This window comes from Mixophyes fleayi, chromosome 4, assembly GCF_038048845.1.
Source record: "Mixophyes fleayi isolate aMixFle1 chromosome 4, aMixFle1.hap1, whole genome shotgun sequence".
Lineage (NCBI taxonomy): Eukaryota > Metazoa > Chordata > Amphibia > Anura > Limnodynastidae > Mixophyes > Mixophyes fleayi.
The window spans coordinates 325,115,958-325,260,136 of NC_134405.1; the positions used below are offsets into that span (position 1 = coordinate 325,115,958).

Below are 144,179 nucleotides of genomic sequence, written 5' to 3' on the forward strand. Positions count from 1 at the left end.
TTAAGATCCTTAATGAATCAGGCCCTAAATTATCAATTTAAAATAAAGATATCGGATGACAGAAGGGGGGGTCTCAGGGTTAGCTCAGCTGCTGTCGTACCCCTGGTGATAAGGGGGGGAGACAGAGCCCGCTCATTAATTTACTGATCATTTCTCAGTTTTGTGACTATTTATAGCTTATGCACAAAAGACTTTTGGTATTTATAAGTTTGTGTTCATATTACGCACGTGTGTTTTGTATATGTAGTAAAATATAATGGCACATATTTCACTTTTGCAGAATGTTACAGACTCCCCCGGCAGCTAAAGGGTTACACTGTGCCACACTCGGCTGCTAGAGCGTGCAAGGAGTTGTAGCGTAACAACAGCTAAAGCGCCGCAGATTGTCTTCTCCTGCTAGACACCAATACCGATTCTACCCGCTATTAAATATAACTAACTGATGAGCTGTGGACTCTCCTAAGAAACAATTTACTACGGAATAACTTCTTCAGAACAGAGATTACTCCTCTTATCTCGAACCGTGATTTTTTAATAACGCATACAGCTTCGTCTTTTTAATCAAAATGACATTTAACAATGAAATTACATACAACTTCGCCTGATTCCTATGTAATTATTAAGAGAAGTTAGCGTATCTGGTGAGTTCCATGCCTCGCCACACAACAGAAGAACAGACGATTGAAGGAAATTAATCGTCTCAACTGCATGTTAAGAAACACGATAAGGAACCAAGCAGAGGGGAAAGGATACAGCGAGACGGAATTTGTCATACAAATTGAAAAGAGTGAAGTCTGCCAAATAAGAGTGGGGGGAGGTGAATGCCGGATTAAATCAGGTATAATTCATGTTATATTGACATAAATGATGTCGGTGTTGTTGACTAAACTAGATTTTAACAAAAAGGAGACTTAATTTTACATCCTGTAACTGCAAAGTCAATATTTATATATTATAAGAATATTTACATTGTGTGGTTTATAAGTAAAATAGCACCCTAATTATTCTTGTTTGGGGTGCCAGTTAAGATTTGGGGGAACCAAGTAAGAGCCATCAATGGACCCCTTAGGTCTTTCTCCTGTTAAACGCTCTTTCTGATGACTACAACATAGAGTCAGCTCTGGTGGCTAGTATACAAAGCAGACCCTGTTCATGGCTGCAGCTATACAAACCTCAGCCAATTCTGTTGGCTATTATTTAGACTAGAGACCGTTCTGATGGCAACTATACAACACTTGTGTTAATTGTGTTGGCTAATATGCAAATTCCATTCTGATAAACAATATACATAGCCATTCTGTGGGCAGCACATTGGCTTAGTGGTTAGCACTTCTGGTTCACAGCACTGGGGTCATGAGTTCAATTCCCGACCATGGCCTTATCTGTGAGGAGTTTGTATGTTCTCCCTGTGTTTGCGTGGTTTTCCTCCAGGTGCTTTGGTTTCTTCCAAAAACACTCCAAAAACATACTAGTAGGATAATTGGCTGCTATCAAAAATTGACCCTAGTCTCCCTCTCTCTGTCTGTGTGTGTGTTAGGGAATTTAGACTGTAAGATCCAATGGGGCAGGGACTGATGTGAATGAGTTCTCTGTACAGCGTTGCGGAATCAGTAGCGCTATATAAATAAATGGTGATGATGATGATTCTAGTGAATATTGTACACAGCAGACCCCAACCTGGTGGCTAGTATGTAAAGCAGGCTCCCGATTTGGTGGCTAGTATATTGTCTACCTCCAATCTCTGGTGGCAAGTGTATAAACATCTCCAACTTCTGGTGACCAGGGTATAGCAGACCTCCAGTCTCTAGTGGCTAGTAGACCTCATCAACCCCTGCTCCCTCCCCATTCTGTACTTACTGTCTGCCCTACTCTGCTGTTTCCTACTAGGAAGTTTTTGCCCAATGTTGTCGGTACTATCTAGAAGACAGATCCCGAGGCTGATTTTTTTCCTTGTGTTGTCACGATTACTTATCTTTCCTGGCTCCAGCGTTGTCCTCCACCCCTGTCAGTGTGGGCGCACAGTACTTTCGGATGTCAGCATGTCATGTGACCGCAGTCAGGGTGGGCAATTCAAATGAGCTCTTCTATTCAAAACTCGCTTTGACACTTCTGCAGTGTCAGAGCAGCAAGTATCCCTGTTTGTCTGACTCCCTATCCCTATATTCTAGTGTTCTCCTTCCCTGTGCTAGACCACAAAGCAGACTCTCCGTGTACCAGTTATATGTCCCATCTTACTCTTCTGCCTTCTGATTTGGTTCTGCTGACTATCCGTGCACCAGTTCCAGGCTCCGGTTGTGATTCCACTCTGTTTACTGCTTTTGTACTTCGCTGCCAGTCTGTATACCAAATCCTGGCTTGTCTTGACCTCGCTACTGCCTCCTCTGTTTCCTCACAGACCACCTGTGTTCCAGTTTGGTTTCTTCCTTGGCCTGACTGATTCTACTCCTCCTTTCACAGTGTTACATCTAGCGGCAGGCCATAGAACCGCGACCTGTGAGTTTTTGGCAGCTAAGCCTATCCTGCCTTGCGACGGTTCTTGGTGAACACAGAGGAACTCGTTAGACTCCGCATCTCTGGTCAGCCAGCACCAATCTAGATTAGCACTTGGAGTCCAAATTCTAGTGGTTCGTTCCATGTGTCAGACATTGTACAGTTTCCTGTATGATGCTATAAAAATAAACAAAGCACCGAGAGATGTCTGCTACATGTGACAGACAACTCTTGGCTGCTCTTAATCATAGCGATGAGCAAAAACCATAGCACAGGCCTGACGCTACCTTAAGGGTACTGGGCCCTGCCTCTCTCCGCCAATCTCTAAGGCCCCCTACTGGAGCCTCACCGTGGAGGTCCTGCCCTAGACATTTGCCTTCTCTATTTTTCTTTATTTTAATTATATCTTTATAAAAAATACCAGCTGGCAGTTTTGGTAACTAAAAGTCATCAGTCAATTCTACTTTTGAGCTCTAATGTGGAAATATAAATAGAAAACGACTTCTGTCCTCTAATATACTAGAGATTCATCTGCTGGAGACCGGTCACTTCAGTCCTCCCCGTCAGCTCCATGTTGTATTATTCTGCAGTCTTGAACACATCAAAGGTCTAACTCGTAAAATGTAGTATTCCTACAAATTCTTTACAATCGCATTAAGATTCTTCTTTGTGAGTTTTTTTGTTGGCACCACAGCCTTGAAGTAGATCCAGGGCAAATTTTATATAAGTGATACCAGTACAATGGCTGAACGTGAGCTCCTGTGGTTCAGTTTCTGGGACAATTTGAAGCATTGGGCAATAGTTCTACTTCCAGCTAATTCATTCGCGGATCGTTCATGGCTGGTTAAATAAATTTTGCAAAGATGCTTTAAGCACATACAAAAAATGTTATAATGGTGATGTGCTCATTTTTTTTTTAATAGAATTTATTGTTCAAAAATGACTTTTCAAATAAAAATGTTGCTGAAATATATTTCCAAATTGCAGTCTGACCTTTGAACTGATTTTCACGTTCATATCAACTCGATTTGTCAAAATGTTTCTCGAAATTTGTCAACATGTTTTGCTCACCTCTAGAAATGGCGCAAGACGTCATGATTGACTTATAATGCCTAGTACACATTACTATAGCGCTACTCCTACCGTGTGTTACTCCCTTGTATTCCACCTGACAACTGCTTCCGTTCAGGCTCATTTACAAACCATAAAACTTACAGACCCACACTGCTTCTCTGTTTATGCAAGTGCACCTATTGTCTGCCAAGTACTTTTCAATGTGGGCGCCCCCACTTGGCAGCTCTTGGAACTGCCCCCAGAGAATCTTCCCCTAGATTTCTAGATTTGCAGATTCACATGAAAACGCACATGGGGGAAAATGTGAAGACATCTCGTCAATGTACAACCTACTAACATTTTAGGAGCACAGCATGCATTCATTTACATTTTTCCATTTTTCTCCTTAAATACCGGTCAGTTTAGCTTTATTTAATTTATCGTGAGAGCGACGGGGCATCAGGAATGCGTTTACTACATGTATAACTTTTGTGTTTCAATGTTTTTTATTACATTGAACAAAGAGCAACCACAAAAGTGCAAAATGTGTATTGTTAAACGTATAGGACGAGAGACACAGGGCCTGATTAAAAGTTCAGGCCAGCCTAGCCTAATATGCTCGTAGTGTCCCCTTGCCTTCCGCGACAGGCTAGTTACTTGTCTTTAATTAAAACCCGACATCCTTGACCCCACCATCCACTGTCAATGTTCACGTTCACATGTTGCTTTTTAAATGTGTCACTGCAATCTTTGTCACTGATTTTGTTTTAATTAAAATCAGAACTGTATAGTGAGCTACTCAGAGTGGAGGGGTTGCGGGTTGTCATTCCTGTGCCCGTTGCGTTCCTTGTATCTCCTACTTGCTTATTCTCAAGCGCCCGTCCAAGAATGATTCATTGTCTTCAGCCTCTACCATGGGAATACGTCAAGATTAAAAACTTACTACATTATTCTTTCATGGTTTCTTTTTACTTTGGAGAATAGCTATTCTGTTATATTTTAAGATGGATTTCAGTTTATACCTCTCCAGGTCACAATTTTGTGCCCCCAAAAGTCTTGCACCCTAGGCAGCAGACTAGTCGGCCTACTGGATAATCAGGCCCTGGACAATCTCCTCCACCTCAGAGGTTACGGAAAGATCAAGGGAAGGAAATGCTGGGCGCACTCCTGCAAAGCGGGGAACGCCTATTTAAATCTGTCTTCGCCATACCCTTATCTTCTTTAAATAATCCCATCCTGTCAAACAAAATCTCAACTTCTCTTATCAGACAGTGAAAGCCTTTGCTCGCTCCCACAAGCTGCCATCTTTGCCTGTCATTTCACGCATTACAACTGTGCGCATTTGTACAAAAGTAGATACCAAAGACCATTTTGGATGCAGGATTGATTGATTATAAATTAACCTTACTGACTTTCCCCTTGGTGGAGGAATTCCAAGCACTGGTTGGCAGTGAATGAAATAAAAGGCAGAGGTAAGTGATCAGGTAGTTACACAGGAAGTCAGGACACCTGACAATTGTCCAGAAAAGACATTAACCCTTAATTAATAAAATCATTGCATATCAGTATTTTTTTCTCTTTTCATTATTTGGTTTTATTTGTTTGAATCTCAGAATTGCCTACTCCAATCAGAAAGCTTTGTCTGCAACAGAGACCTGGGGGTAAATGAATCAAACCCTCAAAAAAAATGAGAAGGGGAGATGATGCCAATCACAACCAATTAGATGCATTTATTTAGTATAGTCTAAAAAATGATAACTAGAATCTGATTGGCTGCTTGCACTTGTTGTTGCAGAAGAGTGACTTAACACTTGCTTACTGTCAGCAGATAGATTTCACATGACTTTACCTGATGCCATTGACGAAAATCTGCCCATTGAAGATATTCTCCCAGCTAGCAGGACTGTAATGCACTGAAAGCGTTACAGCTGGGTATCACTTTTAGAAAATCATTTGAGCTTAATTGTGCTGAATTAATAAACATCTCTGGGAGCGGATACGCTCTGGAGGCCGAATGTGGATGTTGCTACTGCAATAGTGGACCCGCATTGGTGTCTTTAAAATGTTAGATTTTTCTGCATTGCTGTGTTAAAAACTGGATGGTAGATTCCTAATTTTCTTATTCATTCATCTCCTTAAAGCGATAGTGTAAAATAATAGTCCTCTTTCTCTCATTTGAATACAATGCCCCTGTCATTAAGGGTGACTTTTGCTAAAGAGAGGGAGCACTGTTGGCATAGAGGTGAGAGAGATAAAATGAAATCGCAGCTCTGGAAAGTGCTTTATTTCAACATAAAGGATATGTTCAGATGTTTTTTCTCTTTTTTTAAATCATGGCTGTTTCTGAGCGTATTTTTTACAATTCAATTCAAGTGAATGTTAAGGTGTTCTAGGAGCATATCTAAAGAATCAAAGCTCCAAACATACATTCCAAATAAGAAAACTAGAAAATATCCATCTGGACATACCCAAATAGATCCAAATTAAAATATTAGAGCATTATGCATATGTAATGAATGTTATTTACTAACGTAGGGCCTCATTCAGAGTTCGGCATATACCAATTTCTTTAGCATAATATACACATTGCTGCAGGGTCGTAACTTTGGCTGTGCAGTAGGGCACAACACTGTATGGGGGCGCAATTTATGAATATATTAGTTTAATTTGGCTAAAATTGTGCTTGGGGGCATTTTTTTGTTCTTGTCTTATGCGCTAAAATTTTGCCATTGACGAAAATCTGCCCATTGAAGATATTCTCCCAGCTAGCAGGACTGTAATGCACTGAAAGCGTTACAGCTGGGTATCACTTTTAGAAAATCATTTGAGCTTAATTTTGCTGAATTAATAAACATCTCTGGGAGCGGATACGCTCTGGAGGCCGAATGTGGATGTTGCTACTGCAACAGTGGACCCGCATTGGTGTCTTTAAAATGTTAGATTTTTCTGCATTGCTGTGTTAAAAACTGGATGGTAGATTCCTAATTTTCTTATTCATTCATCTCCTTAAAGCGATAGTGTAAAATAATAGTCCTCTTTCTCTCATTTGAATACAATGCCCCTGTCATTAAGGGTGACTTTTGCTAAAGAGAGGGAGCACTGTTGGCATAGAGGTGAGAGAGATAAAATGAAATCGCAGCTCTGGAAAGTGCTTTATTTCAACATAAAGGATATGTTCAGATGTTTTTTCTCTTTTTTTAAATCATGGCTGTTTCTGAGCGTATTTTTTACAATTCAATTCAAGTGAATGTTAAGGTGTTCTAGGAGCATATCTAAAGAATCAAAGCTCCAAACATACATTCCAAATAAGAAAACTAGAAAATATCCATTTGGACATACCCAAATAGATCCAAATTAAAATATTAGAGCATTATGCATATGTAATGAATGTTATTTACTAACGTAGGGCCTCATTCAGAGTTCGGCATATACCAATTTCTTTAGCATAATATACACATTGCTGCAGGGTCGTAACTTTGGCTGTGCAGTAGGGCACAACACTGAATGGGGGCGCAATTTATGAATATATTAGTTTAATTTGGCTAAAATTGTGCTTGGGGGCATTTTTTTGTTCTTGTCTTATGCGCTAAAATTTTGAGTTACGCCTCTGCATTGCTTCCCTGTGCATGTACACCACAGACGCATCCATGTCGGGATATTTGCTTATCATGACTAGTGTCCCTTTAAACGTGGAGAGGTATGGCGGGCGTTCGGAAGGGCGTGATGTTCCTGTAAACAAGGCGATAAATGGGTGGGACTTTAAGCACGCCCATTTTCCAGACTGCTAAAGAATATTAAACAAACAGGAATTCGCGATAAAGTTAAAGACCAATAGATCAAGTCAAGTTTTCCAAGTTTACTAAGAAAAATGTAAAATAATGCAATAATAAAAGTGTTGCACATACAAGCAGGTAGAACACGTTCCCGTGGACTGCAATTCTGGCATCTGGGCAAAATACCAAAATAAGTAAATCAGTCTAAACTGTTATATCTCCATACCTACTAACTGTCCCCATTTAGGCGGGACAGTTGATGTAAGGGGACTGTCCCTCCATTCTGACTGGCGGGGAGGTTGGGATGTGTGTCCCAATCACCACGGTAGGTCTAAGAGGCAATGCTGGGGTCTTTTTAGGGGAGGGTGTATGCAGTCTATCGCTACCACAACACTAGGCACAGTCCCACATGGTGGGATTGTGCCCTCTTTTGCGCATGCTTTACACCAGCATGCCAAGTCTTGCACCAGCACAATGTTGGGAGCTATCTGAACAGCACCTGATTTTAATATAGATACTAAATTATTAGTAATTAAATTATGTTATAAAGTTATACATATTGACGATAGTTTCAAAATATTTGAAAAATGTTTAAAATTCCTTTTAATTAATCTAACATTCATACACACAGAATGTTAGTTTATTTAAAAAAGAAAAACATTCAAACAACACAATTTCTTAAAGGCAAACAAAACAAAATATTATAATTGTTCAAATGCTGGTAAACAAGGTAAGAAATGGGTGGGATTTTATATTCATGCCGTTAAACATTGGCAATTGCCAAAACAATGACACAAAATAAATCCTCCGTCGAATAACATGATCAGTTGCCTATAAATAGAACTATAACAACTTCCTACTAGTCAATATCTCCTTTTCAAAAGCTCTCTGGTTGGCAAACAGAAATGGCTGCCAGATACAGTTACAGTGTGTCTGCTACACAGACACAGGCTCAAAGCTCTCAGCATGTCATGTGATAGAAGGAGGGAAGGGAGAAGGAAGAGTTCACAGTGCAGAAGATAGAGCTCAGAGAATTGTTTCAAAGCCTCTCTGCTCACTTCATCATGTGTCATGTGACTGTGGTTGCCATAGTAGACCAGAATCACAAAACATTAATAGCCTAAAGAAAAAATAACAAAAGAGAATGGTACATACAGCATTCATCAATCGCCTCCCATGTTAAAAACACACCAGATACTTATTTTTCATTGGAATTGCTGCTTTAAAACAAGGTTGTATACATAAGTATATCTTAAGTTTAATATTGTGTTCTTTATAGCTCTGTGGTATATTCAGAGCTTGGCTACTTACACAGGAAAACCTTTAATGCTTGTCTTACAGAAGGGACAAAATCTGCAAATTATGGATTTCTCTCCTGCAAAGTCCAGTGAACGCCGTACAGCTGTCAACATGGTATTTTGCATAGGAGAGGTGTTCCTCACTGGCTGGTTGACTCGGACTTAGTGATGTTTGCCAACTTACCGATGCCAAAACACACGTTTCCAAATGTCAATTTGTATACACAGAATAATCCATTTCAAACAGACTTCACATAATTAGACACAACTGCTAAACAACTGTTGTGCAGAGCAAGCTTTCAGCAGAGGACAATAATTTGCCTAAGTATGTTAAAAGTTATGATGCGTTTAAATGGTGATATACTGTGACGTATTGTGACATTTTTTTTTTTTTTACAATTGTGTTACAAAAAACTTTATTCAGCACCATTATCCTTATGGTTACAATGATGGTGACCTTCTATATTTTTAAACTGCTAGAGTGCTTACTGAATCTGTTTGCTTCTTCTCATTTGTATAGCAATCCAGCTGACATTTGGGAGGAGCTACCATCTAAGAAGAGGGAATATAAACATCCAATAATTAGCGTGTCTGGAACAATTGTCAAGAATACCATATTGATTGGTTATTGAATCAAAAAGTATTCAATGAATTGTGCCCATTTTACGGTATACTCTGTGTGTTATAGTTAGCGATCCCAAAGGTTATTAATCAATGCAGAAAAATGCGCCTAGTAGCGTAACTTTTCTTTTTGTGTCATTATATAACTCTTTACCCGTGATTGAGTATGTTTTTTACAGGTAAGAAGATAGTTAGCGATAGGCAAAAAGTCAACTTTGAGCACAAACGACACTTACTATAGTCTACGATCTAGGGGAGTGAACGGAGTGGAGCATGAGCAGATTTACATAGGTAATATACATAAAGACGTTCCCATGCAGCCACGTCCAAGTCAAAGTCTGGCGCACACAGAAGTACGCTGCTTTTCTGTGGCATCTCTTGCTCCAACTGGGGGGCTAGTTTATGTTCAAATACTAGTGTTGACAGCTGAGTATGTGTGCAAAAACATGTGTCTGCATTCAGGAGCAACAGTAAAGATGTATTTTATGTACAATAGACATAGCCTGATTCATTAAGCAAAGTGAATCAAGAAATTGAGTAAGTTTTCTCCCTGTCAAACCACGTTACAATGTAAGGGGTGCAAATGAGTTTATTATTTTACACCTAATGAAAAAACAGGCTGCTTTTTCATGCAGCACACAAATACTTGATAGCTTTATTTCTACACTGACATTTAAAGTTCACCTAGGCCATACCTTAACCCCAACTATAAATCTGTCCTCACATTTTAAAGTTACCTCCCCCTCCAATGCAACACGGGTTTGGCAAGGTGCAATGTTACTTTTTTTTTTTTTTGCTTTACTTTCCATAATGAATCAGGCCCTAAATGTTTTTTTACAAAGAAAAAAAAATTCCATTTATCTTCATAATTGACTATATTATTGACAGATAACATTAAATGCTTAATTTTATTTCTGTGCGTTCTTGTGAGATTACATATTTCACATAGGTATTGTACGTATACTGCGGTGTCTGGTCTAGTACAGTAGAGTAAACCTACAACCATAGTCATCACCACACGTGTCTTTAGATCCGTTCCTTGCTGACTTCGGGAGGAGTACACAGAGCTGAGTTCCGCGCAGTTTAAAACAATCGCACTATGCGCTCAGTGGGCCTGAGTCATTAAGGAGAGCAAAGCATAAAAAAAGGAGTAACTTTGCACCTGGGCAAAACCATGTAGCATTGGAGGGGGAGGTAAATTTAAAATGTGGGGACAGATTTATAATTGGGGTAGGGCATGTCCTAGATTAACTTTAAATTTCAATGTAAAAATAAGGCTATCAAGTATTTGTGTGGTACATGAAAAAACAGCCAGTATTTTCTCTATGTGCAAAATAAAAAACTAATTTGCACCCCTAATTTGTCCTGGAGAACATTTACTCCTTTTTTTTTGCCTTACTTTTCTTAATGACTCAGGCCCACAGAATGCAATGTTGCTGTGTCTGGCATATATGAAATTTACCACTTGCTTAAAAAAATAATATTATTAGCTATAATATATTCTATTATATATAATTATATTTATATCAATTCTAAAATGCAGTGGCTGGATGCATATAAACTTTCTATAAAGATTCACACACTGAACACTGACATGGCTGGAACGTAGCTGTCTATAAATATGTATCTATACATATTCCTGCTGGCCATCAACTGTCTCATTCACTGAGGATTTTGGGAATGTCTTTATCTCCCAGACTTAGGTGTCTATCTGTAAGAGTCATACAAAGGGAATTAATAAAATCGATGTAAGGTATAAGTTTCTATAATCTTTCTACATGAAAGCAAACATATTGTTGGTTGCCATGGGAAGCACCAGGCTTTCTTGCAGCTTTTAAGTGCCCCCCGTATGAAATGTCCATTTGTACATACACAAGTGACACAATGCTTTTAGAATATGTCAACCTCGCACATAACTGCAGAACCTCTCCTGATGTTACTGGATTTAAAACACAAGTTCTAGTAAAAGCAATAAATTGCTTTGTTGACAAGGGGATCTTCACACATTGTAACTATTTATGGTCTTAACCAGCAGACACTAGTTCTACATCATTCACACGGCAGATACTTTGTAACACACTGAGAACTGCACTGACTGTATACAATCCTGATAGAACTGCTGGAATAAGGTACTTGGAACATGTCATTCTAATTTTTTCCTATAGTTTCCTTTTAGTGAACAAATGTCTCAGGTTGTAGCACTGTTAGTTATGTGCATCTCTTACAAACTTGTGCTGTAAAGAATCCTATTTGAGAGACATTTATGCTCCATTACTAGGAACATAAATGTGGACCCAGTGGTTAGCACTTCTGCCTCACAGCGCTGGGGTCATGAGTTTGATTCCTGACCATGGCCTTATCCGTGTGGAGTTTGTGTGTTCTCCCCGTGTTTTAGTGGGTTTTCTCCCACACTCCAAAAACATACTAGTAGGTGAATTAGCTGCTATCAAATTTACCCTAGTCTGTGTGTATGTTAGGGGATTTAGACTGTAAGCTCCAATGGGCCAGGGACTGATGTGAGTGAGTTCTTTGTACAGCACTGCAGAAATAGTGGCGCTATAGAAATAGCCGATGATGATGAATTAATACCAGATGACCAGAGCTGGAACTATAATGGTATCAGGGGGTGTGAGTTGAGGGGTGCAGTCAAGTTATTAATCTCAGCTGTTTTGAATAGTAGGAGATTCCATTAGGTTACTGCCCTAAGTTGTGAGAGGAGCTTTAGCCGTCTGTATTGGAGTGGGAAGATAAGTCTGTTACCTTATAAAGTTACACTAACAGTGTCATGAACAGATTTGCTCTGAAGGTCTTACCTGCCGGTATTGACGATTCTAAACTAGGAGGCGAAGAGTCTAAAGACATCTCTGGGACCCCCGCAAGGGAGTTTGGGGTTCGCTGGAGAAACGTGCAGGTCGCAGCCCCTCCAGATAGCTACCAGCGAAGTGTAAGGTGAACCAGAGTAGTCGTGAAGTCCAAGGTCAAACCGTGCGGGCAATACAGGTACCGAGGGTACAGGCAGGAGCGGAGTCAGAAGGCCACAGGTCAATATTAGGAAATCAGTATAGGTCCAGTGGGAGATCCAAAAGAGTAGTCAGGCAGAACCGGGTCAGAATCCAAGGAGACAAGCATGCAGGAGACAAACAAGGTGATGGAGACTAGCGACCTAGATACTCTGGCACCCTAATGGCGCCAGAGTTAGGTTTAAATAGATGATAGTGGCCAGTCATTGGTGGACGTGGGATCGGCGGTCAGAACAGCTGACTGCCGACAGGAATTGCCGCTGGCGTCTCTTTTGCCTAGCAACGGAGACGCGAAGTTGGGCACATGCGCATGAGCCCGAACTTCCGGCCGAGAAACGGAAGTAGCGTCCCGATTCTTAGCAATGGGACGCATGCCACGGGGGACAAAGCAGACAGCCGTCCCTGGCACCTAATGTGTGTGCGGGGACAACGCCTAACAAACAGTAACATTATAATGACTTACTAACACTATTTAAAAGAGCTGCAGTGGAATGTTGGGTTAACACTGAAGAATGTATTCATGAATCTTATCTGAAAAGTTCAGTTTTGGGCTTTTAGTGGTCCTTTCATTCTGGATGAAAAACGTTATCAAATGTATAGGACCAAATTAACAAAAGTTGATTTTTTATTGTATTAGAAATGGTCTTAAATATACTGTTTTACAGTTAAATTTCATAAATATAAAAAAGTGATTTTTTTTCTTGAAACTTGAGAAAACTATTCCTTTATGTGTAAAGTATGCAATAAGCAAGTTCTTAATAAAACACATTTTTCTGTACATTAGTTCTGTACGAAAAAAAAAAAAGCATAAAATTCAAAACAAGACAATTGTAAATCTATTGAATAATAAGCCTCACCCTTTTTGATGACAAGTTTCAAAAACATAACTATATTTTACTACGCTGAACATTTATTAAAATTAAAAAAGTGTCTTTTTTTTCAGCTTTTCTACTTTATATCATACTTGCTTACTTTGTGGGCTCCCCAAAGATGATCACCAGGAACAAGTGTGCGGTGGAGTGACAAGGTCTTCCGCAGCGCAAACACGCATTCTGCGTCATAGCGCAGCCGGGGGTGGGACCAGGATAACGTGATTGGCAGCAAATTCCGTCATGAACGCCCCAATCTGCCCATTTCACAAAGGAAGTAGGCAGGATGAGGGAGGGAGGCCTGCTCTCCCAGGAATCCGGAAGAACTCCCAAACATTCCGGAGTCTCCCGGACATTCCGAGAGAGTAAACAAGTACGCTTTATTTTTTTTACACACAACCACTACTTTTGTGAATCTGGCCCATATTGGTTTAAAATTAATAAATTGTTCCGCACATAAAATTATAAAAATAAATAAAAAAAAACCTGCTCTGGTTATTTCAAAAGAGGGGCATTATTGGGTGTTATCAGCATGCCTAAAGATTACTAGTCTATTTCACTAGGGTGTAAACATGACTTCCAAGTACGGATTTATGTCTGTACTAAACCTACAGCCTCAAACATCGCTGTCATTTTATTCTGGAGGAAGTAGTAAAGCCCTGACCTGTTTCTGACCTCAGTAAAGGGGTTTCTTTGTGCAGAAAGAGTAGCAAGCCACGAGGAGTCATCTTAAAATTAAACGGAATCATAAAGCCCATACTGAAGAAGAGACGCTATGTTGTCCATTTTATTTCACCATTGTATATTCATGTACAGTATTATAGCAGCTTGCAGTGGAACGTAGTTTGCAGAAGGCTGTCGTGCACTGATAGTTGGCTACGCAGCGCCACTAGATTTTAATTAGAAACATAAACTTCCGCTACATGTTAGAAAGATTGGATGGTTTAATGATTCTGGAGTCACTTTATGGAGGATCAGGATACCGGTTACGCCGTATTGCTTGGTTCTGTAATATCAGATCCCACTGAACTGATTTTCTGCTACTTTAGTAGATTAGAAGATGTGACTTTGTTCCATAAAGGTTTCTGAAGATTGCTGTCATAGCATATTTACCAATAGTCCCTGATAGTGATCAGTGTCAGGTTTTAAAGATGCACCCATCAAATATGTTCTTATGTGCTACTCTTGTTGATTTTTTGTTGCATGTAATTGTAAATATCTATTCATTTTTCTCTATACCAGTTCCCAGCCATTGTAATGTAGTGACACACTGAAGCTGCTTTCTACAAGATTTTTAGTTTTTATTTTTATTTGTGGCACTGAAGTTTAAATATTTATATATTGTCGCAAAACCATAATTACAAACAAATGTTTGTATTGAAAAAAACAATAAGTTAAATCTTGGTGGAATCTTTACATTTATAATGAAAGTATATGTCACATACAATCTCCGCTGTTTGAGATTAACTTTTTTTCAAAGAAATTATTTAAATGGCTAGCAGCAGCAATACATTTATTGAACCTTTTCTATCTCAATGATAATCTTGCATACTAAGGAACATGTAAAGTGTTGCACTGATTACAATTACTTACAGGGTAATTATGAATCTGTGTCATCCACCTGTGTGTCTCCTGATTGTCAATTCCCTAAATCAGAGCTTGTTCTGTGCTGGAGATGTCACCAATAGTGAACACCATGTGCTCCACCCAGGGCTGTATTGAGTAATATTAGCTTTTCTTTTCTGCAAAAAGTAGAACATCCCATCCCTACCCTGCAGAAGATCTATCTTTTCTATATTGACAAACTGTCCCTGATCTAGACATACACCAACCGCCTGACTAATATTGTGTAGGTCCCTCTCGTGCCACCAAAACAGCTGGAGACATGGACTTCACAAGACCTCTGAAGGTGTCCTGTGGTATCTGGCACCCAGAAGTTAGCAGCAGATCCTTTAAGTCCTGTAAGTTGCGAGGTGGGGTCTCCATGGCTCGGACTTGTTTTCCCAGCACGTCCCACAGGTGCTCGATCAGATTGAGATCTGGGGAATTCGGAGTCAACACCTTGAACTCTTTGTCATGTTCCTCAAACCATTCCTGAACAATTTTTGCAGTGTGACAGGACGCATTATCCTGCTGAGAGAGGCCACTGTCATCAGGGAATACTGTTGCCAGGAAGGGGTGTACTTGGCCTGCAGCAATGTTTAGGTAGGGCAGCAATGTTTGGGTAGGTGGTACATGTCAAAGTAGCATCCACATAAATGCTAGGACCCATCAGCTTGCCTTCTTCCAATAGTGCATCCTGGTGCCATCTCTTCCCCAGGTAAATGACGCACACGCACCCAGCCATCCACAGGATGTAAATGAAAGCGTGATTCATCAGACCAGACCACCTTCTTACATTGTTCCATGGCCCAGTTCTGGTGCTCACGTGACCATTGTAGGTGCTTTCAGCAGTTGGCAGGGGTCAGCATTTGCACTCTGACCAGACTGTGGCCATGCAGCCCTATATGCCGCAAGCTGAGATGCACTGTGTATCCTGACACCTTTTTATCACAACCAGCATTAACTTTTTCGGCAATTTGTGCTACAGTAGCTCTTCTATGGGATTGGACAAGACGGGCTAGCCTTCTCTCCCCATCACATCAATGAGCAGCAAACCACATCGTTTGTTCTTCTTTGGACCACTGTTGGTAGGTACTAACCACTGCAACCCGGGAACACCCCACAAGACCTGCCGTCTTGAAGATGCTCTGACCCAGTGGTCTAGCCATCACAATTAGGCCCTTGTCAAAGTTGCTCAGATCCTTACGCTTTCCCATTTTTCCGGGTTTCAACACATCAACTTCAAGAACTGACTGTTCACTTGGTGCCTAATATATCCCACCCCGTGACAGATGCCATTGCAAGGAGGTGATCAATGTTCACTTGTCAGTGGTTTTAATATTGTGGCTGATCTGTGTATATCCTCCAATTCCTCCATCTAAATAGCCCCTCTTAGAAATCTGCTGCACAGTTCTGTATAGTTAAGCTATTCCACTGGTTTCTACAAATTTCTGTCTGACTTATTATACTACATATATTATAACATCCTACTTGCATTTTAGCCAGAGAGGTAGGTTAGGGTATCCATAATTGCAAGAAAAATGTGAAATTATCTGAGTTACATGTCTGCTATTCAAGAGACACATGAGATGCACGATCTGACTTACTCATTGTAATCCCCTCTTACAGTGCACCCATCGTCAACACTTTAAAAGTATATTTTGGGGGGCTAAGTGTGCAGCCTTTCAATTCATTAGGAAGTGATGTTGTAATGAGGCCATCGGTTCTTAAGGAATCCAAAGGCTGAATACCAATACATATTGGTTCAGTCACAAAGTGGCCATCACCAATATGTGTATTTTAAAGGAGGATACAGGGGAGAAATAATTTCAATAATCCCCCAATACTAAACAAATCTCATTTAACTTCTACTACCTTTCAGCTGACATATTACTAGCCCCCAAATACCTGAACTCCTCCGATGATGAACTGAGGACACCTGATTTACTTAATGATATTCCAAAAAAGAAAGAAGGTGCTGTAATTGGTAGTAGTAGGGATTAAGATACAGTAGGCAGCTGATCCAACAGGCCCTTTCCAGAAGACCTCCTCCTAATGCACTCTTGGACAGTCAGAGCTCCATCACTTTTTTTCAAGTGCTGGAGGGCAAGAACATAGAGGGCAACTACAGCATAAAGAATCTATATGAGATGAGAAGGACTACCAAATCCTATAGAGAGAGCTGTGTCTCACATAGAAAGCTGCATGGTTGACAGAGAAAGCTGCCAACCTTACAGAGAAAGCTGCCAATCTATCAGGAGAAGCACTTAGGTTACAAAAGCTAACAGGCTCACATAGGGAACTGTCGACTCTTACTCTCTGCCATTGCCAGAGAGTAAGCTGCCAGGGATCCTGTACAAGCTGGCCCAGAGGGAGTCCAGGTCCAGTCCAGAAGAAGTTCAGGTCCAATACAGGTGTCCAGATAGAGTGTGAATAGTTCCAGTTGTTTGTTGAGTATCCTGTTCCATTTCCATTGTTCCAGCTGCAGCTGTTGCCGATACTACTACTACATTTTAGCCTATAGAGGAAAGTCACTGGTGAACCATCCAGGCCTCTGATCTGGATTTAAAGAGCCTCTAGGTTTCCAGAATTGATCAGTGTTCACAGAAAGCATTAGTAGCCTACAATATATTTTACTACACTTTACCTCATTCACTGCACTAATCTCCTCATATTCAATGGTCAATGCCCTTGTTACCTTTTTACCAAGTATTACAAATGCTGGGAATAAAACCTACATCATTGTTTTCAGATTCATATTTCTAATTATGCGCTGCGGAATCAGTGGCGCTATATAAATAAATGGTGATGATGATAATGATTATGTGGGTTATATAAATAAATTGATAATGATGATGATGACTACCAGTCCCATTATAATTATCTTCTTCAGAGTGAAAATTCTTCACTGTCTTCTACAACAAGACTCATTATTACTCCTCATTATTATTATCCTCATCACACGTTTGCAAAGTCTTCCAACAATCTATACTATTACCTCACAGAGCGATAGTGCGTGTGTATTCAGAGTTCACATTTATCAAGCGCTAGCTTTTCCATTTTGCCCGTATCGCCTGTACGAGACATTATCTACTTCAGGGTCCGAACCTGTAGGTTTATTTCAGAGTATCGCCTTTTTTAAACCCTTGCCCAACCAGTGATTTTAGCAAAGAGCGTGACTTTGGTACTGCTAGACAGCCACATACTGTGATATCCAGATAACCGGTCCAGACACTCACTAATGCTATTACTGTTTTTTGTATTGAGTGTTACTATCATATGTTGTCATTACTGATTGTCTCTATTCAGGGCCGGTGCTAGGGTTGTCGGCGCCCTAGGCAAAACACCCCCCCCCCCTCCTGCCCCGCCGCCCCCCCGCCGAACACAATAAATAAATTTGAAAATCTAGACAGCGGCAGCGGCGCCCTGCAGGTCCCGGCGCCCTAGGCAACTGCCTAAGGTTGCCTAATGGGAGCGCCGGGCCTGTCTCTATTCAGTGGCATTGTTTAATGCAATTGTTCAGTTCATTGTTTCCTGCACTGATATTATATCAGGACCTTTGACTGGGAACACACTACAGAAAATTTCTCCAGATGCGTCAATATTAACGATTTTACCAATGATTAAATTTAAAAGGAAAAAAAAAAAAAAGTCCTGATCAGCATGCCAATTCATGTGTACACACTATACACGTTTTACAAGATTTCCCTTCAGATCTGTGCTCTTCATCTGTCATAACCATTGGCTGAAAAGATGGTGACTCTGCACACTGCATAGAGATCTATGGACACTGCTGGCGTGAGTGCGTACACACTGCAGGATTGAAACAACATTGTTCCATCATTGAACAAGATTTTTAGTACGGTTTTAAAATTAAATGAAACCATATCATGAGCTTTGGAACAATAATTGTTCATCTTTGAAGCATACACACTAATGCGATATCGGCCAAACAGTCATTTATCATGTGATTGGCCCGATAATGGGCTGGAAACCCTGTAGTGTGTATCCAGCCTTATCCAAAATTTAATCACTTTCACTTTACCCACAACTTATCATATTATGGACCTTTAGGTTACATGGCCTTTTAGTCAAGTACCAAGGGGCTTATTCCCCTTCCCTGATGCAAGTGTGTGTGAGTTTCACCAATCATTTGCAGGAAGCAGGGTAGTGGTTTCCTGAGTAAACCCCGGGTAGACATTACCAAAATCTGCAGCCTCGAAGAGAGAGCACAACTGGAGAAACTGCAATTTTTGAGAAATTGAGGAAGAGGTGAGAGTACCCTAACCCTGAGAGGTACCATGTGTCTCCCCTCCAGGTACACAGAGCTACCTGGTTGCACAGGGGCAACATTGTGATTTTAACATTATACCGACCAGCATTTAATTTTTAAACCCTACATGAATTGTATAGAAAAGCACATTGATGTAACAAAAATATTTATGTAAGCTCAATCGAAAAATACTTTATGCTGACTTAAGTTGGCACATACACAATAGGGACACCCGTCAAGGTGTGATGATGTTATAATGACCAGTGTGATGATGTCATCTCACACATGGGTGCTGAGGACACTGGAAGGGCAGGTGTGGACTCTGTAAGCCCAGATCCTGTGCTCCACAAGTCTTTATCTTTTCAAGAGAACACCAAGATTTCTTCTATTTCCAACTTACACCCCTCCCCCATATTCCCTCTCCCTTATTCCCCACTATGCACACTATATGGAGGAGCAAATATAGACATCTACATGGATGACCATATGGGAACATCTATACGGAGGAACATATATATCTTGTGGCAAGGGCACCCTTCTGGTGATGCACACACAAACAACTTCTTGATTTATTGTCAGGATGGAAAAGTAATTGACAACATAAAGGTCCACAAACTTTCTCGTGACTCTAATGCTAAATTAATAGAGACCAGCTCCATAGACACCGGCCACTATCTGGCATCGGTCACACTGTACAAATGCACAATTCAGGTTTATATGCACAAAACCCCTGCCTTTGGTCTAATTGCTTCATTAGACCCTGTCCACCACCTGTGTGTGTTCAGCCTAAGAGTTCCACTGGCCAAATGACTTAATCCTGTATGCAGCCTTCTCCTGCAGACTCTCAGCTGAACACCTAACTCCTCTCTTAGAGGCTTGTGGCAAAACTCCCTTTGTCACAATATATACTGAGACTAGCAGAGCTATGTAGTGGGAGTGTGAAATGGAGGCGTTGGCTATAGCCACCAATCAGATTCTAGCTATCATTTATGCAGTGCATTCTAGAAAATGATAACTGGAATCTAATTGGTTGCTATGGGCAACACCTCCACTTTCTCCATTTTAAAAGGTTTGATAAATCTATCCCTAGGTCCCATGCAAATTCTGAATAGGGGAACCCCTTTAACATTCCCATTAATAATACTTACCACACCTATCATATATACATTCTTCACAGACAGTACAGGGGCTGAACAGGCTACACTGGTGTTTCTGCAGTTGCAAAAACAATATAGCGCTCAAGACCCATGTGTCTAGCGGCGTAGGCTACTGCTACGTCCATTTACTACACCAGTGATAATAAGAATTGCTTCGATACTGTAGCCATTCTCTAAACTGGCAAAAGTTGATGATTTCACTTTAATGGTGATATCTTGTCCGCAGATAAATTTAGTCCAAAACGTGAGCTTCAAGAAAATAGTTTCATAGACCAGGATCAGCCTGCACTCTGTTTTGTCTGTGAATAAGCTCGCTCTATTATGTTCCGTTAATAACGAGATGGAAGTGCAGCTACATTTGCCACCATGGCTACAGCTAACAGCAGCCATTAAATCTCCTGTTGCCTAGATAACCTTGCAATCCTCATAATGAACTTAATATAGGATACAGAACCAATAAACATAAACTCCTTCAGGTCATTAAAAAGTCTTTGTTACTGATTTAGAGTTCTGTATATTAATGAATGAATACCTACAATGTTAAAATAAATCGCCATCATATAATATACCAAGGATAAATGTTTTCGTTTCAACAGACATCAACACCTCCAATTCCTTTATATTTATATAAAACATCCCCCCCCCCCCCAGAATATGCAGATGGTAAATTCTCTACATTTCCCACTAATCTCTGTGATCGTAGGGTCGCTGCAATTAGAATTTATTAATAAGTTGGTTTGTATGGATTCCTAAACGAAAGCAGCAGCATAATGCAGGTCTGCAATGGAAACATATAAGTTGCTGAAAACTGCTTTAAAATGCAAATATTTTTAACAGTATACAACAAATTAAAGGCAAGTTTGTAAACTGATCTGACGTACGCGAAATGCGTAGAACTTGAAGTTTGCAGAAACGTTACACTCAGCAATATTTTGTTAATCTCCTCTTTGCTTATGGTTAGGTGACCGGACCAATTAACATAGTCTCACCATGTGAATCGTGGTTGATTGAGCTCCCTCACCAGTATGAAATTACCCAAGCACAGAACTAAATAATTGGGTTGTATTTAATTTAATGCACTTCAGCCAATCAGAGTTCACTATATAGGAAACACAATCTAGCACTGTATCCAATGATAGAGCAGGTTATTCCCTGTTAATATTGCTATTTTGCTAGAGGAACATTGCAATGATATTTTTCACTTATGGCAAATGTCGGTTAAAAAATGGAAACTCTGGTTAATTTGGAGGAATTTTTTTTCTCAATAAAAATTTCTAAGATTCTTGATAACGTCTAGGGCCCTGATTCATTAAGGAAAGTAAAGCCAAAAAATGAGTAACTTTGAACCTTGGCAAAACCATGTTACAATGCAAGGGGTGCAAATTAGTTAATTATTTTGCACATAAGTTAAATACTGGCTGTTTTTTCAAGTAGCGCACAAATACTTGATAGCTTTATTTTTACACTGACATTTAAAGTTGATCTAGGACATGCCCTACCCCAATTATAAATCTGTCCCCACATTTTAAATTTACCTCCCCCTCCAATGCAACATGGTTTTGCCAAGGTGCAAAGTTACTATTTTTCTTTGCTTTGTTTTCCTTAATGAATCAAGCCCAAGGTTAGTTATTTATTAAAGGTAATATAATAAGGAAGATTTTGAACCCATAACTCATCTCACTGGTAAGTGCATGGAATTAGCAATTTCCCACTGCAGCAGTGAATTAAAAGAAATTACCTAATTAAATGTATTCTATTCACCTCCAATATTGCTGGAGTCAGTAGCTGAGCAGAACGTCAGCAGCAGTGGGTCCTGACGAAGGACTATAATGGTAGGATGGGGCTGTGATAGTCAGAGCTCCTGAAAGGATTCTCTGTCAGGTTACTTCTTTCCCCTCTCCCAAGGTTTTGGCAAGAGCTGGTACCTTATACGCAGCCTAGAGAAGGAGGGGGGTGACCCCCTATCGGTCCACACAGACCTTTTCCCAACCTGTATTCTGGCTAAGATGGGTCCTTGGACAGTCAGCTTGGGCTGTAGACATTAGGTGGTCAACCCATCTGCCCCACCATATTCTGCCACTGCTGGGCCCCCAAGGGAGGTCTGGGCACTTCGTACTCGCCTCCCTCTTGGTGCCCCTGGTGATAATGGCATTAGACTTTATATGCTAATATGGTATCACTATTTATGCCTCTGCATTTGTATCTGCCATATCTATACTGAGCATACCTGTTACCTAGAAAACTGTAAGCTAATTACATAAAACCCATAAAGATTTAGGGCTAGATTTACTAAACTGCGGGTTTGAAAAAGTGGAGATGTTGCCTATAGCAACCAATCAGATTCTAGTTATCATTTATTTAGTACATTCTACAAAATGACAGCTAGATTCTGATTGGTTGCTATAGGCAACATCTCCACTTTTTCAAACCCGCAGTTTAGTATATACCCCTTAGACTTTTGTGTACTGCCCCCTTTGGTCCCGCATGATTAAAAAGTGATGCAAACAACGAAATAAACTAAAACAGCTTTTCAAAAATAAAATGTAGATTTTAACAGAACTATGCAGTTGAAGATATTTCTGAACTGTAAACTGTGATGATTGACTTTTAAAAGAGCAAGAAGACTTGTAAACAAAAGTGGCTATAGCATACACTAATGCTGCTAACCTGCCACCATTTACTTTTAGCCAATAACTTCAGGAAAACAAAACTCTAAGTGGAGGTGTTGCTTGCAGCAACCAATCAGAATCTAGCTATCATTAATCTAGTACATGCTACAAAATGATAGCTAGAATGTGATTGGTTGCTATGGGCAACACCTCCACTTTTCCTTTTTTGAAGTATTAGTAAAGCTAACCCTAAATCTTATTCCTTTCCAAGTCACAGATCTGCTGACGCAAGTTAAACGAATTGTACATGACACCATGTACTAAAAAATATAAGGGAACTTAAGCTTTGCTTTCAATTTAAAATGTAGAGTAATAACAAAGCAATGAAGCATATTATATAAATGTGTTAGTTTCTTTAGAGCAAATGTGCTCACTCTGATATATATTATTTTATTATTTTATGTTGCTCTTGTCTGAGTACACTGATGATTAAATTAAAAAAGGAATATATTCCTACTATTAATATATACGACTTGCTGGTTACTCAGAAAATGAAACAGAAATATAATATCGCAATGATCTTTTTCACCTATGACAAGTGTCAGTTTACATAGAAACTAGTTCATTTTGATGACTTTAAAAAAAAAAAGTTAGCATAATAAGGACCTTAGCTCAACGCTCTGATAGGTGTATGGAACTAGCAATGTCCAACTGCAGCAGTGAATTAAAAGGAATTACCTGCTAATTAAAATGTATTCCATACACCCCTGTGCCAACAAATATTATTTTTTACAAATATATTAATAAAACTTCTTTTTGCCCTTTACTATAGTCATAGTTCTCGGCGATGTTACCATGGAAATTTGCCACTGTACATATATTGGCATTGACTTAGACAGTGTGTTGACAAATGCCCTTGTCCTCTCTACCATGTTGTAAGAAACTACTTAGCGACGGCGTAGTAGGTCAGCTCCCAGTTACTTGGGAGAACAGGAATTGCCTTAATTGCCTGGCAACCATTAAATAAACACTACAGCCTACTAAATTGTTAAATTCCATTAAAGAAAAATGTGAAAACAATTCTATAGCATTGTAGTCAATTGAATACTCTAGTCAAAAGTTGTGGGTTCTTTAAAAGGTTGTCCACTTTTAAAGAAACTCCCCAAGTGAGGTAGCCCACCCTCCATGTAGATCTTAGGTGGTACTCCCTCTTTCCTGTTAGCACTAGAAGATTAAACCCATCTTCGTTATTCGAGCTGGTAGGACAAGGTTGTGTAGTGTATGAGACAGCTGATTGGTTGGCTATGACTCCTGTCCAATCAGATGTTTCATAGGTTATACACTTAGCCTAAAAATATTGAACTATCTTCCAAAGAGCTTGTAATGGAGTTAAAGTCTATGGGGCTGAGTCATTAAGGCTGTTTTGAGTGTATAATTAACAAAAATCACTCAGCACATACTCAGATGTTGCAAAACTGAATGCAGCAACATTCCATTCTGTTCTATTAAAATAGATGTTTGGAAAACAGAGTTAAAAAAAGGAAAATAGATGTTTAGATCTTTTATTCTTTAATGTATTTAGATTGCAATCATGATCAATGTAAAGAATAAAGCAGGCACCTCTGGTGGCCAAATTGTACTGATACGGCTGTTCCGTGTTCAGACCAAGCAACCCGACCACATCAGATCCTATTAGTGCAGTTGTCTCCGCGCACAGCTGGATGTTGGTCAGCTGCTACCTGGGTTAACAGGTTGATTTAATAATCATCCCATTAACTTTGATCAGATGTTTTTCGGACATGTTTTTTTGGTGCCACGTTTGCCGAAATTGCAATGTCCCTGCAGGTGTGTCCAGTATTAAATAAAACACAAGTCTTTTTTTTTTTACTTTGTGTATGTAAAAAAAAATGTCTATATCTTCAACCAACCTGGTAAAAGAATACATATGTTGCAAAATATACAGAATAAACAATAATTAGATGTCTATGCTGTACCTGAGATGAACTAATGTTACATTTCGTACTGTTCAATATGAATAGGCTGAAAAAGTTCTGCAAAATCTTCACTGTCCATCTGATGCCTGCATGCGCTGTGTCAAATGTGTACAGTGAAATGTCTCTGAAAGAAAACCATTTAGTTTGTTTGTACTAAATATTTAGTCTATTTGTACTGACCCTGATTTAAACCCGTGCCCTTCCTGGAATTTATATACTGATTGATAGAAAAATATGTGTTTTTTTTAAAATACAAACTTCAGTGCCAGATGACATGAACTGACTTTAACCCACCGCAAAACCACTTTTAAATGAAAGTATTCAGTATTCGTGATGAACAAAACATAATAGCAAAACTCAGTCATGGCCAAGTTGATAGAGACTCACTGCTGTAATAAAAGCAAAATGTGCTGGCGCCAAGTATTACTTTATGGGGTGTGCAGACTTATGCAACAGGGTATTGTAAAGTTGTTTTTTTTCCCCATATTTTTGACAATTGTCAATTTGTTTTTCACTTGAATTTTGTTTATATTTTAAAATCGCAGGTAAAGCGTAGGAGCGGATCTGAAAAAACGTCTGCTGATGAATAAGGGTCTAGGTACACAGATTTAAATACACTGCAGAATACGTCCAATACATGTGTGGAATATAAATTCCCCAAAAAACGCAGAGGAAAAATAATTAAAATAATTAAAAATAAATCAATGTCGCCTGTTAATAATATAGTCATTAATGGCAAAATATTTAAATAAATCATTTTTTTTTTACCAATTTAATATATTTAATAGGACGCTATCAATGTCTGCTGTACATAAAATATGTTTTTATAGTTGCTCCTGTTTGCAAACATGTGTTGTAGCATGCACACACAGCCATCAGAACTAGTAATCTGCTCTTACACCAGACCTGTAGCTGGTGCAAGTGATACGACTGAAAAACAGGTACCTTAGAGCAGGGCCCTCTTAACAACATTATGGGCCCTCGGGCAAAGCAGTGCACCGGGGATATATATATATATATCTATATATATATATATATATATATATATATATGTATATATATAGATATATATATATAGATATGGGGCCTGAGTCATTAAGGAGAGTAAAGCATAAAAAAGGAGTAACATTTGCACCTGGGCAAAACCATGTTGTATTGGAGGGGGAGGTAAATTTAAAATGTGAGGCAGATTTATAATTTGGGTAGGGCATGTCCTAGATCAACTTTATATTTCAATGTAATAATAAAGCCAGCAAGTATTTGTGTGCTAGATGAAAAAACAGCCAGTATTTAACTTATGTACAAAATAATAAATTGATTTGCACCCCTTATATTGTAACATGGTTTGTCCCAGAGAACATTTACTCCTTTGCTTGCCTTAATGACCCAGGCCCATAGTGTATAGAGATACAGATATAGATATAAATATATAGAGATAGAGATAGATAGATGTACTTGCTCAGTGACCATTGAAGGTTTTTTTTGCAGGTTTTTTCTTTTGCAGGATTATTTATTCTAATTAGGAGCCCTGCCTATGGGGCCCCCTTGCCCGTGGGCCCCCCGGGCACCTGCCCATCGTGCCCAATGGAAAAGATGGCCCTGCCTTAGAGATGCCCAAAGCTTGGATCGGACGTTGCTGCGTGTGCTCACGCTTGGCACCCCCTTACCGTATATGGACTGCGTACATACGCCCCCTCTCCCTGCCCCATTCTGCTCCTGGAATCGTAGACTGTGGTTAGTGTCCTTTGTGCTCAAAGATGAATTGGATGTTTCTGCATTTTTGTATGGTTAGTGTCAGGTTAGTGAGGAAGTCAAATAATTGGATGAAGTAATTCAAACTAATATTGTTTTACCGTGCGATTGCGATCAGTGCGCCACGTGTTATGACGCAATCGCACAGATAAATAACGCACACATACATTTACACTCACACATTCATTATGTAAATAGTTCACCTTAATAAAGTTCCAACACGCAGTCATTTATAATCAAATGTAATATATTTAATAGTTTAATATAATAATGTTAAATGCACTTTAGTGGGATCTAAGGTCAGGATAGAGGGAACATATCATGTTTGGTATCACACTAATCCCCTATTTATCCTCAGAGATCTGTTCCTATCGGTCAAGAGATCGCACCTTGCTTATGCTGGATGATAGGGAATTAATGATCAGAATGGTATTGTGTGTATAATGCAAATAGACCTGTTTGAACCAGCTTTTCGGCGGGAAGATACGTATGCAGCTGTTGGAGAGCTGACCCCCACCCTTGGAGGGCATTGTTTGAACTGACCTATGTCCTGCATTATACCAGACTGACCTGAAGCCTGAACCAATGGAAACATGCCAAACCATCTCTATTATTTTCAATGTAATACCAACTGTATGTAAACTGAGCTCTGGGACCGTCTTCTTGACCACAGACTTCAGGATTGAATGACTGTAAGATGGATTCAGGGAGCCTGCGTATGTAATCGGCTGTACTTATTTTACTGAACTGTTATTGTTTGCATATTGCTATTAAATCTAATTGTGCATTGGAAACACACAAATCGCAGCGTACAATGTTCATTGGTAAGCGATAAAATGACTTTAATATTAGTTTCTGGGCATGCGCAGTGCAATTATTAATCAAAACACGGCACGTATAAGAATTTACCTGCCTTAAGGAATCAGGCCCTAAACGTGGAAAAAGGTCTAACATGATTAATCTTGATTTTAGTTCATCTCAAAAACCTGCAATTTCAATTAAAATGTGTAGACTTTTTATATCCACTGTCGGTACTTCTAGCCGTAGACATGTGAGGGGTGCACTGAGAGATAGATACAGAAGTAGGACTGTTGCACATTGTGGATAAATGCAGATTTCATAAGGGTGTCCATTTTTCACCTCCATAAAAGTACCAAGTGTTTTACAATACATCCTATAAGGACTGTGGTACCTAATTAAAATCTTACTTGATGCCTACTGTTCCTAAAAGAGAGGTCAATACCTGAAAGATTTGTGATTACTATATAGATCCTTCAATACTGGGACAGTCTTTTGCTCATACATAGTGGTTTGATATATTTGATGCCTATGTATTGTACTGGGAACTATTATTTAACAGCATCTGCATTTAACATCAGTTAATAATTCTAATAAGGAGCTTTAAACATCTTTGGGAATTACTCTATTCCTAAATCTGGGAACATTATAATTATTCTAATGCTCTTTTTAATTCCTGGTACTGTAGTTGTTCCATAATAGATGTAGATTATTCGGTCGACACAGACACTATTTATATAATAAAAGTGTCTCTATACCACTAATAGCTTCCTAACAATTACATAAAGTGTGGTAACTCAGCATGTGTGCCTAATTATCAAATACAGGTGTTTTGCTGTTGATTGAATAGTTTTATGTCATCAGATCTTTCCTCCCACTATGTTTTATTTGTTATTTTATAAGATTCAAATTTTTATTTGTGTTTCAAGCCAATTCTTTATTTTTTGTAATATAGATATTCCATACTTATATTAATTATTGTTTTTGAGCCATTGATTTTATTATAAGTAGTGCTATATTTTATTAAAAGTAGTGCTATATTTTATTATAAGTAGTGCTATATTTTATTATAAGTAGTGCTATATTTAGTATAAGTAGTGTTATATGAACTGTTCTTGCTACATGAAAAAACAGTCAGTATTTAACTTATGTGCAAAACAGAATACTAATTTGCACCCCTTGCATTGTAACATGGTTTTGTCAAGGAGACTGAAATAAGAAGTTTCTCAAGTTAAGATCCTTAATGAATCAGGCCCAAGGAGTTTGCAGTCACCTTTTGACAGCTGATGTTGTTACTCTTTTGGGGATATAAGTTGTTCGCCAACTGCCTGGCATTTCTCTAGTGTAACCTGGAGGTTCCAAATGGGTCCCATTAAAAGTATAGAACAGAGCTCAATGTCTGCCAATTCTGAGCTGGTGAGGGATTCGATAGGAATGGTTGTGTGCATAAAGGAAAACCAATAAAACTTAGTCCTTTACACCCCTCACTCGCATTTCAATAATCTCACTCAGCAAAAGGAAGTCGGGTTCCTGCACGGCTCTGTAAACTAGATGTAAAGGCTCGTCTGCTCCATACTTTATTAAGGAATGTCCTCCTTCTACTCAACAAAGGTATTTGGCCTTTGCCAACTTCTTCGGAAATGGACCCGACATGCTCCATAAACCCATCTAGGCTCACTTGGGCAAATCAACTCACAGCGGGGGTCCAAAGCTGGTTTCCCACTGCACAGAAGACATTTGGGCTGCATGCAAGACCTCCCAATACTAAAAATTATGATAGGTCTATTCAGAGCATTCCTGTTATGAAATGTACTAGATGTGTCGATTGGCGCTGGCTAACCTGGGATGCAGAGTCTAATAAGAACCCTAGTTTTCAACAAGAATACCCACAGGGGAGTGTTGACATCGCTGCAGAGAAACCACAGGTTATGGCCCCCAGGCTGGTCCTCCTACATAGCTTCTCACAGACAATTCTCAGATGCAGGCTGAGGTTGGGGCTGTAAAGTTTATAGGTAGACATCAAAGGTTCATAAATGGAAAGCTATGGTCAGGGTCACAAGCTAACAGTACATGGGCAACAGTACATTCAGATAATCAAGAAGTTCAGAAACTTTTACATACAAAACTGTTGCTGAGGCTCCAGCCAAATGGCAGAACTGATTAAATAAACACTGAATGATGCCATGGGTATTTGCCCAAATGCATGCACACAGTTTTGTTACCGTAGCCCTCTCTCTTAAGGCCATCTGAAACCCTTTTCTAGACTTTGGGGATGTTTAGCATGAAACTTCTTCATTAAAAGGGGAGCATGAATATGAGATGCTATTTTCAAAAACCATTCTTCTAGGCCACTGTACTTCCAAGCCGACACGTAAAACAGCTTAACAAGGAGAATGCTGGAGTCCAGGATGTGATTTACTTCACATTTTCGTTGCAAGTCCACAGTCAATGATATGGTAAAATTACTACATAATGTATGACATGAGGGGTTTAGACATGAAAGATACTAAAGGGGGCATGGGGACAGGGGGGACCTAGATTTTATTTTTAGGGGTGGGGCTATTTAGCATAGTCACGCCACCCTCCATTCTGATAGACTGGCCCGATTGGCCTCACCCCTGCCCACAATTGGTCACGCCCTATTCCCGCTTTGATTGGCATCTGGGACACAATTTAAAGGTAGTCTTGTGTTGCTGGGGAGGGGGGGGGCGATTGTCCGATTGCCCCCCCTGGATCAGCCGCTGTATAGGAGGGATTTAGTAAGGGGCAGTTTTGCATGCAGTTTGCAAACCGCACACACATGACATGTGATTTTCAGAGCCAAAATGGTGGAGGGGGGGTCACGAGTGTGAGAGAGCCAGGGGGTATGGGGTGAGAGAGCCAGAGGGTAGGAGGGGGTGAGAGAGCCAAAGGGGAAGGGGTGCTGTGAGAGAGCCAGGGGGTGGGGGTGCTGGGAGGGGGGTGAGAGAGCCAGGGAGTAGGGGGTGCTGGGAGAGGGGGTGAGAGAGCCAAAGGGGAAGGGGTGCTGTGAGAGGGGGTGCGAGAGCCAAAGGGGAAGGGGTGCTGTGAGAGAGCCAGGGGGTATGGGGTGCTGGAAGAGGGGGTGAGAGAGCCAGGGGGAAGGGGGTGCTGGGAGAAGGGGTAAGAGAGCCAGGGGGAAGGGGGTGCTGGGAGAGGGGTGAGAGAGCCAGGGGGAAGGGGGCACTGGGAGAGGGGGTGAGAGAGCCAGGGTGGTAGGGGGTGCAGGAAGAGGGGTGAGAGAGCCAGGGTGGTAGGGGGTGCAGGAAGAGGGGTGAGAGAGCCAGTAGGAAGGGGGTGCTGGGAGAGGGGGTGAGAGAGCCAGGGGGAAGGGGGCGCTGGGAGAGGAGGTGAGAGAGCCGGGGTGGTAGGGGCTGCAGGAAGAGGGGTGAGAGAGCCGGGGGGTAGAGGGTGCAGGAAGTGGGGTGAGAGAGCCAGGGCGGTAGAGGGTGCAGGAAGACGTGTGAGTGCCAGGGGGGTAGACGGTGCAGGAAGACGTGTGAGAGAGCCAGGGGAGAAGGTGGTGCAGGAAGACGTGTGAGAGAGCCAGCGGAGAAGGTGGTGCAGGGGTTAAGTGAGAGCGACAAAGGAGGAGATGGTGCAGGGGCATAGGTAAAAGAAAGTGTAAAGGGAGAGACATCTTAAGAATGGGAATGTCAGGGATGCTGTCATCATAAAACACAAGTAGTAATGAAGAATGGGAATGCACAGAGGGGACAATTGTTAAAAAAATAAACAATCAAGCCTTCATTCACTTATATTTTCCATATCCCCACTTCTAAATTTCTGCTTCGACCACTGCCCTCTGCTCCTGCTCCTGACTGCCTGTGTGAGCTGACAGCTGCTAATCCCTCCTCGCCCAGCGCGCCCACTAGGAGAACAGAACACAGGATGCCATAATCAGGTAAGTTCATATATTTTCTCGTGTGCAATGTGTTTTTAACCATCCTTTCTTGAACTGGGGACACTACAGCGTATCCAATAATGTTTAAAACACTACGTATTGCTCATAATTGCGCTGTAATGTTTGTTGCATATTTATCTGTACAGAGTATATCTATTTTTGTTTGCATTGTAAATGGTGTATTAAGCTGCTCTTGGGACTCACACTCAGGGCTAGATTTACTAAGCTGCGGGTTTGAAAAAGTGGGGATGTGGCCTATAGCAACCAATCAGATTCCAGCTTTCATTTATTTAGTACCTTACACAAAATGATAGCTAGAATCTGATTGGTTGCTATAGGCAACATCCCCACTTTTTCAAACCCGCAGCTTAGTAAATCTAGCCCTCAGTATCTGATATGCTGTACCAATTTTTATTTGTGAATGAGTTTTTGTCTGGGCACTACTAATGATTTGGGGCACTACTATGGCATAATGTTATTTGGGGTCACTATTGTGGCATAATATGATTTGGAGGCACTGTTGTGACATAATATGATATGGGGGCACTACTGTATGGTATATATTTTGGGGGCACTACTATGCCATAATATTATTTGAGGGCACTTCTGCATGACCAAATATGAATTGAGGGTAATAATATGTGGCATAATATGACCTTGGGGCACTACGATGTGGCATAATATGAACTGGGCACACTACGGTGTGGCATCATATGAACTTCTGCCAAAGGCAAGTCTTTCATTGTTGAATATGATGGGAGCCCAAAGAAGTTGCTGTATCGGGGCCCAAAATTCCTCTTGTCGTCCCTGCCTGTGAGTCAAGGGGGTAGACGTCTCCAGGTAAATAATCTAAATGTTTCATATCTAATCAAACATATGGATCACATCCAATTATCTCTCACCCACCTCCTCTATCCCCCTTAATTTATATACTTTGTTATTTAAAATGAATAGAAAAGACACATATCCAGTTACTGTAGTAAAAAAAAATATTTTTCTCTGACATTTTGCTGTAGATGGAAATACTTTTAATGCGGTCGTGTGGGTTCAAATGATCATTCAATAGTTATCTTTTTTTTTAGATATACGTTAGAGTTTTATTTCATTTATTCATGAAAATTCTGCCATTACTATTTAATTGAGGCAAAAGGGTAGCTGTTACCTATATGTGTGTAAGTATTCTGTTCGTTGTTGCTATTTTGTGGGAGATTTGAAAAAAGCAAAACATTGGTTTTCTACAGTGGCGTCTGTATAATTGGTGGTATTTCTGTAGTATGGGGTGGTGTGCTGGTGGCAATGTTGTAGTGTGTTTTGGGCTTAGTATTGTTAATAAGTAGGAGAGGGTATTGCTGTAATGTGGGGGGTGATGCCGATGCTGTAATGTGGGGGGTAATGCTGGTTGCTGTAATGTGGGGGGTAATGCTGGACGCTGTAATGTGGAGGGTCATGCTGGACGCTGTAATGTGGGGGATGATGCTGGCTGCTGGAATGGGGGTGATGTTGGATACTGTAATATGGGGGTGATGCTGATTGCTGTAATGTGGGGGTGATGCGGGTTGCTGTAATGTGGGGGTGATGCTGGTTGCTGTAATGTGGGGGGGGGGAGTGATGCCGGTTGCTGTAATGTGGGGGGGGGGGGGGAGTGATGCCGGTTGCTGTAATGTGGGGGTGATGCTGGTTGCTAGAATGGGGGTGATGCTGAATACTGTAATGTGGGGGTGATGCTGATTGCCCTAATGTGGGGGTGATGCTGATTGCCCTAATGTGGGGGTGATGCGGGTTGCTGTAATGTGGGTGGGTATTGATGTAGTATGAGAGTGTGTGGGGTGTTATTTATTGCTGTAATTTGGGTACTAATGTATTGTCAAGGTATTTATTGATGTAATTGGGGTGCTAACAATGTAATGTTGAGGGTCATTAGGAGAAATAAATACCCCCCCCACACACACACTCATACTACATCATGTTGTACTGCAGCAGCAACGCTCACTGCACCAGCATCAGTGTGCAACAATATAGTGCATGGAGCCCATAACACGTGGGCCTGTGTGCTTTAAATGCCAGGGCTGATTTTTAGTCCCAGTCCGGCCCTGATCAGGAGTTAGGAAAATAATATATAAATATAGTATGATTACTCCCAACAATATGAGTACTTGTGAAGTAACTGTGTATAAGAAAACCCAGGGTCAATGGGTGTTGAATTTAATGCTGCGTTCACATTGCCACCCCGGCAATATCCCGGCTATATGATCTCGGGATATTGCCGGGTGACAGTGCCTCCCCCCCCCCCCCCCGACAAATTTCCAGGTCTGCCCGAGTCTCCCTGGCATTATCACAAGGGAAGGCTCCTCTTGTGATGTTGTTTTTTGTTTTTTTTTGAGAGTGTGTTTTTGTTTTTAATCCTATATTAAGAAACCATTTTGTAATTGTATTTTTGTATGTAATTTTGTTATCCTTTTTCCAATACAATAAGCATTGTGACCTTCTTTTTCATATTAAGCCCCATTTAATAATGTTCTGTTGTTGTGTCCTTAAATAATCCACATGACAGCTTGGCTTGGTTTATAAACGCTACATAAATAAGTACAGGGAATTGTTTTGTTTGTTTACGTTTACAGTATCACTGATTTAATTAGGCTGGGATTGTATTTTGAGATTGCAGGGAGTAACTAAAGACTTCTTCGGCTTTAGAATCAAATCTTAGTGGTGGCAGAACTGGGTAGTTAATAGTGAGTGTGAGATACAGTTTTTGGAAAAGTTTTTAGATAGACCAGGTGGTTTTATATTTCTTTTGATGAGAAATTGCTTTGCCTATGGCCTAATGGACTACTACCAATGGGGCAAGAACTGATGTGGGAGATTAGGATAAGTAGCATAATTATTGAAGAAAGGGGTCTTGTCAGTAGGTCCAGAGTTACTCAGAAATGGAGAAGAGGTAATAAAAAATCCCACAGGAGACCTTATCTTATGAACAAACCAATTCTTACCATCCTTAAACACCAATAGTATCAATTTATAATTTCCAAGGTATTCCTTACATTGGGACGTCCAGAAAACCTAGAATTGTGGCCTATAGAATCAATTTTATTCTGCTACAAAAGAGCAGAATAACAGAATATTCTGTTGTTCGGCAGAATCCTTGAAGAAGAAATGGTCATGGAAGCAAGAATTTGAGAAGGGTCAATTATATGGTTGAGAGCATCGAAGGATTGACAGTAATTTCAATCAAATGAATGGGAAAGAATGTCTTCTTTTACATTTTTTGAAACAGGGCGAAGTCAGCAAGAGATCATACCAGGAAAATCATTAAAAAAAAGTGTCCATCAGACCTGATGAGTGTTAGTGTTATACAAAAGTAAACATACTGCAGATGCCTCCTCACTTCTAAGGCCATTTTCATAGCCAGGAGTTCCCGACTGGTAATGAAAAATCTAGTAATTATTTTGGCAGAAGAATCCACAAAAATTACTCTTCCCAGCTTTGTTGTGCAGGGAGAGTACAGCTCCAACTCTGACTGATGAGGCAAATACCTCTAAAAAGAATGAGAAAGAGGGATAAGGATATTTTAATCTGGAGTAGACAGAAAAAAAATTCACAGCAAGGAAATCAGAGGTTGCGTCAACAGACATCTTTTTGTTTTCCTTATTTAAAGAAAACAAATTACAGAACATGATCCCTGTCCGACTTTATCTCCCTTTTATGATGCATTCAGCAAACACCACCCAATAACTTCAATAAAATCCATATCTTCCTGCTGTATAACTTCTGAGACTCCCACTATAGCAATCACACTGTTATTGTGAGACCCCCATTCCAGATATCATGTTGTCAGAAAGCCCTACCACAGTTATGAGACACATAATAAAAACACAGACATATGCCTATCAATGCTCTGCTTATTCTAATTACATCACTCCTAATCCAGATACACCTGGTGTGTGCATGATGTCATAGAGGAACAGAGCAGCACAAAGACAGAGAGAGACCTTTCCTGACTGATGACCTGCCCTGACTGATGACTGACCTAGACTGATGACCGACCTAGACTGATGACCTGCCCTGACTGATGACCGACCTAGACTGATGACCGACCTAGACTGACGACCGCCCTGACTGATGACCGACCTAGACTGATGATCTGTCCTGACTGACGACCTACCCTTACTGATGACCGACCCAGACTGAAGACTGACCCAGATCGATGACCTACCAAGACTAACGACCTGCCCTGGTTGACGACCTGCCCTGACTGATGACCGACCCAGACTGATGACCTGTCCTGACTGATGACCGGCCCTGACTGATGACCGACCTAGACTGATGACCGACCCAGACTGATGACCGACCAGACTGAAGACCGACCCACACCGATGACTTACCAAGACTGATGACCTGCCCTGACTGATGACCTACTAAGACTAACGACCTGCCCTGACTGATGACCGACCAGACTGAAGATTGACCCAGACCGATGACTTACCAAGACTGACGGCCTGCCCTGACTGATGACCTGCCCTGACTGATGACCGACCCAGACTGAAGACCAACCAGGACTGACGGCCTGCCCTGACTGATGACCTGCCCTGACTGATGACCAACCCAGACTGAGGAAAACTAGGAATAAATACAAAATTTGCAATATACAGCAAAGAGTTATTTATTTGTTTGGTGAAGTATTTATATTATTGTTTGTTTATTTGAGTGTTGTACATTGTGATTGTGGAGGATCTATAACAATTATGAAGCTCATTTACTGTTGGACATATTAACGTCAAAAGCACAGTAGTATAATATGTGCAAATCAAAATAAACATTTTGTCACATCAAGATACACATTCAGCATATCACTGTGTGGTGGCATACTCAAGAAACCATTAATCATCATCGTGTCCCACCCCCCAAAAGTGATCCAAGCACCAGCGCTCATAGCCTGGGCCGTTTGCGGCCTATAACTTGGGGTCCCCTGGTCATAGAGTCACCTAGCTCCAGTCTGTTTTGCACAGCAACTAATGCCAGTGGCCAATAACGTAGCTCCCTCTCATGCAGGGCGGGGCTTAAAGGGACCACAGTTTCTCTTCTTCACCGTGTGGAGTCACAGTGTGGCCGGCGCGAACATTCGGTATCTGTACTACTCGCCGGATACGTGGGCACTAATATTAATTACATTTATTACATTTGTGAATTATCAACATTTTGTTACTCAACCAAACATATTATTTACAGGTAAACACTTTTACTACATAAAATGCGTTTGTTGCAGGCTTATTGCTGCAATGTTTTTTTGCTTTGTCAATCAAGCACACCCAGTGTGCTTCAGAGGGTGGATTGATAGGCTGTACTCTCCTGAATAATTGTTTTTTTCCTCCACAAAACGTCTACCTCCCCTGCCTGTAGGTGACAGGTACATGTTAACAAGTATTTATTTCCCAAGTCACATTTATTTTTGTTTATTGTTACACAAGATCACCAGTGCTTTTTGCAACACACAGACCACCAGAGTGATAATATCAATGGGGGAACAGTAGGAGCCCTTGCAAACAGTTGGCAGTCTGGCTGCTTAATGCACTTCAGTGTGTCTATAATGAACTTAAGCTAAACAAAGCAATCAGACTGTCAGTGGAGTCAGATTAAAAATTTATACCTTAATAAAAATAGATCAGCGGCTCTAGGACGACTTAACTTGTTAAAATGTTAATTTTGTATGTTTTCATGGATTTCATGCTCATATATTGCTTAGCATAAATATTACTGGGTATCAGAATCATTTTCTTGATTCATTACAACCTGTTTTTACAGCCTTGGACCTAGAGTACATTGAATGCTTATGAAGAAATATAATTGTCTTGTAAAGCCTTAACGCTGTCATTACCATAACAAGGGCACCTTGACACCATCAACAACACCTGTGCATATTTGATTTGCAACATTCCCTGTGTACAATAGCTTCCCTCCACATAAAGTAATTTTTTCAATTAAAAGTTTTTCAGATCATTTTGAAAAAAATATAAAATAGTTCCATAGCACAATTACAGTTAATACACTGTACCCTTTATATCTCTCAACCTGTCATCCGTGCCCACCCTCTTGGGCCATAGTTACCTGCCTATACTCACTTTTCCCCTCCCTCCCTCTTTTTCATGCTGTGCCTGAGCCCCCAGAGTTATAGTGCTTACTGTTACTTGTACTGTGCTGTTTCACCTTGTACTGTGCCATTGTTTGTCCTTGTACGGCGCTACGGATACTTTGTGGTGCCCTATAAATAATAATTAATAATAATAATAATAATAATAATAATAATATCAATCTTAAAATAATGGCGTGAGGGGGGATTATGCTTCAAATTCTAAATAGTTGCAGTACCCCCCTTAACTGGCCACTGTTTAGTAGACAGGGTTATCTTAATTGAGACTGCCACACAAGAGAGGATCTGGTAATGTTCAGTTGGCTTAGAGGCTGCAAATACAAGCTCCGATACTTGAGGGGAAAAAGAAACTTATGGTGAGTGCTGATGTTTAGGTCCTGAATCAAGTGTCACGTTCACACTCAAGCCAATCGAGCTATCCTTGACCTTGCCGGTAGCAGATGAGCGAGAGTACTGATCTATGCTATGACTGTAGAGGTATTGAGCTGTTTCCTAAAGTCAATCTGCCCTGAGGTACTAAAGGATCACAGTGAGTGCCATGTGGAGTTGAGGAAAGCACGTTAGAACCAGGAGGCATATGGGGATTAATAGTGTGCACTTAACTTTTAAGGTTAGACTTGTCAAGAGAGTGCAGAGACAGGTGACTCAAGTCAAGCAACAATAGCCAAGATACCTGTGGACTAGTACCACCAGAACTTATAGAGAACAGATAATAGGGAGATACAGTGTATACACTGAGAGTCAGAGTAACAAAGCCCAAGGCCAGTCAGAGCGAGCTACTGTTGATTTTATTTATTGAAACCCAATGAAGTGCGGGAGAAGTAAATAAGGAGTGAGAGTTCATAAAGATCTGTTGTACTGCACTTCTACACCTCTGTTATCCCAACCACTGAACTGGTTATTAAACTTGCATATACAAAGAAGAGAATCTTTAAAAATCATAGAATTAATGTTGCAAGTTGGAAGTTTTTTTCTGATCAGTCTGCTACTAAGGAGCTGACACATTCTAGGCAGCGGTTACATGTTTTCTGTTTTTATCCCTGTATAAAAAACTGTTTTGCAATTGTGTCTCTGTCAGTTCGTAATCTTTTTTTATATAATAAGCATTGTGACTTTCTTTGTCATATTAAACTCCATTTAATATTGTTTTGTTTTGTGTTCTTAAGTAAGTCACATGTTAGTGAGGTTTGGTTGTTATGTTTAGGGCAGATAATTGTTGGGTTTATAATAACTCTGATTAAGTTAGGTTGAGAGTGTATTTTAGAGGTAAGTCAAGGGGGGTAAATGTATTAAGCTCCGATTCTAGCAAATCGCCAATATTCGACAACGGCAATCTGTTTAAAGGCAATAGTTGATTTAAACACATTACCGTTTTGAATTTTGCTGGCAAAGTCGCCGAATATCGGCGGTTTGCTAGAATCGGAGCTTAATACATTTACCCCAAGGACTAACCGAAGACTTCCTCAGAAAATAAAGTTTGGAACCAAACCTTAGCAGAGGCAGAACTGGGTAGTTAATAGTGAGTGTGATATATATAATTTTGGGGGGAGGTTAATAATTTTTAGACAGACCAGGAGGTTTTGTTTTGATTAACACAAACACATCCACATGTCACGCATAACCAAGAAAGTGTTGTTAGGATAAATGTGAAGCGATAGCTGTGCCTTGCTATAATATAGCCAAAATGGTAATGATTTAAGAACTATCAGCTGGAGAGGTAATATGCAAACATCCAATCAGAAGTGACTAGATAGTCCTGATAGCAATCATCATCGCATATCCAGCCCTCCAGTATCGGGAGATATATACATCTCCTAAGAGGTGTATCTGGGAATATGTCCACATCTAATTATTAGGTTGCAATTACGTGAAGATGTCCATACTGTACTCAGGTTATTCTACATGGGTGTTAGGGAGAGGAATAACTAAAGAGAGAAGTAGTCACAAATGTACAACCCCTTTAATATTATACAATATACTAAGATTAAGTATTTTACTTTTTAATACTTAAAACAATTCTTGCAAAAGATATTATATTATTATAGATGAAATTCATGCACTGTTTATAAACCATTTTTCTAGGTAAATTGACCACCTACTGCTATCAATCACACAACCTCAGATTTCACTAGAGGTAGAGGATTCCCTGACATTAAACTCTATTATCTTGCTTCACACCTTGTTAAAACAGAAGCAAGCTTTGCACCCCATCGCTTTGGTTAGATATAAAAATACAATTTCTTAATCTAAATTTTTAGAATCTCTATGGGGTCTTTAAAGGCAAGTAGACACCCCAACTTCACTACCTCCCACCCCTTAAATTTTCTTAAAAATTTTGGGACTCATGTGCATCTCAATTTAAAAAAAATGTACTCGGTTCTTTCTACCCTCACTCCCATTTGGGACAACACAAACTTCCCCCTAGGAGCCTGAGTCATTAACACACACATACTGGGCCTGAGTCATTAAGGAAAGTAAGGCAAAAAAAAGGAGTAAATGTTCTCCGGGACAAACCTTGTTAAATCGCAAGAGGTGCAAATTAAATACATTTATTATTTTGCACATAAGTTAAATACTGGCTGTTTTTTCATCTAGCTCACAAATACTTGATAGCTTTATTTTTACACTGAAATGTAAAATTGATCTAGGACATGCCCTTCCTCAGCTATAAATCTGTCCCCACATTTTAAATTTACCTCCACCTCCAATGCACCATGGTTTTGCCCAGGTGGAAAGTTACTCATTTTTTATGCTTTACTCTCCTTAATCATCATCATCATCATCATTTATTTATATAGCGCCAACATATTCTGTAGCGCTTTACAATTGGGGACAAACATAATAAACTAATAAACAAACTGGGTAAAACAGACAAAGAGGTAAGAAGGCCGCTGCTCGCAAGCTTACAATCTATGGGACAATGGGAGATTGACGCATGAGGTTAAGTCTACATTTTGCATTTTGGCCCAGCCAGACTGCAAAGTTACTCATTTTTTATGCTTTACTCTCCTTAATGACTCAGGCCCACTGAGCACATCAGGCACATACATTTTTTAGAATTTTTTTTAATCCGCACGTATTTGTTTTAAACCGCACGACTCTGCGTACTCCCAAAGTCAACAAGGAACCTATCTAAAGATACGTGGTGTTGACTACGTGTGTAGGTTTACTCTCCTCTACTAGACCAGACACTGCAGGATATGTACGAAACCTATGTAGGATATAAAATCTCAAAAGAACACACGGAGAAAAAAAAATTAAGCAATTAATGTTATCTTTCAATAATATAGTCATTTACGATTATAAATATAAATGTAAAAAAATATTTATTTATTTTTATATATATTTTTTCCCCTTGGAAAAATATTTATTAGGTTGTCCTTAATGCCTACGGTACATAAAATACATTTTTACAGTTGCTGCTGATTGCAAACACGTTTTCGCATAATCAGCCATCAGCACTAGTATTCGGAACTTAAAACTAGCCTCCCAGTTCGAGCAAGAGATACGGCAGTAAACCAGCGTATTACACAGTTCTAAAGATGCGCAATGTGATTTTTGCAAGCGATATGCACAAAACCGGCTGATACAATCCTTAATGACTCAGGCCCTAGATCATGGTTGTCCAACCCACGGCCCGCGGGCCGCATGCGGCCCAGCCCGTCTGTAAATGTGGGCCAGCGGTTGTGGCAAGGGGGCAGCACTGTTAATGAAAAAAATATCCTGCAAAAAAAAAAAAAAAAAAGAAAATACTTACCTTGCGGTCACGTCAGCTGGCACTCCGGCTCCCTCCCTGGTCTCCTCCTCCGTGCGGTGTTCGCAGTGAATGTCGGGGATGACATCATCACACCCGACATCCATTGCGTAGCGCAGCACAGAGGAGTCACCCGCGCGAACTATCAGCAGCAGTGAAAGATTATCCAGTATCTTATTGTTGTTACTCTGAATTTGGACTTTCTGCACCATGCAATTATGAACCCGCTGTGTTCTCTGTATGTATCTAATATAAATATTAAGAGATAATTGTATTTTTAATATTTTAAACCATTTTAAATGTGCAGTGCTGAGTAGGGTGAAATTATCACCCACTGTTACCCTCATCGGAGGCTGCTCCATGAGCCATTTTTCCCGCCACCCTATCTTTAAATCTCTGTAGATTTCTATTAGTCCTCCTGATGCTACCTATATCGGTGACCATTTCAAACTGGTCAATAAAAAAAATGATTCATGGGTGCAGAAAGAGAGGGGAAAAAGTTTTTGGCATTTAATTCCCCGAACCCCACTAAGGGACAGATGCAGGTAAGTTAAATTGCAGCTGGTAATGGGACTACTGCTTTAATCATGATTCTGCAACAGGTTTCCCAACTCTTACTAACTTCATTTCCAAGTAAGTTTAATATGTTAACTATGTTTTCTATGTTTTTTTGGATGACCAGCTATCGTTAGTGTTAGTGTATTTTATGTGTGGCCCAAACCAACTCGTCGTCTTCCAATGTGGCCCAGGGAAGCTAAAAGGTTGGACACCCCTGCCCTAGATGTACAACTCTACACTTAAATTCATGGGTATTTGCATCATTACAAGATAGTCAGCAAGAATTCCCATCTATGAGATTTACATTTTATGAACATTTTCAGATTCAACACTTTTCCTGGTTCACAACTGAAGTATCCGACGACCAGACCCCTTTTAAAATAATTTATCTTATATCCCCAACTCATAAAGAAATGGTTCCTTCACTTGTACAACCTCATCAGATCTCCTTTGATTATCAAAGATATCATGAAAAATATTTGGAGCAATATTTGGGGACGAACATATCTGTGAAAAAATAAGGAAGAGAGGAGCTCGTAGCTCTTTATCTACATCGTATAAACTCTTTTATAGGTGGTATTATACTCCTGACTATCTACCTAAAATGTGTAAATATATCCACCAATACTCATAAACACACACCCTACCCAATTAGGAAAACTCAATAAAAGTGCATAGTTATGGTAAAAGCATACACATTTATTAAAGTACAAATAAAAGTAAAAATAAAATGGACCACAAAGAGACATAATTATTGCTATAAAATGTCAACATGATAAAGCAAAATAAATATAATTAAAACATCCTACTCCTAGGATCTCTTCAAGTGTCCTTTAAATTCTCCACTTTGTATATGTGTCTTTAAATGGGGAGCTCCTTGATATCGAATAAGTGCCAGATATCGTTAAATATCTTAGTCCAGAAGATCAAACCGGTTTGATATCAGCTTAAGACAGGGTCTGCTGTATCAATTTCTTGGCTCCATGTCTGTCGGCTGCCAGCCGTTGTCGGTTCTCTGTATTCTCGTGTACTACTTTGAAGCTTGTAGAATGTGTAGGGTACTTCCAGGTATTCTCATCACTTCTGGTCTGAATCGGTAACACCGGTTGCTGAAAACAGTCAAAGACCCAACATGTTTTGTCCCTAAGGACTTTTTTGGTGGACTATCCAAAGCCTTTAGAAAGGGGATGTAATACACCTCATTCTCCACCTGCTTTATACTCTCCCTAAATAAACTAAACAAATGTATTATATTAAGAGAAGACCTGCTATAAATAGAAACTACCACTTTCTGCCTCCGTTGCGCAGTTATGGTCCACGATATATATTTAAGATGAGAGCCAGAATCTGGAAAGGATGTGAACCTAACTTTGGTTATATGCTAGATATATTATCTCCCTTGTAAACATCATCATTTAGTTATATATAACGGCAGTATATTCCGTAGCGCTTTACAATTGAGAACAAACACAGCACTAAAATATACTGGGAATACAGACAGAGAGGTAAGAGAGCCCTGCTCTCAAGCTTACAATGAGAGCTTGATACACGAGGTTAAGTGCTACATATTGCATATTGGTCCAGCCAGAGGTAAAAAGTGCTTATGATCCAAACACAGAGCAATGTTGGTCAGGAGGTCAGAGAGTTATTGTCTTGTGTGAACTGTGTAAAGGGTGGTAATAGGGTATCCTAGGGAGCTGAAGAGGGATAATGAGGGATGTTGAGGAATATTATAAGCTTGCCTTAAGGGGTGGGTGTTCAGAGAACGCTTGAAGACCAGAGGAAAGTCATCAACATCAAGGTTGCTGCATGGATGTACATAATTATCAATATCTATATACAGGGCCGGATTAACCATAGGGCTAACTGGGCTACAGCCCAGGGGCCTATGGCATCCAGGGGGCCCTTGAAAGTGCTCAGCAGCAGTATTGATCGGTCGGGGGCGGGGGCGCCCCTGGCCTGATCAGTGCTGCTGAGCACTTTCACTGCGTTCCTTCTCCGGCGCGCTGTAGTCTCCTTACTAAGGAGATCTCTTGAGTCTCACTCTCACGAGATCTCCTCACTGAAGGGCGTACAGCGCGCCGGAGAAAGCCGTAAGTGCCGGGGGGGGGGGGGGGGTGCGGGCAGCTCGGATCAGGAAAGGGGGGCCCTCACGGGGGAATGGAGGCCCCCTTAGCCCAGGGGCTCCATTTTCTTAATCCGGCCCTGCCTATATACCATCCCCCAACCCCTTTCTCCATCTCCACCTTCCCCCATTATAATTATATATCTCTGAAAAATAAGGAACAATGAGACTGTTATGTTTTTAAATGTTCCTGTTACAAATAAAAAGTTTTAAAAAATCAATTATAAATATCTAGGCTAAAAAAAAGTTTTATAAATGAAATAGATGGATAGATATTAACACAATACATAGAAGCCCCAAGTAAAACGATATAATACAGCACATCTCTCCCTTGCAGTTTCCATTTGAAAGATCATCTCAGTGATGACCAAACTACGCTCACGTGCTGGGAGACTGAAATAAGAGACATGCATGAAATGTTCACTATCACTCTCTCTTATTAGTGTTCAGAGTTACATTTAGGAACCTAAATCAAAGACTCGATCTGTCTTCTCAATCCCATTGTGATTGCCACTGCTTGCTGTTTTCTAAAGCGTAAGAATAGCAGCTACCTCTCTAAAGGAAGCAGGGAGGACGGTTTGAAGAAATAGTTTCGCTAGTGTACATGACAAATGGGAGGACATTTAAACCCTTCAGTTGCAGAATGGTCCCTGGTGCATTACAGAGCAACAAAGTGCAGCAATCGCTAGCACTAAACTGTTTAAAATCATGCACTTCAACTATAAGGTGAAAAAAAAATAATCCTTTTTGCTTTGGTTTACATGAAACGTGGATTCTAGAAGGTTGGATTAAAAAGCATATTATGAATGCTGTTTTCTGCGTATAGATCGAAATTCAAGCTAAGAATATCAACCTGCCCCAAGTGGAATTCTTGCATACAGTAAGGTACAGAACAAAGAAACAGTATATGCTAATGACAATCTCGGTTTATTCCAGGTGTTAACAATGACATATCAACAATATAGTCGTATTCAGAAAATAATACAATGTCAACAGTAGTATCACAGAAAATCAGTGTAGGATAACAATTAGTAACGAGTGGGCATACTGCTACTGAATTTGCAGTGTAATTAAAGCATGTTAATCTACACCCTCTGCCTCCACAGTCCTGTGCTCAACATCCCCATTTATTGGTTTCTTCTTTTCCAGTGGTTCAGTATTCATAAAACTTCCATTAGGAATAGGGATGTCATTCCCCAGTTATTACTAGGCCCCCTCATCTCCAGGCCCCTTAACGGCCGCATGCACTGCATCCACAGTAGTTCATATTAAAATGATTGGCCTTTCTTGGGGATATGTATTTTAGGCAGTATATAGATTTGGCTTTGGGGTACTGGAACTAATCCTTATTCAGCATCACCTGCTCTAAGAAGAGAATGTAACTTTGATAACAGCAGGGGCAAACGCAGGATTTGTAGAGGGGGTTTCCACACCACACCACACCACCAGTGGGTGTGACCAGCATGCATGTGGGTGTGGCTATAATTTTAGACAGTACTTGGCTGCTCTCCAATTCTTCCTATCCCTATAATATACATGGGCAATACTGTATGCACTACTGTTAGGCGCACGCAGCTCTCCCTTTTCAAGCAGAGCTGTGTGAAGCCGGAGCAGGGTCCAGCCATCTCAATTATACAGTGCCCTTGAAGGTGGGTTTCCAGGCACTAGAAACCCCCCCCCCACCCCTCTCGGTTTGCCTATGAACAGGATTGTTTTGAGCTTTGTATACAGTATGTGTTCTCATCATTAAGTTGTGTATTCAATAACCATAGTAAGTATCTTTATAATCACAATATTCGAATAGCAGTTGTTTTATCACTATGGATGTATCCATGTTTAGGTCTCTTTTTTTTTGGTTAAGACTGTTTCTAAATACTGGTATTGTTTTAAGGCAATCTATAGGCCATGTAAGACAAGCTTTTGAAGCTGTTAATATATTTTGCTGCCATTAGAGTTGGATATGTTTTTAAGATTAGTGTTAATCCGGGATGTTTGTTCATTTATTGACTTTGTTCCTTGGTCGTAGGAAATGCAGCTCTGCCACACAGACTTTTCTAAAAAGGTGTTTCCAGCCTTCAGAAAACTTTAATTTACTGGAAGTGGGCAGGATACGGTAGGGTGGTCCCTCCTGCGAGGCCAGGAGAGGTTCCCGGAATTCGTGAGACTCCCGAACATTCCGGGAGAGTGTATGATAGTTGAAGAGGGATATGAATAAATTAAAGTCATATGGAGCTGCCTGCATTCACTAACCGTATAGCAAGCAAGCAAATTAAAACCATGTCCAGATGCAAATCCTAAGGTTAGGTACACACTACAGAAATTTTCGCCCAATGTGTTATCTATAACGATTTTACCAGCGACTGAATAAAAGAAAAGTCACGATCAGCATGCTGATTCCTGTGTACACACTATACACGTTTTACAAGATTTATCCTCAGATCTGTGCTCTTCATCTGTCATAACCATCTGCTGAAAAGATCATGAGGAATATTTACTAAACTGCTGGTTTGAAAAATTGTGATGTTGCCTATAGCAACCAATCAGATTCTAGTTATAATTTATTTATTACATTCTACAAAATTACAGCTATAATCTGACTGGTTGCTATAGGCAACATCTCCACTTTTTCAAACCAGCAGTTTAGTAAATATACCCCCATGACTCTGTAAACTCTATGGAGATCTTGATCGCGAGTGCATACACACTGCAGAATTGTAACGACATTGTCCTATTGCTGAACAAGGTTTTTAGTCTGGTTTAAAAATCAAATTAAACCATATGATGTACTTTGGAACAATATTTGCTCATTGTTCCAGGGTGCACACTACTGTGCTATCGGGGAAAAAAGTCATTTATCATGTGATTGAACCGATAATCGACTGAAAACAATGTAGTGTGTACCCAACCTTATTAAAGCATACCTTCAAACATATTAGTTAAACAGAGATATTTTTGTTACAGAAAGACACATATTCTTTCTGTCCATGAACATACACCTGCATTCTTTTCAGCACAAATTATAAAAAATAGTTCATAATAAACTGAAACAAACAGGAAACATATAAAAACAAACAAACAAACAGACAATAACCACTAAGATAAGCAGTATTGAAGTGTATAAGATCTCGTACACAAGGATGTAAATTTTAAGAGCTTAGTGTGTGTTCTTCAAGCCTAGTAAATGTGCATTAACACTGATAGTACAAAAAATAATGCCTTACACAGAGATAAGAGTTCTGTTGGCTTTGCTCTGTGTCAATTTTCAGTTGCCCTGCGCTTTTACAAACATTAATGTAAAAATACAATAGAATTCTATGAAAATGATCATCAAGTGAACAGGACACTATGCTGTAGGGAAGAGTTGAAATGCTTTATCGATAGCGCCTTTAACGCTCTGATAAAGTGAGGAAAAAGTCAGAGGTTTTGTCTATGCATTTAAGAAGTGTTGTTCTTCAACCCCTGCATGTACAAGCATGAATTTACCAGTACAAATCTGTACATCAGACCAAAACAAGGACACCTTTAAAGGAAAGGAGGTTTTCTGCAAAAGTGACATCTGGGAGATGTGGTAGCAAGGTAAATTAGTGAGGCAATTGCTGCACATATTCCAATCATTATCTGTAAATTCTCAGTGATTCAGAATTTTAGAAAGAAAAGAGTTTATATGTAAGTGTATATGTGCAGATTGGTTTTCTTGGTTAGATTTGCAACCTACTATGTCACATTGTGAATTAGTTGAGTAAATCTTCCAAAAAATGAAAAAACACAAATCTTAAGTGGATTAATAATTGAAAGAGAGTTTGAAGCCTTCTGGATTGCAGTAAATATTATCTGTCTCTTGCAGACTTCAATGCCACATCACTCATCTGTGTCACAAGTCTTCCTTAATAGTGCAGTGTCTCTTAGCAACATATATTCATTTAAAAAGTGGGAGCGCACAGACAAGTTCCACCTTCCGCACCAAGGGAATGTCAGGGAACATGTCACAATGATACTCAAAAAAACCTGTTTGACATAACGAGCTGTCCACAATGCCTTGGGGCGCCGTTGCCACCTCATCGCCATTGGCATAAAGGAACGAACCGAGGAAGGGAATAAGATCGGGCTTATCTGTGGTTACAGGTCTCTTTAGCCCAGTATTGGCATGCCTGAAACTTAAAAACTCTTTGAATATATTCATATTGCTGTAGTGCAGCCTATGTCACCTGACCATAGGCTGAGACGTGATAGGTCTGAATTGAGGAAATGGCCTTAGCAATCTAGTGCTGCAGGATGGTGCTCTGATCTCTTCACACATCATTAATTTATATTTTAATTCATACTACAAATCTATTATTCACATATTATACACATTCAACTATGGATTTATTTAGGGCAAAATCTTTTGTGTTTATTGATTTTATATAGGTGTGATTCAGCAGGGGACGGAACTTTGGAGATTATGGTAGTGGGGGGAAGGCGGGGGAGGGAGCTTCAACACAGAACAAGTGACCTTGAGGTACAAAGTATGAAAACCCAGGCCTGAAACTAGAGACTTTTTTGCATTATTGAGATTCTGTGGGTCTGGTGCAGTAGCTTCAAGTGTTACCTTGCTAATTCAGCCTCAGTTTAAAGCTGCACTACCACTTATGTGGATGAATATATACATTTTCCACTTTTTAATGAATTTAGAGGGGACGTGTGAGTGGGAGAACCAATCAGAAGCCGCAATCTCCGCGGTCCCAATCACGCACCAAAGCATCACACGGCCTAGGAATGTGAGACTAACAGGAGACCCAAGAGAGAAACAGCTGTACGGAGCAGGTCCGTGGGTCCGATGAAGGAAAAGGCCAGGTCAGTCATAGGTAGTAATGTAGCATTATATAAAGAAAATAAAGTTATAACATGCCATTGTTTAAATACAGGTGTTGGCCATGAGTCCCAAACATTCTAAAGATGCCCATTCTCAATCAGATTCTGACAGCCAATTAGTCTAAGACCACAAATCGCAGCATATATGGGTCTAAAAATTGATCCTGAGCAGCATCTCATAAAAGTGGGTTGGATACGACTGCGATAATGGTGCCCTGCCAGATACAAGTGTACATAGCCCCGATGTCCAGTCCTACAGATGGTTTATATTTAGAACTGTAAACATACCTTGTTGCTTAAAACCTGTTTACTCAAGTAAAGCTCTTTTTATGCCATTGATCTCTGGAGACGAACAAACACACATATTTTTTTTTATCTTAACAGACTTTGTAACCCAGACATTTTGGATAGATAGATAGACTTAGGCTTACACTATTTAAATACAGTATTTAATTATTTAAATACATACACTTTGAAGCTCCTTTAAGACTTGATATAAATAATGTAATAATAAGGAATTAAATTATTCCTTATTATTACACGTTGTACGCTCCCCTAGGAAACCTATGAGATGTGTTTGTCAGTTTATTAAATAACCATAATTCAGCACCATCCTGTAATGGATATAAGATTAGTTATTTATACATAACACTAACTTTTCTTTTTTGGAACATCTCTCTCCTGGACTAGGTAGAGCTTTCATTGTCTTTGGAACATACACCAGCTACTCATGCATGCAGGTCCCTGGCCCCAAGTTGGACACAAGCAGCAGCAGCAGCAGCATCAGATCTCAGGAGTACAACCCTCTCCTCAGCATCTCCATCAAATAGCACCAAGACTGCTGTACTGCGCATGCGCACGGCATCCTACTCCCCCCCCGGCTCCTCCCACCGCTCAGACGTCACTCACATCACTCGCTCCTATACCAAATACACCGCGCGCGCGACCCCGAGGACGAAACGCGCGCGACCGCCCCCCTCTCCTCTCCTCCTCCTTTCTCCGCATCCGGGCATCCCAAACGCCGGGAGCGCGCTTCTCGCAGAGAGAAACCGTGGTACCAACTTTTCTCTTCTCCAGCTCCTTTCTCGGAGGTATCACTCCGCGCGCTCCGGGCAAGGAAAGTAGTCCCCCCTCCTCGACCGCTCCAAACTCCGTGACGCCGGGCGAATAACGGGCGAAAAGCGGTCCCGGCGGCGGGGAGGGGATCCTGGACGTCGCCTCCGTGGGGCTGTGAGGCGGAGAGAAGAGCGGCCGCCCCCAGGAGTGAGTGAGTGAGCAGAGAAGTGAGTGATGAGTCCGGTCCCCTCACAACTTGCTCACACCGAGTAGTTCTCCCCACGGCCAGGAGCTCACTCAGCGCCCGAGGAACCAGGACCAGGGTGGGCTCGGACCGCCGAGGGCTCTCCAGGGCGGAGGAGGACCGGCGATTCGGGCTCCAAAAGTTCGCGGGTGGGATTTATTGTCGGGGAAAGTGCGCGCACGGAGCGGCATGGAAGTGCAGAGCTTGCAGGAGGCCATCCAAGTGGACATCCAATGTCACCAGGTAATGCCCTAACTGCCCCCCTCTCCCGGCATGCACCGGGGCGGGGCACTTTGTCAACTACTTTGTCAGATGGATGGGGGTGGTTGGGGGTTAGTGTGCTGTCACCTGCTCTATTGTTTATAAGTCGACCCCCTCCTTCATGTCCCCCCATAGGTCTGTATACAGCTGTCTGCCCCCCACTCCAATATGACCCCCTCCCCAAAATTCCCCTCTTCCCCCTGCACTGTGCCCCCTCCTCAGTGTACTTTACCACATACTTTACTACACTTCAGTAATCCCTCCTCATTATTATCTTTATTATTATTATCATTATTATCTATCTGCCATTACAGTGTGCCCCCTCCTCTATTTATAACCCCACTCCATTACCCCCCTCCTCAATATGCCCTCTTCAGTATACCCCTCCTCAATATGCCCCCTCTTCAGTATACCCCTCCTCAGTATACCCCTCCTCAATATGCCCCCTCTTCAGTATACCCCTCCTCGGTATACCCCTCCTCAATATGCCCCCTCTTCAGTATACCCCTCCCTTCTTTCCATCTTCTTTCTCCACTACATTATTCTCCTTTAATTCTTCCTCTTTTTCCCCTTCATTGTATTTACCACTTTAATTTACTCTGCCCCCACTTCTGTACTTCTTTTCCACCCCCATTACTGAGCAGACCCCCCTTCCCCCCCTCCATAAACCCTCCAACCTGCCCTCACAGTACACACACTTCTTCCTGGGTGTCATGTCATCACTTTTACTTTGTGCCCATGTTTACTCTCTCCCCTGTCTCCTTCCTTCTGTCACACACTTCTTATTCTGTATATCCTCTGTGACAACTTCATGCACAAGCTGCCCCTTCCCTGACAGGTTCCACTCTCTCCTGACACCCTCACTTGTCTGCTTTTCCACTTTCACTTTTCTCCCCCCTTCTCACTCTCCTTCTTATTACACCCCCTCCCCTCCTTTTTCTTCCCCATTTTTCACTCCCCCCTCTTCTCTTCTCTCCCCCCTCCTTCTCCCTACTCTTCCCCATGTTTCTCTCTTCTCCCACTTCCCCCTCCCCTTCTCCCCACTCTTCTCCCCCCTCCCCCCTTTCTCCCCCCTCTCTCTCTCACTCTCTCTCCCTCACTACTTCTTCCTCCCCTCCCTCCCTCCTCTCCCCGCCCCCTCCCTTGTCTTTTGCTGGAGCAAGCAACAAGGATTTGGAAGTAATATTGCGGTGCTGCTGCGTGGAGATTAGGACGAGACCTGAATATTTATGAGCTGGCTTGGGGGAAATTGCCTCGCACACTCACTGTGTTTACTTGTCTCTTTGTTCCTCCCCATTTCCATCAAACTTGAAACACTTTCTCCTTCCTCCTCCTCATGTGACACTTCTTCTTCTTCTTTTCTTTTTTTTTTTTTTGTTTTCTGAATTTAGTTTTGTTTTTATTAAGGGTTTGTAGATTCTTTATTTCTCTTCCCTCATAAACAACTTGCACGGATGAAGCAAGATCCACAGGTAAATGCAGATTTTTTGATTTTTTTTTTAATTTCCTTTTTCCCCCTTTTTTTTTTAAAACCATTCTATTTTTGTGCCCCTGGGTGTTGTGATGGAGCACTGCTGTGCAGTGGGAGTATGACAAACTTTATCAGCTCACATCTTGTGTAGTGAGATCATTCCCCTGGAAAGGAATAGACTCCAGCTAGTTATTTATTGGTGTGTGTGTATATTAAAAGAAAGGGGGGGGGGGAGTTGGAATCCTTGCACTATACTATGTTACACATCCTAAATGACATTAATATGTTTTGACTCTCACACTGTGATTTGACTCCCATCTCCCTCCTTCTGGCCGCATAACACTTTTTACTTTATTTTTTGCTCCTCCTAGAGAGCTGCAATGATCTCCTGATTGCCAGCTCTGGTAGGGAAGAAGTTGTCATCCAAGAGGAATAAATGACACATCCCTGAATGACACATCAGTTACATTATGTACTCTTGTGTTGTGTGACTTTATAAACACTCTGTAGAAGTGTGTGATTTAGGTGGCTCAGTGCAACGTGTGCAACACGAACCTCCCTGCCTCCAAGATTCGCGCACACATGACTTTTAGTTACATGGGGGTTTTCTTTTCCTCTCTTTCTTTTTTCCAAGGCGTCCATTTTGAGTTGGTCGTCATGTTTTAGGAAGGTGTAAAACGTGCACTCTTTGGGTGACTTTGTGGGCTTGATGAGAGAGGGGGGCGGGTGTTTATGTGATGAGTGGCTCAGGCAGATGGGTGTTTGGAGTGCGCTCTTTGTTGCAGATTGCTGCAGCGAGCCCCGATCCATTGAGCACTTTCTCTCCTGCCTTTATTGAGACACTTTCACTCTCTTTCCTTGGCATAACAAAGTTAACTCTCTGCTCGCCAGAAGGGTGGTCGTCCCTCCCCGATTGTGTTATGCCGGAAATGGAACAAGGGGGAGGTAAAGTGTGTTATGTGGTCGTGCGCCTTTCAGCACCATGGACAGATGCCATTGAACGCTTTCTTCTTCCTCCCCCCCAGTGTAGTGAAATGCGCAAAGAGCCGTGTGCGTTGTGTGTTTATCTCTGAGTGTGTTGTGTCTCCTGCTAGTAACGTGTTTCTGGGTGTTGTTTGTTGTTTTGTAAAACCCCAGGGCGCATTTGTGCTGTTTTCTTCTTTTTTTTTTTTTCCCTCCCCCCTTTCAACGCATCGATCGTGCTTCCTTAGGAATGCAGCAGTTTTCAGTACCAAACTTGGAGCAGCTCCTCTGTCAACACACGTTGACTAATTCCTTCTTTTATACCCGAGCCATTGCCTCGGGTCCACGATTTAAGGTTCTGCTGCTACTTCTGCTCGAGTTTGGGAGCCTTGTCATGTTAATGAGGGTTTGTCAGCACTCTCAGTTTGGTAGTGGAAGCTTCCATTTTGTGAGGAAGGGGTGTTGGTTTCTTCCTAACATGGAGAAAAGTCTGCAGAGTTTGAGATGGGGGATGGGGCCCCATTCATGCTGAACATTACCATTTTGATTGCTTTGATGCCATTTTTAGAGGGGGAGGGGATAAAAATACCCCCCCTCCCCTTACTCACACAGAACACACAAAGATGTTTAATCACTGTATGGAATCAGAAACCAGATACTTTCTTTTAGCGAAGCAAATTTTTCACTGCCCGATACCTAAGGCTGTCAGTCCTTTAATGGAGTAAAAGAAGCAAGCTGTTGACTCCAATTCTCTTCAACGGTGCAGATTTTTTTCTTTACTGCAACAATGCAATGCTGGGTGCACTCGGAGTGTTTATGTTCTGCTTTCATAACATTTAAAGAGCACAGCTGCAGTCATTTCCACTGCATTAAAATAAGTACATAAATACTTTAGACTAGGCTGTAATGCTGATGCTTGCAGTTACAATTCACAAACACACAAATAAATATATATATATATATATATATATATATATATATATATATATATATATATATATATATATGACTTTGTATAGAAACAGAGCAAATTAATTAGAAACAATTGATAACTTAGAGTTACAACATATTTTTTTATGCACAATTTTAATAGATTAGTCGTACCCTATGTATAACTTCAGCCATTCTTTGTTATTAAAACACATTTTTCAGGTGACAGTAAACATTTGGTGCACTTTTGTTGTTTATCTTGTTCTTTGGTTTAAGATTGTGGCACACACACACACACGCACACGCACGTAATGTATGATCTACAGAGCACTGAACACATGTATGATGCAAAGAGCCTAAATATTATAGATCACTACTATTAATTATGAGTAGAAATTACATTTTCCATTTTTCTTTTTTTTTTTTTTACTTCCAAACGTCCAGTTAATCCAGTGTGTATCAGCTGTCATTATCTGTACTAGTTTATGAAACTGCTTCCCAACCTGTACTTTGTGGAAGTGATTTATCGTCACACATTTTTATTCAGTTCATTGCTTCATTTTTTATCATTGCTCTATAAATCTTATTGGCTAAGGTCTAATAATCTGATTTGTGTTGTCATCCCATCCCAACACTGACTTAATTCTTGTCACACAACATGCAGCTATTTAAATATGGAGCTTGAAAATGAACAAGTGCTGCAGCATTCTGGGGGGGTTTAGACCTCAGCTGCTTGTTTGCATCAGATTAAGCTTCAATTGACTTAAATTTCCCTTTGGTTTTTAATATATTATTGTCTGATTTTAGTCTTTGTATGCTAATAAAGATAACTATTGAAGACAAAGTTGATGATATTTAGTAACTACAAGCAACGTCACCTGGCGTTGAGCGGGTCCCATTTGTAATGTGTAGTAGTTTTTATATATTGGCAAATTATTTGGTAAATAGACCAAATAGGCAATGTAGAAAATAAGATTTGTTGGCATGTCGCGTTGGCGTTATGTTGTCTTGTGGCGAGGTTTCATTCCAGCAGTCAAACAATTGTTTACAACCAAAAAATTATGTTACCAATATTTGTCATTTTGTCTCTATGTGGTCTTGTAGGTTACTTTTTCGATACTAAATAACTATGTTAGATTTGGCAGCTTTACCTTGAGAGCTGTGGCAGATATTCACCAATAAACATAGAAACAAACTTTTATTTATTTATTTATATATATATATATATATATATATATATATATATATATATATATATATATATATACAAGTTAACCCGTGCATGATACTCATGCATTCTAGTCAAATCAAGCTACTAAAGGTGTTAAAAAGGTTCTTGTCATGCATTTGGGCCTAGCCCAGGCCTCGCCCAGGCCTCATCAGGGGAAGAGCGTTAGTTCCCGACGCAAGCGGCCTTTTTTAACGTGGTTGTGTCCACATGTCACCACCTCATCATTTTTCTCCATCACCTCATCCTTCATCTTCATCGCCACATCCTTCATCAAGCTACTCAAGGTGTTAAAAACTCCCCACTGTCACCCCCGGCAACCACCAACCACTCCCAACTGTTACTTCTCCTTCAAGAAATATATAGGTCAGTGTATAACTCTGCCCAGCAGGTGGCGCTGCAGCTTGGTTTTTTTTTTTTCACACACGCCACTAGGCATTTATATAGTAGATATATATAAAGAAAAGATTATGTTTAATAAAAAGTAGGGCTTGCTGTCAGATTACTTGAGCGTTCTTCATATAACATTGTGCCTTCAGTTTCTGTTCTTGTTGATTCTTATCTTTTAAACACAATTTTAATTAAATAAATCTTTATTTTAGTTTTATGTTTTGGCAAGCACATTCCTTTTGCATGTGGGAGTGTGAACATGCTTCTTATGTATTTATTCACTTTTACTGCAAGTGTGGCATATTGACCTTGTTAGTGATGTTTTTGTGACATGAAGTTTGAGCCAAAGGACAAAGAGGACATACCTCTTAAACATTATTTAGAAATAGATTAGTATGGAAGGTGGATCAAGAAGACATCAAGCTGTAAAATGGTAAAATAGAGAGGAACAGAAGACTTTAGTATTACTGATTGCATTACTTACAGGCCAGAGATGTAATAAACGCTGGTACTTGATTTTTTCTTTTCGTTATTCTATAGTCCAGCAAAATGGCTGCTGTTTGTAGCCAACTTTCAACCAATGGTAAATTAATATGAAAAATGGTCAGCGCATGAACAGGAATATGATGACAAAGTGATTACACAGTTCTTTCCAGTATAATTTTTCATTGTTAGGCCTAAGCAAAACATGTATAGATACGTGACATAATGACTTTGCTGAACGTAGGTGAATATGTGACAAAAATAATCAGGCAAAAAAATAATAATATTTAGGCAAACTGGCTGTCAGAGAGTGTTTGGACTTTGAGAGCCGCAGGTTTCACAAACTCAGTGTAAATTTAAATGTTTGTACAAATCGTTTCTATAATCTCTAATGCACACTTACAATGACTTTGGGAATATTTAGTTAACTCATAGATTTTTTGTGCTTAATAATAGTATGGTAACACGGCACATGTTTATTGAAAAGTTTAGAGTGTGTCTTGCTTGTTTTTTTGTAGAAAAGTTCAGCAGTGGATTTTTTTTGCAGTTCCTAAACATTATCCCCATTGTGTTGAAATTGAGCTGAACAAAAATTATTTTGATATATTTGATACAGATGTGGAATTGAATTAATTTATTTCATAATTGTTTATTGGATGATCACTGTCTGCTGCCATATGTCTGAGAAAGTCCATCTCATGTGTCAAGTTGCTGTTCCTTTAACTGCAATATGTGCTACAGAGTACACTTTCACTGTTTTACTCACTTATATTATACTATATTCTACTCATTTACATTTGATATGATTTTAAAAATGCCACCATGGAATTGTCTTTTCTCAGGATATGTGTCAATATACTGGAAAGTGCTATGATGTTGATTGTACATCTAATTTCTCATGTTATAATGTACACTAACCATTCGCACCGTCAAAGACCTGACTTGATTCATTGAATTGTACTATATGCATTATATAGTTGTTTTTGTTTGTTGATTGCCACCTTCACACATTAAGATTTAAAGAACCAGTAAAAGAGAACTTGTACTTTGATGAAGGGTTGCTTATATTTGTTGGGCCTGTCATGGAAACTTATATAGGTTAATGTGTATATAGTAAGGATATTTGTAAATGCTGTGAGAATACCATCCTATGCAACAAGGTGTAACTTTTGGAAATACAATTTAAGTGAGCGGTTTCTAGTAATTAAATGAGGGTTAAATCTATACCCATTTGACAGTTTTCACTTATTTATACATTTATGTTAATGCAGACTGTGTAATTTACTAAGGACTGAATCACTGCAAGCATGTACATCTCATTGCACTGCTTGGATGGATTGTGATAACCGTTTCAAGCTCAGCCCAAATATTCTAGGGGCAAGGCCATGTCTAATCACTGCCTACCTGATTTTTTGGGCTCAGCCTCTTAAAAAAACATTGCAAAGTCATTGCTCTTTAGCTGCTTATTTAATTTATTTTATGAAATTTTTTAGGAAATTGAATTTACAAAGGGCATATGTCTTTTTTCGTCAGCACACAAAATCCATTACATTGCTTTGCAGTGTGCAAAAATGGATGTTAAACACTTTCTGTGCTCATAGGTGCAAACATGGCTCTCTGCTGAAAATCCAAGTTTACTATTTTGGAACAGGCATGACACGACCTTCCACCTGATACAACTGTCCTCTTATAAATCAAAAGGAGAGAAAAAAAGTAATGACCTATTTTTGAACAACTGTCCTCTTGTCCTATTGCAGTTACCAGAACTGAATGAATGAATCAAGTCATTGATGCAGCTCAACAAATTGCACTAGTAAACTAATAAGGAAGTTTTAAACTAAACTAACAATAAATTATTAAGTCTGTAGAAATCTGAGCGTAGTGATGTCTATTGGACTGGATTTAATGTTTGATGTTACATGTTAACCATGCATTTAAAACCAATGATCTACATCTTTGCTGTATTTTGGCTTTAACTGAGGCCTGTATTGTGAATGAGTAAAAGTCAGGCGTCAGGCGTTGCCAATTGTGTTGTAGGTGGGAGGAGGAATTCTGCTTTGTTGGGCTGATTTTCTGCATTGGTGCACTGGAAGGTGTGTTGGTCAATGTGAATGTTTGGCAGAGGATCTATGTATAGCTGTTCTGTTCCTGTGATACACACTATGACCACATGACATGTCCAAGACTGCACAAATGGGTATAAATCACATTGTATAAGTTCATTCTAAAAATCTGGAAGTCTGTATATACACAAATAAATAAATAGTGGAGAAGCCACGTGTCTCTGTATATCTGCTTATTTGTACTACTCAACATAAGCCAAGTAAGGCATCTAGTAACCTGTTTGATGGATCTGTTTGTTTTCTATTTAGAGACTGGCGTAATGTGCTAAATTGTCATAAAATAAGGCAACCAGATGCCTTTGTCAAAAAAAAAAAAATTGCTTTTGATGTTTGGCTAAAACATTGCTTTATATTTGTCATTTTATATATGGGATAATTTACTAAAAATAAAGTTGTTTTTTTATGATGCATTTCTGTTAAGTTGGATTTATCATCAAAATACTATTTGCACTGTGTAAATCACTTTGCAGCAAGCAGCACATAGCAATAGATGCTGTTTTCTACCCTGATGATCGTATTGTCATTACTAAGAGATTTCTCTAAATGCCATGAAGCTGATTCACTCAGATGTCTTAAATCACTTCCTACTTGATGAGTCCATAGTAGTAAAGTAACACAGCGTGGAGTAACATGATCTCATGTGCAGTGAAAACATTATGTGACGACTGTATCCATTGTACAGCATTATTCTTCTCTAGCCTACAACTTCCTGTACACGATGCTCTATAGCTGCAGTAAAGGTTGTTCTTGACAGAACTTTCGTTTATGAATACATACTTTTTATCTCCACAAAACATATTTAATTGTCAGGCTCTTAAAGGGACACTGTCATCAAATATATATATACAATTTTTTTTGTGCATGTTTGTGTGTGGTTTTAAATAAATATGTGCTGTTATTAATGTAACAGAAATAAAACATACATTTAGGTGCTGGTTTAGAAGTGGTCGCATATGCACTCAAAATGTATGTATGGGGAAATGCGCACATGGAATAAAAGTATTTATGTGCACTTGTGAGTATATCAAGATACATTCAGCTGAAAAATAGTAGCATTTGTGCCAGGCATATATCTGGTGTAACAGGTATGTATATTTACACAGTGATACATAGACACAGCGCAGAGAGGGGACTTGACAGTGTTGGTAGTAACTGCTAAAGTTGCATTATCCTGTTTGTACACAATGTTATACAATAATGGTGTGTCATATACACAACCGAGAATAATGTCTTGACAATGTTATTAGTAAATGCGAATGGACCTTCACACACACTTTATAACAAGTGTCTACTTCCCTATTCTTCATCCTGATTTCAGTATTGGTTGCAGGATTCACAAGCGATAACATCAGTACAATATAATGGAGTTCTCTGGCAGCATTCGTTAAGACCATATGCTGCAAGGAGGCTTTAAATGCTCTATTAAACGCATGGACATCGTACAGTGTTTTGTCTATGCTTTTTAAAGGCATTGTTTTTCAACACCCATTTGTACAAGCCCTAAAGGAACAACAACAGAGGGATTCACCCACTCCTCAAAGCAGGAAATAGGCAGCTGCCTAAGGATATAGAGGAAAGAAGAATGTCCTTAAATATGATATACAAAATGATTTGCCTATTGTTTCAGTGTTGTTGTAGAGCCACAAAGTTGTTTCTGAGTGACTTTTATATGTTCCCTTAAAATAAAATTTGATATTTGCGATATAGTGATATAATATAGTCTCTTAACTGTTTTAACAATTAATTATGTAGATATCGAGTGTGATATTTTTAAATGACTCTTTAATAAGTGGTTGGAAAGCAGGCTGATAGGATGTGTGCAGCCTCAGGCTTGGTGTGGGCAAGTTTGCCGCTGTTTTTTCAATAAAAGTCCATACGTACAGCAGCAAATGTGACACAATAATCAACAATACATAGTATAATGTCTTACAAGGTGTAGCTGTAAGTAAACTTTGAGTAAAATCTTATTTTGCATGTTGAGCAGCCAGTGGTTGACGTGAGTATTGTTCAGGTTTTTAAGGGCCGCATCTAACATATATATATATATATATGTGTGTGTTCTATAGAGAGATGAAAACATCCTGGCATGCAATTAGAGATTGCAGAAAGTCTATAACAAACTGGAAGCCAAAAAATGGCTCATCTTGTCGACCGGCAGATGTTTGAATGGCTCTGCCTTATAAAATGAAATTGCAGCCGAGTTTGTAACTTCAGATGCCAATCCAACCGGAGAGATGAGCTAATATCTCATCTATTTTATATGTGGTGACCTTGTAATCTTTTTAGTTCCATGAACACCTAACACTGCAAGAATAACCATACAGCTGAATGCTCTCTCAGAGGAAGTGGGGTGTACAGACATTATTTAAGTTTTCAAAGCTTACCATGTTGAAACATTTTGTCATTTTGGAGTGAATTTTTCTTTTTTTGTATTAATCAGTTGAGGATTGGAAATGGCTTCAGCCAGTTGTTGTTTTTTTCCTTTATTTGAATAAGCAGTGGTAGTTTTTATTCTTTTATTTATCTCTTACTTCAGGCTTTGGCTAGAAACTTTGCCTATTGGCTGGTACTAAAGAAGCTGGATTAAAATGAATTGAAAGTTTGTAGTTGGGACAATGAAGCTGTTAAATTTCTGCTTCTCTTTGGATCATGTTCATGGAAGACCATAGCGGTGAGACAGTTCTCAGCTTGGTGTGAGTCTGGAAGATCACGTGATCTGGAAGTCAGCTAATCTGGGCAAATAAAAGAATCAAGTTCAGTCTTATTCTCTACATAATGACCCGCCAAGCTTCACCCAAAGACACAGCTCTTACTCGTTAAGTGACTGGACCGCAAGTGGAGCTTGTTGGTGCATAAAGTAGAGAATAAGAGCTGGCGCCATCAGGAAATAACGCATAGTAGAGGACTGATGGGGCATACAAGAAGAAGGAGCTGGCGCTGGTAGTCAGAATTCACTTGGGCCGCTTGTTGCCCGTCACTGGGCTACATTCCCATAGATGGTGCTTCCACCTACATATCGGTTGCCTATTTGCATAGGTGATTGTGATATTTAATACCTGCAATAAGGGTCTTTGGGCATGATGACATATCCTCATGTTTACTGAAATATTTATTTATTGAATATTTATAAGATGAAAATAAATAGAAAACCTGTTTCTATATCCTTCTCTAAGAACCTATTGATATTAATCCAAGTGACAGTTATGAAGGAAAATGATGCCGGCTAACAATTTTCATCTCTGGTATCTTCACCTCTTTTATGTTCATCATAGTAAGAGTATTACATGGCTCTTCCTTGCAGCCACTCCAGAGGTGCTAAAGCTGCACCTGTCTGCCTGCAGCTTAAATGAAAGATGACTGGTTATCAGCTACATACAAACAGTATAGTGTGCTCAACAGCAACATTCAAAGCCTAATAACAGATTGTTCTTGTCAACTTACAAAAAACATATACGGCAATAATTTGATTTATTAGTTTTTAATTTATGTTGTGGAGGCACGTTCTGCAGAGCTATTTCCTGCAAGTATCGTATAGTAGGAGAAAATGTGTAAGATACCTTACATTGTAGAGGTAGGGAAGATAGAAATAGATGTAAGGAAGGGGAACAGTTCATACTGCGTCCATGGTCCATCCCCCTTCGCTGGGAACACTAATGTGTATTCTGTATGCATTCCCAATTATCAATGATCCCTATTACGTTAGCTAAACAATAGCTTTAGTAGCCCTTTAAAGGAAAAGTAAATCACAGCATTTTTTTAAATATGAACATTGTTAAGTGTTACCCAGACATTCTACTGCAGCTTTGTTAAAAAAAAAAATGATTATGTTCCCTAGTCCATTACAGACAGTTATAGCCCCTCCCATGTCGTTAAGACTATGGGACACATTTATCATAAGGCGAAAGGCCTATGGCCAACAAAAAACAGGAGTTATCGCCAGTCTTAGGACTTTGTCCTTTACATGAAGGGGTCACCACCGGCAGTAAGATTGCCAGGATACGCCAGAGATATGGGCCCCCGCGGGGAAGTCTATTTAACAAGTACTGTGTTCGTACAAGTGTTGTCTTAATCCTTGTTCTGTTATTACTTTTCTGTGAATAAAGCATGTATTCAATGAGCCATATTTTTCAAGTATTTTTTACATTTTTGTTTACATATTTTATTCTATTTTTTACAATTCCTTTTTTTTTTTACTAATGCATGAACCAGCTAGCCATCCCCTCAGGGTGATCTGGTGTAGCGATAAGTAAACTCTTGTCGCCTTGTGCCAGTATCAACATGGCAGAATCACTCAGCTGCCCCATGATATTTTATAGACAAATTGCGGCAATAGGTGATCATAAATACACCCTTAAAGGGAACGAAAATGTGTACTGATGGGAAATGATATAGGCCGCAGAGCTGACACTGCAGTCATTTCAGTTGCTGTGAAATCCCTGGCCACGAGTATGAATCAACCAATCCACACTAAGCTTTTCTGCCTAGCTTGTCGGCCTGTCAGTCACACTCTGCCTGCTCGGTTTAAGAAGCACCTTCTACTAACATGGTGACCTTCTAGAGGAGTGAAAGAGAGCATGATGGACATATTTAGCTGAGTATAAACACTCCAGTTAACTCACTTAACTGATTAAATACACAGTAGTGTATAATAATTTCATATCGTGTCTTTACTTGCTCGTTAAGTGTGTTTCGCCAAAGGCTTGATTCACCTATCTCTCTCCCTGTCAATGAACAGATGCTGTCCCCTTTCATCACATCACTCAGTTTGGAAGTATTTTTCATTGGAAATGCTTAGTAGTCAGCGAGGGTGATAATGTTACTTTAGTTTCACCACGAGTACTACCTTCATGTCACAGGTTGTTCTTTACCAGTGATCCTGCTAGGTCTGATACACACTGCTATAATACAGATATTTATTCCAGTATCGTCCACTCACAGGATAATTTAGTTCTATCATTTTCAGCTGTGGTTGCAGGGCCCTGTTATTTCATTATTAGAATTGTGTCATGGTCTGGTGCTTTTTATGCATAAAGTATAGAGAAGCTTAGTCTTATATAAGCTACTTAATGATTTTGTTTATGTCTGTGTTTTGTACTAGTAATACTCACATTACAAAGCAAAATTGCTGACGGTACAGCTAAATACAACCTCTTTAGACCATAGAAATATAATATGCATATATTTTGCTCACTCATCACCTTACGCTGTGTAATGTAAATTTCCTTACTTATTTCATGCTAGTCTAAGTCCCTCTTAAATTAATGTCGTTTTCAGTGGACATAGAGGCAGCATCTCCATTATAAGCAGCTAGCAAAAACAACCTATATTTGTCCTGTTGAAACCACCTTAATGAACCTTGGGAAGTCAGAGCTTCAGATGGTATTGACTAAGTGTCACCTGACAGCCTGTCAGCAAATCACAGCTAGGAAAGTTGGTAAGTGAGAGTTACACACACTTCATAGTATTAAAGCAGTTTAAGATCCAATCATTCAATCTGATCGTTTTGATTTTTTTTAAATCAAATTGATAAAGAATCGAAAACTTTATGGATTACAGTACATCCAATACAATGATATCCACATTGATAATCCCATCGGATTGAGTGGAAAACTGTCATCCGAAACAAATGTATTGAATCTGATTGAAGTGGTGTGTAGTATAATCATACAATGAAAGTCTACTGACCCTACACGAAGCACACACTGAAAGCTTTGTGGTATCAACATTTTAATATGTGTGAAGCAATCACTCATTTCTCGATTTAGAATTTGACTAAAAACAGTCTGATTATAACATTTATAATTACGTGTATACGTGGTTAGTAATGATTCTGATCCCCAAAAATTGTATAAATTTCCAGGATCCATCATGCCAATAATGTAGTTTACTAATTATAGGTACAGGTACAAGTTCTTGTAAGAAGGGCATCCAATCTATTTTTAAATGGTGTTAGTGGAATTGCCATCACAAACTCATGTGTAAAAGAATTCCACAGCTTAACCGCCTTTACAGTAAAGAACCCCTTCCCATGTCGATGTCATATTGCTTGTCCTCTATATGGTCCCAGGTACCCCCCAAAATAGTATATTTGGGGGTACTTCTAAAAAGGCAAAAGACAGATTATTACTGTATCTATCTGAAATTATAAACTGGTGGGTACAGTGGACGAGTATGAGTTGGCCAAGAGTCACCAGCCCATTACTATGTTTATAAAACGTCTATCTCTATTTAATTTACACATTGCTTTCTCATGTAATAATAGTAATAACAGCAAAATATGTGCACACAATTCTACCCCTCACCCCACTGACTCTCTGTTATGTACTTCATAGTGCAACAATCTTCCTGAAGCTTTCATATCACTTGCAAATAATATTTATATCAAAGATAGCCAGTAGCAGTGACTGTGTGACATTCTGATGATTTATCCTAATCCAAATAAACTAAAATGTATTGCAGCAACTTTACAAATCTCACCCACAAGCCACTTAATGGGGATATAATTCTGTTACATTGTTTCAGGATTCCTGTATTTCTTTACTTAAACAGTTAATCATATTAGGTAGTTCTGTTGTCAATAGTTTTAATACCAGTGTTGCTTATTTTCACCCAAAGAGTACTGATTCATTTACAAATGAAAGGATTAAGTGCTTCACGACTCGTGTCAAAACAAATTTGTGTTCCTTTTATAACTTTATCAACCTTGTTTTTCATTAGCACTTCCGTATATATCTAGTTCTGTCTCCGCACACAGTGTACAAAACGATTCCTATTCTTATCCACTTCCTGCCGCACACAAACACTTCCACGTGACTGATCGAGGGATCTGTGCGCAGTATTTTGTTTTTATCAATGACAGGTGATACAGTCTCTCGTTTAGTTTAAACCTTGACTACTATGAACTGAAGGATTCTATAGCTTCGGTAGTGTATAAAACCCCACGTGTTCTATCTTTAGCTCAAATAAATAATCTTATGCTATCTCAGGAACATATTTAATGTGCTCTTGCAGGTATGTCTCTCTGGCAAGCAGCGTTGTTACTTGTTCAGCAACAGACGGAATAAAAACATTACTATGGACTAGAGAGAAAATGAACCTTCTTTATTGAGTTCTTCCCATAGAGCAGTATTTTTTTTTTAGTCATTCCTAGCACTTATACAAAATAGGTCCAAATATTCAGTTGTTAGTTTTCAATGTCTGCCAGCTTTGTTTAAAATGTCCTTTAATGAACTTCTCTAACAGCTTGTAGCTTAGCAACACATATTATTACATCGCAGATCAGGAGCAGCCGTTTGCAGATGGAGTTACGCATAGTAATTTATCCTCCCTTCTTTTCGACTCTTCCTCTCCTCTCTGCAGAATGTACGCCATGGCGACTAAACTTGCACGTGTGGAGTTTGCGGTCTAACTTTAATGGCTCCATCTCAATAAGTGGCTTTACTTCTACAAAGATCAGGGGTTATTTTCATCCTTTATTTCTATACACTATCTGTAACAATGTTTAGGCACTAATTGTTTAGTACGTAGAGTAGGCATTCATTGAATACACCCTATATTAATTAGGTGGTTGGTAAAAATCAATTAACTAAAAAAAAGAAGAAAGAAAATTAGTTTATGTCTAGTTCGATTGTGTGGTTAATACAGCCTTGACTAGGAACGTTATTTTATTGCACATTTGTCTTTATAAATTTGAGGGGGGAACATCAATACTGCAGGCGCTGTTTCTAGGTAACATTATCATCCATAGGGAGTTATTTTCTAACAGTACTCAAAGGTGCAAATGTACATTAAATCCATAACAAACTATGTATAGATTGGACCTCATCTGCGATGTGCACTGGATGCGCAGTGCAAATCACCTAAGTTTTGCACTAGTGGGCTTAGATTGTCCAATATGCGCACAAGAAGGTGCACGCTTAGTCCCACTTTCGGGAGACTTGTCCGCCAGTCCGGGAGGCGGAAATATCTGAAGATGTGAACTTTGGAAATATGTCAACGTTGAAACATCAGGGGGTATATTTACTAAACTGCGGGTTTGAAAAAGTGAGGATGTTGCCTATAGCAACCGATCAGATTCTAGCTGTCTAGTTGCTATAGGCAACATGTCCACCTACAGTTTAATAAATATACCTCCAAAACACCATCCTACTATTACTTTAGAACAACCCCTCTTATTAAATAAAACCCCTAGTTTTTTCCTCCCAAAATTCTGCTTTAAGACCTGATTATGTTTCTCACAGTAATCCAGTAGTCTCAGTTTGGGACAAAAGCACCAAAAGAGAGAAAATAACTTTCATATATGACTTCTCCTTAGAACAAGGTAATATACCTGGGGAAGGTGCATCTTGGTGTCTGAACCATCACTAGAATGCAATTTAGAAACTAGTGATATCACTGACAAGGACTAAAATGAGCTGATAAATGATTTTGTTGTCTAAAACATGTTTTTGAAGATCTACCTGCATTGTAACTAGTGTATAGCTTGGATAAGTAAACTGTATAGCTCGGAATCTTCACTATTGACCGTGGGAAAACAATAAACCGTTTGCATTCTGTGGTAATTAAAACATCTTTTTGGAGCATAAGAAAAGTCTAGGAAAGAGTTAATTATTTAATGTAGTATTTAAAATTGTGACATGTTATCAAAATGTGTCCAAATAAAAACAATTCTGTTGACATCAGTTTTTAGATTCAGATTTGTGTAAGATTCTGAACGTTTTTATAACAATAAGGTTCTTTTGTAAGATCCAAACGTATTCTAGACAAAGAAAACGTGATTGTGTCATTAACAGTCCCAGCTTAACACACAAAGATGTGATGTGTACAGTATTTCTCCCAAGAGTTAAATGGCATTTGCTGTTGTTACAGAACCTACAAAATCAAAATGGCAATGTGCCCTGAAATGACCTTTCCCCTTTGCCCTTTAAAGGACAACATCTGTTAATTTGTTAAGTTAGACAATAGCATCGATGTATTCGTGTACAGTGGTGACACCACTTTGTGTTTATATAGAGCTCTTATCAATAAATACTGCAAAATGTTAGTTTTTTTTCTTTTCTTTTTGTTTTTAGTGCATGATTTTGTTTCCAGTATAGTTATTGTTTATGAAAACGTAAAAAAATAATAATAATCATAATAATAGAGAGTTTGCCATCTAATAGCAATTCTTATACTGAGTAATCCTGGTGATTTAACATGCTGATACAACTAAAAGACAATTTGCCTTATAGAAGTGCTTTTATAAAGAAATATATAAGTAAAGATTTCAGGAGCTTATCAGAACTGAAGATATTTTAAATACAAATGTAGCTGGAAATGTTTTCCTCTACACAGCAGATTATATGTCTGTAAGTATTGAAGGACGCTGTGGTCTGAATTGGCTGACAACAGGGAAGATTAGCATACACTCATGCATAGCTAATGTAAATATATTGAGTTATGTGAAAATACAGGAAGTTTCATTTATTTAATTGAGCAGTTTCCAAACGACATTTGGCTATTGAGCCACCTGGTGTCTTAGGTTTAATGGCTTGAAATCCAGGTTGCAGAACTGTTGCAGGTTTAAAGAGTTTGTCGGATTAGCGATGCAGTGAGAACCATTCATTCGTCCGGTTCATCACTGGCCATATGTTAAACTCCTATCTCATTGGCTGCACTATGTCACATGACATCGATGGCACTTCAGTTATGTTGCCTCACGTATACATCTAAAACTACTTGGGTCTGATAAACTGTTATGTTAGTTCAGAAGAAGTATGTACAGCACAGGTAACATTTCTATGGTGGAGTAAACGTGCTGTATGTCTGTTCCACACCAGGAGATGGCAGGGTTGATCAAGTATTGCAGGCAACGCTGTAACTGTTTTATATATTAGTTCTTGCACAGAGAGGTCCAGGTTTTGCTCGTAACTCTGCTTACCCCGTGCTAACGTCCATTCCAGCAAAATGTAAATCTGACAAAATGAAAGTGAATCCTATAGGCATTTTATTTTCCCAGAATACCCTCTTGGCACAGGGTGACATATTTTAACAGGTCTTTTCAGAGGGTTTAGACTCTGCCCGAACCATTCCAGCCAGGTAAGCTGGTGTATATGGCGTCTTGCATGCATACTGCCTATTTTAATAGTTTGCATATTGGGACTAAGTGATCACTGTGGCAGAAGTATGTATCTTAATAGCACAATGACGGTTAGTTTTGGGAGAGCGACAGAGTGTTACTAAACCAATCAAATATCTTTTGTGATGCTCATCATTGAATGCTGGACTTTCTGGTTGTTCATCCTTTCACACAGTAGGAGCAGCCTTATCAGCCTGGACTCAAGTAAAAATCACTCTATTAATTCACTAGGAAACCATGTCTCATGACTCAGTGAGGTCACTGGTTCCTAAACTGCATTCTCATGGACAATGGTTCACCCGCAAACTGACTAAAGCTGGGTACACACTACAGAAATTTAGACCAACTTTTTATGCCGAGCAATTTTACATGCGATTGATGGTGGGATCGCTCGGTCCATGGACTGCATACACACTAGCCTTGTTTACAACGAGAAAGGGAAGAGCGGACGTCCCGTTAGCGACTTTTTACAGCCATGTTGTCGTGAGCAATGACTATAATTTCGTACTCACTGTTGTGGATCGGTCGGAAGTTTATACACACTACACAGCGGAAACGAGATTGGAACGAAAATATTAAACGGTACGACCAACCAAATGAGGCGACAATCGTCCATTTGGTCAGACTTTCGACCATTGTGTCACTGCACACACTGACCCGACTTTTGAATGAGCGGTCGTATGTCGGCTGTTTGAGCCGATTATTGGATGAAAACAGTGTAGTGTGTACCCAGCTTAACTCCACTGTGTGTAGGGGACAAGCAGACTTTAAGCAGGCCTGACCTTCTGTGGACACAAGCTAAACATGTATGGTGTATTGTGAGCCTGATTATATGAATGTGTTTTGTATTTGTGTTGCTCTTTATACATATTTTCTTTAACTAGACTGAAGTAGATCTAGTCTGTAAATGGTTTATGGCTCCGTTGTTAAATTCATGTGTAATATCTGTTATCTCCAAGTCGGAGAGGATTGCTTTGATCATTGAATAAATAAATGTATTTTTTAAACTGATTTTGTTTATGAGAGCAGATGAATAAATGTAGCCCTGTTTAAATTCCATTTATTTTAAGCTGTTTTGTAAATGGTCTGCGAGGAAATCCCCTGTGGAACATGGTTACGATTTTGTAATTGCATTAAATAAAACACAGTGTAGTTGGATTATATTTCAAGGCAGATTAGATCAGATGTGGCGCAACGCAAGTGGCATCCATACAAAACAAAATTACAGAGAATTTCTGTTAAATTGAGTTTCATGGTCCTTTACTGTTTGATGGGATTTTCTATAACAGAATAATAGTGTGTTTAAAACATGCTAAAAACATTTAAGTTTGCAATTAAACTTAGTTACTGTTAAACTTAAAATCTGAATAAAATACTGAATGCTTCCTGTAAATTGCTCAACGTATGCTCTTTATGATGTCCCAGACTCTATAATGTTCTTTATTTTTTATATTTTACTATTCATTGCTTTGTATGAATAAAGATGGATGCCATAGTATATTGTCAAGGGGACTGTTACAGCCTCTCCTCTTTCTCTCTCAACCATCCCACTCTAAATCCTAATTGGGGGGTGAGTCCAAGAAGAAACAGCTGGCTGGTTATACAAATGGTTTTATGGAGGGGCCACAAACACTCTGGCAGATGGACCTGTGCTCCCAATTACCAAACACTACAGTAAATAAGGAAAGCCAGTTTATACTAAGTTGTAATCATCACTAACACATGTACAAGTCAACTCTTAACTTCATTGTTATAGAGTAAGTACCCGGGAGATTCACATGCTGCAGCAGCTATTGCTGTTTGCTTGTATAAATAAGCATATTACACTGCACACTGCAGTAATTAGTAATAGTATATGTATATATATATATATATATATATATATATATATATATATATATATATATATATATATTTGCCTTTAATACCACTTTTAGTTGTTCTGTTTCCTGACCTATTTTCCCTCCCCCATTTGTCATGATTTTATCTCATTCTTCATCATCTCCCCCGGGGCAAAATTAATTCATAGGCCCACTACACTTTGAATAAATGCTGCCTTATGTAAAACAGTTACCAATAACATTTCACATTTCAAACCAATTTATTTTTTTTTGTAGCAATTTTTTTGCCAAGTTTGATTATTTTTTTTCTTTTTAAACTCACACGTAACTATATATGTGCCATTTGACTGAGAAATGTTCATATTGGATGACCAAATTTGTATGTACATTACCAGGGGAGGGGGCAGGTGGAAGTTGTTTTGTCCCGGTAAACTAAAGATAGTAACAAGAAATTGAAGCAGAACAGAAATGATAGTGGGATAGTCCATGCAGAACAATTCTTAACAATATCCATATATTATATTATTATGGGTTTTTTTGCGCTGGGAGAACGTTTTATGTAACACATCTTAGGAGTGCATTTGAAGGTCTGGCTGTGAGCTAGAGACCAGCATTTCCATTTGAAATATGTACTTGTCTTATGGACCATTGATAGTGTGAGAAGCACTATTTGCCCATTACTGGTTTGCATGTGTTAAACACCAAAGTGTCTAATATACTGGATGGAGCATTTTCAGCGTGGACTAAGCCGTGAATGGGTAATAGTGGTTGTAAATGTTCTCTAAAAGAAGTGTTAACGCTCCTTCAGTCAGCGCTGTAATGTTAACGCAGCCTAAGTCTGCCTTGGTCATTGGGAAGTGGGAATTATGTTATTAAACATAGCTGTGTGTCCATGAGTTTGTTCAGCAGTGGATGAAGGGTGAGATTATTGCACAGATATATATGTATTTTTTGAAGTGACAGAGCTCCCATTCCATTGATTTTTCTAAACTAATTACACAAGGACAAGTAGAGGGTGAGGTGGGTGGGGTTAGAACAACCTGTAACCAATCAGAGTATTACATTGTTGAAGGCAGCACAGAGTATTTTAGCTCAGCCAACTTCATGTTTCTCACAAATTTGAAGTAAGAGTTTGAGTGCCGAGTCTCTTGTCAAACAGATGCAGAAAGATTGTAGTGTGGAATGTGCATTTTGTACACAGTTTATAAAAGCAACCTGATTGGACAGCTGCCTTGGCCATCAAGTCAGGTGTCACTTGCCCTGAAACCTGTCCTGAATATTGCACTGATATTTTAGGCAGCCTGGTGGCTCAGTGGTTAGCACTTCTTCCGCTGGGGTCATGAGTCTGATTTACCGACCATGACCTTATCTGTGTAGAGTTTGTTTGTTCTCCCCGTATTTGCGTGGGTTTTGTTCCAGACTCCAAAAACATACTAGTAGGTTAATTGGCTGCTATTAAAAATTGCCCTTAGTCTCTCTCGGTCTGTGTGTGTGTTAGGGGATTTAGACTGTAAGCTCCAGTGGGACAGGGACTGATGTGAGTGAGTTCTCTGTACAGCGCTGCGGAATTAGTGGCGCTATATAATGGTATGAGGTAATAGTGGTTTTTCACATTTATACCACTGTAGATGTACTGTTCTTCTTTTAATACACTTTACACCCGTTGGAGGGCATATAGCTATGCTCCAGAAACAATGCAATAAAATAGTGTCAGTATTGATCAGTGCCGCAGTGTGTTTATGTCTGATTGATTTACTTCCAACAAATCATTCCCCCAAATATCACGGTCTATAAAACATTAGAATAGCAACATTGTTGCACTGGTTTAGGGAGAAACGACGACTCGGGAAGATAGAAATCACACTGATCTTTTGTCACCTGAGTCAGTGTTATTACATACTCTTTGTCATCTATTGGAAACAATATCAGGCTGGCGGTGTGCAGCTGCCGTAGTAAAGACACTTGAGAAAAGAGGACAATATTGATTTGCAGGTTTTTGTTGCAATGGAGATTACAGTCACATCCAGAGCTTACTGTATAATAATGTAGAAAACTCTGTAGCATGGTATAGTTTGTTATTATATTGTGTCATTGGGTGAACTCCTGGCACGTGTATTTTGTTGTAATTGTCAGTGGATCTTTGCAAATATTAAAAGAATTGCAATGTATCCATTTGTGATAAAAAAATATTCAATTACATGTAACCCTGACAAATAGTTATCAGTGTTAGGATAAGATATAGGATGACACTAATGTGATTCAGAGATCTACTGTAGTACAGGTTGTAGGTGGCCATCGTTATATTTATGTGTGTTTTGCCTTGTACTTATTTGAACTGTAATGATGTGTTCCAGAACATATATTCTAACGCAAGTATGTCACAGAAAGGGCTAAACCTATTTATTGAGTTCATAGAGACAGACAGATGGATCAGCTTAATAGTTTTTTTTTGTGTTTTCAATAACATACTTATCAATAAATCATAAAACAGGATTGTGATCAGAGGTGGAGGAACTGTACAATTCCCAACAGCCGAGATCTATAAAAATCACACAAAGGGCTAGATTTACTAAGCTGCGGGTTTGAAAAAGTGGGGATGTTGCCTATGGCAACCAATCAGATTCTAGCTGTCATTTTGTAGAAGGCACTAAATAAATGAAAGCTAGAATCTGATTGGTTGCTATAGGCAACATCCCCACTTTTTCAAACCCGCAGCTTAGTAAATCTAGCCCAAAGTTTGGTTCCAACATTACATTCCTGGAACTATTGGTTTGGATTTACCAAAGCATATTATGATGCAAGTAGTAAATAGTGGGTTTATTGAAGGGTCCAGTATTACTGCTGTGAAACGCACACAGCCTCTACACTAAGGCTCAGCTAAAGAGGGAGCAGCAGCTGTAATTCTACATGATATTCATACTTGAAATACACTAGCCTTATTAGCCACATGCTGTTACTGTGGATTTAAGTGATATTTATGGATAGTCATTTGTGTAAAATGCTTGGAACTGAGAGGCATGAAAGCATTAAGCTGGTAATGTGATGGGTATATTAGTTATAATAATATTATTATAATAATATGTGTATAACACTGTACTATAGTAACAATGTAAATAAATAGTCTACATCTATCTGCTTTCACAAATTTGTGCTGGAATAAAAACACGTAGCCAAAGTCGGTAATCTTCACCTAACTTCTACAAAGATTTTACCAAGTCTACTTGCAGAACCTATCATACCTTTAAGAGCCATTGCCTTTATAAGGGTGAGGGGTCTGTCATCAGTTGGGTTTGATATTATATCATTGGAGGGTTGGTCAAGCCCAGAGGACCCTAGTCAAACAAATATTCAGGTTACATTGCTTTTTAGAACACATGTTCATCTTTAAAGAGCAGCTGTTATGAAATTTTAACTTTAAATGTGTTGTGGTTAGTATTACGAGTGCTCTTTTCTCTGAATTGGGCTTCATGAAATAAATTCCCAGTAACTTAAGAATTCAGTCTTAATTAAGAAACCATTTATCCATTCACCCACCTCCAGTCACCATTCAGTCAGAAAGGACGTGCTCATTTATTTACTGGCTGTGCTTAACTTAAGAAGAATACAGAACAGGGAGTAATATACAATGCAGGGGAATTATAATTATTATTATTATTAATGTACAGCAGGTTTGAATGTGTGAATGAGTTTGCTAGGCTGCTATTGTAAGGTAGGAAGTTGTATGGATAAGGAGCAGCCTAAGAAAAGGGTTTTAAGCGTGATAAAGCCATGTTGGCATGGGGGTATAAAGCAGGCAGTGAGTCTGTGATGTGATTTTATATTGTATACTAAATGTTATAAGGCACAAACTCAACAATTAAAGGGATAGAGCTACAGAACAATTTTTTGATGCATTTAGACCAAACCCAGACTTACAATATGGCAACTCTGACATAGACCAAAAGGGCTGCTGTGCCTGACAGTATACCTGGACCTGTCTGGACTCCCAAACGTTTATTCAAACGGGCTGCACCTGCACTCTGCCTCTACTACAGTACTGGGCTGATGGTGACACAAGCCACCCAATGGGTGATAGAGCTTCTCTGACATCATCAGTCCCTTGTTTCTTTGAGGCATGTACACAAATGACGGCTTGTGTAATTGATTTGCCAGTGCTACTTCTCGGTCCCTTTCCTGTCCTGGTTGAATTGGAGAATTGAGAGGTGGGAGACTGGTAAGACGACCCATGTTACAGTGTTTGAGACTGGAAAGACACAAGATCCTGAATGAGTATTTTGGAAAAGTAGTATCTTTTATGGCAAGCATAAAATACAGAATAAATGTGAAAGGGAACTCACACTGTTCTAGGAGTCAGTGGGGCTGTCACTGATACCGAGTTATTCAGAGGATTGGGGAGGGGAGGTTTTTGAATGAAAATCTTATTAAATCTTTGAGCATCATAATGAAAGCCACACTATGAAATCTATCTACCGTGAACGTGGTTAAAACATGTTTTATTTACTTTATTTATCCTCTAGATATTGGTGTTAATCCTCAGGAGAGCCCAGGGACTGAATATTCATTATTTTATCTCTAAGTGTCATAGAGATCTGGTTGTAATTTCTCACAATTCCTGAATGAAAGCTCAGAGCCAGGGAAGATTGCGGTCAGCCAGTGTGTAATCAGGCATACTGGTCTCCTGCTGCTGTGTTCTGTCTGTAATATATGCCCTGAACCGTAGTGATGAACAAAAATCAACCCACCTGGCTTTTATGGGGCCTATAGAGAAGAGACACACATGTACAATAAGGGCAGGACAGATATTTCATACTAATTACAGAGCAGCTTATGCTGGTAAGACTCATTAAACAATACAGAGACGTCTGCAAAAAAAAAAAAATTTTTGTGCTTGGGAAAAAAAACACAATCTTATCCTGTATTGAAATAGTTCTCTTCCTGTCAGTAATTTTACTGTTTGTTCAAGAACTTTTTTTGTGCATAGATGGATATATGAGTCCACATCATCTAGTTTCACATTCATTGTAAACATGTTACAAGGCTTAGGGGAGAAAACAAGTATAGCTTGGGTTTAAATGTTATTTTGCACCACGGTTAATATCCAATGCATGAAAAATATTTGAAAAGAAAACAATATTCTTTCCTGAAAAAGGTTACATAAATCCCCTGATTTGTCTGGTTTCCTGATTTGTCTTAGCTACAAAGCAGCCCTAGAAACGAGGAGAATATATAAGTGTTCCTTGTTTTTCCCCAAGCCTCTGAGACAACAGGGAAATGTATGTTCCTGGTTCTGTGTCTTGTGTTCTCCGCAGGCAGCTCAGCTGGATTCACACAGCAACAGAGACCCTTGTAGTTAGCAATAAATGGAGCAATTTTCATGTACAACAATCAGAACGGCCACCTAAGTTTGCCCGGCTGGAGTCATTTCATCAGGAGGATGTGTGCTGTTGTGCGGTGTTCATCTCTCTGCTCCCTTCTGTGTGGGACGAGCTGTCTGATTCAGTTCTCCTCTGTTCTGAGCATGTAATGCAAATAACAGAGCCAGATGGTGCACTCTGAATATTTGCAGCAAAATGTCCCTTTTGTGCCTTTGCCTCTTGTAGTAGGTGGTGCAGAAGGAGGTGCATAGAGACAAGGAGGAGGGTACTGGGTTTGTGTCTGTAGCAATTTGAACTCACCACTTTTTTTTCCCCCCTCTGTTTCTCTTGCCTGGTAGAAGCTGGCGGTCCGGAGCTGTCCTGTGGGGAGTGCCAAGCCCATCCCGCTCATCAAGGCACCAAGCAGTCAGGGCATTGCCATCTCAGTCGTCCCGGCCAAAGCACCCGTCACTATGGTGACTGCACATCTCAATGGGCAGAAAACAGCTACAGCCTCAGCTGCATCAGCCGTAAACAGTGCAGAGCCCCCCCAGACCGCCCCAATTAACCTACAAACAACCAGCAGACTGGTGGGGAGTTCCTTAAACATGACAGCAAGGAGGGTTTCGGAGATGCCCTATGCCCAGGTATGTACCATCTTCATCCAATGTTAGGAAAAGTTTATTAAAGGACAAGTCTGTCATTGAGGACTTTTTATGTGTTTGCTAGATTCACTCTCTAGAAGAGTGTATCTAGCAAACCTTTCTGCAGATTCATCATCAGTCATATCAGGGAGTGTATATGTCAGCGGGTTCAGAGTTCAGTTGGTTGAACGGAGTAAACCCCCCCCCCCACCCCCCAAAAAAAAAAAAATATATGAAGAATCTGCAAGTACTAGGTATTCTGCTAAAAGTGTATAGCAAGTTATTTTTTATTGACATTACATGTTTAGCCTTTTTATGTATTGGAGTTGGTGAACTTTGTTACAGTGATACATTTTAGTAACTATTTTACCTCTTATGGAAACCTGTTATACAGGAAGTCTAGATAACCAGATGGGGCAGATTGTAAATTATTGCTGCTCTCTGGGGACTTTGTAATCCATACAGACACGATGACTAAGTGCTTCCTCTTCCAGTTAATATGAGAAGCGCTGCTAAACAATTTATTGGGAGGGAAATACCAGGGGCAGTGTGGGGAAACAAAGTTGTCATTTTAAATGTGTTTTAGTAGATTTAAGGCATGGTGCTCCCAATTATGGAAACCACCCGTATACATAAACCCCAGGTTCCAGGAATTTTGTAGATAGGTTTATTTTGTCTTAAATGGTTCCTCTAGTTTATCTTTTGCAGTTCTGTTTTTAAATGTTTTTATCTTTAGCTTACATTAATTATTGTTCTTTTTATTAATGCATAAAACATTTACAACGTGTGTCACCCCCAGAGGTCACATTTTGCAATCACAGCCATATTAGAAAGTTTGATATCCTCTATTATATTCTTATTACAATGGAAAATCTCTCTTCCCGTTGCTTCATGAACATTCAGGGTGACTAGTTGTGCTCATTCCAACCTTTGTGTGCTCAGCTAGTAAGTTCCACTTTGCACCATCTGGTAGATAATGGATATAATTATAACAGAAATTGGGATCCCAAATAAGAATGGCCCTTATTGATTGATTACATGATTTATAGTGCATGGCTTTCTGAAGATTTACAGCACATGAAATAGAACACTGACATTTATATATAAGAATGTTTGTGATTTTATGTGCATTTATGTTTTTCGGAAATGAAATACATTGTTGCTCATTTGCATTTTAGTGCAAAGGAAATTTGTTTCATTAGCAAGGATTGCACCTTGTATTATTATTTCTTGATATCTGATCATATGAAACTGTTACATGTTTGTTAGCAGTTTGCACATTTAATAACACATGGCTGGTTTTCCTTGTTCGATGCTTGTGGCACAAATGAGATGACTGCAGAGGGAATGGCGGAGAGGTGTTGACATCCCAGCTTACTAAACGATTCACTGGAGCAGAAATGGATTGTGACTGTTAAGCACAGCCCCGATGATTCACAATTTTGGCCGTGGATAATCAAATCCATATTTTTAGGGTTCTGCCAAACAGAAAATCCTACACAAGTGTTCTGAGCAGATTGTGCGACTATTACATTTTGTAGAGAACAAGACTGTTTAATTAAACTAGCAATTAGCAAATGTTACCAACTAAATCCAAATGCCTTTGTGCATCAAGTTTAGAATCGTGTGAGCTTGTTTTTAGTGGGGATTCAGCATTACTTCTTACCGTTGCTGGAAAATATGTGTTACTCTCACAGATAGGAGGAAGTCAGTTTTGGAGATGTTAGTTCTGTATCTGCTCCTGCACCACTTCTCAGCCATAATTAGGAACGCCGGTGGTACGGACCGGCCAGTTTCAGGAGTATCAACGCCCTGCAATCCTTCAGGACTGTATAATTGTAGACAGCAGAAAGTAAGAATAACAGAAGTCAGTTTTCCCCACTGTCCATGGTGCTGAAATAACTTCTCACTGTAAACTTCATGATCAGCAGATTTCTTTCCCCACTGCCATAGATGTATGTGACAGGAATATATATATGCTGATATCAAAGTCACGCGATGTCCTCTACATGCACTGATCACCCTCAGGTGTGGTGTTTAGGGTTTAATATGGCAAGGTGGAGGAAACCCTTCAACAGAAACCAAAATTGCAAACAAATACTATCATTACTATGGTTTATTTATATAGTGCCAATTATATCACACAGTGCCATGCAGAGGATATCTTGTCACTCACTCCCTTACAGTCTAGTTTCCTTAACCACACATCAGGGTCCTATTTAGTCAGCAGCCAATTAAACTATCAGTATATTTTTGAACTGTGGGATGAAACCTACACATAGGGAAAGCCTACAAACCACACACAGATTGGTTGTAATCGAACCCTTGACCTCAGCGCTGTTAGACACCAATCACTGTGTAACCAGGCTGCAAATTTTAAAAAAAAATAATAATTTAAATCTAACAAATGTACATGGATAATAATGTTCACCATTATGTAAATTATAAAGATACTAAGGGACCAATGAATAGTTCCTTAATGTGCTCCTGAGTCCTGATATGGTGACTTCACAGTTAATACAGATATTATATACATGTGTTTATACAAATAAACTCATGTGTATAATATTATGTGATAGACAACATAGCTCCTACTGTAGTTTATAAGGTTGCTGTAGGTCATATAATGGCGTAAAGGACTATTACTGGTGTATGATTGAACATTATGCGCAATGTTACTGCTTATTGCAGTGGTTTTAATAGTTCCCAGAATAATAAATGCTGCAGTAATAATGTCACTACTCGCTGATTATACCACTTTAATGCATGGTAGAATATCGGCTGTTTTACACTGCATAGAGGTACGTTTAGATATATAATTTTTCACGTTTGAATGTTGTGTACTGCTGCTTGTGTTTCTGTTGACGACTGACATTTCAATAAAACTTTTCCGTTGTTGAATAAAGCCATTAATGCTATTGGGACTAGCAGAAAAACTGCTTGTAAATGAGGTTGTCTTGCTGTGGCGTGGTACTCACTCACTATGTATAATTTAATGAACAAGAAGGATTCATGCAAAGAGAAAAGCTTCAGATTTATTTTTAGGTTCTGTAGAAGAATAAAAAAAAAACAAGGCCACTTCCAGCTCTTATAAAGGTTTAGTGTAACAGACAAGACAGCACTTAATTACAAGCTTTTCATTAACATGACTAATGACATTTGAAGTCAATATTCTCTAGGCATCTGAGCATTAGTTTCCTTGATTGTGCCGTTTCGAGTCTAAAAGCAGAAGGAAGAACAGAATGTTTAACGCTTTCCTGGTCAGATAGGCCTCCCACCTAATACTGTCTCCTAGTACCAGTGGAAGCATTTCCGGCACACAAATTGTCAACTTCCGACTCGAAGGTACAAAGCCAACAAGAAGCTCCATGATAATTGCACAGAGGAAGTGATGTCAATTCCAAACATTTTGAGATAAAGAGTTCTCATCCTGCCATAATATCTGACCCCAACACCCCAGTAGCAGGTGCCAGGATATTGGAAGGCAGAATCCACCTTTGCTGTTTCTGCTGATAACAGAAGAAACCTATTTTTTGATAATGGGGAAAAAAATAGAAAGTGTAATTTTCCTGGAAATGTATCAAAACCTACTATGTGTAATCTTCCCAAGGAGAATTGGATGTTCAGGCACATTTCCTAAAATTTCAAGGTTGGCTATCATGGTTAAGGTCCTTTTTGTTATTTGCTCTGTCTCTGGATATTTCGTAAACAATGTGTTCATGTACATTGCATAGAGCATCTAACACTGAAAGGTGTTTTTTTTTTTTACTTTATTAGTATTCAACGTCCTTGTAGGTATTGTGTGTAAGTGCATTAATGGTGACATTTGGCCTGATTCATTAAGGAAAGTAAAGCAAAAAAAAAATTGAGTAACTTTGAACCTTGGCAAAACTATTTAAAATGTGGGGACAGATTTATAGTTGGGGTAAGGCATGTCCTAGATTAACTTTAAATGTCAGTGTACAAATAAGCTATCAAGTATTTATGTGCTACATGAAAATACAGCCAGTATTTAACTTATATGCAAAATAATAAATTAATTTGCACCCTTTGCATTGTAACATGGTTTTGACCAGGATAAAACTTGCCTTACTTCCCTTAATGACTTCGGTCCACTATGTCCATATTAAAAATGTATTCCTATAGCACAATTTGACTGTGTCTTTCCTTTGGGAAATTCAGTGTGGCCTAGTAGTTTCACAGGAAATGGTTTAGCTATTAGGGACATGGTCTGGCTGGATTAGGGGCCTGGGTGGACCTATTTGGCCTGATTTTTTTTTATTTTTTATTTTTTATTATTATTATTATTATTATTATTATTATTGTTATTTTTGTTGTTGTTGTTGTTATCTTGTAGTGTTGGCAGATATGGTAATCAGCAATTGATGCTTCAGCACAATCTACTTTTGTTAAAACTTGTTTTAGTATATAATTCATACATTTAATATATAAATATAAACAAATTACACACAGAGATAGCTTATTAAATATATATATTTGCTAACTTTTAATGCATAGTTAACTTTAAAGGTTCACTTAGAAATGGATTTATATTTCATTCATCAGCAAACGAATGTTATTGCATGCATTCTATGTCGTTGTTTTTAGTCATTTATTTATAAAGGGAGCTGGTATTGGGACATAGTTACATTTGTGCTTTATTCCGGGGTGAATGTAAACTTACAGGAAAATGTGATTTTCTCCAAACGAGAAATGCTTTTACTAAAAATGTTACATTATAAGACATTTATATATAAAAAAGAAGCACTTACATCTCCGTTCGTGTAATAAAGAGTCTAATTTAGGAAATGAAGATCTTTGGAGGAAAGCCAACTGTCTGCGTTAAATGTATTTCTGTAAAGCTGTTTTCATTAATAAGAAGAGAATATGAGCGACCGCCAGAAAGCACTTGTCCATATTCAGGTTTAATGCTATTTCTGCCGCTGTAAGCAGCTGTTTGCAGATATATATAGAGCTGTGTTATGTAACTATCATCCCTTTAGGATTCTTGTGTATGAGCTGAAGATGAAATCTAAAATAAATCCAGTTTGTTTTTCTACATTATAGATCACAGCGTACTGCAATCATTGCAGCTAAACCAGCCCAGTTATTCACCAACAACATGTAACTGTGTCTGTAGAGCCCCAGCATCCTATAGTCATCTCCTTACAATGGACATGTTGTAGGTTTGTCCTTCACAGAGCAGAATATATATAACCCACTGTCCGGGTGTCTCCGACTTACCTTCCACACAAGTAATTGAACATATCCCTTCCTCAGATCAATTCATGTTTCTCCATTGTTCAGTACATTGTTTCTTGCTGTCTTTGCTTGACATACACATTGTACGTGGAAAAAACTGCCTTTCAGGCCTTCCTACCATAATATAATAATCTGACCTCTGTGCCTGATGCTGGAACCAATCCTGCAAAGCAAATATTTATGTGTTGTTATATAGGCTTTAGTTTTTACCCTAACTTTAGACCACTAACTTACTAGCGCTCAAGGGATAATGACGATTTGCTTGATATAATTTGACTGACAATTATTGTCTTTCTTGTAGAGATTTTTCATATCATGAATAGTCTTAAAAGTCAATTTACCTGGATAGTATTAATATTCGGTTTTTAATTCTTTGACTAGGCTTCATGGTTACGAGTAACAGGTCTAAGTTACACTAACGGCATCCAGCTACTGATCACTGTGTTGCCACATTTGAGCTGTGATTACCATAGTATGATAGTAACCAAAAGCACCGGCACCACTACCTGTGGATTTGTTGGTTGTCTTCGCTGTGTTCTTTTATAATCATCCAATGATTGAAGTTTACTTTTTACATCTAACCCAGTCACCGTTTATGGTGAGCGAAGCAGCCGACCTTGGTACACAATGTGAGGTCAAAGCCATTGCTCTGTAAGAAAATCTGATTGGCAGATGACAAGGCTGTGATGTGTGTGCGGTCACTGGCTGATCATCCTGGATGACAAGTCCTATGCAGTTTATCCACATGTGGCCAAAGGTCCACTGATGTGTCATTTGGCAATCTGGCCAGGTGATCAGAGCCGCCCTTATGTGTATCAAGCACTCACCCAGTGACTATCATCAGATGGGTATTTATATCACAGTAATCTGACTGCCACAAACTCCTAAGAACCGGTTGTCCTATGTGATTCCAAGTGGCTGAGGTGAGAAGTCAGCAGTACGTCTGTCACTAATGTATTCCACATGCTTATTTTAGATTTAATTCCAGCCACATTGGGCGATGAATAAGAAAACTGATTTTCAAGCCAGGATATTTAAATCATTGTTCAATAACTTAGTAAAAATCAAATCATATAACATTGTATATTTATATTTGAAGACTGCATTCGCTTGCTTGAAGCATTTCTTGCCCACTGCTGGGGTAATATCAATGCTAATGTACTATATTGAATACAAATAATATCAATTTAGCACAACTTTGCATGCGATTTCACCAATAAAACAATGTTATCTATTGTGGGCCTCACAATAACTTGAATAACTCCTGATGCTTTGTTTACAGTAATATGTGCTCTCTCGTTAGTTTGATAATTGTATTGGAATACTATATGTTGGAAATGTTCATATGTTTGAGTTTCCATAAATTGTTTGAAGATGTCTTATATTTTTTTATGGTCCCAAAGTAACCTCCTTCCTTTCATCAATTCATACAGTGTGAACATGGACACTTAAAAGGTGTATTTTTTTGGTGGGGGGGGGAGGGGGGGGGTTGTTATCAAAGGTGTTTTCAGGTAACTTTGGCATCACCCAAAGCAGCCAATCAGATTTTACCTCTCATTTTTCTAGTACAGTTTAGAGATGAAAAGAAAACATCTGATTGGTTGCTATGGGCGACTCCATCTTTTTCTTCACAAGATACCCAAGTTTCACAAGTGCGCCTCTTTGTATAGATTCACTGGTAACAAAGCACATTTTTTGCTTTTCTTCTGGACTGAATGAATGTGTTTGTATGAAGATGAAGGGGGAAAGGACAGTTCTTGACAGTAATGTACATTAGGCATTAAACGTTGATTGTAATATTTCCATAACTTAATGAACTGTCATCATCATCATTTATTTATATAGCGCCACTAATTTCGCAGTACTGTACAGAGAACTCATTCACATCAATCCCTGCCCCAATGGAGCTTACAGTCTAAATTCCTTAACACACACAGACAGAAACACAGGCTAGGGTCAATTTGATAGCAGCCAATTAACCTACCAGTATGTTTTTGGAGTGTGGGAGGAAACCGGAGCACCCGGAGGAGACCCATGCAAACACAGGGAAAACATACAAACTCCACACAGATAAGGCCATGGTTGGGAATCAAACTCATGGCCGCAGTGCTGAGAGGCAGAAGTGCTAACCACTGAGCCACCGTGCTGCCCCACTACACATGACAATTGTGTTCTTTAGATGCAGCATATACTAAGTGTTAATATTACATTAGCTCAGTTCGTTAGACTCAGTTGAACCGTACACATGAATTGGTTATGTAAATACAGTAGAAAAAAGCGAGTGGAGCTCCGTGGACAGAAATATGCATTAAAGTGAGGACAAAATCGTTTTTTCGTTTGAGGTTTCTTGTAGAGCGTTGGAAGATGAAATGTTGGGCGCTCCTGAAACCTGGCATATAGGCCAGTGTGGGAGCAGGAAAACCAGACAATCAGTGCAGCCATGGTGCACTCTCTGCTTCTGTATGTGCTGCACATTTACTGGATATCCAGAGGTCAGCAGCCGGAATGACATCATTTTACAGTACAACTGTATTCCCATAAGATGCTGTGGAGTATCCTGTATGCTGGGCTTCATACAAGTATATGTAGCATTGCTGCCTGTTTCATGACCATTGGCATTAAAAGAGGAATATCTTACTAAATCCTTTCCCAATAATAGTACTTTGGTTGGGGGTCAGGGGGCTCCCCTGGTATCACCATCCTTCACTGCTCTGGAGCCACTGTGTCGGCTCTACCCTGCTATGGAGATCCCAGCTAAATATACGCAAATTAAAGGGTTCTAGCCCAGAGACCATTACTAACATACAATTATTGTTTGGGGGTTTATTCATATTGATTATTAATGTACCCGACACCATACTATACTCTGCCTCACTTTAGGTGGAGTAACAGGGGACTGTACCAATGTTCCGACAGCCAGGACCTTTCTCCCGACTGGCAGGAATGTTAGGAGGTATGTCACCCCACTGGTATGTGCCCTGCTTGGGAGGAGATGGCAGGTAGGGGCGGCCTGGTTCTTCAGAAGTGCTAGGATTTCCCCCCAGGGGACACGACACACCCCAAATGAATCGGCTACACCCTAGCATAACTTTATCGCCTCTTTTCGCACACATGCACCACACTCTGGGCCTTATCTGCTACACTCTGACAGCAGCCATATTTAAGGCGGAACCAATTTTCAGCCTATTAATTCCCTAGTATCCACCGATGACATCAGTTCTTAATGAATTTATTGTCCGTTTCCTTATGAATACTGGTTCAGCCCACAAAATAGCTGGGTTCACGCTACAACGTACAATGGAGCAGTATAAAGCAGCAGACAGGGTCCTCTATGTAGCCTTAGTCCTATGAATCTTATCATTAACAGTTCCTGAACTGCAGAATCCCAGCGACACCTGACAAATGTGTCTGTTAGCAGCAGGTTGTACAGCATGTTAATAGCTCATCAGTCCAGGTATTGAGACTCACCAGAGCAACGTACTGCAGCCCAGCTGCTGAGCAGTGTACATTCCATTCATTAATTCACATGTGGGGAAAGGCATCAATGGGGCTTGATTTCTAAGTGAGACTTCACATCGTTGATAAACAGCATCGCTAGCAACCATTCTCTGAACGTACTTCTGTGAAAAGTAAGGACTGTGTGAAATAGAAATTATAGTTTTTTTTTATCTGAAAAAAGACTCAGTTCTCTGACAGTGCATTAATTATTTGCAGCTGAATATTTTACTTTCCAGTCTCACTTCATTACCCTTTACATATATAGGCTTTTACAGGCCACATCCGTTACCAGAATGGCAGTCCCCACCAGGCATGTATACATATGTAGAAATGCCAATATGCCACATTCATTCCATGCAGACGATGCCCATATGAGTAAAAGCCCTTATTTCATACAGGGTATAATTTTAATTTTAAAGGCCAGATTTATCCAAGTGATAAATGTGTTTCATGTTTAATGACCTTTAATTCGTCGGACTGATAATGTAACATGGAGTATTAGCCTTTACAGGAAAAATGCATCCAATGTTTTTTAGGAATCAATCCATAATGAATTGACATTGCTCCAGTCTACAGGGAGAGCGGGGTATTTGTGGTAACAAAGAAAGTGTGATGTAATCCATAGCCACAAATCAGATATCTTACTTGTATCTTCTAAAACAGAAGAAAAACGAAAGTTCCATTCTGATTGGTTGCTGTGGGTTACAGCACATTCTCCATAAATGTCCCCCGCTGTGTTTAGGTTATTCAAAGCATGACCGTGCACAGCTTGTGTTACCTATAGTGGAAAGAACATCAAATTGGTATATCAGAGTTTTCTGGGCAGCAATTACACATAATGTAGATTTCTTTGGTCAATTATCTGGTTGTAAATAGCTTAGGGTTGAAGATTAATTAATCGTGCTTTCTGCAGAGGCTGGCAGTTTCATACGTTATTTTCCACAGGCTCTTGGTCAGTGTTTGAGGCTGTACTCATGTCGCTTGTTTGAACTCTTTTGCATATTCACACTGCTGGATATTTTTGAGGATTATCCTTAAAGAATTGGAAATATACAACATTAATATGACATTAAAATAGACATAATCAGTGCTGTTCAAATTCCACTTGCAAGGCTGACGACTATGAAAGCAACTACTGCTAGTGTCTGACTTCTGTGGGTGTCTTCTACAGACCACAAAGTATGTCCATCGTCTACACACAATGGAAGCTGCCGTCTTGTCGGCTAGACCAATACTCCTGAAGCTGCACCTATTCATTTACTAGTAATACCCTCTTCACACTGCTGGCTTGGCAATATCCCGGGTATATGAACCCGGGATATTGCTGGGTGACAAAGCATCCCAACCCGGGTCGATCGGGTTCACACTGAACCTGGTCAACCTGCGTCTGCAAAAAAAAAATAAAAGCCCACTTACCATTTAATAGATAGGTAGTATTTCCTCCCGCATATCAGGCAGCTACAGGAATAAATTACATCACTTCTATTGGCCAGGGTGAAAATTATGCTTTTAAAGCGGCAATAGGTGACAGCATAATTCTCTCCGAGGCTAATAGAAGTGATGTAATTTGTCTATTAAACTTTTTTTTATTCATTTTGTATTTTTTTTGTTTTTTACACTTGTCGGTGAGAACCGGGTCTCACTGTTCGGACTAGCATCTATCCGGGTCAAACCCGGGAATACCCCTGCAAAAGACCCGGGTCTAATTCCCTGGTCATGCGACCAGGGCAGATGCAGGGGAACCCGTTTACACTGAGCCTCGATCCGGTTTACAGGGGCTCGCCCTGGCAATAACCCGGATTTTTGAGGCAGTGTAAACGGGGTATTAGATAGCATCTTTATTTGCTGAACCAATATTACAATGCAGTCCATTAATTCACTAGTAACCAGTGACATCACTGAGCATACGAAGACAGCACCTTTATGAAGACAGCACAGTTATTTGCTGAACCAATATTAAAATGCAGTCCATCAATTCACTAGTAACCAGTGATATCACTGAGCATACGAAGACAGCACCTTTATGAAGACAGCACAGTTATTTGCTAAACCAATATTAAAATACAGTCCATCAATTCATTAGTAACCAGTGACATCACTGAGCATATGAAGACAGCACCTTTATGAAGACAGCACAGTTATTTGCTGAACCAATATTAAAATGCAGTCCATCAAGTCACTAGTAACTAGTGACTTCACTGAGCATACGAAGACAGCACCTTAATTTGCTGAACCAACAATAGGATGCAGTCTGTCAATTCACTTGGAACCAGTGAAGTAATGAAGGCATATGTAGCATTTTGTGCTTTAGTGAATTGATCATTCAGATGCATATTGGCAGTCCCACAAATGGCTAACTCCACTAGTTGTGACGGATGTAATTTAAAAGGTAAAACTGAATTTGACTCACTCCTGAAATCAGTTTTCCCTCGTCCACTCTGCATAGAACGAACACATCATTGTAAGAATATAGCACTTAATTTTGCGATTTGTATCAGTATTGTTGTGTATAAAATGTAGGAAAATATGGCATCTGCTATCTGCTAGAGTAGCTGCAGCTCAAGGTTAAACACAACACTTAGGCAGAAAAATGAATGTTGAAATGACTTTAGTAAATATCCATTCATATTACGCATTGTCATCTCTGCGGTTGCCATGGTATTTCTGTTCTGCTACATTACTACTCTCACGTCTCCGATATTGAATAAACAACAGCTAAAAGAATCTCTACTTCATGCACAACGTGCTTGTTTGGTAAGACGCTGTTCACCTCTAGCTTGTTGTCATTTTATTGGAATAACTCACAGGAACATGTATGGAAGCAGTGTCAATGAAGAAGTATTATAAATAAGCAGATTAGTTACTAATAAAAACACGATGTTTCCACATTCTCCTAGGTTGCTGATGCAGCAGTGGTTTCCATTAACTTCAAATACAAGTCACTGAGAATTCACTACACTAGATTAATTTGTGGCATTTGCAAGCCTTTGATGCTACAGACCTGATTGTTTTGTGTACCTGCTGCAGCATATAAGTAAAGCTATTTGTTTCAGATGATTATGTTAAAGACTGGCTAATTCTCTGAGCGCGCATGCATGTGTGTATATGTATGTGTGTGTATATATATATATGTGTGTGTGTGTGTGTGTATGTATATATATATATATATATATATATATATATATATATATATATATAAAGTTAACCCGTGCATGATACTCATGCATTCTAGTCAAATCAAGCTACTTAAGGTGTTAAAAAGGTTCTTGTCATCTTCATCACCACACACACACGCCGCTAGGCTTTTATATATTAGATAATGCTAAGAATTTAGTAGGTCAGTGTAGTATATAACTCCGCCCAGCAGGTGGCGCTGCAGTTTGAGCACTCTATCACCCGGTAGTTTTTTCCACACACACACACTAACACAACATGTGTGTTCATGAGGTAAAATTACCTCACGAAAATGAGTTTGACCCCCTCAACTAGTAAATTTAGCCTTTACTACCCCTCTCACGGGGGGAAGGGGGGATGATGGAAGTTAACTGACTTCACTATTATAATTTTTTTGTCAAATAATGTCAGTATACCAAATTTCAGGTCAATTGGATGAGCCTTTTCTGAGAAAATAGTTTTTTCCACACACACTAACACACGCCGCTAGGCTTTTATGTATTAGTATGGATATTCAGTAATGAAGGTGCGCTTATTAATTATAATAGGCAAATATTACTGACTGTTTTGCAAATGATTACACAATGTACTATAAGGAGATGGTCATAGCATAATTATTAAATTATTATTTATGTATTGAAAGCTGAGGTCTATAATGTTAGTAAGAGATTCCTGCTGTCTTTTCTTCCCTTTGAGGGATCAATCAAAGGGGCGTATTCAATTGTTAGCGTTAACGCTATCAAACGAGCGCTCAAAAAATCTTAGCGTTAATACGGTAATTACTCGCGGAATTTCAGCTCGCTGCTCCCTGAGCTGCGAGCTGAAATTTCGCGAGTAAACTACCGTATTAATGCTTTTCGCGCGCAATATTACCGTATAAACGGTAATATTTTTTGAGCGCTCGTTTTTCAGCGTTAACGCTAACAATTGAATACGCCCCAAAATCTTTTATGTCTACATTACTGCCACCTTTTTATTAAGCAGCGATTGTAGTAATATAAGACTAATTTATCTGCTGTGCACACACAGTTACCTTTAGCAGTTAGTGTTGCAGCTACTGTCAATTTACTATTTTAAAAGACAATGTTTTAAAGTCTCTTCTCTTTCTTTGTATGGTGGTTAAATGCAAATGTTCACCAACCCCTTATGTATAATGGATAGCGGCTGATACAAAAACTAATATCACATTAAAGTGTACCAGTTACTTATACAGGACGGAGGCAGCCATTGTGTGGGTTCATGAGATTGCAGCCGTTACATCGTGCTTTAGTGATGTCACTAGTTCTCAATAGACCCATAGGCTGTGTTCTCATTATAGTGATTCTGCATCTACTGTGAGCAGGCAGAGGGTACACTACTCAGATGCTATACATGTATCATTGTACTGTGTTACATTTATCAAGGTTGTGTTTGTTACATGATGTCCTGTGGTTGCCACAGCTAATTTATAAATAAAACATGAATGCATTAAAGTGCTACCTCTTCCAGTAATCTGTTATGTTTTACCTGTGACATTTCATTGCTTTTCTGGTCCTTTCTATCACCCTTGAACTTTAGCATCAGAGCAGCTTTTAAACCTGGCATCAGGTGTCTACATTTTAGGAGTTTGTTTCTGTTCCTTATGCATCTATAAAGCCTGAATATATAGCAATCTTGGTTCTCATCCTCCCCCTTTATTGTTCACTACAATAGACTTTGTCAGGCAGCCTTGACTACTGACATTTTATTGTCAATTGGGGGGGGGGGCGCATTATGTTTTAATTAAATGCATATCTTCTTTTAGTGTCTTTATTTAAGTAATGTAACAGTGGTACTGACTAAATCAAATTATGGCCATCACAATACCTAGTCAGCGTCTGCACAAGCACAACAAACACGTACACACTAAGGGAAGGCCCACAGGTTTACCCTAATTATTATTATTTAATGTAAATGCTGACTGCGTGAAGACACCAAACTACATCCATATGAGCAATGAGAGTATTATACATTTTATATTTAAGACGTAGTTGCATAAGTTTTTGTGTATAGTGAACATGTTTTCTCTGCGTATATACATTTTTATTAATGTGCTTGGCAGGTTAGAATAACCACTAACCAATCAGCATTAGAATATTAACAGCAGCACAGAGTAAACCAGCTACGTCCACTCTGCTTATCCTTGAGTAGGCAAGGATTGGCCAACATGTAGCCAATCAACTGCTGTTGAGCTGTCTCCCTTTTCTATCTGAACATAATGGGAGGTAATATTGAACAACAACAACTTAGATGCCAATGATTGCTATTCCCTAAATGAACATAAGCAGCGTCTCCACATTGGACATTCAGAATTGATTTTGGGAAATTCAGTAATTCAGTGAGTCTCTAAAAAGAAAACACCGAAAAGAAAACAATCAATTTCTTGATTCCACACACACACTTCCTTTAACTGTTTATTTTGTGATTCTTTATGGTATTCACTGAGTAACATATCAGCTTTCAGTAAAGCATCATGTAATTAACCTTACTCTTTGTTGTTTCTATACACAGACACTGGGCACCATTACTGCAGTGCCAATTAAAGTTCCTCAGGTCAGCTCCTTGCACAGATTGGCAGGACATGGACCAGCCGTGCTACCTCAGGTAAACACCTCAATCAATCCCTGCAACGTGCATATCATACACTAAATAACAACGTCTCCATTACAGATGGCACCAGGTGTCATCTTATCATCCCGCACTACGTGCTGAAAAATACATGTGGATCCGAAGTAAATATTGCATTATTTGTTAAATGTCAGTATGTGCATATAACATAGTACATCACGCTAAGAACAAGAGTATTTTTTGCTTAGAACACCTATATCCTTTATTTGTTTATCGGACTAGCATGCCTGAAATATTATTTTGGATTATTTTGTATTTAATTTAAATACAATTCAGAAGTTTTGGTAATATTTAAGTGCCTTACACCTACACTTATAAATAAACATATATTACATTTACTGTAGGTTGCAGCTGTATACTTTTTTATATGCCAGCATGATATTAGCTGTCTTATGGCCAGGGCTAAATATTCCTTTGTATTAATAAGAGTGTGCACAGCCCATGTACTGGCAGGAGCATGCTCACTGTGCTCCTGAGACTCATCCTGTGACATCATCACTGTGTGCCTGACCAACCTGCGGCTCTCCAGCTGTTGGGAAACTACAGGCCCCAGCATGCTTTGCAAGCAGATGGCCATCTCGTTAGCAGGGTAGTTTCACAACAGATGGAGAGCCAAAGGTTGGTCAGGCACACAGTGATGATGTCACAGGATGAGTCTCAGGAGCACAGTGAGCATGCTCCTGCCAGTACATGTGCCTGCGTCTAAAAGAAAATATACACAATATATCATATGTATTTTGACTTTATATGTTTAGCTCCATGTCTATGACTGTCTAAGGCAAGGGGGGCTCATCTAAAATAAAAGCAAGCCTAAGCAATGAGGCCCAACTAACCACTTGTCTACAAAGCTGCACTGTGTCAAACAGCAGCAACAGGTGCTATTGTGCTGTATATTTTGGTACAGGACTTTATAGTAGATCAACACTGAGGGCCTGATGTAGGAGTCGGACTCGAGTCCAACTGAGCAGCGCAAAAAGCACTTTTAGCCAAGGACCCGTCTCAGTTTGCTCTCAGACTGAGCAGGATCTGCCCCTTGCACCTCTCTGCGCTTGGAGAGGTGGAACGGGGAAGGTAGTGGGTGGGCCTAGCAATGTAATGGTGTATTCAGCCACTTTACATGCTATGCTGAGTGAAAGCAGCCGCATATAGGTCTTGGAGACAGGTGTTTTCTCCTGGTGCTACAGACCTTGCTGTATGAAAAAAATTATTACATTGAAAAAAAGATGTGCAGCCCCTCCCAAGCAACATAACCAACCCTAGTGCTGTTTGGGGGGAAGAAGCACAATATTTAACATTCATTTATTTATTAATTTATCTGCTTTACAGGGCCGCTGTGACTGATTCACTAAGTGTATCATGCACACCGGCCCATAAGGCAGAGAGAGAGGAGTGTTTGTGCAGTTTACATAGTATTCTGAGTTGCACGGATCTAAAGATCCCTTTGACTTGGAATACTGTGTAAATTACAGGATGCTATTTACACTTACCAGTTAAGTGTAAATTGCATCCGACTGTACATCAGGCCCTGAGTATATAAAGTGTTTTGGGAGAACATAGGGAAACATGAGATTGCAGTGTAAATACAGTGACAGATTGGGACAATGGGTGTGTAGAGTTGAGGCTGTTTCTGTGAATTCCTTTGACAGAGAAGTTATCCTATATTCTGACAGAACAGACAATGAAATAAAGGCACATTTACTGTACATGTGTTGGTGAATCAGTACCCACAGTCTGTGGGCATGCCTGTGCCAAAGATGTGGGCACACAAGTATACGTCTTTATTTTTTCTATGTATGGTACATTCTGTCATGTTCTTGGCCACAAACAGCTCTTTACATTAGATTAATATTCCTGATGGCAGAGACAGAATATGGAGATTTTTCCTTCATTGGTTCCCCGTCTCACTCAAACCCCGGCTCAGAGGTGAAACGCAGCCCCCTGTCTAATTGCTAGGTGTATTCCATTTGAATTCAAATTAATGTGCATAGACAATTATTACTTAGGTTCCTCATTTAAGCAGTCAACCACTTAGGCAGATTCGCAAGGACAAGAGCTGTACGTTTCATAATGACATGCTTGCCAACATTGCAAATCCCTCTAACAAAGACTTTAGTGCTGCTTTAATCAAGAATTAACAACTTAAGGCAAATGCATCAATACCGCAGAACTGCAGCAGTGAACCCAACCTTGGTGTTAAAGTTTAGATACAAGTCTGTGCCAGATTTTGTCTGTGATTAGTTTCATGATGTGTATTCTAATATCTGGGATTTCAGTTATAGGGTGCACAATGGTAACTCTTCCATCCGGAGCTACCACGCATTACTGGAGATGTCGTGAGACCATATATGAAAACCCCAATTCCAGCAAGTCCATTATGTGAACAGGATGCAGCATATATATAGATGCTTATAATATCCACCCAATGACACCAGAATGTTATGTATAAATCTCTAACACATAGGGGCAGCTTGCGAGCAGGGCCTTCTCACCTCGTTGTCTGTTTTACCCAGTTTGTTTATTAGTTTATTATGTTTGTCCCCAATTGTAAAGCGCTACGGAATATGTTGGCGCTATATAAATAAATGATGATGAGATACAATTAGTTTTCTGGTCCGCGTGATTGTGCCGGAATGGGTTGCGAAGTCAATCCACGGTACCGAAATAACGTGGATTTTCGTTCGCACCCCATAGGGTTGCGTACGAAAATCCACGTTATTGCGGTACCGTATTACCAGCAATACTGCGCAGGTTCCGCGGTAACGTGCGTTACCGCGAACCGGAAAGCTAATTGAATATGCCCCATAGTATGTTGCAGTGCTGAACATGTATGTATAATACGCAGCCTGCAACAGGTGCTGATTTTTTTATCCCAGAAAAATATGCCCAACTCACTCTGTATAAAACAAACCCTAGACCGTACAGAATACTGTTTATTGTGTTTTTGATTATGTGCTGAAACATTACCACCCGTGAAGAAAACGAGAATTGCTCTGCAAAACCTTTGCTCTTCACTGATCAGATGCTACACTGTAGAGACCCATCGGCTGTACCAGCGAATGTTTCCATTCAATGCTTAATACATTAATAATTTTACTAAAGTTTTCTTTCAATTACGGTTCACTGCTTTTATACAGAACATTTTGTACTTGAGGAAAATAATGATCTTCACCAGGCTTAGACAACGGGGGTCTCTCCGGCTGTCATAGAACTACATGTCCCACAATGTCATGTCAGCCTCTGGGCATGCTGAGACTGGTAGTTCCACAGTATCTGGAAAGCCCTAGGTTTCCCACATTTTCCCTGTTATATATACAATACCCACTGTGTTTAATTCACATTTAAATTATATACCAGTGCATTCATCTTCAGTGAAGAAAAATAAAAATATATTTACTTCTTGGGAAATACCTTTAGGATTAAACGTGGTCCAGTAAAAATGAATTATTTGATTTCTTTAAAATAAGATGTACTTCACAAGCTCTATACGTTACACAGCAGATTTGTTCTAATACCCATTTAGTTGCTGGATCTTCTTTGCCAATATCATTTTTTACTAATAAAGAGAGGGAATAGGGAAATTCAGCAGGTTGTCTGAATCGGCAGTGTCTATAATGGGTATGCGTTTCTCCCACAAAGGAAGGAGTGGAGGCCAGGGGTAGGTTAGTGTTTTCTGGGATGAAGGGGTGTAATACACCATCAATGATGTCCTATAATTCTGCCGATTATAGAGGGTACATATGCTGGCCATAAATTGTACAGAGAGATATAAAACTAGGAACAAACGTTGGGAGCTGTATAGATCTCCCATTTGCCTGCTCCCATGGCCATACCTCCAATTATACCATTCCGGTCTCACAATGATGTCAGACCCATCCCCATTGTCACTAGGCCATGCCCCAAGCTGCTGTGCTGGGGCAGATTATCACACACAAGAAACAGGTGAAGGGATTGTGGGAAGAAGACAAGGAAATGTCTTACATTGGTGTCACTGTGTTCTAAGAACTTAGGCAGCCAAATGGATCTTTATCAGAGATTAATATGGGTTATTGTAAATGTTTTGGTGCTCGGTAAGCTTCAAACTTTACACTTTGTAACCATTTATACAGATATCCGGAAACCCATTATCCAGAAAGTCTTGGGGGTAAATGTATTAACATGCGGGTTCTTCAACACCCGCCAGTTCAGCGTCTTCGGCGATTAAATTTACCCCCTGATATCCAGAGAGAGAGAGAAAAAAAAATAATTTCTGCTGTTCAGCCTTAATGTCACACACAGAAATGATCACAGAGATTTTATTTCTAGAATTGGTTTAGTGAGGAGACAGGGGTCATTTTTAAATGAAATGAAGTATATATTGTGTCTGGTGGTCCAAATTAGGGAAAAATCTCTTCTCCAAACCCTAAACCCCAAGCATTCCAGATAATGGATCCCGTGCCAGTAATTGTTGTATTGTCACCAGATTTCACATTGATTTTCACTTGCTCATTACATAGTGACTTGTGCACTTAGTGATAAGTTAAATAAATGTATCCAGGAGAGATGATATATATCGCTCCCTCTCGGCCAGAGTCCTCGTACTGTATTAAATGCCCCCTCCTGGGCGAACAGAGGAACACTCTGTGGTTCTAATAATATAGTCCACTATGGATGTGTAGAACCTGGTGACAGGCGTTCTTTAAGCTATTTAGAGAGCACATCACAAATGTGTCACTAGCTCGAGCTGTGTTGGGTCCTAAGTAGCATAGCCTCTTTTATTGGCTCTAGACCCCCTCACAGTCTCAGTGTATATGAGAATTGGGTTGGTTAACCTTAAGGCATACAATTAAGCCTCAATCTCTCTTATTCCTGAAGGCAGCCGGCTCACCAGTGCAGTTCTCCCACAGCAGCGTTCGTGGCTGTGACAAACATCAGCAGAATCATTACAGCCAGCGCCACCCCAGAGCACGGGTTTGCTTAATGAAGCGTCAGATTTGATGGATTGTACAGCAAAAATGATGTGTTTAGATCTTTGACCTGGCAAAGCTGGTTCGTAAATACTCCAGCTTTATAATAGTATATCTGTGTGCCACAGGGTGGCAGAGATTGTCTGAGCTGCTCTCTCTTATAGGATATAAATCCCCAGGCAATTAGAAACACATCAACTTTTATTTGTATTTATTTATTTATATATTTCCCTACAGCGCGATTACACATCCTGTGGCTCTCCAGCTGCCAGGGGAACTGCAACGCCCAGCATGCCTTTCCAACCTCTTAGTGGCAGTGCTTCCTTGCACTTGTAGTTCCAGGACTGTTGGAGAGCTATGAGATTGCAACCTCTGTTACAGTATGTATAGGTACACTGGAAAATAAGTAATTATCTTCTAGTTTATAATGAAACCTCTAGTAAATAAAAGACTTATTAATACTGTTGTCACACAAAACAGTGGTTTTATTGCAGAAATGCATTGTGGGTATTGATAAGAAAACTCACATCCTAAGGGCATCGGTCCTCCTAGGATTCTCTGCATTTTAGTACTCAGGAATACATTAATCCACCAGCACAGCTGAGCCTGGTCAGGAATATACAGACTTTGGGGCACGGTTTAGACAGTTAAACTGTTTCTTGTCAGAATCGGGGGATGTAGAGATGAGCTTATGAAATGATAAACAAATAATGTTTCTGCATCACTGACAGATAAAGGTTTTACATAGGGCTCTGTTTAATGCATGTATATAAAGATTATTACTTTTATTGCTGTAATGTGAGTAATAACGTTGGATTTGCTGACTTAGAAACAGAGGGGTAGATTGATCAAACATTCTAAAAAGGAACAGTGGAGGTGTTGCCCATAGCAACCAATCAGATGCTAGCTGTCATTTATCTACATTCTAGAACATGATAGCTAGAATATGATTGGTTGCTATGGGCAACACCTCCTCTTTTCCTTTTTAGAAGGTTCGATAAATCTACCCTAGGGTGTTGCCCTTCTGCTCTGTCTCACAATGCCAGAGACTAGGCAACAGAATCTTAACATTTTCCAGGTACACTTGGATGTTTGCAGTAAATAAAGATTTATAAATTGCCATAATTTTAAGGATGTTTTGAAGTTATTCTACTAAACTTCACAATAGGAAAGAAGTTGAATCTGCAACTGCTGATACAACAAGATTGGGGCGTGTTGGGACAGTCCTGTGAATGCACCCTATCATGTTCTTGCGTTACCTAAAATCGTTCTACATATCACATATGTGTGCTTTATGTATTGTATTATATAGGTTAGGCCAAAGACTCTGATTCCAGATAGCCTCCCCATCTCGCCATGCAGAGACAAGCCTTCTAAACAACCCCCTACATTTCAAAAGGCCACAGTCGTCCGCATCAAAAACCCCAGCCCAGCCCTTCCGACTGCCAACAATACTGTCAGCCATCTCCAGGCTTCCAATGGCCAATCACAGAGCTCCGTGGAGCCCACCATCTCTTCGCCTCTGAGCAGCGGAGGCGTGGCCTACGCCATTATATCCACTTCACCCAGCAATGCAAACCCTATGAACACCAGCACCGTGTCAGTGGTCAACGATGGTATCAAAGTTCAACCGCTCCTAATCAGCGCTGACAGCAAGGTAGGTGGAGATGGCCATCCGCTGTTTCTATTAGACACATAATGCACCTTCATAGTGGTTGTACCATATGTTGGTGTAATATCTAATGTTAAAAAAAAAAGGTGATGTAATTATTATTTTTCATAAAGCACCAACATATTCCACAGCTTCGTACAGAGCAGTCAGTAACAGTTAACCTATCGATCGTAGGATGAAATTCCAAGAGGAAAGTGACACAAACATGGGGAGAACATGCCAGACAGCAATTACTGTGATGGGATCCCGTTTAAAATAAAATAAAGAAAGAATTTAGAAATGCTAATATACAAATAATTTATCAATGCAGAATAACGGATGCCATGTTTTCTGATTCCAGTTTTCACTTGAAGCATTCCTAAATGGGATTCCTCAGTGTTATGGTAAATCTCCTCACATGGATCAGGCTTAGGCAAACAGCGGGGTAGGCTGGGACTTGTAGTTCCACAACACCTGAAGAGTTAAGGTTGCTTCGGGGGAGGCGAAGCAGGTGTCTGTCATTATTGCATGCTGGGAAATACCACAACTGAGAGAGTAGAACATGTCTCAGTCAGCAGTTTCATTCACGATATTAACTGATCGCAGATCACTGAGCTCTTGTCAAGTAAGCATTATATTTGTTATAGGTAATCATCATACAACCTCAAGTTCAAAGCAAACCAGAGAGCAAGGCTGAAAGCAAGAAACCTTGTGAAGAACCGCCTCAGGGACCCCCAGCTGCCAAAAAGAAAAAGGAGGAAAATCCTGAGGTAAAGAACGGCATTTGTGTAGCTTATGTCCTGAAATTAATATCTTATCTCTTCAGTAACCGCTTCATGGGAAGATTCATTGTCAGATTCATCTACATGTCCATTACACCAAGATTTGTTTTCATATACTATTGAAGGAGACCATAGACGGCCTTTTTTCTAGTCACCTTTACTCAAAAAAGGCAGAGGACAATACCTTGAACTTAAAGCTAAATACAAGGTAGAATATGTAATGTTCCCTGGGGATGTTGCCTATAGCAACCAATCAGATTCTAGCTGTCATTTTGTAGAAGGTACTAAATAAATGAAAGCTAGAATCTGATTGGTTGCTATAGGCAACATCCTCACTTTTTCAAACCCGCAGCTTAGTAAATCTAGCCCATAGTCTCCTTTTTCAAGTGCGCTATACTTGTTTGAAAATAAATATTCTGTTGCAAATGTGCACGGAATTAAGATGTTGGGAAAACCCTATAGCCTTAGAATGTTAAGATCAGCACAGAGTATTTCAGCTAACTGTCCCATATGTAGATATAGCCAGTCAGAGCGTATTATCGTAACGACAGAGTAATGATTTGATGCTCCTGTGCCGGATAATTATGGAGCCAATGATCCTTCTTGCTTCCTCTGAGGGGCAGAAAGGGGAAAGAGTCTTTTTCTTTCCTTGCAAGGAATTGATAGGTGAGCCCTGGCCACTGAGAGAGTGTAGCAAGTAAGCATGTACTGGAATCACAGAATGGTTATGTCAGTTTGGCCCCTAGGGCCATGCAGCTAGATGACGTCCAACATCCCTGTTAGTGTGGTTGGACAATCACCACATAGAGCCTGAGAGTGGACATCCCTGTTATAAACAAATGGAGTTTGATCGGCTTATTATCACGCACTGTGGTGGTTTTTCAGTCATATACAACGTCTCTGACCAGCAGACAACACCTTATATACCTGTGTATGACTGTATATGTCTGATCTATATCATGTTATTGTCTTTTGCTTTCTCTTCCCCCAGAAAATCGCCTTCATGGTAGCACTAGGCTTGGTTACTACAGAACATTTGGAAGGTGAGATGTTATACACATAACTTATATTGTTACAATGATTGTGTGATAAGAACTCCTCAGTATTCCACAACTGACCATCAGACTCGCATGATGTGGAGACTACCGATCCTCATTCTACCAAAGGGAACTGATATGATTACAAATATCCAACTCAGGCAGAGGCTGGCTGGGCAGGGGGCATGCACCCCTGGGCCGGTCCCATAGTGGGCTGCCATGGGCTGGATTTCTGGGCTACATGCATTTTTTTTCTTTAGAATGTTTCTAATAGGCTGCAGAGCTGAGTTTCGCCATCCAGGCTAAAACTTGTCAGCCAGCCCCTGGGCTCAGGTACTGAGAACATGTCTTTAGTATATTGAGTAGGTTACACTCATGTTTTTTTTTCCATGTAACAATATTCCCAAAAAAACAACTTCCTATTAGTCTAATATATCCTCTTTTTGTTTATTTTATAAATGTGCGATGTGCATATAATATTTTTTTTTTGTATAGTCCAAATATATGACCAGAGCAGCACTAAAGAGCAACTATCCTCAAAATGTTTATAATTTAAATTTATATGTAAGCATAAACTTTACGAGCGAATAATGATGGCTATATTGGGGCTCATCTTTTGCATCTGCCAGAGGGCCCCATTTTTTTTAGTTTTGTTGGAGTTGAATTTAAACTCACTCTGTCCAAGTCCTACCTCTTTTCACTGTGCTGTAGTCAATATTATCATATAAGTAAGGTATATTCTATGAGCATAATGGCCACAATTGCATAGGAGCACCAGGTTTGCACAGGGTAGAAGTTGAGAGGATGGAAAATCTTCCTAGATATGTACAGAGTGGGTGCACTTTTACTGAGACAAAACATGCACAGTGCACTGATTAAAACAACTTATTAAAATACAGGCAGCACCCCCAAATGGTCTCAACCAGTTCCACTGCAGCCTGTTCTGGTTCCTCTATAACAGGGAGACCATAAGTGTGTGTGGGGGGGGGTGCAAAAAACAGCTTGTCCCCCTAGAGACTGCCAGCCCGGTGCTGAAAAGCATTAAAGCATTGGGGCTCTTCACAACTCCAGATATATGTCTCTTTGTATAAAGATAAATAGCAGATTCCAGTCTCTATAACTCCTGGAGCTGGCTTGTCAGGTAAAGGGGGGGGGGGAGCAGGGGGGTTACAACAGATACTTGTTAATGGTTCCTGACATAGCGCATCTGTTGCAGGCAGAATAAGTGACAACAACACGTCTCATTACCTGGGGAGCAATTCATTAAGACTTTGCCCACTTTCAGCAAACACTACACATCGAAACAAAAAAACATTAAAAGACAAAGATGTGTTAATCTACATTAAATGGTATTAACTCTCCGGCTATTCCCATAATGACAGCTGCAGACTGACATCTGGTTTCCAATCGTAATAAAGATTTCCTACCATTTACACTGATCGCTCTTTGCCACTATGTTCTTCCTCTAATACATGGCCGCAAACCTCCGGTACATACACGCCTTCTATTCCAGGGCTGGCTATGGTACGCTTCTTGCCAAGCTCCATTTAATTAGCATAATGTATATGCATATATCAAGGCTTTTCTACATTCCATACATGCTTGATGCATCTGCTCATTTAAGATTTTTTGCTGATCATTCAGCTTTGTTTTAGATCTGCCACACATTGGGGCTGTACTATAGTCTGTTGTTATGATTGTAACTCCTATTAAACCATGCTATGAAACTCTTGTTAAAGGACAGCCAAATTTAAAATACAAGCTTCCTTATATAATAGGCTGCCAATGACACTCACTATATACAAGGATATATTGTGAATGTAAAGAAGATATTGTACATAAAGTTGTATTTGTGGGGGAAATATTTTATTAATGCACATGGAAGAGTAAGTAAAGCCTCTTTAAGTCTGATAACAGAACAGTAGCTGGCAGTCAGCTATATAGCAGACGTAAATATAATATAAAAAATCTCAAGATATATCAAGTAATAACATGTTTAAGTGTGTGTGTGTGTACAAGAGAGTGCATATAGTGTAGTAGGTTTTTGTAAATCACATAAAATACTGCATATTATGCATACTAGGGATTTAGAAAAACAGGTTTATCTGTAATACATATTTGTCTTTCCTCAATATAATAATATAATAATACTTTAGATCTTGTAGCTTTAACCCATCTGCTGGTGGTTCTAAAAGATACCCACACACCAACCGTACACCTGAGAGAAAGGCCACTTGTGTGTAGTAAATTCTTTTTAATAGATAAAAAATCAGAAGTTAAAACCCCTACAGTAATGTAAAAAGTTAGCTGCTTATCTGAAGTCACGATTGTCGCTGTGACATCCATGCCTGGAAGAAATTTCTCGTGGTTTTACCTTCCCCTCTGGGTTATCCTCTCGTTACCTTCTCCGAGTTATCCTCGCATTACCTTCTCCTCCGGGTTATCCTCGCGTTACCTTCTCCTCCGGGTTATCCTCGCGTTACCTTCTCCGGGTTATCCTCGCGTTACCTTCTCCGGGTTATCCTCGCGTTACCTTCTCCGGGTTATCCTCGCGTTACCTTCTCCGGGTTATCCTCGCGCTACCTTCTCCTCCGGGTTATCCTCGCGTTACCTTCTCCGGGTTATCCTCGCATTACCTTCCCCTCTGGGTTATCCTCTTGTTACCTTCTCCGGGTTATCCTCGCGTTACCTTCCCCTCTAGGTTATCCTCTTGTTACCTTCTCCGGGTTATCCTCGCGTTACCTTCTCCTCCGGGTTATCCTTGCTTTACGTTCTTCTCCGGGTTATCCTCGTGTTACCTTCTCCTCCGGGTTATCCTCGCGTTACCTTCTCCTCTGGGTTATCCTCTTGTTACCTTCTCCTCTGGGTTATCCTCGCGTTACCTTCCCCTCTAGGTTATCCTCTTGTTACCTTCTCCGGGTTATCCTCGCGTTACCTTCTCCACCGGGTTATCCTTGCTTTACGTTCTTCTCCGGGTTATCCTCGTGTTACCTTCTCCTCCGGGTTATCCTCGCGTTACCTTCTCCTCTGGGTTATCCTGGCGTTACCTTCTCCTCTGGGTTATCCTCGCGTTACCTTCTCCTCTGGGTTATCCTCGCGTTACCTTCTCCTCTGGGTTATCCTCGCGTTACCTTCTCCTCTGGGTTATCCTCGTGTTACCTTCTCCTCTGGGTTATCCTCGTGTTACCTTCTCCTCTGGGTTATCCCCGCGTTACCTTCTCCTCCGGGTTATCCTCGCGTTACCTTCTCCTCCGGGTTATCCCCGCGTTACCTTCTCCTCCGGGGTATCCTCTCGTTACCTTCTCCGGGTTATGCTCGCGTTACCTTCTCCTCCGGGTTATCCTTGCGTTACCTTCTCCTCTGGGTTATCCTCGCGTTACCTTCTCCTCCGGGCTATCCTCGCGTTACCTTCTCCTCTGGGTTATCCCCGCGTTACCTTCTCCTCTGGGTTATCCTCGCGTTACCTTCTCCTCCGGGTTATCTTCGCGTTACCTTCTCCTCTGGGTTATCCCCGCGTTACCTTCTCCTCTGGGTTATCCTCGCGTTACCTTCTCCTCTGGGTTATTCCCGTGTTACCTTCTCCTCTGGGTTATCCTCGCGTTACCTTCTCCTCTGGGTTATCCCCACATTACCTTCCCCTCTGGGTTATCCTTGTGTTACCTTCTCTGGGTTATCCTTGATTCCTTCCACTTTTAAAGTGTAGCAAACAACGTTGTGGGAGGCCACCTTACACATTTCATCTAAAACTTCATCAAGGATAAAAATGCTTGTAATACAAAAAAGCAGATTGCGCATATGGTGTTTTATGTATAAAAATGAGGGTACATATAATAGAAACCAGACAGAAGATTCAGCTATCCAACACACTGATTCTCAACTGGATATAAATGTAAATAGTTATAAATTCAAATATTCTCACATATGGCTGTGGGCAGACACAAGTCTGTCTATAATATATATTGTCCAGCAAATAGCATATGCATGAAAAGAACTCTCAATAGTTCCATAAGTTGAATGGATCCGCAACCAAACAGATTGTATATATGGTTACTTCCTAGTAATATAAACATAGATTCTGTTCCAGGTTCTATTCCAGTAGGGTAAATCACTGATTCTGATGACAATGTTCCACAAAACAGGTATATCGATATGCAAAATCGCATATACTTTTCCACACTCTTGATTTATAAACCAGTGGCACGATATAAGCATATAGAGCTTATCCGCCGTATAAGTTGTAAATTCGGCTAATATAATAATCACTCCATCAGTTACCGGTGAACATGTGGAGCTTACCCGCCTCGGGAAAGATGTAAATCCAAAACACCTATCCGGTGATATGAGCGGCTTGTTGGGATCCGGGCTGTGCCTGGGTATGATCTCCTCTCTGGCCGCATAAGCGGCTTACCGATCCAGGCTGTGCCTGTGTGTGGTGCGCACCACAGAATATGTCCAGACTGCAAATCAGATGTAAAAAAGGGGATCCTCTAGATACAAGAGTAGCGCCTCTGGAGACAATGTTACAAAGCCTTCACAATAGCAATGAGGCTAGGAAAGAACACATAGTCGTGGAATGGAGAGTTAACTTACAACGCGTTTCGTCTGTCTGGGCAGACTTTTTCAAGCAGTGTGTCTGCCCACAGCCATATGTGAGAATATTTGAATTTCTAACTATTTACATTTATATCCAGTTGAGAATCAGTTTGTTGGATAGCTGAATTTTCTGTCTGGTTTTTATTATATGTACCCTCATTTTTATACATAAAACACCATATGCGCAATCTGCTTTTTTGTATTACATGTGTGGTTTTAGAGGATTGGCACTTCCTCTATTGATTTGCTGCATTTGTTGTTTTGTTTTATTTGTGTATATTTTTGCATTGCCAATTAGCGCCGGAGATTCTATAATATAAAAATGCTTGTGATTGACATTTTATACTTCACTGCGTTGAAGTGTTAGAAGCACACAATGAATTATAACATATATATATATATATATATATATATATATATATATATATATATATGTGTGTATGTGTATATGTGTATATATATATATATATATATATATATATATATATATATGTTATTTATATATCTATAATATAAATGGTTAGTGGCGTGTGTTAGTCTGTCTGTGTGCGTGTGTGGAAAAAATAAAACCAAGCTGCAGCGCCACCTGCTGGGCGGAGTTATATACTGACCTACTAAATTCTTAGTGTGTGAGGGAAAAAAATTCAGAAAGGGCTGAAATTTGGTATACTAAGATGTTTTTAATTTGTTAATTTAATTTGTTAATTGTTAAAAGTGTTTATAAAGATTTTAAAAAAATATGTATATATATTTCTTGAAGGAGAAGTGACAGTGGGGAGTGGTTGGTGGTTGCCGGGGGTGACAGTGGGGAGTGGTTGGTGGTTGCCGGGGGTGACAGTGGGGAGTGGTTGGTGGTTGAGGCCTGGGCTATGGCCCAAATGCATGACAAGAACCTTTTTAACACCTTAAGTAGCTTGATTTGACTAGAATGCATGAGTATCATGCACGGGTTAACTTGTGTGTATATATATATATATATATATATATATATATATATATATATATATATATATATATATATAATATATGTGTGTGTGTATGTATATATATATATATATATATATATATATATATATATGTGTGTGTGTGTGTGTGTGTGTGTGTTTGTGTTTTGTCAGTGTTATTAGTGGCTCTTTTACTTATGGTAAATTATATTGTAGGTTTAATGTCTCTTTAAATCTGGTTCACTCAATTGTGTTCACTCTGCAACAACTTTGTTTTCCCTCTGAGCATTGCATTTATTACCATCAAGTGTAACATTCATCCCTGGCCTTGGCTTCATATAGAAAATTCCAATGTAAATTTGTTTCCACGGTTACAGAGATTCAAAGCAAACGTCATGAGAGGAAAAGGAGAAGCACGGCCAACCCAGCCTACAGCGGGCTACTGGAACCAGAGGTACGGCCTTTTACCGAATAATACAAACTTTACATGTCTTCTCTAATACTGGATAAAACACAAACAACTAAGTCAGTATAGGCATGTGGAGCACACATTGTGATCAGCCAGCGGCTCCGTGCTTGTGTATAGCAGGAAGGGATTGTATGATCTACTCATGCATATTCAGAGGGACTTTTCATGTTTGGAAAATAAATTGGCAAATGAATAGAAGTCAATGTAATTGCTTTGTGTTTTGTGACAGTCAGCGATGATGTATAATGTTCACCACAGTTTATTCAGTACTAGCGAGATTACTGCATACAGCAATTTTGCCCCTTCATCCTGAAATGCTGAATAATCAGAATGAGCATTTCTCCCGTTAGGGATAGAGGATCAAAACCGGTACACGATGTAAACATAAAATCCTTGGTGAGCGAGCAGATCACAAATAGACCTGGCAGCAAACAAGAGATGTTGAGGAAATGGTGATTATTTTGGTAGTTTCAAGAGATATAGAATTATTTCCAAAGCTTACAGCGGCTTGCCCAAACTTCTGTTTTTTTCTATATAGAATGCTTTGAAATAGTGATTTTTCATGGGTGGATTGTCGTTCCCCGATCCCTCCCCCCTTCACACTGGAAATGCACATCAAAGTCAATACAAAATATATATTACTTCTATTTATGATGGTTTTGATTTTGCTGAAAATTAGGGTGAAAATGTTACCACAAGATGAAACCTCCTCACACCAGGGAACAGACTCTACTTCCTATGGGGCTATTATTTTACATCCTGTGAAGTATACATTTCACTCTTGGGGGGGATATGATCTTACACTGCAGAAAAGGTTTCTTTCACTGGGCAAAACCACGGAAAACAGTTTTTTCTCCCAGGGGAGAAAGAGTTTTTTACACCCGATTGAGCTTCTCGCTGTTTAACAATTAGCCTGTGAAATCTATATACTACCCCCGGTGAAGTCACAATAAAAGTCCACACTGTTTATTTTAGAGCTTTATAAATAACCACAAGACCACGTTTAGCTTTGCTATGATAATCTTGTTATTTTCCCAGTTTATTTTTGTATATAGAATTGCAAACCGAGATTGACTACAACTAATATATTTACCGTAAAATGCCAGATTCTATGTCTTATGGTGCTCTTATTGTGTTCCAGCGGAAACGCCTCGCTTCAAACTATCTGAGTAACCCGTTTTTATCAGGGAAAGGTAAGTCCCCACCTCTGGGACCTCCACGACTCTGTGCACATAACTACTGCGTGTAATTGTCAGTGACCTCCATAGTGAATAAAACACTAGCACACAAGTAAGATTAACATGGTGTAGCATTGTATTCAATTCTTCCTTTAGTATTTGATAATTATGATTGTAGAAATCTGTAGAAAGCCAACTCAGAATTCTTTAATTACATGCTCTAAATTATATAATGGATTATTATTATTATTATTAGGATATTAGGTTCGAAGCCGCAGTCCGATTGCTTTTATACCTGTAACGGAAATCCAGCGCAACTTCTAATATCTAGTATAATTTACAGTAGAGGTTGCGTTATTCCTTATAATACACGTTTTCCTAAGGAACGCTGAAGTGATGACACAGATTATAAGCAGTAATATCAGAACTCATCATTTATACAGATATTATTTACAAGACTTTTTTACATAGTTTAACATTGCTTGTGTGGTATAAGGGTTTTAGAATTGAACGAGATGCTTTGTAGCCATATAAGTGAACAAGCTTTTATACAGGACACAGAAGGTGATTTGTAACATATAAAGAATAACATACCCTCTGCAGTAGATGACATATAATACACACATTGGAAGAACCTGTGATGTCACTTATGAGGCACATAACATAGGCAGCCAGTATGAATGTATTAGGCACCTGTCACTCCCCCAAGGTGTGCCTCAGGAGAGTGGAGAATTGACTGATAGTCTCATGAATACTAAATCAGCTGGCGGAATGTCTGTGGTTAGAGTGACAGCTACACATTAACAACGATCTGCATTCCAAGCTCTGACAGCAATGTTATTAATTAATATCCCAGTATTATTAGGTGCTCCGTACAAGATGGTGCATTATGATTAATGCACCTGTAGCTGTTATGTGAGCAAATTGATTAGTTGCTAATCAGAAAATTGGATATTTTAATTTCCAATTACGAGTTGAATGTCACTGAAAGTCGAGTCCTTACAAGATCAGCAGATTTACCTTGTGCAGTGTGGGAATGCTCTCTGTGTGAAGTCCGGGACCTGCCTAGCCTGTATATAAGTGCATCAGTGATGTCACTGCTTCCGAGTTAATGGTGAGATAGGCTGACTATGAATATAGGCCCCGCCCACAGAATGGCTGACTCTGCCTATGCTATGTGCCTCATGAATTGCCTCACTGATCTCATTGGCTCCTAGTGAACTGATAGGCTGCATTTAAAGATAGGTTGAGCCAACAGAATGGTTTCCTCTACTATGTGCCTCACAATGTACCTCTGTGATATCACTGATTCCTAATTTGAGAGGGTAAATTGTTCGGAATATTAGTTCGGCTCATGGCTACATTTACTGTGTGTAGGCATTGTAAGAGGGGAGCATTGCATGTTTTAATTTGGCAGATATAGGTGTTTTTGAAGCAGTGTCGTTCCACAACTTGTACACTTCTGACTGGCCTCAACAACATGGCTGTGGCCATTAGATCTACTTCATAGACATAATAATACATAGCCCCCGGTTACCCTCTCTGGCTAGGAAAAGGCTTACAACAGGAATGTTCCTGTAGTACATTAAGACACCAATCCTGCATGCACAGTTAATGGACTAACCCCGCTATACTTACTTTGCCCCTGATTTGTTGCAATTCTTTTTTAATTTTGACCACTAACCTATTTCTGCCCTTCTCTGTGCTAGCGAATTCGGATCCCTGTTGGAAGGTATGTTGGCGAAGGTTTGCCAAGAAACATTCTGTCTTTAGGGAAATGTTTTGCTGTATGTTTCTTCCAACATATACACCGGTCATTAACACGGCCGGCAACAGGTTTAAGGGTTCACAAGGAAAGAAAAGATGTTAATAAATCCACAAATGTAATGGCAGGTTTCAGGAACTGAACACTTTATAAGATATTTGCCATAATATTGATCTTGGGGAAATATTTTCATTCTATGCAGACGCCCTTTTGAAGGATAGCAAGAGTAACCTCTAATTATGTACATGGCAGATATCAGAGAACAATAGCTTTCATCAAGCTTTCCTCATAAACAGCAGTCCAAGGCTCCTGAGATAGATGAATACAATATTAAACATCTCAAAATCAGTCATAGTACAGAAACTTCCATACAATAGCTCTAAAAAGTATTTACCACCATCAGCATTTCCCCCCCATTTTATTACATCATTGAATAAAAATTAATCAATATTCAGTTATTTGGGATTTCTGACCACTCCTCAACACAATATACCCTGTAATCTGGAACATACGTCTTCTTAAAAGTCCGACATCTTGTGCAGACTGCAGCAGGTTTTTCTCCAAGACACGTCTATAGCTTGCTCCATTCATTACCTCTACGAAGAGTCTTTTTTACGTTGGTGCTCACTCTCGGACATGGCCTGTTCTAGACAAATTCATTTTTGTGCCATGTTCTGCAGTATAATGGTCTTGACAGTGATCCAATGGATATTAAATGTCTCTGAAGCCCTCTTAAATCTTTGTCTGATTGGTGGTTTTCAATAGACTTTTCTTGTATTTTCTTTGAACGTTATTTGGTCTTCACAAGGAAGCTCTTGTTTGGAAATACAATGAGCAACCGTGAAACCTCCCTCACCCTTCAGTGGCAAAAAATCCAGAATAAATCCATTTTGATTCCATGGTGTAAGAAAATAAAATGTGGCAATTTCCAGCGAGATGAATACTATTTTAGATTTGTGAATATTTCATGATGCCTTTTCATAATATATGAACCTATATTTCCTCTTTAGTAACCTTTAAACCTGTTATGGCTACATTCAAAATTTATCTTTATGTAATATAATATGGCATTAACTCAAGAACTAATATATTAAATTATGCACAGCATTTCTGGTTTGTACTGCGGGAGGAAATAGTCATATTAAGGCACAATGCAGTGTTTTGTAGCTACTTAATCAAATCGTTCCAGTCCACTCTTATATTGTCTCCCTTCTCCTACACCCCTCTGTTGGTGGTTCCCAGTCTGTCCTGTTTATGGTGGTCTGTTCAGTCTGACGTAAGATGCTCACATAGGGCCTGATTCATGTTCGAATTGACGTTTCTGTAGCGCATCTTGTGTGAAATAGCTCTGCGGATGCCCAAGGCGGACCTTACACCAATAAACGCAATTCATGTCTGAACGCAAATGACACTTACGACTGTCTATGACTTGAGAGGAGGGAACAGGAGAGGGCAGGGGCGGACTAACGTAGGCCATGCTACGCCCGGACTTACGTAGGCCATGCTACGCCCGGACTTGCTTAGGCCATGCTACGCCCGGACTTACGTAGGCCATGCTACGCCCGGACTTACGTAGGCCGTGCTACGCCCGGACTACCGTAGGCCATGCTACGCCCGGACTTACGTAGGCCATGCTACGCCCGGACTTACGTAGGCCATGCTGCGCCCGGACTACCGTAGGCCATGCTACGCCCGGACTTACGTAGGCCATGCTACGCCCGGACTTACGTAGGCCATGCTACGCCCGGACTTACGTAGGCCATGCTGCGCCCGGACTTACGTAGGCCATGCTGCGCCCGGACTACCGTAGGCCATGCTGCGCCCGGACTACCGTAGGCCATGCTGCGCCCGGACTACCGTAGGCCATGCTACGCCCGGACTTACGTAGGCCATGCTACGCCCGGACTTACGTAGGCCATGCTACGCCAGGACTTACGTAGGCCATGCTGCGCCCGGACTACCGTAGGCCATGCTGCGCCCGGACTACCGTAGGCCATGCTACGCCCGGACTTACGTAGGCCGTGCTACGCCCGGACTACCGTAGGCCATGCTACGCCCGGACTTACGTAGGCCATGCTACGCCCGGACTTACGTAGGCCATGCTGCGCCCGGACTACCGTAGGCCATGCTACGCCCGGACTTACGTAGGCCATGCTACGCCCGGACTTACGTAGGCCATGCTACGCCCGGACTTACGTAGGCCATGCTGCGCCCGGACTTACGTAGGCCATGCTGCGCCCGGACTACCGTAGGCCATGCTGCGCCCGGACTACCGTAGGCCATGCTGCGCCCGGACTACCGTAGGCCATGCTACGCCCGGACTTACGTAGGCCATGCTACGCCCGGACTTACGTAGGCCATGCTACGCCCGGACTTACGTAGGCCATGCTACGCCCGGACTTACGTAGGCCATGCTACGCCCGGACTTACGTAGGCCATGCTGCGCCCGGACTACCGTAGGCCATGCTGCGCCCGGACTACCTTAGGCCATGCTCCGCCCGGACTACCGTAGGCCATGCTCTGCCCGGACTACCGTAAGCGCGTGCTAACACAGATGAAGCCGATTCATGTTCTGTATTTGTCGGAAGTACGCTTGTTTTCAGCTGTATCATTTGTACCAGCTACAGGGCAGGTGTCAGTGCCGACTGATAAGTGATAACTGTCACTGCGTAGTATAAACAACACTTATGTGTGCCGGAAGCTATACCAGAACAATTGTATGTAGCTAAGATATGCTGTATAAACGCATTGTAATGTACAGTATGCATTGAAAACATCTTTATTTATGCAATTAATATAATAAAAAATATTTTTTTTAAATTATATTTGAAAATAAATATTTAAATTGTACTATACTGTTAGAAGTTTTTATTTTATTGATTATAAAATGTTTATGCGTTCTGATGTGAACATATATTGCACACGTACACGTGTGTATCCTGCAGTCTGTGCGGTCTGTACATACGGCAGTTACTGTGTAGCAGAACATACTTATACCCGGATTCAAATGGAAATGTATCTTGAGCGGTCGGAACTGCGCTCTAGTTCTTTGCTCGTTTTTAAACACCTACTTGGTGCACGTTGCGTTCAGACCTGAATCAGACCCATAATCGTTCACATATCTTTCATTTATACTCCTTTTACCTCTAGTACTTAGTGAGTTATGAGAGACGTCCTGGGCTTCCTAGGTTCCATGTGATAACTTACATTGCTGTCACATGTAGATAAACAGTAAACAAGAAAACTGATCTATAATTTGTTTTTCCTCATTGAATAGGGTGAGATCATCCACGATGAACACTGCTCAGCGTGCAAACGTGGCAATAACTTACAGCCCTGTGGCACTTGCCCAAGAGCTTACCATTTAGACTGCTTGGACTCACCGGTGAAAATAGCACCCAAGGGAATCTGGATGTGCCCAAAGTGCCAGCAAAAGGTGAGAAGTGGACTGAGCTTACATATAGTAAAATAACAGCAAAGTATCTCTTCAGCCCCAAGATAACACACACCACCTCTCTATGATATTTTCTGGTTTATTACATAAAGTTTTGGACTGGCTCGTCAGGTACACACATTAACATGCCCTGGTATTACTGGTGTACCTAGACGGCTTGTGTGCTGTGCATAGTGCAACCCAATACTACTATATTACCACCGCTTTCATTACATAAATGCTGCTCGTGTTAACCTCATTGGTGGCCTAACCTAATCATTAGAGTGAGGGGACGTCAAGACTTTATTGAATGTGGCAATTTTGTGTATTGTGTTTTTGAACTATTGCAGAAAACTAGGCGTCCTGATGCATCTACATTCTTTGCTGTGCTTTTACAAGGAACTCCCCGACATCTGCCCAAGTCCTCCGGCTTCTGTTCCTCTGCAAACGCCACCATCTTGCTCCATAAACTTTTGCGCTATGGCAGCAATTTAGACAAATTGAAGCGCCCAGTAACCCCAGAAAGTATTTTGCACCGCGTATCAGACATTGAGCACCGAGCGCAGACATTTTGTGAGCTGAACCAATATTCAGTAAACCGCAGTCTTATCCGTACACTAGGAGCCAGTGTAATCTCTGAGGCGTGAAGTGCCTCATGTCTCAGTGATATCGGTGTTTCCTAGTTATTCAATAGGCGGCATTCTTGTGAATATTGGTTCAGACCATAAAATGGCTGCTACCACTAGTTATAGGTGACATATTAACTATGATTTGCTAGTTATTAGTAGAGAAAGTACAGAGATAAAACAGCAACTGTAAAAGTCTGAATATTGTAAGTCAATAAACTCATTTACTGTTAAAAAAAAAAAAAAAAGTTTATTTACATTCTTGAGGTAATACCACGGAAAAAATATATTAAAATAAACACATGCTGTTGTAATGTTTATATCTAGATACTGTATTTTCTGATAAACCCTTTTATTATTTAGTTTTAAAACTCCCTAGCAGATAATCATTATCTTGATCAGATGTCGCTTTCTAGCCAGATCGTTGTTGCTGAAGGTGTAGATGATATTTCCTGGGACAGAGTGCGCGTTCTCCCACACAAAGCTGTCACTTTTATTATTATTTTTTTTATTCAGCATTGACCATGTATAATACAGAATGCCGGCACTTGACCAACGTTGTGAAAATGACAACACTGTTCTAGTTTTTGTGGCATAAAGAAGTAAAGCATTTCTGATAGAGATCACATCGTTATATCCATAAATCTGTACAGTGTTTTGTCCGTATGTGATTTGTGTATTTGCAGTGACTATAGCATTAAGTGACACAGTGACTATATCGTTTATGTGTTACATTGAAATAAATTGTCTGAGTAGTAATTGAGGAGTCAATGCAAAAAGATGCATTAAGGGACAATGCAGCGTTAAATATTGATACATTAATACTCCCCTCTCGTTGTATTATGTCCCAGTCTTCATCCCCTCCGTCATATTGAGGGCAGACTAATCGCAGGGGGAAGTTGTATTATCCCCCCTTATACATCATTTTATCTTCGTCTTTATTTTCTATTGCAATTTATATTGAATCAGAATAATATGTAACTGACTTCCTCTTCCTGTCTTCACCCTTAGGTATTAAAGAAGGATGCAGTGCCATGGAGCGGGGCGCTGGCTATTGTCCAGTCTTACGTGACACATAAGACAGGTGTGACCCTTTCTGTCATTATTACATTTACAAAAAGCGACTGTGTGGCTCATTTAATAACCCGTAACAACCAATCAGATGTCCGCTTTTAGCAGCCTGGTGCAGTCAGTCTAATCAAAGCTGACATCAGATTAGTGCTGTATGCACCATGGTATTAAATAAGCCTCTATGAGGTTTGTTTAGTAACGTGCCGTAAAGATGTGTCCTAACTGGCTGTGCATTAGCTTTCACGAGTCTCGAGCTAGTTTGACTTATGCTCGTGCCACACAAGCTGATTAACACACACAGAAAAATTCTGGTTGTGCTACTATTTTCCTGCTTATAACGTGAAGGTTTATTGTACTAATGTGACAAAATGGGCATTTTTCCCAGGAACCTCCAGTACAGGGTCTTTATTATACCACCTGTTATTGGAACCTAAAAGAAATTCTGTCACCCCTGGTCCTCTCAAATAAAAAGACGTATCGAAAAAAATATTGACCTCAACATTGACTGAAACATCTGCTCATCATTTATATTATCCAAATCCTAAATATGAACCTAACCCAAGATTCATCTCTAGACCTACATTAGCCCAAACATAATTTAAGCCTAACTCCAAACCTGTCCCTCCCCAATTAAAAGATCTGTAAGGGCCCCTCATACAGCATGTAGAAACATGGAAGAAAAGATTGTATTGTTGTCATGAGTAAATATAGTCCTTATACCGCTTGTAGGTGTCTCCAGTCCTCCGTGCAGCCCTCCTGACCAGAATATTATCCTGTAGCATCATTTCATTGTCATTCGTCCAGATTTATGACTGTGTGGTGATGTCTTCACCAGTCTTAACATTGCCTGTAACGTGGGCTTTAATAATGTTGACCTTGTTTACAATGAGCACTATAAATCCCTTGGTTTTGCAGAAGTGTGTCTAGGTGGTCCACCCAAGGTGTATGTCAGCGCTCCGATCTCACTGTACAAACGTAGAAGCGTCTCATCAAAAGTCCAACAACTCACCACTTTCATCATACTTTCTGTTTATGTATCGTGAATGAGGTCTACTGCCCTACTGTGATTATAGGGGGATAGTGATTAGGGGCCTGCTGGTTTTATCTGTTCTATACTACCAGTTCAATTACAGCACCCTGAAGTGGCAAAGGGGTACTTATAAGGCCATCAGAAAAGGCTTTATGGCATGAGCAGAATGACATTTTAGGAATTAGGATAAATCCCTTTGTCAGGTTGCTGGTCACTACTTGTTAATCTGAAATATTGTGAAGCCTACTTTCTTTATTGTACTGATGTACCTGACGACAGGCTGTCATAGAGGAGTGAATTGTGCTGGGGTACACCCGTATCGCTGGCCATTAAGGCTCACTAAAAATATCATATTACCCAGCAATTTATTGTGCAATTAAATCAGCGTCATTACTATGTAGTGCCATTTAATTACCTGCTTTGTTTGATGAAGGTAAAATACCTCCAAATTGATTAGTAGTTCCTGCCTTGATACCAGCTAACAAACTGTGTTTCTCTATTGTTTCACCCGCTCCTCCCCCAATGTATTGTTATATCTCCTTCACCACTAGCTAACTCTACATACACTTTATTATTGTATTACGTTGCTTCCGTCTTGCTATTATAATGTGATGGTTTTACACATTGTGTTCTCACAGTGAAAGCTGAGAACTTTTGCCACTCTTAGAAGGGCTCATATTCTGTGCCCGGTGCAGGACCATTACATACGGCTTCACGAGTCAGGTATTTAGCTGAGCTAGTGGACTAGAGTTGACAGTAGATTTAGCGGAGAGTGCGCTGCTTGTGAGGGACTTGTTACAGAGAGCAAACAAGGTGAACGCAGATGTGTGCCCAGGAAAGCATTGTCATTAAAGGCTAAACACAGACACATGAAGGACACTCATCCTTTCTGTCCCTTGAGTATAATTACGATTTAAGAGCCGTATGAGTAGTTAAACTACATCAGTTTGAGAATGTTGTTTGGGGCGGCCATAGCAACGCTTATAGGCAATGCTTAGACAGCACTATCCATGCTGACTCCTAGATCAGAATGGTTGTGCTCACAAAACTGCAATCGCATCTCATGCAGAAGGAAATCCAGCACATTTATACAGATATCTCTCTCTTTATTTACAAGCCATGTGACTGTTGATGTCAGTCACACAAGTTGACCCACCACTGTCCGTTCTCCACTACCACCGAAGTGCAGTGGAATGGACAGGGGATATTGCGTCTCAGTTTAGCACATCCTCCTCACGTTGGGGGTTGCTGAATCGCATATTGTATGCACAAAAATACAAACATGTTTTGGCACTACAACATCACATTGTAAAAAAAATCCCTTTAGTCTAAGTAGAGTAACCCTCATGGCTGTCACTAGTATTTCCTGTTACAATAGATAGAAAAGACGCATATTCTATAACATGAGCGATGAAGGACTAGCAGCAGAATCTAGGGGGTGACCTTGGTTCTCCAGGCCACTACCCAGCATGCACTTGTGTGGCTCGAGCTGACGCTGTGATCTTTTACAGTGAAAGAAGAAGAAAAAAGAAAGTTGTTGAAGAAAGGCAATGAATTGAAAAATGAACAGAGACAGCTTGAAGATCAAGAGAGACTTCTGAACAACGCCATGAAGGTGAGATCATAATGTTAGACTTCATTGTCTTAATTTTATGTTCAAAAGCGATAATGTATATCATGGTGAGATGTATCCCTGTATACTGTGACAATAGTCAAGTTCACCTATATCCAAGTGCCCCCACCTGGGCCGTCACCTGTGGCTAATACCATGGTACAGCGCCGTCACCAGCTGCACAGCAGACAGCAAGCACTTTCATTAGCTGAAGCTGCAGTTTCTAGGCAACAAGTGAAAAATGAAACCGCTACAGCTTACATCAGTGTAGTTTCATTGGTTTTAAACACCTGTATTTTATTGGACGGAGGGGCCGCCCTTTCTTTGGATTCCTTTTCATTGGCTCCCCACACTAGCAGGACGTTCTGGTTGTGACATAGGAGCATTAGCGTCAGAAAGTCAGCTTTGCAAAACAAACGCTTTCGTCCGCTTGTGCGAATGCTAGTGGATATAGGCTCACTGAGAGCAATGAGTTCCTTTCCCACAACTTTTTACTAGCGTTAAAAATGCTGGTAGAAGTATGTATTATTACACCATTGGGTTAAGGGTCCATATTGTCGAAAATAAACTTTGTAAGCTTTTCTACACCCATAAAGGAACTGTCTTGCAGATAGTTGCAACATTGTTACAACAATGTTAAAAACAAACAACTATTCCTGGCTGCATGCCAAGTCCTATAGTATTGCACAGATAAGGGAGGGGAAGGTGAGAGCTCAGACTGTTATCTTTCCAAATTCAATTGATAGAAGTGATACAATTAACAATCACTTGTACATCTTTAAAAACAAACAGGGACTTCCCTTTTATGGTTCTACTTTACTAGTGGCTCGTGAACCACTGATACACTGTAATATGTAGTGGACAAGTCCTGAGTATGGTATATTATAACAATCCCCATCCACTGTGGTGTTATCCATTCATGCATAGAGCCTTCTTAGCCAGTTTAGTAATATAACCATCATATTGTCTCCTTTCCCTGTGTGACAGAAATGCTTAGAGCTGAAGAATAGCTTGCTGGCCCAGCAGAGAGGAACGCAGTCATCTTTGGAACGTCTCAAAACTCTCATTAGATTGATACAGAACGAGCAGATGCTTCAGGTTACCATGACGACAACCACCTCCTCTTCCTTGCTGACTGTCCCCTGGATCAAACCCTCATCAGCCACCCCTACTCTACACAAAGGCCTGCAGCATCCTCAGAGTAACAATTGACACAGCCAGATGGAACAATAACTTTAAGCAAATTTTGCCAAGAAGGAAAAAAAAACAAAAAACCCGAAAGAACAGTCCGTCTCTTCTAAACCACTAGTACACATGCATCGATGTACAAGAGAACTTGCAAACACATTAACGTGGCTTGTAAGATCCAACCGCGGCAATAGCGAGGAGACCAGTGTTTGCTAGATGCCGTCACACCTTCAGTGCTTATCAGTTTTTTCACTTCGTTTTACGTTGGCCTTAAAATACTTCTGAATTATTAAAAGAAAAAAAAAACTGTGTATGAAAGGGCCAAATTAAGCTAGCAACGCGGTGAACAGCGCTTCGTGCCAGACAATTCACCTATTGTTTGTTTGTCAGAAGATTGATCTATAGTACAAATAGTATGAAAGGGATTCGGGACTCTATTTTGGGGGACATGAATAGTTGTAAGAATAGTTTTTTTTGGACTTCTTATAGCCTTTTCAAATCAAATCTGCCACATGTATTCAGGTTAATTGTTGAAAAGGGTTATGTTAGTAATTACTCAGAGCCTTCAAACAAAAGCTGATTTTTTTTCCAGTATTAATACAGCTAAGGTTTGCAGATATATTAAAAGAAAACTGTATAAACTTGGCGTTTCTAGTGGGATATTGAAGTATTTTCATGCTGATGCTTGTGTATACGCGTGCTGAACTATTTAACAAAGTACGACTGTAAAGCTCCTTAATTTTTACTTATTTTGCTATTGATGTATTTTTCTCATTAAGCTTTTTTTTTTTTTTTTTCTCTTGAAAAATTTAACAATGACAAAGTGGGTAACTTTGGTAGGTCGAACTATTTACATTTTGGTAAAGAGGAAATTTTTGTTTGTTTCATTTTAAACAGATTTTTTTCTTGTTTTTTTTTTGTTTTTTTTTGCCAGTACAGACAATATGCCAAAAAACTTTACCTTTTTTTGTACTGCATTTTTTATTATAAAATACATAATGTGAAAGGAACAATATGCATTTTTTATTTTAATGCTCGCAGAATTATCTGCAATATGGTACAGAAAGAAAAAAACTGCCTCAATTGGAGTTTCTCATATCTGATATGATATCATTTTGTTTTTAAAATATCATTCTTTTTGTATATTTTGGATTATTAGATAGATGGGATTGTGTGGGCAGGGAAGACTGACATTATTTTTTAAAGACTCCGCTTCTAAAATGACTTTTAATTCATCTATATTTCAATAGCTAGTCTTCCTGATACAACATTGGTCAGCCTAGCCTAGCGCCTTAATAGGACACAGAGTAGAGTGGACTATGTTTGGATTAAAAAGATAGGCAACAATACTTCAACTTTAACATACCGTCACGTGTGTTGTTCCCTTCATTACAACAAATGTGAGATACAGTTTATTGTTTACCATGTTAACAGCCTGAGAATGGTCAAAGTTAATTTAAAAAAAAAAAATCCAAAATATATAAGCACCTTTCAGAAATCTATTTTGCTGAAACCATTTATTTTCGCTTTATATATCCAAACTAAAATAGCTTTACCTAATTTGTTGGCTGTTAGCTGTCCGTTTAATCAGTGTTAGAACGTATATTTTTTTTTTTTATGGAGTAGTCTTAAAGCGGTATAGACATTTGTGCCCGGCTTCCTTGCCCATTAGAGCATGCTATTATTATTTTTATTTATTTATTTTAATACTTGACACTGAAATACATGCTTCGATCATTATAGGCTGCTTAAAAAAATATCGCACTAATCTCATATTGAGAGTCCATTGACAACAAGTACACAAGACAAGGCAGCTCTGCTGTACATTTGCATATCACAGTTGTGAATGTCTTATAAAACAGATTGGTGGTCGATCACTAATGGCATTTAATGGTCCCTCCCACCATTTTCACAACTCCGGGAGATACTGTGCAGTGCTATACAGATCTATTTTAATACACTTAACAATGGGTTGACCAAGATTTTTATATTCTTTTACTGAAGAACAAAGCAAAACGTGACTAAAACACAATTGTTATACATTGGTTATTTTACACCAATTTACGCATTCAAATATGGCTTGCAATGTAGTTTTTTAGGTTTAAAAAGGGTTTTTTAAGTTTATTTTATTCTTAAATAAAATTTAAAATGTGCAGCTAGAATATGTGAGGGGGAATATATGAAGAAATGTATTGGACTGTTAAAAGTAGTTTTATTTATTTTGAATTCATTTAAGGGGACAGTCCATTTAGTGTGCATAGAAAAAAAAGTGTTTGTCCTAAATATTCCAATGTAGTTTTACTTCTCTATGATGCATTAAAACTTGATTGACAATTTCATGTTGTTCGTGTTGAAATATTTTAATCATGGTACATTCAAAATTAAATTTTGGTTTTAATTAGAGATGTAAATATGAAGAAATATTGTTTATTTACATCTTTTCAGGATGTAAATAGAAAATATCCTTTTACTTGACCTTTTTTTAAAATATTTTTTTATGCTCGTTGACTAAACTGGACACATATGTGTTTATTAAAAGTAGGAATATGCCCAATTAAATATTTGCTTCAGAATCCTGTCAACTACAAATGGTTTTAGCAAGAGTCAGCCAAACCAAAACCTGTAGAGTTTAATTAACCGGATGTTTTAATGTGTAGAATACAGTAACAGATTCCAGGAATGACACTTACAGATAGGATTTTATCATTTAGGGCACTCCTGCTTAATTTTAATATTCAGACTAGTGTGGTAGAAGAACACCAGGGGGTAAATGTATCAATGTCCGGATTCTTCAACTCCGGCGAGATCGGCGTCTTTAGCACTTAAATTTAAAGCGGTGCTGCCTTGTAAAGGGAAACTTCCCTTTACAAGGCAGCGCCACTTTAAATTTAAGCGCTGAAGACGCCGATCTCGCCGGAGTTGAAGAATCCGGACATTGATACATTTACCCCCAGTAGTCAATTTTGTAAGTGTCCAGAATTAACTTTTTATATAAAAAAAGGTAAGAAAAAAATATTCTGACCACCTAGGACTCTTATTAGTCTGATGCAGTAGATGAGATACATTTGCCTCGAAACAGTCCAAAACTACTGATTCTCCTCTGCTCCAGCCATCTGCATCCCACTTCTAACACCAAATCTAGAATTTGAACTTTGTTATTCAGCAGAATATTTTGCAAAAGGATTAAGAATTAAGCCGAATCCTAAAATAGTATATACTACTTCCCTAATTGAAAGTGTAAATCAGGCTTTTATTGAATGCTGAGTTCTGCTTCTGACAGAAGATATTTTGGGGACTTGGGGCTGGCTCAGTGTCTTAGAGAGTATCCTATTACACATAGTTTGTTGACATTGTTTGAGAGCTGAACCAATATTCATTTATCAATTCACTAAGATCTAGTGACTTCACCAAGTGCCTCATGCCTCGGTTATGTCACTAGTTGTCAGAGAAATTATAGTCTGCTTTCCCTGAATATGGTTCAGGCCACAAAATGGTTCATTCCACCTTCTTTAGGGAACAAGCGATCTTGTCTCCATAGTGTTCTACAAATAAATGTTTAACACCTCATATATGTCATTATTAGATATTATTATCTAGCAATGTATCACCGAGCCATGAAGCTGCAAAGTACTTTTCCAGAGGTTAGTCCACAGTCATTTTATATAGCAATTGTTATATAACAATTGTTATATAAAATGTATATAACATCAGTAAAAGCACAGTGGCCTAGTGGTTAGCACTTCTGCCTCACAGCACTGGGGTCATGAGTTCGATTCCCAACCATGGCCTTATCTGTGTGGAGTTTGTATGTTCTCCCTGTGTTTGCGTGGGTTTCCTCCGGGTGCTCCGGTTTCCTCCCACACTCCAAAAACATACTGCTAGGTGAATTGGCTGCTATCAAAAATTGTCCCAAGTCTCTGTCTGTCTCCCTGTCTGTCTATCTCCCTCTTTGTCTGTCTGTCTGAGTGTGTGTCTATATTAGGGAATTTAGACTGTAAGCTCCAATGGGGCAGGGACTGATGTGAATGAGTCCTCTGTACAGCGCTGCGGAATTAGTGGCGCTATATAAATAAATGATGATGATGATTGTTAGTATAAATAAATATTCCATACTAATAAGTAGGAGTGTAAGTTGAGGCTGATGTACAATTTACTTGACCAAATAAAATATCACCCTATAGACCAGAGCTGCTAGTGGTAACACTGTTATATGTCGATAGATATATGCAAAAGTCAACATTTATACTGTTTCAACAGTGCACAGCAGTTTTTTTTATTTAACTGATTATTATACACTGTCAGTAGCAAGGTGCCCAGATGCCAGCATAACGCTGTATGATTCCCGGCTTTCAAACTCAGTTGGAGTATTTTCGTACAGCACGCCCACCATTTTTCTGTGAAAGTGCAAAAGGCATGATGTAAAAATCAACATATTTTTTTAAAAAAAATTCCAGGTCTTTAATGGTTGCAATAACTGCACCTATATGTAGAAGCTGCTGTTGTTTCTCTATGGCTTTTCTCTCTCCCCGGCTCAATGGTTTGTCAATTTCCATTTTGCGGCAAGACAACACAAAGCTGTATTATCTAATGAGTTAGTGGTGTTGTCTACAGAGAATCTCTGACAGACCCACTGTGAGGACCGCAGGAGGTGAGACCTGACTGCTTTGCAAGACTCTTGTAGGGACACCGTGGGACACAGAGATAAAACATTAACTTTACATTTTACTTTTGTGATAAGTAAAAATAACATCACACATTTCTTTTTTCACAAAATCTCTGTGACCGATGTGGATTCTGATTGAAAAACCATGTACCTCTATGATTTGATGCTTACACGAAAGAATTGTTGTACTCATTAGAAGTAATGCTATTAAATAAGTCCTAAACCTTTGGCCTAGATAAACCATACCCATTAAGCCTATCTGTGGAATCATATTTGTACTGTAAAATCTGTGCCTAATTTTTGCATGGTGTTGGCCACGCACAATAAGAAATATTTCTGCACTTTACACACTCTCAGCCTTCCATCACACATATGGTTTCTATGGTAAGAATAGGAGCACATTGACTGTATTCCAACTTGAGCACATAGTCCTGCCAGTTGAGGACTAGATTGGGACGCCGCAGGCAGCCATAATGACTCCTAGCACAAAACTGGCCATGCCCTTGATCCACCAAAAACCAACCCATATCGTCAGCCACGATGACGATATAGCGCCACTAATTCCGCAGCGCTGTACAGAGAACTCACATCAGTCCCTGGCCCATAGAAGCTTACAATCTAAATTCCCTAACATACATACACACAGACTAGGGTCAATTTGATAGCAGCCAATTAACTACTAGTATGTTTTTGGAGTGGGAGGAAACCAGAGCACCTGAGGAAACCCACGCAAACACAGGGAGAACATACAAACTCCACACAGATAAGGTCACGGTCAGGAATCAACTCAGGACCCCAGTGCTGTAGGGCAGAAGTGCTAACCACTGAGCCATATGTCTGATTCTGAGAATTTTGATTGCCCATGTAATTCTGGTCTGTTGCAGGGTATAAAGAGAACAGTGAGGGATAATACCGAACCAAAGTAAACAGGAAATAGAGGTGAGATGTTCTTGTACCACGTCACTTGCACACAGTGGAGACAGCCGTCTTGGGTCCTAAAACAATATCCATGATTGTGCAGGCTTCAATTCACTATGGGGCATATTCAATCAGCCATGTTTACTCGCAAAAGTAACGCGGCGTTAAAAGTATTACCGTTATTACGCGCACTATCACCGTAATAGCGGTTAAAGTGCGCAAGCCGCGTTACTTTTGACAGCGGCCAATTGAATATGCCCCTATAAATTCATTAGAATACAGTCTACCAATGCAGTCAGAATGGCTCAGTGATGTCATTAGTTCCGAGTGATTTGATTGACTGCAGAATAATAAATATGGCTTAGCCCAAAAGATGGCTGCCTCCTTCCTCTGTGTGACTATGGAACCGCATCTGTATAGTTACACAAATTAACAAAAATATGATTGTCCCTAGAAGGATAAACAAAACAAAAATTCGACAAGAGGATTTAGCAATGCTTTGATCACAGCTACAAACAAAACCATGCCTGTGAATTGTACTGTTCCTTTTGCCAAGGAAAGCATTTTAGGAGAGAGATCATCACCCCCCCCCCCCCCCACCCCCCCCCCCCCCCCCCCCCCCACCCCCCCCCCCCCCCCCCCCCCCCACACACACACACACGAGCAGCAGCAGCAATTTTCCAACTTTTGTTTTTGCTGGACCAGCAGAGACCAAAGCATAAAAAAATTAGACAGCTGCGAATCTGTCGACGCTTCACCGCCCGGACCTTGCGTCTTCATTAAAATAATCTCTTTAAAACCAAAGTCGTTTTTTAATGAAAATCAAAATACATTTGTAAAGTTAACCTAAAAACTCTGCACTCCGCTAACAGACAGCAGCCCAATTACATTGCACCGCTGGGGTGCCTCAATAATTAATGTGGATTCAAGGAGATGTAGACTTGTGCTGAGCTTTAATCTCCCGAAATATTTTCAATTTTTCTGTTCCTACACTCAGGAAGGGGTCAGTTTCTTTTGATGGGCTGAGATCTAACGTCCTGGTTAATGCAAAGAACTTCAAAATTGTTATTTGCAAAGCACTATACAGTAACTAATTGTGTCTTCTGCTTGAGGAATAGTATTGTGCTACATTGATTGTTTTGAGTTAACTTTTTATCATTGTATTAGGTAGGTACGTTGTATGGGGATGGGACTTTTGCGATATGTATTGTTCTTTCCCTGGGCGCTTTGTCAGGGACCGTGTGTTTTCCTGCTGCACACAGTTTGCTAATTCTGTTTTGCTCTGAAAAGCCACTTTGTGGAGCCTATCCAAGGGGCTGTTTTTTCTGCTCTACTTATTAAAATTCCAGCTTCCGACTGAGGTAATTGGTTACATAATGCAGCCGGCCTCTAGATGTTATTTAGTCTGTAACCTCAATACAATTTTAAATCCTAAAAGTAAACTTAATTGTTGAATCATTTACGTGACATTTGTTGCTTATATCCTGGATTTCCTGATGACTCGTGGCTTGTGAATTTTAGTTAGGCCATGTGCATACGATCATTAATCTATTAGTATTATTATATACGTTCATTTGATACCAGCATACTCATACTATGGGACACATTTATAAATGTTCGCAGAGAGAGAGCTGTGAGTGACAGGGAGGGATCATGTGATCCCTCCACACATGCGCTGTCCAACTCTGCTCTTCGGAGCAGAGCTAACAGCACTGAAATTTTTCAATTATGTTAATGTTAGCCAGCTTCAGCTGAAAAAAACTATTTTTCGGAACTTGTTAGATTGCGAGAGGGAGCAGTCACCATACTATTGAATGGTGACTGCTCCCAAAAACGAAGCAGAATGCAAAGCAGCAGATATCCACTATATCTTCTGCGATGCACTGTTCTTAAGTATGCGGGACACTACGAGTGCCGTGGATTTTACGGTAAGTGCCCGAAAGTGTTACTTCACTAGTTGTTAAATGCCCCTATATCTTACATAGCACTCATGCTAAAGCACAAGGCTATCTTTCCAGACCAGATGATGGAACAGGGAAGGGGTATAGCACACACCCTTCTCTGCTGTCCCTGTTCTGTCACCCGCTTTGCTAAGACAATTTTTCTTTTTTCTTAAAGCCTGATCGGTGGATCGGTGCTTTCAGCTACAAAAGTGCTCTAATAATGCGCACAGTGGTGCAGAACTTCAGGCCCTCCTCAAAAGTTAAAGGGCTCCTTTATCCACAACCCCCTGGAGCCACAAGGTTCATCAGAGGGGGCAATGGTCTTCAGACCCTCTTTTGCAAGGCTAGGAGGGTCCCATATTCTGCTCCCTCTGAAAGGGAGTAAATCAGAGTATTCAGGGGGGTAGGAATCCCAAAGCCACACTATCCCTTAGATCATAAGGAGGAGCCAATCCGTCAAAAAGGACAAAAATAAAGAGTGCAGGTAACAAACAAAAGTGTATAAACAAATATTTTCTGTGTGGATACAGCCCCAGTCTAAGGGCAAACAGCTCCGTATCTTGCGTGATGTGTCTCCACCATTAACGCCCGTGGACGCAAGCCCACTTAGTCATTTAGAAAGATGTCTGTCCATGGACATCTAACATCTACAGCGCAACGCTGCGTCAGAACGGGCTTGTGCGGCCTGCGACTCTCCAGCTGTTGTGGAACTACAAAACCCAGCATGCGCTGCCAGCCAAAGAGGCTGTAACAATAATCACTGTGATTGTAAGTGAGGAAAGCACTAGATGGGCTCTGGGCATGTTTTTTTTATCTGTAGAACAAATGCCATGTTTGTTTAATCCCGGACTACAGAAGCCTCCCTTGGTTACCAATACATTCCAGAAGGCCTTGTCTTGTCCCCCAGGCATGTGCTGTAGATTCCCCATCTGCTGCCGGTCGCCGTTACTCAAATCTAACTGCCGGAGGTAGGTTCAGGCTCAACACACTGTCCCGGATGAAGACTCAGAGCCATATGTTCTGTGTATTACAGAGCATGACCTTACAGTATCGCTTTTTGTTTTCTCTAACTTTATAAAGCAATGGCACACAAGCGCTCATCTCTAGCACCTTTTAGTGGCTATTGTTTTCGTTACACAATTAAAAATGTCCAACTTGTTATTGATTTAAAAATAATGCAAAAAAAAAAAAGCTCAGTTATTTATTATCAGCATAATGACACAGTGGTTAGCATTGCTGCCTCACAACGCTGGGCCATGGCTTTGACTCCAATTTACGGCGCTATTTAGTATCTGAAGTACCGCCACAGCAAGGAGAGTGGCTGCTGCTACAGGACCAAGAGGTGAGGGGGTCATCCTGCCCAAGGTTTTGCTTTACTGGGCGTTCACAATTTAGAACCATTTGGGGCTTCGTAGCACATGTGCCAGGCACAATCCTTAAATCTAGCTGTGGCGCCCAGCGCCGCCGTGTGAATGATTAAGCATTCTCTGCAAAGCACGGTGTAATTTGTTGGCACTATATAAATGAAGGATAGTACTAGTATCAACATATTACGCAGCACTATACATAGAGCGCCCGATTCATGTCCAAGCGCAATTTGGTCATAAGTTAAATGTTTAAAAAGAGCACGCACAGCTCTCGCTTAAATGCAGACATCACTGTGGACGAAGTAAAAAATAGTGATAAAATCTCCCAAGCCCTCCTCAGCTCCAGGTCTGGATGGCTTTTTAGCACAATACTATAAAAAGTTTGCTACAGACCTTGTTCCACACCTAGGGCTAGATTTACTAAGCTGTGGGTTTGAAAAAGTGGGGATGTTGCCTATAGCAACAAATCAGATTCTAGCTTTCATTTTGTAGAAAGTACTAAATAAATGAAAGCTAGAATCTGATTGGTTGCTATAGGCAACATCCCCACTTTTTCAAACCCAGAGCTTAGTAAATCTAGCCCCTAATGATCTTTTATAACCAAATTGTTGAGGAGGAATTCTGTGATTCCACCACTACTCTTGCCAACATTGCTGTCATTCCAAAACCTGGAAAGGACCTCCTACACTATGCATGCTATAGGCCTATCTCCCTTCTTAATGTAGACCTTAAACTCTACGTACAAATTCTGACCACTAGGCTCAACTTCCAGTCCTGGTCCACCAGGACCCGCTTGGCTTCATTCCGGGGAGACAGACCCCTAATAATACCAGGAGGACCACCGATCTGATCCACTCTGTTCATGGCGGCAAGCTGCCCTCTTTAATAATGGCCTTGAAGGCATTTGACCACATCTCTTGGCCGTTCATGTGTGGCGTGCTTAGATTGATGGGCTTCTCTGGCAGGTTTCTGACAGGCATCTCAGCTTTCTACCGGACTCCCTCTGCTACTGTTTCGGCTAATGGCCTAACCTCTAAACCCTTGTATATTTCTAATGGCACTCGCCAGGAATGCCCCCTCTCCCCATTAATTTTCGCCCTTATAATCGAGCCGCTAGCAGCCAGAATCCGCTCTAGCCAATCCATCTCAGGAATTAAGTTTGGTTCTACGGAAAATAGGATTGTGTTATATGCAGAAGATGTCCTCATTAGCATGTCCCACCCCAGCACATCTCTTCCCCCTCTCCTCTCTGAACTAGACAAATATGGACATTTCTCGTGTTATAGGATCAATCCTAACAAAACCGAGACCCTAGACTTTCATATCCCTCAAGCAGGCAAATTAATTCTAGATTATATTTTCCTATTTACCTGGCACAGTCACAGAATAAAATACCTGGGCGTCTACCTAACCAAAACTCTTTCCCACCTCTTCCAAGCCAATCTCCCCCACACCCTATCCCGAATAAAAACAGACGTGAACACTTCATCTATTTATATAGCACCACTATTTCCGCACCACTGTTCAGAGAACTCACATCAGTCCCTGCCCCATTGGAGCTTACAGTATAAATTCCCTAACATACACACACAGACTCAGGGCACTTTGATAGCAGCCAATTCACCTACTAGTATGTTTTAGAGTGTGGGAGGAAACCAGAGCACCTGGAGGAAACCCACGCAAACACGGGGAGAACATACAAACTCCACACAGATAAGGCCATGGTCGGGAATCAAATTCATGACCTCAGTGCTGTGAGGCAGAAGTTCTAACCACTGAGCCACCAATCTGCCTTACATGGTCCCACCAAATAATCTCCTGGATAGACCGCATTAACACTGTCAAAATGAATATATTTCCTAGACTATTATACCTTTTCCAAACCCTTACTATTTGCATTCCTCTCTATGTATTTCAATTTCTTTAATACGCGACATCAAAATTAATTTGGGCGGGCAGGCGTCCACGTATACGACTCAGGGTTCTCCAAAGGTCCTCACGGATAGGAGGTCTCGGTATTCCAAACTTCGAAAGATACTACCTTTCGGCCCAACTTGTCAAATGTGTCCTATGGGACGGTCCTATATCTGCTAGGTTTTGGGTAACTCTTGAGGCTGAGGGTCTGGGCCTGTTTACACCTGCTTCCCTTCTATGGCTCCCAAGGGTGCGTCGTCCCAAAAAAGCCCTGACTCATCCCATGGTCTCCCTCTCCCTGGCTATATGGGACTAATCTTCCAGACTGCATGGTATCACCCCACATCCCTTCCCATGAGTCCCCCTTTTTCAACTCTCCGGAGTTCCCTCCAGGCCTGCTCCACTCCTCGTTATCTCCCTGGCACACGCGAGGGATGCAGTTTTTAAACTACAGCACCCTAACCAAGTCTCCCACTTAACTACCCACCTTGTCGTACTCCACCCCCCCTTCCCTGATTCAGCCTCCGTTCTCCCCCTTTCTTCCTCTCACCCTTGTGTCTGTCTGTCCACCCCTCCCCTTACCCTTGTGTCTCTCTGTCTGTCCGCCCCTCCCCTAGATTGTACACTCCTTCAAGCAGGGCCACCTCTCCTCCTGTTCTCCACCACTTATAACTCTGCTCTCCAGCTACTCAGCCTCCTCCTTGAGGACCTTCTGCCCTTTGACCCCTCTTGCTACTCTCTTCACCCCTCTGTGGCTCTCACCTGTCATCTGCGCCCTCCCTCTTGGACTGAGTCTACAAACGTATGCAGACTGTCCCTTTCCCCCATTCCCCCATTCCCTCTAGCTGTATTTTGAGCTTCCTGAGTTACTGTGCTTCTTGTTAACTGTACCGTGCTGTCTCAACCTGTACTGTGACTCTGTCTGTCCCTGTACGACGCTACGGATACCTTGTGGTGCCCTATAAATAAAAATGAACAATAATAATAATCACCCGCAGCAAATTATTCCCCCAATTGGCCGACATTCAAGCGAAATTTGGTTTACACAGAACTTTTATTAATACTTACAAATTCGCAAACTCCACTCTACTGTCCACTCACTACCATTGTGTCTGCGCGGAGCATCAACACCAGGGGGTAAATGTATCCTACCCCGGTTTTTGCAACTCGCGGGAGATCGGCGTCTTCACAGCTTAAATTTAAAGCGGCGCTGCCTTGTAAAGGGAAACTTCCCTTTACAAGGCAGCGCCGCTTTAAATTTAAGCTTCAAAGACGCCGATCTCCCACGAGTTGCAAAAACCGGGGTATGATACATTTACCCCCAGGTCTCATCTCCACTATCTACTCCGAACTGACCTCCCCTTCTACTCCTCCTCGTGACCCTCACGAAATGGCATGGGAACGTGACTTGGGTTACCCCCTTGGCGACGAGGATTGGTCGGAAATACGGGACAATGCTGCTTCTAGCTCAATTTGGGTTTGAATAAAAGAAAACATATATAAACTCCTCATTTGTTGGTACTACGTCCCTACCCGCCTCCTTAAGATATTACCTGATTCCTCCGGCAGACGTTGGCGTTTATGCTTTGGCGTAGGCTCATTTCTACACATATTTTGGGACTGTCCAAAATTGATCCCTTTTTTGTCGCGAGGTTAAATTCCTGATAGAATCTGTGATTCAAATTTCCCTTCCCCTTGATCCAAAAATTTTTCTTCTACCCTTTGGGTTTCCCTCGCCCACTTAACATCAAAATAAACTAGCCCGCCACTTTATTTCTGCCGCCACGCGCCAAACCACCATTGAGGGGAAGCAGGTCGCTCCCGCCTCCCTCACCGCTGTGACTAGGATTGATGGGGCACACTCACCGCATGGAGTACATGACCAGAATTATGTGTAACTCCTCCAAAACCTTTACCAAAGTCTGGATTCCCGGATGTCCTACTTCCAGTACCGCTGCCCCTTTACTTAGCTCACATCCTCCTCTCATTCACCCTCCCCCCTTCCAATCCTACTTCCTACCCCTCTTGCCCCCGGGGTGGTTTCTGCCACCACCCTCCTACCTATCTTCTATCTTCTTTTATTCCCTACTTCTTTACTCCTCTCTTTCTCATTTTTTTTACCCTTCTCTTAACATAGGACTCTGATCCGATGTTTTCTTCCTTTCTTTTATTCTCTCGCTCTGTTTCTTTCTTATGTCAAGAAAACTACCGGTCTTCCTTTTTCCACATATTTAAAGAATCTGATTTCTGTCCTCTCCGGCATACGAAGATCTCTTCAACTGATGCACTCTACATGGTGTAGAATGTGTTTGATTCTTGCTGTGTTATGTTATCTGAATGTTTATAAACATTAGTTTAAAAACAAACAAACAAACAACATGCAACTTGGGCATAGTTCTGCCCGTATTCAAATACAAGTGTATTTCAAGCCAGGTTACCGTTGGGTATGATTGGAAATAATCTGTATAAACAGTACTGCATGTAGACAGGCAGAACACACTGCGTTATATGTACATGTGTATGTACAATTGTAAAGCGCTACGGAATTTGCTGGCGCAATATAAATAAATGTTGATGATGATGAAGATAAAAGGTCACATCAGAACACATAAAAATGTTATTTTATTATGCATTAGAACAACAACCATAAACAGTATAATAAATTTCAAAAACAATGCGTCCCCCAGCTCTATCCTGCTTTATTGTCATGTGTGTTTGTTATAGCTGGTAACACTTGTTTATCTAACATTTAAATACCTGCCGGAATGTCGTTACCGACTGGGGTCTCTGTCTTTGATTAAATATATTGTTTTTACTTATTACTGAGTTTCTGGGTGATGTTCGGCCTTTTTAAAGTTTAAAGGGCCATCCGTGTGGTCCCTGAAGTGGATCAGTTCGCCCCCATCATTGGGGTAAAGGCTCGTGTAGACTCTGCACGTCTGATTGGATGACTAGTTTCAGTCTGAAAAGTGACTGAAGGTCTAACCATCCCCCGCGTTTCTCCCTTTCCAAAATCTCTCTCTTCCCTTGTGATTCTCCACCGTGTCTCCCGACCAGTACCGGCCGACATCCACGTTCACCAACACCTCAACAACTTACCTCTTTTCCCAAACTGAGATTTTTATCACTTACCTAGTTTATAAATGTCTATATGTCCCCAGTCAGTTTCTAATGTTGATTGACAGTTCTTCTGCCCAAGTGATCCTGTGGCAGCTGTGACCTTTTCAGCTGGGAATATATTATAGTTGGTTAAATAATTAACATCAGCCCCCCCTGGGGGGGAATTGTAGCTCAGGGCACCTTCTATCTGGTAGTTTATGTTAAGATTTACTTGTATTAGATAAAAATAATAATGTCGCGAAGAACTCACAAAGAGATTAATTTGGTGTAAATGTTCTGCACACTCATAGAAGCCTTTATCACAGACAGGCAGATGTTGTAGAGCCTGCAAGAGAACTAGGCTGTAATTGCAATGTCCCTGCAGGTGCACAAACTATTGCATTCAGTACATTGTGACTATAGGTATATTCAAATAAATGTGGTCCATGCCCACTAGTGCGATGACTCCTACACATAGTGATGGCATCGATAAGGCTCATTCCTAAGTCTGACACTCATCACTCTGAGACAGCTCATCCCCACTTTGACAGTACGAGATCTCGGCTGCTTAAACACTTAACTATATCTCCAAATAACCTGAATGAAGAAGTAAGACAATGTTGACTGCACCCACTATTCACCCATCCACTGATCCATAATGGGCTTTCCCTAGTCGGATAGATCATACCGTTTTTGCCCTCAGGAAGTCAGGACTGTCCTGCAAGAGTATGTTGCTGGTCTTCAGTACAAAAGTATCTGTATCCACAATTTAAAGTCCATTTAAAGGACCACTACACGACAATCTGAAAGATCACAGTGTTAACTTGATGTTATTACACATGAATACCAAACATGCTACCAAAATTCTTATCCATTCTCTCATCATCTCCTGTCTTGACTATTGCAACCTTCCGCTATCTGACGCCCATATATCCCCACTTCAATCAATCCTAAATGCTGTTTCAAGACTGATCTTCCTCTCTCTCTCCGCTCCACATCTGCTGCACCACTTTGCAAATCCCTACACTGGCTCCCTGTGTCCTCCAGAATCTAATTCAAATTACTCACCCTTACCTACAAAGACCTCAACAACACTATCCCTGCATACATCTCAAATCTCATATCAAAATACTCTCCCTCCCGCCCTCTTAGATCTACCTCTGACCTTCGCATTGTCTCGTCTCTGGTAACCACCTCTCACTCCCGCCTACAAGACTTCTCCTGTGCTGCTCCCCACTTATGGAATTCCCTACCATGCTCAGTCAGACTTTCCCACAGCCTTCAAATCTTTAGATGTTCCTTGAAAACCCATCTCTTATTTAGAGGTGACCTTATCCCCGATAACACTATTCACACTAATGCACCCTCACAGCTGCCCCAATCTCCACTCTGAGCCACACTCACTCCTCTTCTTTCAGCTGTGCCCTCCTCCCTTTAGAATGTAAGCTCTCTAATGAGCAGGGTCCTCCATACCCTTTGTTTTAATGTCTGCATTTATTTTGTCTGCCTTGTATGTGCGTGTTTTATGTTTTATGTATGTCCTGTTTTCCCTACTGTACGGCGCTGAGGAGCATTGTGGAGCCTTACAAATCTACGATAATAATAATAATTACACTATACTACAGTTAATATAATTATTACCACCTCAATTCATTGCAGACAGCTGAAGCCACAAACCACATCTTCAGTTTGGGGTCTTTATAGCATATGATTCAGGTAAAAATTGTGAGAATGCAGCAAGTAGCGCTGCTGTGATCACTGTCCTTTGCAATCCTCACAGGACATGTCTGTAAAGCAAGTCTACAAAGCTGTCATCTACACTCTGCCTGCTCAGTAAGAGAAGTACCACCCTTCTAACATGCTACAGACGGGAGAAAGAGATATAGTTACATTTAAAAGTTTCAGTTATTTCATACAGTTCAGGGGTGATGTGGGGTAAAGTATTGGCAAACTATGATGGATGAATATGGGGCAACAGCCTGTGGGGACCACTGCTCCACTCCCATCAACCCTTCCATGGTCACTATGGGTTAGGGGATACTATGGAAGGTTATTGTATGAACCAATATTGATCCACAGGGTCACTCCCCTAGGATTCGTGTACAGCTTCATCTTTTGCCAATGTGTTCTGCAGGAAACCATCATATCAGGGTCGGGATTCCTCTCGGCAGCCCTGGCCCCTGAGCCTCACAGTGCTGAGATTATGGATGCCAATCCGACTAGGGCAGTGATGGCTAACCTGTGACACTCCAGGTGTTGTGAAACTACAAGCCCCAGCATGCTTTGCCAGTAGATAACTAGCTGATAGCTGGCAAAGCATGCTGGGGTTTGTAGTTTCACAACACCTCGGGTAAATGTATTAACCTCCGGTTTCTTCAACTCCCGCGAGTTCGGTGTCTTCTGCGCTTAAATTTAAAGCGGCGCTGCCTTGTAAAGGGAAGTTTCCCTTTAAATTTAAGCGTCGAAGACGCTGAACTTGCGGGAGTTGAAGAAACCGGAGGTTAATACGTTTACCCCCTGGAGTGTCACAGGTTAGCCATCACTGGACTAGGGCATCATCAGTCTGCAGTGTCTATGTTCTCCCCATAGTTGTATGGATTCCTTCAGTTGTTCCAAAGTAAAACATACTGGTAGGTTTATGTTAATGTTGGTCTGGGCCGGCAGAACACAGCAAGTCGGTGAATTTATGTCAGGAGAGATAATCCTTAAAAAAATTGTCCTTTCTTATACTCCTCCAGATTTGTAAAAAGTGCTTTTCTTAAAAAAAATTGTGCATAGTTACACACATCCGTATTCAACGACAGAAAACAACGTACGTCAGGGATGCCCAAAGCTGGAATTGGGCGCTGCTGCGTGCGCTCGAGCTTGGCACGCCCTTACTGGACATTGACTACAGACATACGCCCTCTTCCCCTCCCCCATAGGCTGTAGTAAGCAGGGCCGGTGCTAGGGTCCTTGGCGTCCTAGGCACAATTTCAAAATCCTTACCTTAAACTTGGCTCCATAAATCTGCTCCTCTCTGCCGGGTCCCGTCCCTCACTGACACTGTCGGGCCGTGATGATGATGTCACGCCCGACAGTCAGTGAGTGGAGGGGAGGAGACGGAGGGACGGTGCGCCCCAACAGCTGTTGGAGGGGTGGGCGGCGGTGGTGATCCATAGCCCCTCCCCCCTCCCCGTGGATCTATCTGAAGCTGTGCCGCACAGTATTAAAGTACAATAATATTTTACTTCTGTGGCGCCCCAACAGAGCCCGGCGCTCTAGGCAACTGCCTAACGTTGCCTAATGGAAGCGCCGGGCCTGGTAGTAAGGGTACTTTGCCCTTGAAGAAGAATTGGATGTATTTCCTGCAGAATAGAGCACGTATCAGCATTTGCGCTCCATGATAACTCAGGTCCAATGTGTTTTGTGAATTGGTCGTAAAACAGTTTTTTTATTTCTGTTATCTATACCAAAAAATTAAACATTCTTCTGGAAATATAAGTATTAATTAAATAAACATTTTATTATATGTTCTAATCGAGAACATTACCAAGTTAATAGATTCTGACCAAATTATGTTCTTCAAAAATCGGACAGAATTGAAGACATTGCACAAAAACAAACAAACATTTGTTTGTTCTTTTGTTAAAAATTCTTGAAGTGTTTTCCGACAGACCATCTCCCCGTATTTATGGATTTATCTCCTGCTGCTTGTGCAGGTTATGTTTAATGTCAAATAATTAACGCTCTGTTCTCAGAATTAGGTCTTAATGTGTTCCTCTGAGCATTGTTGTTGCAGGTTTTCATAAGAGCAATTAAAACAAAATTAGGAGATTACTGGGTGTTAATGGCAGCAAAAGAACAGACAGTAATTTATTTTTCAGGAACATAAACCAACATGATTTTATTGCAATTTCTATTGTACAGCCCTTAGACACGACAACTGATCTGTTTTCTTTTTTGAATACAATTGAATCCAATGCACAGACCTCAGCTTATCTGTTGTCGTGTCCAAGGGCAAGAAAAATAAATAAATCTGCCCGATCAAGAGAATGTGGTGAGGGCGGAGATCCCCTTTAACTATCTATGGTCTCGGGAAGCAGAATTGTATGGGAGTTTCTCTGCATTCATCAGCAATGACTACAGGTATAAGCACACAGTGCCTCATACCTCAGTGCATATATTGTGTATATAGTGTATATGAGTAGAGGAGAACTTAGTCTAGGACGCCATGTTTAAGGGACGTCAAGAGAAATTTCAGGCTCCGATACTGCAGCTGCTTAGGATCCCTTCCATAACAACCCATCATCATCATCATCATCATCATTTATTTATATATCCCCACTAATTCCGCAGCGCTGTACAGAGAACTCACTCACATCAGTCCCTGCCCCTCTGGAGCTTACAGTCTAAATTCCCTAATATAGACACACACTCACACACAGACACAGATAAGACAGACAGAGAGGGAGAGACTAGGGTCAATTTTGATAGCTGCCAATTAACCTACCAGTATGTTTTTTTTTGGAGTGTGGGAGGAAACCGGAGCACCCGGAGGAAACCCATGCAAACACAGGAAGAACATACAAACTCCGCACAGATAAGGCCATGGTCGGGTATCAAACTCATGACCCTAGTGCTGCGAGGCAGAAGTGCTAACCACAACCACTAGGCCACACCACGTTGGTGACTCCGCCCACTACCCAGGTAGGCTCGGGGCCCTATACTGTGTGCCTGCTCCTCACCCCCTCCCTCTTACCACACTTGAAAATACTGAATGCCATAATGGTCATTTAAGTAAAGCAAAAAAAAAAAAAACAAGTAACTTTTCACCTGTGCAAAACCAGGTTGCATTGGAGGTGGAGCTAAATTTAAAATGTGGGTACAGATTTATAGTTTGGGTAGAGCATGTCCGAGATCAACTTTAAATTTCAGTGGACAAATAAAGATATCAAGTATTTGTGTGCTAGATGAAAAAACAGCCAGTATTTATCTTATGTGCAAAATAATAATAATCTAATTTGCACCCCTTGTCTTGTAACATGGTTTTGTCCAGGAGAAAACTCACTCAATTTTTTTTTTTGCTTTACTTTTCTTAATGAATCAGGCCCAATGTCTCTAGTTCAGTGTTCTAATATCACTATTGTGCATTTTATTTCTGAAAATGTAAACCAAAATATTTTTAGATCATCTGAATGCTCACAGCAGCACAGAGTGTTCCATGAGACAGCTGTGCATATGCTGTGGGAAGCAGGGACTTTTCCACTCATGTGATTATATTAGTGAGTACAGGTACAGTGCCTGTGACAGGGGCAGTGACATGATGTGAGGAGGGGAATGGAGGCAGCAGGAAGTCACAGACTGAGAGTTATATAGTGGAAGGAGCAGGGTCCCCCAGCAGCACAGAGTAGTGATTTGAGGCTTCTCTCACACTAATGCAGAAAAGTTGTGGTGTTGCCCATGGCAACCAATCAGATTCTAGCTATCAGTTTCTAGAATGTACTAGATAATTGATAGCTAGAATCTGATTGGTTGCTATGGGCAGCTCCTCCATTTTTCCTTTTCAGAAGGTTTGATAAATTTACACCAATGTATCTAACCTGTTTGATGTAAAAGAAGAAGAAATAACTAGGGTTGGAATCCCTTCCATATACAGTGGAAGGTATAATGACAAACATTAATTTCTTGTTATCTGGCTATCATGAAATTGTATAATGGTCAACATGGGGAAATCAGCAGATATAGGGAATGGAGTGACTAGGGATTCACAGAATCACAACCCTCATCACTGGTATCGTGGATCATATTATGGAGATGTTACTAATTACAGTAGGATGTCATCGTTTTACATTTTATTTCATTATTCGTTAATTTATTCTCCTTCCTTATTGCTGGTTGCTAGTAGATTTACTAACAGCAATCATGATGGTGGCAAAACGACTTCTGTGAACTCACACTTGCCGTGGTTTAGTAATTGGGATCAATGACCCAGGCAGGTAGATTAATGATAACGACATGTTTGTGTACTAGTAGTAATTATTGTGCTGAGTAACTGACAACACAGCTGGTTTTAGCCCAAATCACCCTCATAATCACAAATCAATTCGAGACACTAAAATCACACGAAATCTTGTGAATTACAAATAGAGGCCAACTCATTGCATTGCTCAACATTAACAGACAGAATTCTGCCATCTGAGCGTGTTTGGTCTCTATAACACTAGTAAATGTATGTGTTCCATATGCATTTTTGGAATTGTTAAGAACAGATCGGAAACGCCATTGTATACACGGCCTTAGGGATGTGGCTGAAAGGATGTAACATTTATGCGGAATTTGCAGCTATGGAGAGAATGAGAATTTTGACAGTCGGTATTACCTATAATTTTCTGCTTAAAAACTCAACACTGGAACATCTAGCCAGGAATAAATCTCCCCAGCAGGGGGGTAGTCCAAACATTGTTACCATATGGGGTACACAAGAAAAAAAGGATATCCAATGTTACTGTAGAATTTATGCCGCCCTCCCCGTCTGAAAGACCTAATTCTGCTCTTCAAAATTCCATCTCATTGATAGGAATGAAGAGAATATCAGGCAGACATATCTCTGTCGAGCCATCCACTGTAATCAATTTCTCTATAGCTAAAGAGATGATCTGGAAATTGTCTTTTGATGCAGGGGAGATGTTCCAGAGGGTGTGCTGAAGGAGAGCCGAGATTGCACAATTATTATTTGTAAAGAGAGGCTGTTATCAGAGACACTGCAGGGGACAGTCGGCACGGCTCCTCTCTCCCTCCTAGAATTCTAAACACATCTTTTTACAACATGAATCTTCACTCTAAAAGTTTCCTGAATAATGTATGAGAGTTTATTCAATGCCATTGATAACCCCACGGGTGCTGGAGGGTTCTTCTTGAAAGGATCCTGATTCCTTTAAAATACATTTTTTTTTTTTTTTTTAAAGGAGAAGGTTACCCCACAGAAGTTGACGATCAGTCACGTTTCCCCCTAATGAGCTCAACTTTTCTCTGTACCGGTTGCTTATGCACAGTGGAGGCAGACATTTTTTTCTGGGCTGAAATGTTCATGAGAATGCAGCCAATCAGCTCACTAGGAACTAGTGACATCACTGAGACAGTACACTCATTGGCCAGTTGAGCTATAAATATTAAGATTTGGCCAGGGAATTCCATCCACTTTAATTACCATGAGGAGGGAAGATTTTCCATAGAATGTGGTTTTATTAATAAATAAATGTTACAGCGTTTTTTTAAATAATAATAACTTTTTATTTCTAAAGAGGATCTCCACCTCCAAACAGGTTTCAAGGTCAACCTACGGCTCTCCAGGTGTTGTGAAACTACAAGTCCCAGCACACCATCCTAGCTATCGACTGGTTATCCACTGGCAAGGCATGCTGAACTTATAGTTTCACCACACCTGGAGAGCCACCGGTTGGACAGGCCTGCTGTAGAATATACACAAACACATTCAAGTTGTCTACAATTGAAAAGCTTCTAAGTATAAACCAAGTTGTTGTTTTTTTTACTGTGTAAACACAGTTACATTTCTTTTTTTTATGTCTCATTTATAATATTACTATATTATGGCTTTCTAGCTTCCATTCGTGCTTTCATCCATGTCTTTACAGTATCAGGCAGAGTCACTGACACCAAACTGTTCTCTGAATCCGTTTCTATCTAATGCAGATTTCACAGCAAAACTGTGTTGTATGTCAGGGTAACAAAATAACCTTAACCTGTTCACATGTGGGCAGCTTGGTGGCTCAGTGGTTAGCACCTCTGCTTCACAGCATTGGGGTTATGAGTTTGATTCCCAACCAAGTGTGGAGTTTGTATGTTCTCCCTGTGTTTGCGTGGGTATCCTCCCACACTCCAAAATATACTGGTAGTTTAAATGGCTGCTATTAAATTGCCCTTAGTCTTTCTCTGTCTGTTTGTGTGTTGGGGGATTTAGATTGTAAGCTCCAATGGGGCAGGGACTGATGTTAGTGAGTTCTCTGTACAGCACTGTGGAATTAGTGGCGCTATATAAATAAATGATGATAACAGCATGGATAAACATCATCAACATTTATTTATATAGTGCCACTAATTCCACAGCACTGTACAGAGAACTCACTCACATCAGTCCCTGCCCCATTGGGTCTTACAGCCTAAATTCTCTAACACAGACAGACACACAGACTAGGGTCAATTTGTTAGCAGCCAATTAACCTACCAGTATGTTTTTTGGAGTGTGGGAGGAAACCCATGCAAACACAGGGAGAATATACAAACTCCTCACAGATAAGGCCATAGTTGGGAATTGAACTCATGACCCCAGTGCTATAAGGCAGAAGTGCTAACCACTGAGCCACCGTGCTGCCCCAATGCAGAAGGAAAGTAGAATGGAAAACAATGCATTTAGTAAATGTTGAAAGATTCTAAGCTAATATAAATCATAATCTGATCTAAGTCATATAAAGGTGGGATTTCAAGAGTTAAGTATTTTATTCTAAGCTATCCTCCTACAAATCATTATTCTCTTTTAAAAAGCTCTCTGGTTGGCAAACAAAAAATGGCTGCCAGACACAGCCAGTCTGCTCCACAGACACAGGCTTCCAGCTGATCTTCTCATGGGATTGCTTCATTAAAGTAGGACGATCATCACCACAAAAGATCATATTGAAGTATAAAGTATCAAATAAATGACTATGTGATAAAAGCCGAAAAGGACTTATAATTCACTTATCATAACTTTACCCTAAACCTACCATGGCGGAAGACATTATTCATTTACACGGCTGTAGTACCTGCTGACTCTGGGCCTGATTCATTAAGGAAAATTAAGCAAAAAAATGAGTATGTTTTCTTACTCAAGTGTTCTGGACAAAACCATGTTACAATGCAAGGGGTGCAAATTGGTTTATTATTTTGAATATAAGTTAAATACTGGCTGTTTTTTTATGTAGAACACAAATACTTGATAGCTTTATATTTAAACTGAAATTTGAAGTTGATCTAGGACATGCCCTACCCCAACTATAAATCTGCCATCACTTTTTTAAATTTACCTCCCCCTCCAATGCAACATGGTTTTGCCTTACTTACTTTAGTTTATCTTACCTTAATCATTCAGGCCCTATGGCTCTTGTCCAGGAAGCATTTCTGTAACAAAGGCTGCATGAGATATAGTTTGTCATCTGATGTACTGCCACACCAGTCCCTGAGTCACTATCATCAGGTTACAGGCGGACATTGACTGTACAATTCTTCAAACCAAAGTGCAATGCTCTTCAAGGAAACACTGAGGTAACAATTTTTGCTTTAAAAAATAGAGAATGACGGACCATTTATTCCAATCTACAAACAATGGGCCTGATTCATCAAGGTACGCAAACTCATGTTTCATACTTTGAGTGACGCAAACCCTTATATTTGCGTTGGAGTTTGAGATTGAGTTGACTTTGAGTGCCGCATCTGCTCTGTTTGCGCTGCGTATGTGGTGTTTTACATAGCTCAAGTCCCATTTAGCAGATGCGTATGAGTTTGCGTACATTGATGAATCAGGCCCAAAGTGTTAATCTCCTTATTCTTTATGTAACCAATAAATCTTTTAGTGCCTGGACATATCGACGTATTTTCATCAGTTTTTTTATAGGACAAAAAAAAAAAACATCACCGGAAAAATGAAAGTTTCCAACTTGTTAGTCTGTGGGACAGTACACATTAGTTTTTTGGGGAAAACCAAAGCAGGAAAAGGCAAGTAAATGTGGGAAAAGCAAAAAAAACAACCAAAAATAATATAAAAGCAAAATGCTTATGTGTCAAGGCAGAGTGTGAGCAAAAATTAGCGTAATTGAGCCCTATTCCAGGCACAAGGAATGTCACGGGACCCAGAATTAAATTAATTTAGTTCCAAAAGTCATCAAACAAGGTAGTGAAACAAAATGCAAAAGCAAGTTGGATGCATGAACTTTGTTTGAAACAGAGCTGCATTTGACATCAGTCTTCCCACAATCATTATGACAGAACACTGACATCACTAGTCTGTCCCTTTTACTAGTCTGTAACTTTTTGCATTCCTTTATTTCCCTCCTCACATCATGTCACTGCCCCTGTCACATGCAGCTCTGTCCTCACTGACACATCACTCATCTCCTGATATACTCTGTGCTGCTGGAGACCCTGCTCCTTCCACTATATAACTCTCAGTCTGTGACTTCCTGCTGCCTCCATTCCCCTCCTCACATCATGTCACTGCCCCTGTCACATGCAGCCCTGTCCTCACTGACACATCACTCATCTCCTGATATACTCTGTGCTGCTGGGGACCCTGCTCCTTCTACTATATAACTCTCAGTCTGTGGCTTCCTGCTGCCTCCATTCCTCTCCTCACATCATGTCACTGCCCCTGTCACATGCAGCCCTGTCCTCACTGACACATCACTCGTCTCCTGATATACTCTGTGCTGCTGGAGGACCCTGCTCCTTCTACTATATAACTCTCAGTCTGTGGCTTCCTGCTGCCTCCATTCCCCTCCTCACATCATGTCACTGCCCTGTCACATGCAGCTCTGTCCTCACTGGCACATCACTCATCTCCTGATATACTCTGTGCTGCTGGGGGACCCTGCTCCTTCCACTATATAACTCTCAGTCTGTGGCTTTCTGCTGCCTCCATTCCCCTCCTCACATCATGTCACTGCCCCTGTCACATGCAGCCCTGTCCTCACTAACACATCACTCGTCTCCTGATATACTCTGTACTGCTGGAGGACCCTGCTCCTTCCACTATATAACTCTCAGTCTGTGGCTTCCTGCTGCCTCCATTCCCCTCCTCACATCATGTCACTGCCCCTGTCACATGCAGCCCTGTCCTCACTAACACATCACTCATCTCCTGATATACTCTGTGCTGCTGGAGGACCCTGCTCCTTCCACTATATAACTCTCAGTCTGTGGCTTCCTGCTGCCTCCATTCCTCTCCTCACATCATGTCACTGACCCTGTCACATGCAGCCCTGTCCTCACTAATATAATCACAGGAGTGGATAGGTCACTGCCTCCCACATGATCAGTGCAAACATTTCCTGCTGCTGTGACCATTCCAATGATCTGATTGGCTACAGGCTGTTCTAACCCCGCCCACCAGGGGACTGGAGATTAGCAAAGTTGCAGCAGAGTTTTGCAGTGGAACGGGCCGTTTGGCAGAGGTGCGATGCAATCTCCCAGGTCCATTTTCCATTCGCTATTCCAATAACTGGCCATTCTATGCTGTATTTGTTCATTCCTTATTTTGTGGCATTTCTATTCCAAAAAGTGCTGGGGCAATGATGGTGCCAATACAGTCTGCTCTGTGGGGTAGTCCAGGCGAAACGAAAATGAATTTCACGCGGAACACTTAAAGTCACATTGCCTAAAGAGCTAAATTCTGCGCCAAAATGAATAATGAGGGAACTAATCTGTAGAACAATTCTGAACATTATCTCTACCAGGGGCGGACCCAGACATTTGCCCTACCCGGGGCGATTTTAGGGGGGGGGGGGAGGGAGGGGATTTAGGCCCCGCCCCCTTTCTGTGTTCTAAGGCTGCCGGCGGCTGCACAGTATGTGCAGGTCCGTTCAGCATTGGCAGTGTGCTGTCCCGCTGCTCTGATTGTGTTTAAAACTTCAATCAGAGCAGCCGGGCAGCATACTGTCAATGCTGAACGGACCTGCACAATGTGCAGCCGTCAGCAGCAAGCCCCTGCTAGGGGGGGCGATCGCCCCGATCGCCTACCCCTGGATCCGCCACTGATCTCTACTGGGGACACACAGATAAAAGGAAATGAAGAACAACAACAAAAATGATGCTCTGACTTTACTACTCCTAATAGCTTGAAATAAACATTTGCTGATTAAAATGACGGAGCCCAGATCAGCTGAACCTCCAATAATGACCGGGACAGGGCAAGAAACAGCCTCATTCTGTATATCTCTCTACACACTCACCCAGCTCCATTTATGTAACTGGCCCAAATCTGCATAAACCATAAAGTTGAAAGTAATTGAAACCACTGTTTGCAGAATGCAGCGTGTACATATTTGGCAGTAATTGAATATACATTAGTAACTCTGCAGTGTACCATTAATCACAAGTGCTCGTGAGGCGGAAGTTGAACAATCTTGCCCGAGAAGAGCTGAATAAAACATATAGTGGGGTGGAGGGCACGGTGTTTAGGCCTAACATGTACGCTGCCTACACCGCAGTCCCCTCCTCTAATGAAAATCATGTATTTCACGCCAGCATTAGTGAATGAGATATTTATGTTCAGTTCTGAGTTTCTCATGACACCTACTGGAAGAATTAGGTATCACATCTAGGAATAGTAAAACGTTCCCCGAAATATTAACCTCTTCACTGCTAGGAGAAAATGGAACTTCCGCTGAAACACACCTGCAAATAGGGAATATTGTTCCCAACGGATATAGGGATAGATCAACTCAGGAAATCAGAGCTCACACAAAGCTCTTTTGTTCATTCGTTGAGTGGCTTTAGCATTGGGAGTTGGTCTGCACAGATCAGCTTATCTGCATAGGGATCAATGGTCCCTATTTTGAAGTGCATGTTAGCAGCACAAGGATGTGGGTAACTCACCTCAGACTGACGTAACATAGAAGAAGAGAAAGCATTAATTATCAGGCTGCCAACCCCTTCAAAATAATAGTGTCAGTAGTATGAATCTAATGATTCAAAGAAAGTCTGCTAAGTTATATTCTCAGGTATTCATAGCCGACATATACTCTAAAAACTATATTATAGTCTATAAAACTACATTCATATATTATAAAAACAATATTATATACTATAACAGTACTTACATATACTATAAAAACTATATTATATACTATAAACTACTTACATATACTATAAAAACTATATTATATACTATAACACTACATTCATATACTATAAAAACTATATTATATAATATAAACTACTTACATATACTATAAAAACAATATAATATACTATAACAGTACTTACACATACTATAAAAACTATATTATATACTATAATACTACTTATATATACTATAAAAACTATATTATATACTATAAACTACTTACATATACTATAAAAACAATATTATATACTATAACACTACATTCATATACTATAAAAACTATATTATATACTATAAACTACTTACATATACTATAAAAACTATATTATATACTATAACACTACTTACATATTCTATAAAAACTATATTATATACTATAATACTACTTACATATTCTATAAAAACTATATTATATACTATAACACTACTTACATATACTATAAAAACTATATTATATACTATAATACTACTTACATATACTATAAAAACTATATTATATACTATAATACTACTTACATATACTATAAAAACTATATTATATACTATAACAGTACTTACATATACTATAAAAACTATATTATATACTATAATACTACTTACATATACTATAAAAACTATAGTATATACTATAACACTACATTAATATACTATAAAAACTATATTACATTACTTACATTATATACTGTAACACTAATTACATATACTATAAAAACTATATTATATACTATCACAG

The 144,179-nt window shown here is 40.2% G+C and overlaps 1 protein-coding gene across 4 annotated transcripts; it reads left to right on the forward strand.

Annotated features, from left to right (window-relative positions):
- Positions 1–49,672: 49,672 nt before the first annotated feature.
- Positions 49,673–119,005, forward strand: PHF21B (PHD finger protein 21B). Of its 4 annotated transcripts, none has more exons than XM_075210250.1 (13): positions 49,673–50,204; positions 75,482–75,769; positions 90,230–90,322; positions 96,602–96,946; positions 97,588–97,710; positions 98,714–98,765; positions 104,674–104,750; positions 105,907–105,958; positions 107,653–107,675; positions 110,986–111,144; positions 112,779–112,851; positions 115,380–115,483; positions 116,468–119,005. In XM_075210250.1, exons 1-13 carry the CDS (start codon positions 50,151–50,153, stop codon positions 116,690–116,692), a joined length of 1,668 nt encoding a protein of 555 aa, XP_075066351.1. In that variant the 5' UTR covers positions 49,673–50,150; the 3' UTR covers positions 116,693–119,005. The 4 variants fall into 4 exon arrangements, with proteins under 4 accessions (XP_075066351.1, XP_075066352.1, XP_075066353.1 ...); XM_075210251.1 differs by having other exon boundaries at positions 75,485–75,769; XM_075210252.1 differs by lacking the exon at positions 49,673–50,204 and adding an exon at positions 51,432–51,694.
- Positions 119,006–144,179: the final 25,174 nt, after the last annotated feature.

Coding starts and splice junctions, on each gene's coding strand:
- PHF21B (XM_075210250.1), top strand. CDS start 50,151: ATGGAAGTGCAGAGCTTGCAGGAGGCCATCCAAGTGGACATCCAATGT. Junction 90,323..96,601: donor GACCAGCCGTGCTACCTCAG/GTAAACACCTCA, acceptor TGTATTATATAG/GTTAGGCCAAAGACTCTGAT. Junction 97,711..98,713: donor AAAAGGAGGAAAATCCTGAG/GTAAAGAACGGC, acceptor CTCTTCCCCCAG/AAAATCGCCTTCATGGTAGC.